The 144,179-nt window shown below is 37.0% G+C and overlaps 1 protein-coding gene and 1 pseudogene across 3 annotated transcripts in view; both read left to right on the top strand.

Moving 5' to 3' along the window:
- Nucleotides 1-55,354, top strand: part of STXBP5 (syntaxin binding protein 5) — a 194,690-nt gene extending 139,336 nt beyond the window's left edge. Inside the window, exons 20-28 of one of the 3 annotated variants that reach the window (XM_025382960.1) lie at nt 3,751-3,810; nt 3,909-3,956; nt 18,257-18,307; nt 24,264-24,503; nt 27,885-28,254; nt 28,552-28,717; nt 37,937-38,048; nt 47,039-47,259; nt 49,615-55,354. In XM_025382960.1, coding sequence (XP_025238745.1) covers nt 3,751-3,810; nt 3,909-3,956; nt 18,257-18,307; nt 24,264-24,503; nt 27,885-28,254; nt 28,552-28,717; nt 37,937-38,048; nt 47,039-47,259; nt 49,615-49,656 — 1,310 coding nt within the window. In that variant the 3' untranslated portion in view covers nt 49,657-55,354. The remainder of the gene's footprint in view (nt 1-3,750; nt 3,811-3,908; nt 3,957-18,256; nt 18,308-24,263; nt 24,504-27,884; nt 28,255-28,551; nt 28,718-37,936; nt 38,049-47,038; nt 47,260-49,614) is intronic. The other 2 variants (XM_025382961.1, XM_025382962.1) reach the window with 2 other exon arrangements.
- Nucleotides 55,355-61,000: 5,646 nt separating this feature from the next.
- LOC112622645 lies at nt 61,001-120,200 on the top strand (annotated as a pseudogene).
- The last annotated feature ends 23,979 nt before the right edge of the window (nt 120,201-144,179 follow it).

The following is a 144,179-nucleotide window of genomic DNA, read 5'->3' as shown; positions in this document are numbered from 1 at the left end:
CTGTTTTCTGTCTCCTAGGATTGTTTATTTCTGAATTTGGAATTTAGAATTGTAATATCTTTTAGTTCTTACTCTTCTTCTAACTACATAAAATAATATTCTGATCTTCTCCAAAATCCACGTAAATGCATTTGTCAGTATGTTAAGTATATAAGCCAGGGTGGACAATTTGGACATGGAACATGTGATATGTTATGCTTAAATATGTTAAATCCCATAGGATGCGTTTTAATAAGATTCAGCCCAAATAAATTAGTACTCCTTTTTATTCTGGGCCAGACTTTCAAAAAGTGGATACATCTAGCCCTTTGAAATAAACGAACAAGTGATATTTGAAGATAGGTGTATATTTAAATCTAAGTATATAAATATAAAAAGTAAATCAAGGTTAAAACCCCTGTAAATTCTGTTTCTCAAAACAGAGAAACTCAAACATGGTTCAGCATTTTCAAATACATTTTTGCTCTTTGGTCCATGTGAAAAGGAAAGTAATGGTTTTAACATGCAGAAATTCAGATGACCTAGATATTTCATTGTTTCTATCTCAGCATGTTTGAAATGCAAAGTAAAAATTGTGACTTCAAAAAATCATTGATAAATCATGTATTCTTATCATTAGGTATAGAAACCTTTATTTAGTTTAGTGTTTGATTATGCTCTGAAAAACATAAGAATTCTCTGAGACTTATATTGGTTTCTACATATCAGGAAATACTGTTTTTTTAATAAAAACTTTAAGAGGGAATAGTTGTTTCAGATAGCAGGAGATACCGGTTATGCACAACTAGTAAGAGTATTACCATAGAAACTAGAGTGAGATTCTGGAAAACTATTTTAATGTAAATAATTTTGACACTGCATTTTTGTAGCTTGTGTGTGTCTTTCTCAACTTGTCCATGTAAGAATTCTTAATAGTAATTTTTGCCATCTCTCATGGGTTAATTATCTTACTCTGTATATTTGTAACTTTTTTGAACCTTCATTCCTGTTAACATTCTAATAGGTAAATAAAGAAATAATTTATTATTACCCCTCTGGCCAACACATGCAAATTCTACTAATTTGAGATGGTCAAAAAAGAATAACAGATGGGATGAATTTGAAGTGAATCAAAAGAGCCACAAGGGGATCATGTTTTTAAAAACATAAAAATTAGTAATTAAATTACAAGCCTCAAATAGTTTCCACAATGAGAGTAATATAAAAAGGTAAAATAGTTAATTGATGCATTATAGATTATTAAAACTGATATAGCAAATATAAAATAAGTTGGTATTTATGGGAAAAGAAGAAATGTATAAAAGTGGATTGGGAGTTAAAATGAGTCTCTCATAAATACCAAGAGGCAGACAAATATAGAAATATAAAATAGCCATATGCCTTTATCAAAACCAGTAAGTTCATTTAAAATAATTCGTATATGAAGGGAAACCTTTTTGAAAACCTTTTAAATCTCGTAATTAAGATTTGTGATCTCAACTGTTTAGTTAATTAAAATCAAAGCTGTCTTCAGAAATCATCATGAGAAAATCCATGTAATGCATATAGTTATCCTTTTCATTTATTTTTAAATAAACCAGTGGTCCCCCTAACAGAAAGTTAATTCTGCCTACTGAACATATGCATCCTGAACAAATGAAGGGAAAGACCTTCATTTGATCTTTACGTCAAAGAACTCATGTTGCTTCAGTGAGCACTTTAGTAATACTGGAATTTGTTTAGTACTGCATGCAAATACACACACACACACACACACACACACACACACACACAACAAATCATGTTAAAATAATTTTTTTAACTGTTAGGTTATTTCAAGCTGAAGAAAACTCAGGGCCACCCATACCGTAATATAAATGGTGCCTTCAAGTGCATTCATGATTTAAATGCTATGTGTCCTAGAAAAACAATAAGCTGTGGATATTATCTGTGTTTCATTGTAGAAATTTAGTAAGTATATTCAAATAGGATAAGTAGAAAACTATTTTGGAGCTTTTGCATGAGCTGTCACAGAAGTTATAGCAATCAGTAGTAAGTATTTTTAGTTAGAAGAAAAATAAACCTCCTTGTTTTATTTACATTACAGCCTATGTTGCCTTCTTATATTTGAAAATATCAAATATTTTTCTCATTTTATTATGTATAGATATGTTATCTTGCTATTGCTTTGATATGAAATATATCAAAACTAGTATCAATAATACATTTTTGTGCATTCATGTGGCTATTTTGTAGAGATAATAGTGATATTTTCAAATATTTATAACATATAACCATTATATTATTTAGAATTAAATTCAGAAGTATATTAAAAACAACTATACCTATTTCTGTTCCTGGAAATGTTATGAGCTCAGTGTTACCTGTGTGATATTTTTTGAAGTGGGATTTATGAGGATCTGTAAATGACATTTAGCAAAACATGGGACTTTAAAAAAGTAACCTTCTAAAACCACTATAAAAGTAGTGGTTCTGCCAATGCTGGCAGATTTTAGTCAGTCAGAGAAAAGCTGTCAAGGACATTCACCACATGACCAAGGGAAGGAGGTACAATTTTATTGGGGAGTGTTATATGTGGTGTCAAATTTTGACCTGATTCATTAAGATTCAGTGCTTTACTGGGATATTTTTAAAGCAGAGAAAGAAACCTTTTTATCTGCTTCCAGTTACCTTCTAGGTATTTCCCTCTAGCAGAAAAGCATTATGAATTCAGCAAATACTTACTTAGAGAATTCTACATGTAACACACTCCACTAATTACAAAAGGAATACAAAAATGAATCAAATGTAGGCCCTGCCTTTTGGAAGTTCATTCCAGTGAGGCAGGTCATGTGTGCATAAATCTAAAATAATAAGGTATTAAGTGGTTAGCATCATATGAGAAATACATAGATAAAACATTAAGGTAACTCAAAGGAGGAGAAGTGATTTACAGCTGAGGAGACTGTGAAAAATTGAATGGATGAGGTATTGAGATGTGCCTTTAAAGAATAGTTGTCCAAAAGTGATCAACGAAAATACTACTTAGGATCGATCACATTTATAATAAAAGATGTATGTTATAAATTAAAAGGAATACTATGAGAAATTAAAAATATTTTTAACCCAAAAAATCTTAAAGAAATATTAGGTAACTTTATATAATAATATTGGGAATCACAGCCAAAATAAAATTAAATATTTCTTACCTCCATAAATTTAAGTAGACATTTGAACATACCTGCAAATATAAATATTATCTTCACTATTTTAAAGATCCCTTATTGTACATTTTAAAGATTTCTATGGTATGTAGTAGAATGAATATATAGTTTTAAACTGTCAGTCTAACTCTAAAATAACAAATTTTATCAGCAAAGTTATAGTACAAGATCTTGGTTCTGCTGGAGAAGCTGTATTCAGTTAATACTATCAAGAATTGCAGATTTTTTCAAAGAAACAGTTAAATACTATTTATAGTTTTCCTTATATATTTTCTAACATCTAATATTCCGAGATTTTGCCAAATTGTTATAGAGTTAATATTTATATATACCAGGGTCTACCATGAGAGATACTGCACTACTTATTACTATACTGTAATAGTATAAGAACTGTTATTTACTATATACATGGTCTCTTCTTGTGGTCACTTAGGTGATAACTTGTTTTAAAAGTTACCAGATTTTTTATTTGTACATTTTTCTTGTTACAACTCAGTGTTTATGACTGACCATGTACCTGTTCCTTCCATTGTCTTCATTTGTGTAGGTTCTTCATCACCACACAATTCAGATGATGAACAAAAAATGAATAATTTTATAGAAAAGGGTATAGTATCTTGATTTTAAAGTATTTTCTTTTATGTTTCATTTATTTAGTTTACTTTGAATAGATTTTGACATTTTATATCAAAATATTATTTTCAGTGAAGACCAAAAGCAGAAAGTTTTCCAAGATGGTAGCCAATGATATAGGTAGGAAATAGAAATTTCTATTTTGTTTCTAATCCTCGCTATATGCAGTGCTAACCCAACACTGGAAAATTATCCATTGCATTGCATTTTTGTGTAAATTTGTTGTTCCTATGCTAAACAATAATCTCTTGGGCTGTGTCTCTTTTAAACTCACTGGGGCAATAATTATTAAAAATCAGTTCAATTGGGTTGCAGTTCTTTCTCTGACTTACAGTGTGAATTTCTCTGTTAATTTTATTTTTGCTTTACTTTAAAATAAAGCAGGGTTCAATTTATGCCATAAGTAGCACAATTTTATACTCCCAGGTTTTGAAGCAGTTGCTTATAGTTTTATTTGTGTTTTTTCTACCTTTATTCCATCTCTCTCATATTTTCAAGACCCCGTATTTCAAGGAAATGGTTTTCTAAAAGATTGACCCTTTTAGTCTATAATCCGTACCGCCTTTGGCAAGATTAAATAGGAATTTTCTAGGACTGCCCCCACGCCCTCACTGCAAGTAAAAAATGCATTACTTCTTGTGATTGTTTTTGTGAATATATGTTGAGATGAATTACTCAGTCCAAAGTTCTCAAAGTTTAAAATTAGGGAACAAAATATATAATCAAACTTTGAGGACATAATCAAATTAGGGTTTTAAGGTCACGAAAGTTCAGATGTTCTCCAAAGATTTTTAAAGTCTTGAAAAACACTTTTAGAAAAAGAGGATAAATTTTATCTTTGATTTAAATTCCAAATTTTTATTATACAGTTATTGTATTATTTCCTCCCAAAACCTCTAGCACATACTCTTTGAGGTCAGTCAAATTAGAGGAATTTCTAGGCAGGTGGAATAGTTTTACTTTTTCTCAACTGATAATGTTTTAGATATGCTTAAATTTTCAAAAATTCTTAGAAGTAAAGTCCATGTTGTGCGTATTTTGTAAATTGAACCCTGTTTAGTCGTATTAACGGTGACTGACTGTTAGCCCCTTGTCATTTTTAAAATAAGGTGGTTTATTCTTGGGCAAAGAACTCTTCATTTATGGAAAATCAATTATTTATCTTTGTATTTGTGGGTTTTTAGTGACTCTTTTGGTAATAGTTAAATCACTGTAATCATGTACTAGCACTATGGCACAATAGTCTTTAATAACCAATTTCAGTTATCGTGTATTCTATCTTAATAGTACATTAGAGGTTCTTTTGTTGTCTTATTATGCAAAAAGAAAATATTTCCTACTTATATTTTACTAAACAACTTTTTAAATTACCTAGGGACTTTATCTTGCATGAAAGGGACTTTGTACGTAATTAAATTTTCAAAAACAATTTTTTGTCTTATATTTTGTGCTGGGCTTCTATTTATTAAATGTACTGACTACCTTCCCATTTTTTTCTGTGTTTTAAATAGAATATGTAACATGGAATACTTGAGCTTGACTATTTGAAAGACTACATTAGCAAATTTATCAGTGTTGATAATGTTATTGGAAGGATAGTTCTTTGATGACATTCTTGATTTATTTTTATCTTATTGGTGAGTTTTACTTTTTGTCATGCCAGTTTCTGTAGCCATATATTTTGGGGAAAGCATGTTGTGTTAGCTTCATTCAGCTTTTCAAAATTGTTGTAGAACAGTTACACATAATTATTTTTAAACCTCAGGAACCATTGTTATATCCTTTGGCTTTGTTTGGAACCTTTCAGTGTGTGTGTGGTTTTTCTTAATCACAAGATTTGGGTATATATAAGGAAAGTTAGTGTCACAATTTTTTTCTTTGAAAGGAAGACTGCCCCATTTTAGACTGTAAAGTTTTTGCATTTGAAAAACTAACACATTAGTTTATCTCCCTACATTAGTATCTAGTTTTGTTATAAGAATTAATGTAAAATATGCTATCAAAAAACATAAAATGTCAATGAAACGTTGGAAAAAAACTCGTAGATCTTCTGAGGACCTCTCTGTCAAGACTGATATTATGTGCGTGAAGCTGTGATGTCAAAAGTATTAGGACTTCTTGAGCATTCTGAACTCACCTTATCATCCGATCTCGTACCTGCTATGAAGTATCCTGAATCTCATGAACTTACCACCTCTTCTTCCTCAATATACAAGCATTTATAGCTTTAATTTTAGGTAGTTATGCAGTGGCCAAAACGTAAGAATTAGTACCTCCAGGGTTGCACTAGTAAAAGAGCCACCTTGTGTGGAAGGTGAGTAAATAGCTTGGCCCTGAAAGTTTGCCCCTGAGTTTTACCTGTTCTTTGAGAGTAACTGCTGCTGGTGTCAGTTTGTGTGTGTGGGTTTGTGTGTATGTTTTGTGGGTGGGTGGTACAGAATGGCAGTCACAATTTAATGGTTAACCCAAGCATGGGAAATCAACCACCCTACCATTTTTTTTAAACTGCCTGACAGGACAGCTGAGATAGCCGAGACTATAATAAGCTTTTTGAATGTATTTAGCCTTTATCTTATAATTTTTCTGGCATGTGCCAGCTTTTTATAAATAATTTTTCTCAATCCACACAATAATCTCAGTGGGTTAGTTACTACTGTTTCCCTGTTTCACAGATAAGGAAACTGAATATAAGTAATGTATTTGTTGGTGCACAGCTAATAAATGAGAGCAGGATTTATACCCAGGTAGCCCCACTCCACGGTCTGTCCTCTTAAACACTATGCTATTTTATTTCTTAATACAATTTACAGAAAACTAATGGAATCCAAAGCAAATTCATGGTGTGATTAATAACCAGATAATTTGGTTATGGCCCTGTTCTATCTATACAATAATCTGGGGAAAAAAAAAAAAAAGATTAAGTTCGGTATTAGAACCAGATCATGGATGCCATCTTGGTACCCATCACTCAAGCATAATATAGTATCTGAAAGTCTACCTTCCTCAAAGACTAGACTCAAAGGAAGGATAACTAGGACAAACTCTGGAGTACCCTAGCCCATCTACCCAAAGCCTAGCTTCATAGTTTATTTCCTGATTGAAAACTAAATCAGATGAATGATCCTGACAGTGACTTTGATCTTGCATAAGAAGAGCAGCCTATAAAGAAATAGCTTTAGTCTTGTGAGTTTGACAGGAAAAACTAACAATATAATGTAATTGCAGCATCCACAAAGAAAGCTTCATGCATGTAATATATATGCATATGGTAATTTGTTTTGCCTGTGTATACCTTATAAATTTTTATTAGTAAAATCTTAATTACGAACATTTTCAGAATCCATAGTTTTTCCTGTACTACTATAAATCACTTAGAAAATAAGATAGTTTTTTTATTTACTTGTTATTTGTTTTATAAAAAATTGAAAGTATAGAGTTTCACAAAGCTTTTTATTTTTAATTCATATAAAAATAGTCCTACAATGCATATCTTTGTTAACAATGTATTAATCAAATTTTTCATGATATACTTATGAATAAAATACAGCCTACATGCTAGCATTGTTCGATAAATTTGAAACTACATGATAAACCTTTTCTAAAGATTATTCTATTTCATTATGGTTTTGTTTCATGCTAAAAGTAGATTTCTAGCTGGAACCCATAGTCTGTGACCTGGTCTATATCCAGTTTTATTACTAATTTTCTTAGAGAAGGAATGATTACCAAATTCCTTCTGGTTACATGAAGTTGTGAGGGGAAAATAATACTAAGGATAAAAAAATAACGACTCAAAATTATGGTTACTTAAATGAGTGCTTTGCCAAAAACAAATAGAAATAATAGCTTCATTTATTGGGCACCTCCTAAATTCTAGACACTATACCAGCTATTTTTTTTCATGTGGTATTTATTAATAAGAGGGAAAATTATACTTCCAAGGTCACTTTTATCTCTCCTATTCTGAGTTAGCATAATTATTTAGGTAAGCGTTAACTTAGCAAAAACTGGAGTAATTTTTGAACTCAGTTTAAATGACAATACTGTTCAAGTGCTGTTTTTATTAGTTCTGTTAAACATGAATCTCAATGATTCCTTTTTTAAAGTGTTCCAACATAACTAAAATCTTCTCTTTGTTGTTTTATTCTACATCACTAACTCATTAACTCACACAATTTTAAAGCAGTTCTAACACCTTTATTTTTCAAGAAAAGAAATTGAATGTCAGAGAAGTTAGGTTACACATCCAAAGTAATGCTCCATGGTAATGACTCAGGACCAGAATCCAGGCTTTTTGAGTCTTGTTTTACTATGTGTAGCATGTTTCATGCTTCATACTCAAGTATCCACTTTTTCTTTCTTATGTTATTGCTTTTTCTTGTGCGTCTTCTCAATTCTTTTGTATTTACAAGTTAAAAAATAAATTCACAGAGGTTCATTTAGATTCGTTGCCATATGAATGAAAAAGTGTGTATTAAATTAAGTAGTGTTATCAAATTATTTTTATTCATTGTAAAACTCAAAGTAGTGCTGGTATTTCTACTTTACATTCCCCAGTATTAAACCTAAAACGTGGCCATTGAATTTGTAGAATTTAGCTTTTATATTCAATCCACAAGATGGCTGTTGAAAGAAGACACGCTCAGTTTGAAAGGGATAATTAGTAGTGTACAATGATACCATTTTTTACAGGTGTTTTTAATATTTTCTGTTTTCAAGGAAAATTATTACTTGACCTTAATTGGTCAAGAACTGAATTTGATAGGCAGATACTTCAAAATTATTATATGAGTCTGAGTACTAACAAATTATTTTTCTTTTTTAGAATGAATAAAAATTGAAAAGTATTGGCATATTATATATTTGAATTTAAATTTTACTTTTGAATGTATTTTCTGTCAGATTTCTTAATAAAATATGCTGGAAAGTCTGTGTTTCATATTCTTGTACTTACTGTATGTGTACTTACCTCTCTGTTGAACTGCCTTTTTTTACATTAAAAGGTTATGCAGTGACCTTTCTAGAAATAACCTGTAGTTTGCTTCCTAGCATAAAGAAAATTAGTCTGAGTTAAAGTTACATTACTGAAATTAAACTTTGTCAACTATTATTTGAACAAAACTATAAATGTGGCAATTTATGTTCTGTCATTACCTATTTTATTAGTTTGTTAGGACAGTCACCACAAAATACCACAGATTAAGAGGCTTAAACAATTCAGGAGGTTAGAAGTCCAAGATCAGGGTGTCAGTGAGTTTGATTTCTTCTGATGCCTCTCTCCTTGGCTTGCAGACAGCTGCATTCTCATTGTATCCCCATATAGGTTTCTATGCAGAGCACGACCCTGGTGTCTGTGTATCCACATTTCTTCTTCTTATAAGAACCAATCAAATTGGATTAGGGCCCAGCCTAAGGGCATCATTTTAACTTAATCACTTCTTTAAAGGCCTGTCACCAAATATAGGAGAGGAACTGGGGCTTACAGCTTTTATATATGAATTTTGCAAGGATGCAATTCATTCCATAACACTTACTGTGTTAGGTTTATGTAATACCTTGTATTCTGTACAGAATTCTCTTTGAGATGTTGCAAAGAGTTTAATTATGATGTTATTTAGACATTAAGTTTTATGAATGCTTGGAAAGCAGATGGGTCAGGAAAAAAAAAATTGAAGAAAAAAGCTCTGCGAGTTCAAGAATGAAAAAAACTTGGCATAGTCAAATCTTTACTAGACAAGTACTGATATCTCTTTAAAGATTTACCTCCATTTCAGGCAATGGGTATAGATTCTATGGGTATTTCCAAAAGTCATCTTTTTGATTTACAGTCTGTATTTAATTTGCCCTCTTTTTCACTTTATTTCTTTTCATTTGTGAAGAAATTTATCATTCTATAGAAGTAAAATTCCAATGACAGTTTTGGTTCCTTTATTCATTGCAATTATTTATTCATTGTGTTTATTAAGCACACATTAAATGCTGGAAACATACATATATAAAGTGTTTTGCAAGGTAAATTCTGTTTCTGAACTCCTGGAATATTTTAGCACGGGAGATAGACATTGGTATTATTAGTTCTAATGGCTACTAAAATACATGTGATACTTGACAAGAGAGTTTCTACTTCTTGGTTCCACTTTTCCTCTTGGATTCCCTGCTATATCCTGCAAACTGAGTTTTTTAAATTCCTTTACTATCTCAGTTGTTTTATTTAACACAAATACATTCCAACATTATCCCTTTCAAGAGAGTCGTGTTGGATCTCTGCCTGTGGTGACAAAAGTAATATTGTCATTTTATTATAATTGTTGAAACTCTCAGTATAAACAAAAATCAACTTACTTTTATGACAGCTTCATCAGTCATAATAATTCTTTTTACCTTTTACCTTTGCTTTATTTTTTACTATAAATTTCAAATTCCAAAAAGTGAAGTTATAGTTCTGTTTTTCTTTCAAGAACACTTTAGAAAAAAGATGTGGACACAATGGGTAGAAGCAGTAAAGGAAAATTACAAAACATCTGTTTAATTTGCTTCTCTTGGACATCATACATCTTTCCTTGGTATTGAAATGTGCATTGCAGACATAATCATTGTGATCAGGTATAACTTCATTATTCCTACTAAGCAAATGCAGCTCTTTACTGTTTATGCAACCAGACAGTTTGATGTCCTTATTCAGGTTTATAAGAAGAGAGCAATGACCCGCCTTAACCACCTGGCTACACTCTCTGAGACGAGTTTTTCTCAGATTGAAGAAACCTTCTGTCAGGGGCAAGGGTTGAAGAATACACAGTGGAAGAAGAAAACAGAAACAATGTGTCTTCCAAGAACTCACCCAGATGGCATGCTTTCAGTTTGAAGGTCACAATAGAAGATGAGTAACTTCAAGACATGAACAGAAGTTTCTTGATAAGTACAGTGAAACAAGCTAGCTGGGTAAATGAGTTTCATAAGTGATTGTGGGACTCCTGGGAATTAGAAATATGAACATCACAAAATTGTTGGACAAAGTCTACAACCCCATCGTCACAAAGTTATAGCAGAGTACAGGGTACAAGCCAGGAGGACCGACTGACTAGAGGTTCTCCAGAGATGGGTCTGCTTCTTGTGGTCTTGCCATCAAGGAGCTTCACTAAACAGACCTGAAGCAAGTGTATTCCCCACAAGTCGCAAAAATTGAAAGATATATGGCCAGGCGCAGTGACTCATGCCTTTAATCCTAGCACTTTGGGAGGCCGAGGTGGGTGGATCACTTGAGGTCAATAGTTCGAGAACAGCTGGGCCAACATGGTGAACCCCGTCCCTAATAAAAGTACAAAAAAATTATCTGGGCATGGTGGCGAGCGCCTGTAATGCCAGCTACTGAGGAGGCTGAGGCAGGAGAATCACTTGAACCCAGGAGGCGGAGGTTTCAGTGAGCCAAGATTACACCACTTCACTTAGCGTGGGGTGGCAGGGTGAGTCTCCTCAAAAAAAAAAAAAAAAAAAAAAAAAAAAAAAAACTTTTAGCCAAAAGCTCAACTTTAGGCCTTAGGTTTAGGACTTAGCCACCCACTAAAAACAACTGTAAAAATTGGTCAAAAGATACAAGCTTAGTATTTCCAGGCATTGAACAACAGGCTTTCCAGGACTGTCATCCTTGAGAAAATGAATATACATGAGGTGAGCCCCACGTTTCTCCCACCTTTCTGCTCAGCTTTCTGCGACAGCATGTTCCCGTTGCAGCACAAGTGGAGCTGCGATGTCAGAAGCTAAGGAGGCAGACAATGGAGTTCTGGGTTGCTGGCGTGACTGAAATACTTGCTAAAGAAGAGGAACTGCTCCAACAAGAGTCCTAGAAATCTCCGTAGATTGAAGCTAGGTCCTGAGAACTGTATATTTTGAATGCTTGCATTGGAACTGTTTTAAAGCAATGATCTCAAGTCTTTGTCTTAAGTTAGAAAAAGAAGGACAGATTAAACGCCAAGTTAATAGAAGGAATGAAATAGCAAAAAGTAGGTATCAGTGAAAGAATACCTAAATAATAGAGGTAAAGAGTTTTCAAGGATGAAGGTGAACAGTTTTCAAGTATGAAGACAGTAGGCAGACATTTCTAACCATGAAGGAATATAGCGGTAGTTTTTAAAAACTACCTCATGGTGAAAGTTTCACAATTAAGTACTACAGCAAAATAACCCAAGAGATGGAAAGCCATGGCAGGAAGATTGATGTTGATCTTTAAATCCATTTAAACTTAAAACCTACACTAAACCTTTGTACAAGTTGTGATTGTAATATACAATATGTTTTAATACTTATAAATGTGAAAATAATATAACTAATAAAAATCAAGAAGAAGGAATGTTTGATCATAACAGGAAAAGAGGGCTACTTTCCTGATCTTTCATAGCTGAGAGCCGATGTTTACTGTTTAATAGTTATGGAAATATTTCAACCTCTGAATGTTTTCCTCAATGTAGTTTCCTATCCTTAGAGCTTTTAAGAAATGATATATCTTGGCCGGGCGCGGTGGCTCAAGCCTGTAATCCCAGCACTTTGGGAGGCCGAGACGGGCGGATCACGAGGTCAGGAGATCGAGACCATCCTGGCTAACACAGTGAAACCCCGTCTCTACTAAAAATACAAAAACAGCCGGGCGAGGTGGCAGGCGCCTGTAGTCCCAGCTACTCGGGAGGCTGAGGCAGGAGAATGGCGTGAACCCGGGAGGCGGAGCTTGCAGTAAGCTGAGATCCGGCCACTGCACTCCAGCCTGGGTGACAGAGCGAGACTCCGTCTCAAAAAAAAAAAAAAAAAAAAAGAAATGATATATCTTGTAGTAAAAAAGAAGTTTGAAATATAGTAGTTACTTTAGTTTCACTTTAGTTAGATGTAAGGAAAAGCAAATGTTTATTGTATTTAAGCATATAGTATCACATGTTTCTGCAAATATTAGTGGCTATCTGTATTTATACAAAGATATTAAATGGATGTTCAACTAATTTTAATGGTTATTTCTGGTTAGTAGGATGTTGGGTGATTTTTTTTAATGTGTGCTTTTCTGCATTATTTGAATTATTTATAATAAGAATGAATTATTTTTACAAAAGCAGTTTAAAATTTTAAATGTTAGTCATGACGTTATATCTGGTTAACAACTGCTCTCTGAGGTTTTCTCAGCTTTACACTAAAGTACTTATGAAATCAAAGAAAAGCATGGCCATTCAGTTTCAGCCGGAATTAGGTAAGGATATGTGATCACAACCCAAAGTCAACATTGCCACTCAAGACAAAGCCTTGGTAGATACTGCACAGTTCTCCTGCCTGCCACTTAGAAGCATTTAGATAGATGCCTCTTCATGCAAGGGAAAGAAACCCATTACAGACATCCTAGGATTTAAATCCTTTCCCTCCCTTCCTCCCTCTCCCTCACCTCCTTCCCCCTACTCCCTACCCCCACTCTGTGAAAGGCATGCATGCAAAATAGACAAGATTCAGAGGTAGATAGGTGATAACTAGTTAACATTCAGATTTCTCAGCTGCACTCAATACAGTGACAAAATGGACCAACTTCTTAAGTTTTGAGGGGATATAGTTGTGAGCAAAACTTTGACATTTAACAAAGTTACATATGTTTTTCTTTGTTTTCATCTAAACAGAAGTTTTTGTAGTATTATACTTAATATACCTTTGAAAAAATATTAAAGGCACATTTTAGAGCTCCTTGAGATTTGGGGGAGTAGTACTGGCATTAATTTCCCCCTGTAAAACCCTATCCTAAGGAAATCCAAACTATATGCAAATATTTATGTACAACATTTTTGTTCCTGTGTATACTGAAAAATTGGAAAATGCCTGATTCATAAGTGTTCATATAAATATGCAGCCATTAAAATATACTGACAGTTAATGACATTAAGAAATGCTTATTTTAATAGTGAAAGGCAGCAGGATACAGATTTCTTTATATAGTTGATCTCAACTATGTAAAGAAAAGTGTATTTTTAAAAGTGACTGGTAGGAAATACGCAAAAATGTTGCTTCTGACTATGGGCATTAATAGCGACCTTTTTTCTGTTTCTTTATTCTTTTTTGTCCAAATTTGCTATGAAAACACATAACTCAAAATAACTCAAAGATAAAAATGCATGTATAACATAAAATACAGTAAGAGAATATAATCTGATATGGCCCTCTGAATCTGTTAATTAAGAGGATGTGTATTTACATTCATTCTGTGCATTGAAGAAAAATACAAGTCTTAAAATATTTTCAGGAAGAAGGTGAAAAACATTATCCTGAATTTAAGATGCCTTACACAAGAGTCAATACTGTGATTTCATCAGTATGATGTTGTAGAACAGGCAAAACTGATCTGTGCTTAAAAAGCATCAGAGCAGTGGTTATCCTGGAAATGGGACAGGGTTTGATTAGGAAGAAGCATGCATGTCCTTTTTGGGGTGAATGGTAATGTTCTCTGCAACAGTTTGAGTTGCAACAGTTTGAGTTGCAGAGATGTATATATTATCAAAACCCAGTGAATATACCTTTAAAATTTCTGCATTTGTATGTAAGTTTTACATCAAAAGAAAATATACTGTTAACCAAAAAAGAAATGTTTGGGGAACATCTTGTTTTGTGAAAATGTACAAAGTCTCTTGCCGGTTTTGTCTCCACTACCCACGGTCTTAGATAAGTGTTGCACACTGCGATAGGTATAAATCCGTGTACTCCAGTTGACACTTTATGCCTACCTCTGTGAGTAGTACATACTACATTTTTGAGTTGTTTCATCTAATGTGAGCTAATGAGAGGCCGGAAGTATATCCCTGCGCTCTGACACATTACGGGCATATGCCCAGTAGATATTTAATAAATGAATATTCACACCTTCACATGTAACAAGTTTTTCTCTACTCATGGAAGCTCTTAGCTCTATATTTTTAAATATTACTTGATATCTAGAATTAACACAAAATAACAAAAGTTAATCTAGTGTCATTTCCAGTTCTCCATTCGAGGAGATTGCTTATAATTTCATCCAAATATAATAGCAATATGGCTTACATATCTGTCAGAGTTGGTGTCCAGGTTGTGGATATCCACTTGCAAAGTGTTTCAGGAGAAAATAATAAATTGACTATATTAAAATTTACATAATGTTTATAGTAAAATTATTCAAAAATCTTCCCAGTCATTTTGTGTGTGATTTTAACCTCTCAAAAAAATGTTGAAACTAGAATAACAGAATTATTTGGAAAGCTGGTTAGTTATATTTAGTATTTTTTACATAATAACGAAATTAAAAATAGTACTAGAAAAAAACTTCTATGGGAGAGGCTAACTTAAATTTTTAAGAATATTTGAGGTTATATAAAATTACTTTTAGTAGAAATCCTAAGGAGGATCCAAAGCATGTACCTAGAAAATTCAGAAGGAAAGTTTCTGCTGGTATATTTTTTGGCAGCAATGTATGTATAGATAGTGAATGAAAGCATAAATATGATAAATAAACATTCCTAATTGATGAAAATATGTATGTAACGTTTAATGTATTTAGAGATGAATTTGTTACTTTTATCTTATAAATCACCGAAGTTATTACTCTTCTTCGGTTAGCCATATATATTGAGTTTAGTTTTTGAAATGAACTTAAAAGGTTGAGCTTATTATAGTGGTACGTTGCATTCTATACTTTTGTCCTAATTTTTTTTTATGGTTTTGTTTTAGTTACTTAGAATTTTGCCATAGAATTAGAATGAAGGAACATTAGGTTATTTGCAAGTGTAGTAATAGCTCATCTGTATAGTGTTCTACATTTTATAAAAAGTTTATATCTCGTTATTAACAACAAATAATAATATTTATTAAATCATACTATGTGCCAGGTATTATGCTCAGTTCTTTTCTTATGTCATCTTACATAATCCTCACAACTGCCTGTCCTCATATTACAAATGAGGAAACTTGAAGTTTAGAGAGGCAAAGTGATTACTAAGGTTACACATGGAGTAGTTAGTTAAAGTGGATTTGAACCTAGGTTTGAGCTGATTCCAAACCCAGTCCTAACCACTATACTTACTCTTCCACATTTATTAAGGCTTGTTCACAAAATGTTTTTGGTGGGCCTAATTATGTATACATACTGGGATTAATAATTTTGTCTTGGTTACTACCATGAAGTTGCTTAGTGTCTAAGGACCTTACTACTCAAAAGTGTGATCCACAGACCAACAGCATCAGCAGCTCCTGGGAGCTCGTTTGAAATGTCTCTTAAGCCCTAGTCCCAGAATCAAGGTGTGGATTTTAACAAGATCTCCATGTGACTGGTGTGCACATTCAAGTTTGAGAATCACAGGATTTAAAATAACTTGATCAAATCAGAGTAGTGATGTCTAGAGAGGTGGCGTCCATATCATATGATTCTAAAAGAGTTATCTTTAGACTGTGCCAAATTTATTTTCTACATCTGACATCATGCACATTGTATACATATTACTTATCAGTCAGGGTGTATTGCATCTATGATATTTGATAAAAATCTCTGGATTTTTCAGTGTTTAATATTGCCTTTTGGAGGACTGTTTTAGAGATATAATATTTTTTAATTTTAAGGGTATTGGATTTCAAGCACAAGAACAACCATGTATGTGATATCAACTACATACAGATGTTATTTGGCCATTTTAATTTTGTATTGCATTTTCTCTTTTAACTGAAATTTTTTACGTCAGTGAAAATAGGGTGACTGTTTTATAAATTTAACCCATTGTTGTTTGCTAAAGGATACTAATTAAGTTAATGAAGCTGAGAAGTGAAAACTTGATGTCCCTTCGAACCCCCATTCCTTCCCAGTCTGCCTAATGCCTCTTTCCTAACACTGGATTTGTCATTTTTTTAGATGTGGAAGTCATGTACTATGACTGGATTTCTCTTTGTTTACATGGCGCCCTTATGGACTAGCAGGGTCTGTGCTTTAAATATCTCCTAACAGTCCAAAATTTAACCTAATATATGCATTCCTGTATTAACAAACAAATGCTTTTTGAAAATTTCACATAGGAAGCACTTTTCTTTTACGCATGCACTACCACTAACATAATAGATATAGTTGAACAACCCCTAACTTTAAGTCACTTTCTAGATTAAGACAATAACTGATTTTGAGGATGGAAAGTGGATTCCAGTAAGTTTATACATTCACTCTTTTTCCAATGTTACAGAAAGATACCTGTGGTTTGCATCTTATGTAAATACCGTAGTTTTAGATTATGCATGATCTTACTCAGTTTTTGTTTTTCACTAAAATATAAATAGAAGAGAGAACTTATATCAAGGAGTGGTTGAGTCAGATATTGTATGATGTAATCAAATACTTAAATTTGATTAGATATAGATTTGGCCTATAAACTAGAAATTAACTTAAAAAGTAACAAACCCAGCCAGGCATGGTGACTCACTCCTGTAATCCCAGCATTTTGGGAGGCCTAAGTGGGTGGATCACTTGAGGTCAGGAGTTCCAGGCCAGCCTGGCCAACATGGTGAAACCCCGTCTCCATTAATAATACAAAAATTAGCTGGCAGTGGTGGCTTGCACCTGGAATCCCAACTACTCAGGAGCTGAGGCGGGAGAATCCCTTCACCCTGAGAGGCGGAGGTTGCAGTGAGCCGAGATCACACCACTGCATTTCAGCCTGGGCAACAGAGTAAGAATTCACCTCAATTTAAAAAAAAAAAAAGAATGAACCCAATAGCTATAATGATGATAAGCTGGAAAGATTTTATATCACATACCCCAACTTAGTCTTCGGCTTCTATTCTCCTTGTCTGCAACACCTTTCTTCTGAGAAGTTACTTTTACTCACTCAGAAAAGCCTAACCCTTTCCTGTGAGCCTAAGAAATAATTATAAGTTACAATTTAAAAGGCTTCCTTAAAGTAAAAATGTTAAGTACAAAAATATATTACATCAAGTAAGTACAAATTTTTTAAAAGTTGGCCAGGCATGGTGGCTCGCGCCTGTAATCCCAGGACTTTGGGAGGCCAAGGCAGGAGTTTGAGACCAGCCTAGGTAACAAAGTGAGACCCCATCTATACAAAAAAATCCTAAATAGCCAGGCACAGTGGTTACATTCCTGTAGTTCCAGCTACTTGGGAGGCTGAGGTGGGAGGATCACTTGAGCCCAGATGATTGAGACCGCAGTGAGCTGTGATCGCACCACTGCACTCAGTCTAGGCAATAGAATGAGACCCTGTCTCAAAAAATTAGAAAATAAAAAGTTGAAAATAAGATTTACTTTCCACTCCTAATATTACTCATTTTTTAATTATCTCAGTATCTAGTTTTAGTAATAAAAGTATTCACTTCTATCTTGAAAATCAGTTGATACTAGTATGAATCAAATGTTCTTCAGAATTTTAAAATTGTCTTTTATTTTTCAGCAAAGATGTCAAGAAAGTTAAGCTTACCTACTGACCTAAAGCCTGATTTAGGTAAGTAAAATAAATATTCAAAATAATTTAACTCCCTATAATGGGAAGACGGGGAAATCAGAAGATTTATAATTACTCTAAGATAGTCATTGGAAAGCAAATTTAAAATGACTAAGATGCTTAAGGTTTAAACATTCTTTGGAATAGTCTTTAGAATGCATCTGTAAATTTAAAAAGACAATTATAATACAAATTCAAGCAAACCAAAAGAATGTATTTTCTTAGCCCTCTCATGCTTTATGTCTAAACAGAACTTAGCATAAGATTGAATTTGTGCAATTTTAATTTGTATTAAAAGTGGTTATGTCCCATTTAACCATCTGAAAACCTACTTTGAACTCTATAAAATTATTTGTATATAATGAAATATTTAATATTTAAAATAGATTAATGTTTTTCTATGTTACAGTGAATCATAGCAAGAGTCATCATTACTAACTTTTTGATATTATATTTCTTCCACAGCACTTTCTGTGCAATTCATTTATTATGAAAGCAGAATGAATATATTCACACATTCGTTTTGTTTTATATCCAACCCACAAACAGCTCCTTGATATCATGTAGGGACAGATGACATTTCAACAAAGATAAAAGTAAGATTTCATGTAATACATATAAAACATGGTATCTTTTTAAACTCATTTTTTATTTAAGAAATTTCTGTTGCCTCTAACTAAATAGGTATGATTGTGTAAGGATGATTTCACCCACCTCTATCTTAGAGATAACTGAGTTTTCTCCGTTGCATTAGCCCACACCCCTCACCACCATTTGTTCTCTGGATTTCTTGACTATGTTTCTTATACATCATACAAACTTAGGTGTTGGTCCATTTAAACGTACTAATTTTAGCATTTCCAAATCATTATCTTACCCCAGTTATGCTGACAGAAAGCCTGTGATTATGAGTGAGTAGGCATACAATATATTCCACTGTCATTTGTAGAAAGTTTCATTCATAGGAAAAACAACTTAGTAGAACCCTGTGATATCACTAGTATAAGGGAACAAGAGTTAATCATAGAATATAGGATAGTAGACATTTTGAGGTCATAGTTTTCTCCACTAAAAAACATATAATTTGAAACCAAATATATCTGAGGCATACAATGTGCATTTTTCCCCTATAGCAGAATCTAGAGTTTTCATCAGATTCTCAGAGGCCCAGGATTTCAATAGCATTAAATATTACTAGTTAAAGTGGCTTTGTGTATTTTAGTTTCTTAAAAATCTGGGTAAACACATGTAAACATACTTTTAAAACTATAAAAATACCATAGCCTTTTTTTTTTTTTTTTTTTGAGACGGAGTCTCGCTCTGTCGCCCAGGCTGGAGTGCAGTGGCTGGATCTCAGCTCACTGCAAGCTCCGCCATCCAGGTTTATGCCATTCTCCTGCCTCAGCCTCCTGAGTAGCTGGGACTACAGACGCCCGCCACCTCGCCTGGCTAGTTTTTTGTATTTTTTAGTAGAGACGGAGTTTCACCGTGTTCGCCAGGATGGTCTCGATCTCCTGACCTCGTGATCCGCCCGTCTCGGCCTCCCAAAGTGCTGGGATTACAGGCTTGAGCCACCGCGCCCGGCCAGCCAATTATTTTTTAAAGCATACTCACATTTACAAATGATGTAAGTAATTTAATCAAAGTGTGTACTCCGTGCTTTTATAGACTATTCAGTTTATGGTTTAGCTAGCATGCCCATGTATGCCATAAGCCAATTATAACTTTGACTAATATATGTCTGTAACATTCCTGTGTCCCTCAAGTCATTTTATTGTTGAACTGTTATTTGGTGGAGATTCTTGCCTGCTAATTATTTTACATTGGTCAGGGAGGCAATGGGGAGTAACTCCAACTATATTGATAGGTTCAAACTGCCAGATGTTGATAAGCACTGAGGCCCGTGAGCTGTTGTGCAGCTCCAGAAGCTTCTGTGAATAGAATTCATTTTTGCTTATGGGGAAGTTGTGCAGCACTGTACTTTCACTATAGCTTGACCATCCTGGATTCTGTAACCCAGAAGTCAGAAACCATGGGTGATTTTGTTACACTTCTGATTGTCACATTTCAAATGTCAGCCATAGGAAGCAAACATCAGAACCATTATATACTTTGATATGAATTAGATTCTTGCCCTAATTTTTACCTGAACAGATTCATCTCTTGGCATTATGTTTTGATTTGGGAATATAAAAGTTTGTTGAATAAGGCTGTCTGTGGGGAGGAGAAAGTGATATATACAAATAGCATGTTGTAAGTTTGCAGACAGTAGCATGAAAACAGTGATTTTATGGCATGATTGTATCAGGTAGAGCTGGATGGAAGCATTCATGACAAATTTTGTCTGAGTTTAGATCAGCTAAAAAGATCACATATTCAAGCACATTTCTGACATCTAAACTAGAATTTTAATTCTCAATAATAACCATAGTGTTCCAGCTGTATGATAGTGGTGATATGGCTGTCTGGAGTTGCCTAAGAGAAAGGTTTAGACTTGGAGATAGACACAAATTCTGACTCTACCATATACTAGCTTGGCCATTCTGGGCCAGTCACTTAACCTCTCTGAGCCTCTATTTAACTATTTGTTAAATTGTGATGATAATACTTTTCAAGGTGGTTACATAGATTCAATAAAATGATAAATGTAAAGTATTAGTGCCTGGCATATGGTCGGCCTTGCTTAGTGGTAGTTATTTTCACTTCTGTTCTTATTACTAGAGCTACTAAAATTAAACTTTTATTCCATTTATTTAGTTTGCCAAACTTGTATAAATGAGCCCACAGAGACCCATAATGTTTAACTTAAAAGGAGTAAGTGGAAGTTGTAATTCATGAATTGCTGAAAATTCTGACTTTTTTCCAAAAGTCTAGGCAGATAATAAAATAAGCAACCTATCTCTGTCAGTTTCAAACTTGACTCTTATTCAGTCGATTTTTCCGTTTTGATCTAGCTTTAGAAGTTGCTTTGGTAATCTTAATTTTTATAGATAAATCATGTAATAAAAATGTAATTTTAGGTTATGAATTTTATATAGTTAAATTAGTCTATTAAATTCGAACATTGCTCATTTGACTTATGAGTTAACATTTAAAGTATAGGTTGTTGTGAATCACCTGTTGTAATTTTAATAGTTATCAGTAAGAGTTTTTCTACAGGTTAATTTACAGTGGAATCTCTATTATCAACTTTTCTCATATCATTGTTTCCTATTACTGTCACTACATCGCAGCTGAAAATGTTCATTTGCCTTGTATATGTATGCTTTACAAGTACCAAATTAAGTGTATTTATCATTGTAAAATTTTAAAAATGTATTTTGCTAAAATAACTTTGGAAACTATAAAGAGTTAATAAATATTTGTAATCAGTATCATATTACAGACTTTCTGTATTGAGGTGTTGATTACGGAAAGTTGTTTTATTTATAGTAAGTAGTTCTTTTCTACCATATCATAATTTGTAAATAATGGGAATGCAATCTCAAGCAAAAGAAAGATATTTTTAGAGACTACAGTTTAAAAAAAGATCCATAGTATTATCATAATTAATAACATTGTTTTCAGAGGCTACCTATAATCATAATTATGTTACATATAGTTATTTTAAGGGGATATTTTTAATCTATGAATCTAAATTTGATTGCAAAAAACTTTTTGTAGGGTGTAACTAGGATTTGGCTATACCTTTTTTATTTAGTAAAGGACAACTTAGAAGACTTTAACATGTTTTATAGTTTTCACATTTTGAAGAGTCCTTTCTTTCACAATAGCATTGAAGCATGTGATTTAAGGAGTTATTAGATGTAAGTAGTAGAAGCTACTGGGAATTTTAATAAATCCTAATGGTATAGCAGAAGCATTGGTTTAGACATTCTTAACTATAAATCTGCCTTCAGCAAGTGTTTATTGAATTCCTTTCACATGCAAGACACTGTGCTAAATTCCACAGGGTATCAAAATGACACAGTCCTTGCTTACAAGATACTTCCAGTCACTTTAGAGTGAGGCATGAGAAAAGTCAAGTAACTACAGAACAAATGTACTCTAAGTGTCATGGGAGAGATACATAGCTATAGGTATTCAAGAGGGAGAGAAACTATATAGGTTGTGGGAATCAGGAGAAACTTTAGGAAGATGACAGTAACTGAGGTGGAAAATAAGCAGAATCTTGATAGGTAGGAGAAAAGGCACCTATCAGAATACCTCAAGCAAAAGCCTAAAAGTAGGTAAGTGCAGGTTATGTTTGGAGAAAATTGAGTGGCTCTATTTATTTCCCACAATGAACTGAAATAGGGTAGCATTGGGAGATAAGGCCAGGAGGGTAGATTAAAGATATTTTGTGAAGAGTCTTAAAAACTTGAGTAAGATTATAAGTATGATTAAATAAAGAGGAACTACTAAGGATTTTTTAGATTGAGGCCACAGAATTATAACTATGCCTTATAAAATTTAGTTGAGTTGTGTTAGTAGTGAGATGCTGTGGGTGAAGAGATCAGTTGGGAATTGTCTTAAGTAAATGGTGATGAGAGCCCGAACTTAGGGTAATGGAAGTAGATTACCAATGGAAAGAAGGAAACAAAAATGTCCAATAAAATACCTTAGGGCTTGGCATCCCATCAGATGTATGGGTCAAATGAAAGGGAGAAACCCAAACTATGGATCATCTTAAGTGTTTCTGCCTATGAGAACAGGAGTATCATTAATATAAATAGTGCCATTCGAAGAATTTACTGGTTTGGGGAAATTTATATGCTTTGGTTTTGCATAGTGAGACATAAATGGAAAAATGTTCAAGAAGTATTTGGAAATGATGTTCCAAGAGAAAAAGGAAAAGGCTAGGGCTTGAGACAAGCTTGGGATTAGCAACAAGGGAAGGTAGCTGAAGACGAGAAAAGTTTTATTAGTATAATTTTTAAAATGTCCCTGTCATTACAGACAGAGCTGGGTAAGGGAATTTGCCTGGTATCAAGTGTGAGCCAGATGGCAGTTACACATTTTGGTGAAAACGCCTTAAGTGAATGTGGATTGCAGTTAAAATGGCATTGAAGAAAAATGGGAAAAAAGCTAAACTTTTATTGATTAAAAAAATAAAAGATCCATCATACAGTAAATTAGAAAGTCGAATCAGAGTACTTCTAAATGCGTTTTTTAAAGGTAGAAAGTGGAAAAGACCCACACTTGTGGCGCTCTACCAGTCATGGATTGTATTACCAAAGGAAGACAAAGTACCATGAGAAAGAAGGTGCCAAGAGCTAAGCAGCTAGGACCCCGAGGATTGCACATTCACATATTCATCGGGAGGCACCCGGTTTGGTTCTGAGGAGTGTGGAGTTGTTTGTTTGTATATTTAAGAAAAAAGAAAAATTTATTAGCATATAAGTAAATTTTGTTTTCAATTATACTTGACCTTCAAACAATGTGGGTTGGGCACCAACTCCTCTGCATATAACTTTTTGAGTCTCCAAAAACTTAACTTCTAAAAGCCTGCTGTTGACTGGAAGCCTTACCAGTAACATAAACAGTAGATTAACATATATTTTGTATGTTAGATGTGTTATATAATGTATTCATATAATAAAGCAGGCTACAGAAAAGAATGTTATTAAGAAAATCATAAGGAAGAGAAAATGTATCTACTATTCCTTAAGTGGAAGTGGGTCATCACAACGGTTGTGTTTCCATAGAGTAGACTGAAGAATAAGAGAAAGAGTGAGGGGTTGATCTTGCTGTCTCAGGGGTAGCAGAGGTAGAGGTAAATCCCTGTATAAGTGGACTTGTGCAGTTCAAACCCATGTTCAAGGATCAACTAAAATGAAGTTAAAATTAAATATGCTGTAGATTTTGTCTTCTTGCAGATTAACTATTTGACCAAATTTATATTAAAAAAACACAAACAACTTATTTTATATATTTTATATCTTGAGCAATCTCACAACATTTTTAACCATTTCAGATGTAAAGGATAACTCCTTTAGCCGATCACGGAGTTCAAGTGTAACAAGCATTGACAAAGAATCCCGAGAGGCGATCTCCGCTCTTCATTTCTGTGAAACATTTACTCGAAAGACGGACTCGTCCCCTTCCCCTTGTCTATGGGTTGGAACAACGCTAGGAACAGTGCTTGTCATTGCACTGAACCTTCCCCCAGGGGGAGAACAAAGACTTCTTCAGCCAGTAATTGTGTCTCCAAGTGGTATGTATTGCTGCTACACTTAGAGTTACATTACAGGTGTGATTTACTATGATAGAAGCCTTTGTTTTTCATTCTTGAATTGATCTAAGAATTATAAAATGTAAAGTAAATCAGTGATGGCCTTATGTTTTTTGTTTTTTTTTTTTTTTGAGACGGAGTCTCGCGCTGTGTCACCCAGGCTGGAGTGCAGTGGCCGGATCTCGGCTCACTGCAAGCTCCGCCTCCCAGGTTCACGCCATTCTCCTGCCTCAGCCTCCGAATAGCTGGGACTACAGGCGCCCGCCACCACGCCCGGCTAGTTTTTTGTATTTTTAGTAGAGACGGGGTTTCACCATGTTAGCCAGGATGGTCTCGATCTCCTGACCTCGTGATCCGCCCGTCTCGGCCTCCCAAAGTGCTGGGATTACAGGCTTGAGCCACCGCGCCCAGCCTGGCCTTATGTTTTAATGAAAGAATACATAGAACAAGATTTCAGAATGTTGTTTGTTTATACAGCCATTCAAGTTTTGCCATTTTTTTAAACTTTAGGATCATGTGTAAAATAATTACTATGGAAAATTGTTTTAAAGGTTACAGTAATGCATTCCTAATACCTCAAGCAAATACCACAATCAAAAGAATACTGTAAATTTAGGAGAAAAACAGAAAAGTACATTTTTAAACATTCTACACATGGTTATTTTTCATCTCCAAGTGTGAAACCTGAGATTATTTTTCTACTTTGAGGTGTTAGGAAAAGGTGACTTGAGAGCAAATTTTAAAAAATAGTACTAGACTTCATATATTGAAAATGAGATTGGATTTTGTCAAATGTTTGTGGAGTCTGTTAGGTCAGGAGATAACTGAGAATTCTGATTTCTGTTACTACTCATTTATGCTCATCCAGATGGAAACAACCATGATTTTGCTAATAAATCTGTCTCTTGTTGGTGCTGACTTTTACAGTTTTTGGAATTTAGAAGTTAAACTGCATTTATGATTATATTTCTGAGCCATCTTTACATTAAATAATCAGTTTGATTTATTCATTTTGCTCTATAAATGCTTGAGTATATACTGCATATCAAGTTGTTAGATTAAAGAAGACAAGTTACATAATGATATTCTTACTAATCTCAGTTCTTATTAGTAAACAAATATGCGTATAGGAATAAAATAAACTGGAAAGTTGAAAATCAAAATGTTAACAGGAGTTATCACTGGTAAGTAGGATTTGGGGTCATTTTTATTTTCACTTTTTTACTGATTTGTAGTTTCTAAATTTTCTACAGCAAACATACACCAATTTGTAATAAGAAGAAAATGTTTCAATAAATGAAAATGAGTGAGCAGGATTATAGATAATTTACTGTTAACTACACAAAAAGTATTTAATATACTTTCCAACTTGCAATAAATCAAATTAGCTATAAAGTGAATTCAAAAATAGCTTTCATATGTAAGAAGGCAACTTAGTTTCTTCTCGATGATGGAATCTTTTAGATTTGTTTTTAATAAGATGCCTATTTAAAAATATACCAGTGACACTGATGTCATCTGTATTGGAGCTGTGAGAAGAGAGAGATGTTTTCAAGCTGATGGATTTCTGTGCTTAAGAGCCTAAAGTGGTCTACTTTGGCTATTATTTTTTCTTTTCTTCAAGAGGAAGAGTCAACAGTTAACCACTACTCTACTGGGAAACATGCTAAAGTCCCATCAACTGTAGGATAAGCATACATTTAACGGTATTTTAGGCGGGTTTAAAAAAAAAAATCCACATATTAGAACAATATATGTGCTATAAACAGTTCCCAAATTAGAATGGATAATTCAGCTGACTTCATCAAAACTTGAGAGACTGAAGGACTCTTTGGGTGGACCAGAATAAAAAATAAGAGATCTTGAAAGAAAAACTAGCTTTAAATATGTTTTGAGATAAATAATAATTGGAACTATAAGATTATAACTGTCTTGTGTTTCGAAGTTTTCTACCAAGCTGTTTAAAATAATTAAATTATCTGCTCGCCAAACTTGGATGTAGAGTAGGGTTACTAGATTTAGCAAATAAAAATTATAGGATGCCCAGTCAAATTTTAATTTATATAACAAATACTTTAATATAAGTGTGTCGCATTTAGAATTGGACAGATATATGACATTTGGGACATACTTATACTAAGAAGTATTCATTGTTTATCTGAAATTCAAATTGAAATATGTGCTCCATTGTATTCTGCATCCTTACTATTGATAAATCGTAAATGCAAAGAGGAAAGGAAGGAATATTTTTTCTTCTAAAAAGTTTTGCGAGAACATTAGGAACTCTTTTGCTTAGAAATAAAAGAAAATAATATATGGAAAAAAATACTGCAAGCTATAAAACCTTATATAAATTTAAAACAAAATATGAAAAATCTTTAAGAACTGAATGCTCACTCAGTTATCTACCCTCCCTTCCATTCTATTAATGTTATCACTTAGTTTACTCAGAAGTGAGCATAAAGCATATTTGTACATTATCAAGGATATAGGGGGAAAGGGTACCATTAATAGAAGCAAGTCAAAAAATGTAGCCCCTACATTAAGATGATAAACTGACCAAAATAATGCCTTAAGTATATCTGACAGTTGTTGTAAATCATTTAAGAGGAATTATTATTTTAGAGGTAATGGTTAGAAATGTGTAGTTTTTTTTTCATTGGTCATCTAGATCAGTACTGTCTATTAGAAAAGCAATGCAAAGCCACATAATTTTAAATGTTCTAGCAGTCACATTAAAAAAATAAAAACCGGGTGAAATTAATTTTAATAACATTTTATTTAGCCCACTGTGTCCCAAATATTATCATTTTAGCCTGTAATTATTAAAAGTGATTGAGGTATTTTACGTTGAACTTTTTGGAGTGCTAAAGTCTTCAGCTGGGGCATGTGCTTGACTCTCACCATGCACTGCAGTTGTTCGCACACTTTGGACAAGGCGCATTCGCAGTGCTCTGCAGCCACATGTGGCCCCACGCTGACTGCTCCAGGTGCTGTCCACTTGCTCTCTTGCTGACTGGTAGTGCACTTGCTGGGTATAAGAGAAAATAGTTCCAAATACTCCAGCATGTCGTTTGTTTATTCATTTAAAGATCAGATACGTGTTTGCCAAATTTATCATATGTAATTAAATTGTGAGTGATCATTAGTGGCATTTATCTATTTGGAGCATGTAAGTTGACATCTTTTTCCAGACTCATAAACATCATGCTTAAAGTCTGAATTCTGTCAATGAGTCAGTGTTCAGTTCAATATGCATTCAGCATACATTTGAGTATCTACTATATATGTCAAAGTTAGAATAAATGTGTTTACTCTGTTGATTAAAATATTTCAGTTATTTACTAGACTTCTGTATTTTAGGTACTATATTGAGGTTAAAAGGTGCAATCTTGAGAATGGCATTTCTGGATACCACAGGCTGCTTAATACCACCTGCATATGAACCCTGGAGAGAACACAATGTTCCTGAAGAAAAAGATGAAAAGGAGAAATTGAAAAAACGGCGGCCTGTCTCAGTATCCCCCTCCTCTTCTCAGGAAATTAGTGAAAACCAGTATGCAGTGATATGTTCTGAAAAGCAAGCAAAAGTAATCTCACTGCCAACCCAGAACTGTGCTTATAAGCAAAATATTACAGAGACCTCATTTGTGCTTCGTGGAGATATTGTAGCATTGAGTAACAGTATCTGCCTTGCTTGTTTCTGTGCCAATGGACATATAATGACTTTTAGGTAAGAGTTAGATATTTTTTTAAATGCAGATATAGCATTTCCTCCCTCAAACTATACTACAGAATTGTTTAAAAGAAGTGCTTTTTTTGTGTATACAGTGTTATACTCTGAGAATTTATTTTTATTTTGTTAATAGTGAACAAGTATATGAGGAGTATAAGCCATTTTTTTATCTCCCACTCAAGTATACAAACTAAATCATAAGAATTATGAAGTATCTGCCATTTTTAACAATGATAGTGTGTTCAAGAGTAAAATCTACCTTATTATTAACAAGTTTTTAATTTTTTTCTCAAGTTTGCCAAGTTTAAGACCTCTATTGGATGTGTATTACTTGCCCCTTACCAATATGCGGATAGCCAGAACGTTCTGCTTTACCAACAATGGACAAGCATTATACCTTGTTTCACCTACAGAAATCCAGAGACTGACTTATAGTCAAGAGACCTGTGAAAATCTTCAGGTAATTAATAAAAATATTACTATAATTTCTTCAGAGGTAAAGTATTCTCTGAGGGCCCGTGTACTGTCTGCTCCTTATTCTCATGGAAGTATACAAGTGAGCCTGCTTGGGAAAATCCAGACTGTTGAATGAGACTTTCAGAGCACATGCTTTGAGACTGCCATGATTAAAAGTGTCTTCTTCAGACATGTGCTATAAGCAGTTTCATCTTACTAATCCATATCTGTCTTTCCAGTGATGGCAGAGAAATATGAGCTGCTGCATACATTTTATACCTACTCTCTACATAGAATAAATATCTATTATACACACACACAGCCCTTTTTAAAGAAGTGTGTTAATGTGAAAATAAATGAGTCTATTTTAGGGCAAATTTTGTAATCTCATCTCCTATACTCTCTATTCACAAGGATATTTACACAGAAGAAAAAATTGTTATTTGGTAGTTTTCCTCTAGTATTTTGGTTGATCTGTTTTTGAGAGACTATATACAAATTCTTTATTTACAGAATTGTGTCGTTTTTAAAGTATTTGAGTGCTGTATGTGCTTCTGTGTATATTCGAAATGATCAATTTAGCTTTACCTTCTAAAGTAAAAGAGCTCTGGAAATATTGAGCTGAAATATTGATTGATATTTAATATTTAGAGGAAAGTACTATCTAGAGGAACTTTATAATGAAAGTTTTTGCAGTTAGCCCTATTTTACACATTTGCAAATTTGAATTTGTGGCTTATTATTTTTAGAACATGGGCTTTAGAGTCAAGAAGGCTGAATTCAAGTCCATCATGCTAACTATACAATTTTGTAATCATAGAAAAGTTACTTAATGACTCTAAGCATCATCTTGAAAATTAGCAGAGAAGTGGTGTCTGTGGGGATATTACAGGGATTAAAGGAGGCAGTGCATGTACTGTGCTTAGCATAGTGCCCCGGTACAGACGGTGCTTAATAATGTCAGGTGTTGTCCTCATTGTGTTATTATTTCAGTAAGCTATACTGTACTGGAAACCTAGTCCTGAGTAATATTGTAAACTTTGAGAGTAAAACAAAATTATATATCTGACATTTTAGATTTAAATTCCCATTTATGTTTGAGTGAAAGTTATTTTTCAAAGATTCCTAAGTTTCTGAAGTAAAATTTTGTTTTCTGTTGGAAGGATAAACCTTAAAATTTTCCTTTTAGCATTTCCTTTCACTAGCAAAATGTTATGTTAAGAAATAATATGGACAATTGAATATTAATTCATTTCCATCTGAAATGTGGTCCTAATTCAAGTACTCAAAAATCTAAACTTCATCACTTTTGTGGGATCAATTTATTCTATCCTTTAGTTGGTGTTTTCTTTAATTATTCTTAAATTATTCTTAAATTAATAGCAGCCATAGTTTACTTATTTATGTTTAAATGAAATAGTCTTTTAGTAGTAAACTGTATTTTAAACTATCTGCTGTGTGCCTTCATGATACAGAGATAAACAAAAAATGGACTATCTTAAAGGGATTTGTGATAAAATGTTTTCTTTGGGCAATATTGACATGTTGTTTACCTCTGTATTTTTAGTAGCCAGAAATAATGCCTTGGTAAAAACCTGTTGAAGACTATGATGAACTTGATAAACACTATACCTTGGTTCCCTGAGTACCCTTTTACATTGTGCATTCCTTTAACTTTAGCCAAAAATAAAGAAGATGGCTACAAACATTTATGGAGTTTCCAGCCAAGATGGAATAATAGGAACCAGATTAACCCTCCTTCCTGAAACAACCTAAAAAAAACCAGACAGAACTCATGAAACAATGGTTTTCAAATTACTGGACATCAGGCAATGAAGGAAAGTAATTTCTGACATAGGAAACAAAGAAGGTGTCCCAGCTTTAATGCTTTAATAGAGTTTTCAGAGCATGGCACAGGGCGAAGGTACTGAGTTAAAACCTGGCAAGTTGAAGACTCAGGAATAAGAGTTTGGGGACACCAGGTAAATTCGAGAGAAAAGAGCTACAAAGAGAAAGAACCCTGGAGATGTGCAGAGTCCCCCTGAGTATACCATACGTGCTATTCAGCACGTACATGTGACTAAGCTTTCAGAGCAGAAAAAGAACCATCTGAAAGGAATAGAGGATTTGTAGAAACCGTTCCAGGAATGTGCTTGTTCCCAACAACCAGACTGGAGAAACCCATAATTTGTGTGGATATTAGTTTCCTGAGGCCACAAACTTGGTGGCTAAAACCAGTAGAAAATTACTTGCTCATACTTGTAGAAGCCAGAAGTCCAAAATCAGTTTTACTGAGGCAAAATCAATGTGCTAGCAGGGTCTTACTCCCTCCAGAGGCTCTAGAAGATAATTTTTTATTGCCCCTCCTTGTTTCTAGGAGCTGCTGGTGTTCCTTGACATTGGGCCACATCACTGGAATCTCTGCCTTTATGGCTGCATTACCTCCTCTTCTGTGTTTCAAATCTTTCTCTCCCTCTGTCTCTTAAAAAGACACTTGTAATTGGATTATAACCCATTCAGTAGTCCAGAATAATTTCCCCAGAGCAAGATACTTAATCACATCTGCATAGACTCCTTTTCCTTGCCAGGTAATATTTGCCGGTCCAGAAATTCGGACCTTATATCCTTGAATGGTCCATTATCAGCCACTACTCCAGACATGCCTAACAAATCGCAAAAGCTACACTCAAAAGGATGAAAATGTTTTCTGTCAGAATGAAATTCAAGAAAACTTAAAGGAAGTAAAAACTATTTAGCACACAATGAGGTAAAAATCGCAACGTCTGGTATCCAGTGAGTTACCAGGCATGCAAAGAGACAGAAAACCATGACCCATCACGAGGAGAACAATCAACAGAAACCAAACCAGAACTGACATGCATACCAGAATTGGCACACAGAAGGAGATTAAAACAGTTATAACTGCGTTCCGTATGTTCAAAAAGTTAGAAACATGAAAGATTCAAAAATAAAATCAACTTCTAAAGATGAGAAACTATAGTATTTGAGGTGAAAAATATGCTAAATGGCATTAACAGCAGATTTCACATTGCAGAAGAAAAGACGTGAACTTGAAAGCCTAACGACAGAAAAATAACAGTGTTTGAACTTGGCAAACTTACAGCACTAAAACACCTATATTAGAAAAGAAGGAAGTCTCAATGCAATGATGTCAACTTTCACTTTAAAAAACTGAGAAAAGCAAATTAAACACAAAGTAAACACAAGAAAACAAAAAATAAACAAGTGGAAAACAAAGAAACAATAGAAAAATATCAATGAAACCAAAAACATCAATGAAACCAAAACCAATAAAATTAATCTCAAGCCATAGGAAGAAAGAAGTTACAAATTATTAATATCAGTAATAAGAGAAGTCTCATTACTATACTGTAGATATGAAATAGATAAAAAGGAAATATTATTAACAAGTTTATGCCAAAAATACTCAAAACCTTAGATGAAATTTCTTGAAAGACAAATTACCAAGCCTCACTGAAGAAAAAATAGATAACCTAAATAGTCCTGTATCTATTAAATAAATTGAAATTGAGGTTAGAAACCTTGGACCAAGAAATTACCAGGCCTAGATGGCTTCAATGATGAGCTCTATCAACATTTCAGGAAGAAATAATATCAGTTCACAAACTTTTTCAAAAACGGAATTAGGATTGCTTCCCAGCTTATTCTATAAAGGAAGCATTAACCTGATACCAAAATTAGACCAAGTCATTATAGGAAAAGAAAACTACATATAAACCAGTATCTCTCACAAATATAAAAGCAAAATTTGTTAAAAAAAAAAAAAAAAAAAAAGTTTTGCAAGTTGAATTTAGCAATATATCAAAGGGATAATACATTATGACCAGGTGAGACCTATCCCGGGAAAGTAGGATTGACCTAACATTTGAAAATCAGTCACTGTGATCCATCTTATTAAAAAGCTTAAAAAAAGAAAAAGAGCAGGTGGCAAAATCTAACAAATATTCCTGATTTTTAAAAATCTCTACACACAAGGAATAGAAGAAAACTTAACATGTAAGAAAAACCCACATCTCAAATAATATTAGTGATGAAATACTAATTCTTTCTTCCTGAAATCAGCAATTACAGAATGTTCACTCTCACCACTTACATTCAGTATTGTAATTAAGGTTTTAACCAGTGCACTCAGGCAAGGAAAAGAAAAGGAAAAGGACTGTCTTTATTCACAATGACATGATCATCAGTATAGGAAATCTAATAAAATCTACCATAAAGGTTACTAGAATTACTCAGTATGTTTAGCAAGGGTGTAGGATATGAGATAAATATATAAAAATAATTTTATTTCTATATGTTAGTAGTGAACATTTGGAAATTGATATTTTAAAAACCATACCATCTATAATAGCAAAACTATGAAATACTTTGGGATAAATCTAACAGAAAATGAAAGATCTCTACACTGAAAAACTATAAAATATTAATAAAAGAAATTTTTAAAGATTTAAAAATTTTTTTAGAAATTTTAGTAGGAATTGACAAGTTTATCCTAAAATTCATACATAAATGCAAGAGAACTAAAATACACCAAACAGCTCTGAAAAAAATGGAAGGCCTAACACAACCTTATTTCAAGAATTATTATAAAGCTGCAGTAATCATTAGAGAATGGTATTTTTGGCATCAAGATGAATGGATCAGAATAGAATATCCAGAAATAAACATATACATGGACAACTGGTTTTTTTAAGGAAAGCACAAGGCAATGCAGTGGAGAAAGAATTGCCCTTTCAACAAGTAATGCTGGAACTATTGGATATTAAAATGCAAAAAAAATAAGCTTTGATCCACTCTTCACACCATAAACCAAAATTTATTGAAAATGTATTATGGACCTACATGGAAACCCCAAAATTACAAGACTTCTAGAAAGAGATGTAAGAAAACATCTCTTACCTTATTTTAGGAAAAGATTTCTTAGCTATGACACCAAAAGCACCATCCATAAAAGAACAAATTGATAACTTCAACAAAACTTAAACTTTCTGCTCTTCAAAAGACGCTTTTGAAAATGAAAAGATAGCTTATAGATGGGAAGAAAATCTGGGCAAAACATATATCTAATAAAGGACTTGTCTTTAAAATATGTGAATGACCCTTAAAACTCAGAAGAAGGATGAGAAACAACTCAATAAAAACATAGCCAGAATATTCAAAAAGAAAGCTCACCATGAAAAGATGCTCAACATTATTTATCATTAGAGAACTGCACATTAAAACCACAGTGAGATACCATTAAACACCTATGAGAGTGGTTGAAATTAAAAAGAATACCATGCCAAGTTTTGGCAAGGATATAGACGATCTAGAACTCCATACAATGCTGATGGGAACGTAAAAAAGTATAACCACTTTGGAAAACAGTTTAGGAGTTTTTTTTTTTTAAAGTTAACATTCATGAGCCAAGGGCCCAGCCATTTTATTCATAGTTTTTTTTATTATTATTAAAAGGAAATGTATATTCATAACCGCTTTATTTGTAATAGCCAAAAACTGGAAACCACCCAAATGTCCTCAACAGATGAATGGAAAAACAAATTGCATTTTATCATACAGTAGAATTCTAGTCAACAATACAAAGGAGTGAACGATACAATCAGCAGCGTCAATGAATCTCAGAATAATTATGCTTAATGAAAGGAGCCAAGAAAAAGAGTACATGTTGTTCTATTTATATAAAAACTCAAGAAAATACAAATAATAGTGATAGAAAGCAGATCAGCAGTAACTTGGATATGGGGGGTAAAGAAGGAATTAGAGAAGGTCTTACAAAGGAGCAGAAGAAAACCTGGGAGTGATGGATATATTCACAGTGTTGATTGTGGTGGTGGTTTCATGCATATATGCATATGTCAAAACTCACCAAATTGTACATGTCCAATATCTGCCAGTTTTTGTATGTCAATTATACTTCAGGAAAGCTGTTTAAAAGATTATGGATTCAGGACTTTTAATTGTCTTTGACGGGCAGTTAGTCAATGGTATGTTTATAGATTGAAATACTTAAATTTCTTTTTACAGCATTATTTTTAACTATACCATAGTGAAAAACACAAAGATAATTTACAATAAACTATGTTTTTCAAATGGACTATTTATATTCATTTGTGAACCCTAACCAAAATTTGCTGTAATCATAGAGTTGGAACATACCAATTAATTCAGTTTAAAGCAACTAAGTAAGTAACTTTACTTTGGTAAGCACCTCCGGATTATAATTTATTAACAAAACCCCAAGCAATCACTGTAAACAACTGATGTCAGTTGAACTGCTTAGCTTCTCATATATATTGTGTAGGTTCATTATGAAGTTTATTGCTGTGTGCTTATCCTGGAGATATTTATTTTTTCAGACTCAATACTCTTACAATATAAAGTTTTCTTAAAATGATTAAAATCAGTGATTATTTGATGCACTATACGGGACTTTGTAGTGGCATTCAATGTGTGGATAACGAAAGCCCATACATTGACCCATTCATGAAATTAGTCCTAAATAATGCCATTCTAACCTTGTTAGCTCACATGCAAAACAAATGATATGCAAGAGTCTAAAATCGGACAAGTATATTTATTTCTGAATATTTATATTTTAGAAGAGTAATTAAGTCCAATGTCTTGTTTCAGAAATCCTGTCTACTATGAATAGATGTAGCAAGATCACAGAAATTACAAATCTGTTTTAGATTTCACCAACATTTACTAGCATTAACATGAATCATTCTGAATAATAGATTTACTTATAATCAAAATCCTTATTTAAATAGAAGTGAAAAAAATACCTGTACATATTATTTTATGTACTTCCCAAAACCTTTATACTAAGACTGCAGATAATCTAGACTCTAAGAAACACTGAATTTTCAACTCCCTTTAAAGATGTCTGTTCATAATATTAACCTGTGGATAAATGACTTGGGTATTTTCTAATTGGTTTCATCTCTATGTGATCTTTCTACTTCTGTACATACACTATTGATGTCTACTCCTGGCACTTTATATGCTCATTATCTTTAATGCTAATAATATTCCTGAGAGGCAGTTATCATTATCTCCCCCTTTTAAAGTTGAAGAAGCCATTTCTTTGACAGACTAATTTGACTAAGAGTCTTCTGCTAGTAAAAGGCAGAAATTGAGAATCAAATCCAGATCCATCTGGTTCCAAAGTTTGTAATCATTCTACTTCAGAGAATATAATGAGTTTAATCTAGTGTTTTTATATTTCTTACTTTACCTTTGTAAAATTGTAAGCTCATTAAACACCAAATAAGAAGTACAAACCATAATTCTAAAATGAGGTAAAATTTTTTTAAAAGCATGCCTTTAAACTATCACTGTTTTTATGTCATATTCTTCTTTTGATTTAGCATGAGACACCCAAATGATAGCTAGTTGCTGTTATTGATTTTTTTTGCATTATAATGATTTAATACATATAGTTTAAATTAGAATCTGTGAAATACAGTTTTTAAAAGATTTAAAATATGCCTAAAATTTCCTTTGTTATAGAGTTTAATATAAATTTCAATATAATAATAGATATCAGTATATTCTATAGTGGGTTTTAACAAGTTTGATTTATTGAATTCAGAAAGTGTTTTATTCTAGGTTTACTACACTTTACAGAAATCCAGAGGAAAGAAAATAAAAACGTGAGGACTTCAGTCCACTTCAGCCTTATAAATAAAACTGTTATGTAGTGTTAATAGTTATCTCCTCCCATTTGCAATCTGGGTGGAGGGATAACATTAATATGGATATGTCTAAAAGAAAACCTAAACATCCTTTACCAGCCTGCTTAGCCCAGCCCTAAGGAAAAAACCATGAAAAATACATACTTTTATTCCAACTATAATGATGTAATAATACCAGAGTATAGCAGAACTCCTATATAAATGTTGCTACCATCCTTTTCTGCCCATGCTGGAGTGCAGTGGCGCAATCTTGGCACACTGCAACCTCCGCCTCCCAGATTCAAGCGATTCTCCTGCCTCAGCCTCCTAAGTAGCTGGGATTACAGACACACGCTGCCACGCCCTACTTATTTTTGTATGCTTAGTAGAGACAGTCTTTCACTATGTTGGTCAGGCTGGTCTCGAACTCCTGACCTTGTGATCCGCCCACCTCGGCCTCCCAACGTGCTGGGATTACATGTGTGAGCCACCGCACCCTGCCGCTACCATCCTTTTCTTAGAAAAATTTTCTTTCCTCTTTATGTATTGTCAACAAAACCAGTAACATGTCAGCAATCTTACTTTTCTTCTGACTTTTACCATTTCTGTGCTCTGAGAAATAGTGACAGTAATTTCAGAAAAATCTGATAACGTACAAGGAAGAGTTCCCATCTCTCTGCCAGATTTCTGAAATTTCAGGTGTATGTTGGCATAATTCTCTTTCTAGCATGTGTTTATGAGAGAAAAAGTTGGTGTCTAAATTACAAATTTTCTGACTCAGCTAAAGGTTATAATTGCAGAACTATATATCATCATTATTACACTGGACTTTTATACTTGCTATTAAAAAGTCTTTCTGGCGGGGCATGTTGGCTCACGCTTGTACAGCACTTTGGGAGGCCAAGGCGAGTGGATCACTTGAGGCCAGGAGTTCAAGACCAGCCTGGCCAACATGGCGCAAAACCTGACTCTACAAAATACAATAATTACCCAGGCATGGTGGCGTGTGCCTGTAATCCCAGCTACTCAATGGCTGAGGCACAAGAATCACTTGAACCCCAGAGGCAGAAGCTGCAAGTGAGCCAAGATCATTCCACTGTACTCCAGCCTGGGTGACAGAGTGAGACTGTCTCAAAAAAAAAAGTCTTTCTAATGTAATTATTAATCCTATTATCAATTCATACGAGTTATATGAAAATGTCATCTTAAAGATTAGAATCTCCTGACACTCTTACGCAAAAATACTGTTTGCCTCAAATGCAAACAAAGAAAGTGATCTAGTGAAAGGGGCAAGCAGCAAATAAGTCATATTTTAGTTTTAGAAACTTGGTGTTGGAATAAATCAGCATGTTCTGTATCCGATCATGGGACGTGTGCTCATTAATAGTGAATCTCAACAGGTAATGTTCTAAGCTTAAGTTAAAAGAGTTTACAGTGATACTTTTGTTAATTATAGTTCAGTTTCCCTGAAATTTTAACAGTTACAATTTGTTTTAATTTTAAAGGAAATGTTGGGTGAACTCTTCACTCCTGTAGAAACACCTGAAGCACCAAACAGGGGATTCTTTAAAGGCTTATTTGGAGGTGGTGCACAGTCTCTTGACAGAGAAGAATTATGTAAGTTGATTTATTTAATTCGGATAATATATCTATAAAACAGAAACAAGCCATACGAATTTTTTATACCTGTAAATTATGTTCACTTTTTTCTCTTTGTCACAATTACTATTTCCACGTTTTAACAAAATACATAAAATTATTTTCTGTTATTCTATCCCAAATCAGGGAAATATTTTACTCAAGGAACCAAAATCAGAACAACTTCCGATACTAAAAAGTAATATTCACAACTTTAAGTAAATAATTTAGAAAGTACTTATTTTATTTTCATTAAGTGCGATGTTGTTTTAATGCTATGATTTTCTTTAACTGATAACCTTAACTTTGAAAAGTTTTTACTTTAACATTTAATCTATCTTTCAAAACCTCTAAAAACTATTCTAGTTCATTTAACCTTCGTAATAAAAGAAACCTTCTGGTTCATTTAGTACCTTCCACGTAGTTGATACAAGTAAACAGTTTGTCCTTGAATGAACTAATGAATCAGGGAATGCTTGACCTTTCTTATAAATGGCAGCTATTATCTATCCTTTGAGTTTTTTTCTTTTTTGCTAAAATATTTAGAATTGTTGTTTCATGTTTGTTTGACTAATTAGAAAAACTGTAACATTAAATAGCAGTAAGTAGCAGTGCAATGAATTTTTTTTTTAACTTACCCAGAAGATTGCTCTATAGTTTTATTTCAGCTTTAAAAATGAAGACTGCTTAAGTCAGTGGGGACTGATAATTTGGAATAAAATTCTTACTGAGGAAAATTTATAAAGTTATATAAGACTTAGAAAACGTATTTCTAAAATTTGTTAAAAACATCAAGGAAGTAATCATACAGTAAGGAATTTTCAAGAACAGTATCCATGGGGAAAGAAGCCCAGAGCAGAGAGCCTGGCAACTTGGGGCACTTTGACTCTGCAGTGCTTTGCTAATGAGGCTGAGGTACTAAGCTGTGCTAGGGCTAGCAAGATGGGCTTCCCAGCCTGGCAAGAGTGGGGACCCTGAAATAACTCCTGCTATTTGCAAAGACACCAAAGGACTATGAGAGTAAGGGTGAACTGCGAATAAACTGCCCACGTCCACCTGCCACGTACACACACATGACTTTAAGCTCAGCTTCAAATATCTGGGTGGCCTGTGACATCTTCAGTGTTAATTGTTAATTAAGATTTTTCCAGACTGCTAGAGTCCCTAGCTCCTGGCAGAAGCAAATGAAAAAAATGATCTCAAAAAGAATATAGTGTATTCCGAGTCCTCGAATTATCTCTGCAAATAATTTTTCAAATATGTAGTCATAGATAACCAGGAACATAGATGACCAGAAACCAGTCACAGATAACCAGGAACACTAGGAGTCAACAGCATGATTAATAAAAAAGAAAAGGCAGAAGGATAGGCACTTCACATGTTGGAATTTTCAGACACAGACTATAAAATAATTATTCATAGTTATTGTGTTCAAGAGGATAAATATCATGCCTGAACATTGTTTCAGGTAACTGAAAACTGTAAAAGTCAATAGCAGTAGATGTGAAAAAACCCAGCATGAAATTCTAGACCTGAAATACTCAAAAACTAAAATTAAAAACCCAATAGATAGGCTTAACTACAAATTAGACAAAAGTGAAGAAAGAATTATGTAACTTAAAGATAGGTTAGGAGAAATCATCCAAAATACAGGACAAAGAAACAAACAAAATAAAACATGTAGGAGAGGATTAAAAAAAGAAGTTGCTATGAGAAGATCTAACATATGTTTAGACCTTCTCAAGAAGGAAATAGGACTGCAAAAAAGAATATATATATATATGAATGAAATAAGTCAGAAAACTTTTTAGAATTGATACATGATAGGGATCCACAAATTCGAGAAGCCTAATTAATTCCAGTGATGTTGTTAAAAATTTTCAATTAGCTAATCTCATTAAAATATAGTACACCAGAGACCAAGAGAAAATCTTTAATGTAGCTAGAGAAAAATTATAGGTATTTTTTAACAAATAGAGACTGATACATGACTTCTCAACAGCCAAAGATAGTAAGATGATCCTCTGTATATTGACAGAAAATTATATTGATTCTATTTAATCCATAATTCTATACACAAAAATTCTTTAAGAATGAGACATTTTTAGACAAATAAATAAGTAAACCTCGCCGTCACACTAAAGGGAGTTCTAAAGGGTACACATCAGATAAAAGGAAAATAATCTTGGATGGGATGTCAGAGACAGTGATTTGGAACGAAAGTGATGTGTGCATAAATATAATTAATATAATCTTTATAAACTGCAAAATAAAGGTGTATGGCATATGTATGTATACACACATACACAAACAACAACATGGCCCAAAATATGTCATAACATTAAGGAGTTTAGAAAGAGTAAATGGATTTAAGGTGATCTGAGATTCTTGAATTTTGGGGGAAACTTGTAAAAAGTGTTCATTGGTATTGATAAGTTAAGGATGCATGTAATTTATAGGATAACCTGTAAAACTTAGAAAAATAGACCTTAACTTCCAGATGAATAGCAGATAAATCACAGTCATTCTAAAACAAAGCAAAAAAAGAGAGAATACAAAACAGATGGGATAAACATAGTACCTAAAGCATGGTAGGTTTAACTTAAATATAAATAATGGTAGTAAATGTAGGCAGAATAAATGTTTCAGCTAAAAGACAAAAATTTTTAGACTAAATTTGAAAAGAAAAGAAAGCTGGTGCCGAGGCTCATACCTGCAATCCTGGCACTTTGGAAAGCTTAGCCGGGAGGGTTGCTTGAGACCAGGAGTTTGAGACCAGCCTGGACAACATAACAAGCCCCTGTCTCTACAAAAAATTTAAAAATTTAGTGGTGGTATGCACCTGTAGACCCACTTACTCATGAAGCTGAGGCAGGAGGATCACTTGAGCCCAGGAGTTTGAGGCTATAATGAGCCGTGATCACACTACTGTTGTCCCAGCCTGAGTGACAGGGCAAGAGCCTGTCTCTAAAAATACATTAATTAATTAATTAAATAGAAAGAAATGTACATTGTTTATGGGGACACATATAAAACATAAGGTCACAAAAAGGTTGAAATTTAAAAAGATGGAAAAGCATAAACACAAATGAAGAATCAGCTGGTATAACTGTATTAATATAAGAAAAATTAGACATTAAGGCATTTGAATACACCTACTATTTTGACTTCAAAATATATAAAAACAAATATTGACATAACTAATAGAAGAAACAGTTTCTCAATCATCGTAAGAAGTTCTAAATATAGATTTAATAACAAACAGTTATATCAATTAATAAATCTCAGAGAATTAAAATAACTTCAGTGTATACAATTTGATCACAGTGCAGTTATGCTTGTAATCAATAACAAAGTTTAAATCCTCATGTTTGAAAACAAAGAAATATACTTTGGATAACCCTTGTGTCAAAGAATTTATGACCATTGGTATGTAACTGAAGTAATAATTAAGAGTGAAAATTTTAATCTTAAATACATATTAGTATTTGAAAAAGAAAACGTGAAAATGAGTGAACTCAGCATTCATCTCAAAAAGTTAGAAAAACAGCAAAATAAACCAAATAAAAAAGATTACGGTATTAATGAAATAGTAAAATGCAATACAAAAATTAGCAAAGCTGTCTTAGTTCAGGCTGCTATATCAACATACCATAGACTGGATGGCTTTTGAACAACAGAAGCTTATTTCTTACAGCTCTGGAGGTTGGAAGTTTGAGACCAAGGTGCCAGCAGGATTGAGTTGTTTGGGGGCCCTATTCCTGGCTTGCAGACAGCCTTCTGGCTGCATTCTCACCTGGGGGAAAGAGAGCAAGCTACCTCTCTGGCCCCTTTTTAAGGGCTTTAATCCCATTGATGAGGACAGTACCCTTATTACCTCCCAGAGGTCCCATTCTGACATTACGTTAGGGAAGGATTTCAACATATGACTGGGTGGGGAGGGGGCACAACTGTTCAGTGCATAACAAAAGCCGAAGTTGATTCTCTGAGAGTCTAATAAAAATGATAAACCTCTTGTGAAACCGAGCACAAAAAAAGAAATGCATAAGTAGATGCTATTAGGAAAAAAAAAAAAAAAGGAATGACACTGAAGGTAAAAATAAGAGAATGTAACGTGTAACTTTATTTTTCATGGAATTTTATAAATTACAACAACGAAAATGGACAAAAAGATAAAAACCCTAATAGTACTATAACTATCAGACATTGAAACCATCATTTTAAACCTTTCTACAAGTAAACTTCTGGTACAAATTGGACTTCACTAATACTTCTCCCAAATATTTAGGGAAAAAATAACTCTCACACAAACTTCCAAAAGATAGGAAAAAATAGGTACACTCATCAGCTTATTTTATGAGGCTAACACAACCTTGATACCAAAAACCAGAATAGTATTAGAAAGGAAAAAACAAAGACAAAAATCATTTATAGATAGAAAATTTGAAATAAAATATTAAGATAGCAAATAATATGTAATGAAGATAATATACCAAGACCAAGTTTGGTTTATACCAGGAATTCAAAGTTGATTTGTCATTTAAAATTTCAGTAGCAATTCCTGATAGAGACTCCTAGAAACTAAATTGCAAATGTCACTCTTAATGTAGGAATATTAAATATTAAAAACTTTCCCTTTGAAATTAGGGATGACACATAATGCCCACTATTAACACATACATTCAGCATTCTTTTCAAGTCCCTAGAGGGTGTGGAAAGGGAAGAAAAAATGAAGTACTATAATAGAAAACAAAAAACAAAACAGTCATTTGCAAATGATTGATATGATGACATATTTAGAAGAACCAAAAGAATCTATAGCTAAATTGTTAGAAATAACAGAGGTTACCAAACTTACTAGATGTAATCATATACAAAAATAAAATTTAATTCATATTAACAATCATAAAAGATGAAATGTTTAAAATTACTCTTTGTATTAGTTTTCTGTTGCTGCTATAACAAATTACCACAAAATTACTAGCTTAAAAGAACCCAAATGTATTATCTTACAATTCCATAGGTTAGAAATCAACACAGGTCTTATGGGTGTTCCCAGGGCTGTGTTTCTTGTTTGAGGTTTCAGGGGAGAATCCATTTCCTTGCCTTTTTTAGCTTCTAGAGACCATCCACTTTCCTTGGCTTCTGGTCCCATTGTCAATATTCAAGGCCAACAACCTTGCATATCTCTATTTTTCTGAAAGCCACATCTCTTTCTGCCCACAACAGAAAAAAAAAAAAAAAAAAAAAAAAACCTCTTTGCTTTTAAGGACCCATGTGATTAGGTTAGGCTCACCTAGATAATGCAAGATGAACTCTGTATCTGGGTCCTTAGTCATATCTGCATGGCATAATCACAGGTTCCAGGGATTAGAATGTAGCCATCTGTGGGGGAAGGGAGACATTACTCTGCCTATCACCCATAGTGTTTCTTTTAATTCAGTACCTAGAAATAAATCTTAACAGAACATGTTCAGAATCTCCATGGGAAAAATAGAAAATTAGAAAACTTTGTTGAGAGAAGTTAAAGATTTAAACAAATGAATGAGTATACCATGTTCATGGAATGGAAGATTCAATAAAAGATACCAATGCTCTCAAAACTGGTGCGTGTATGTATATATACACATATACAGTTAATGCAGTTCTAATCAAAATCCTTCCAAAAATGTATATCTAATTATCTCAAAACTGATGTGTGTATGTATATATACACATATACAGTTAATGCAGTTCTAATCAAAATCCTTCCAAAAATGTATAGCTAATTATAAGTTTTATATGCATATTCAAAGAGCTCTTACCACTTCTATTTTACATAGGAAAGGAGGCTCTACCCAGGGAAATTGGGCAAGAAAAGCAAGTAAGAGGCATGCAAATTGGAATGGAAGAAGTAAAACTGTCTGTATTTGCAGATGTAATCTTATCTATAGAAAATCCTAAGGAATCCACACAAAAATAATTATAGCTAATAAACAGTTTCAGCAAGGTTGCAGGATACAAGATCAATATAGAAAATGAATTGCATTTCTATACACAAGCAATGACTAATTCATAAATGAAATTAACAGTTTCATTTATAGTAGTATCAAAAAGATAAACCAGTTAGAAATAATTTAACCAAAGAAGTATAAGACATATACAGTAAAAACTTCAAAATATCATTTTGAGAAACCAAGATGTAAGTCAGTGGACCAACATCTCACGTTCATGAATTAGAATACTTAACATTGTTAAGATGGCAGTATCCACAAATTGATCTACACATTTAGCACAATTCCTATCAAAATCATAACTTTTTTTTTCAGAAAGCAATAAGCTGTTCTTAAAATTCAAATGAAAATTCAAAGAATTCAAAATAGCCACACACACACACACACACAAATATTGAAAAAGAAAAATGCTGGAGGGACTAAAACATTCTATTTTCAAAACTTACTACAAAGCTATAGTCATCAAGACAGTGTGGTACTACCATAAAGATAAATAAAGTTGAGAGTCCAGAAATAAGCTCATCCATTTATGGTCAATTGATTTTTTAAAAGGATGCCAAGAAAATTATGTGGCCAAAGAATGGTCTTCTCAACAAGTGATGTTGGAATAACTAGATAGTCACCTGCAAAAAAAAAAAAAAAAAAAAAAAAAAAAAAAAAAAAAAACGATGTTGGGCCCCAGCTTCACGCCACACACAAAAATTAATTCAAAATGGCTCAAAGATCTCAATATAAGAGCTAAAACTGTAAGTCTTAGAAGAAAACAGGTATAAATTTGCATAACCATGGATTAGGCAGTGGTTTCTAAGATATGACACCTAAATCACAAGCAACCAAAGGAAAAAAAATATTGATTGGAATTTATCAAAATTTAAAACTTTGTGCTTCAAAGAATACTATCAAGAAAGTGAAAAGATGATCCAAAGAATGCGATGAATTATCTGCAAATCACATACCTGTTATCAGATTAGGTCTAGTGTCCACAATATATTAAGAACTCTTAAGAAGACAAATAGATCAATTTTTAGGTGGATCTGTGTAATAGTCTATTCTGATGCTACTAATAAAGACATACCCAAGACTAGGTAATTTATAAAGAAAAAGACATTTAATAAACTCACAGTTCCATATGGCTGGTGAGGCCTCACAAACATGGCGGAAGGCCAAGGAGGAGCAAAGGCACATCTTACATTGCAGCAGGCAAGAGAGCATGTGCAGGGGAGCTGCCCTTTATAAAAGCATAAGACCTGATCTTGTGAGACTTACTCTTATGGGAACAGCATGGGAAAACCTGCCCCCATGATTCAGTTACCTCCCACTGGGTCTTTCCCATGACACATGGGGATTATGGGAGCTACAATTCAAAATGAGATTTGGGTGGGGACACAGCCAAACCATATCAACCTCAATAGATATTTATCCAAAGAAAATATACAAATGACAAATGAATGCATGAAAAGATCTTCAACATCATTTGTCATTAGGGAAATGCAAGTCAAATCCACAATGTGATACCACTTCACACTTACTAGGATGGATGTCATCAAAAAGATTCACAATAACAAATGTTGGCAAGAATGTGGAGATATTGGAACCCTCATATATTATTGGTCAAAATGTAAAATGATGCACCCTCTTTGGTAAACTCTGATGGTTCCTTAAAAAACTAAACATACAGTTATCACATCACCCAGCTATCCTATGCCTAGGCATATACCCAAGAAAATTGAAAACATGCATTTACCCAAATATTTGTATAACTGTTCATAGTAGCTTTATTCATAATAGCCAAAAAGTAGAAACAACCCAGATGTCCATCAGCTGATGAATGAATAAGCAAAATATACTTTATCCATAAAATGATATGTTATTCAGCCATAATAAGGGATGAAGTACTGATGCATGATACAGCATCAATAACCTTTGACATTACTCTCAGTGAAAGAAGCCAGCTCAAAAGGCCACCTATTGTATGAATCCATTTAAATGAAATACTCAGAATAGGCAAATTTATAGAGACAGAGAGTAGATTAGTGATTGCCAAGAACTGCAAAGAGTGGAAATGGAAAGTGGCTGCTAACAGGCCTGGAGCTTCTTTTGCAGTGATGAGATGCTCTGGAATTCATTAGTGGTGATGGTGATTCACAGCCTTGTGAATAAAGTAAAAATCACCAATGTATTCACTTTAAAGGAGCAAATGTGGTATATGAGTTATATTTAAAGAAAAAGGAAAGAAAGAAATGTAAGCTGAGGAACCAGGAAACTTGGGGTTAGCCTTTAAAGAATTTAAGACTTTTACAGTGATCTAAGTGTTAGGTAAAAAAAAATCTGGATAGCAAAAGGAAAGAAAAGAGTGAATCCCAAGATCTTTTGAAGGAATAATGTGATCCATTTGGTAAGTGACAAGATAAATGGAGAAAAAGAAAAGAATATAGCATGCCTATAATTTTTGGAGACTGAAATAGACTACTAAATAAATTATTTAATTATCTTTACTTCTGAGCCTAAGCATAGTATATTTTTAAGTAAGAGGAAGTGTGGAGTAAATAAACATAATCAAATCGGTATATTTAAATTTAAATCTGTATATTTGAAGCTAAATATCTTTATCTTTCATTTTTTGCATACAAAAGAGCAGTTTTTGCCATTATATAAATTGGTATCAATATACCTATTATGTGTTTCATTAAATATTTACCAGCTCCTTTTTTGCATAAGTCCTGCTGTATGAACTAGTATAGAGTATTTAATGTACATTGTGTTTTTTCATGTTTGAAAAAGTATCTAAAAATTATTAAACCAATATTAAACCAACAAAAGAAAGCATGTATTAAGCGTATTTCACTTCATAATTTTATTTCAATTATATTACCACTCAATCCAAAAATTGTATTTTAATGCTATCATGTAGTAGGATTTTATATTAGTAAAATTTTCATGTTTTGAGTTATACTTTCATTTATCAAATGTGTTCAGTTGGAGAATCGTCCTCGGGAAAGGCTTCAAGGAGCCTTGCACAGCATATTCCTGGCCCTGGTGGCATTGAAGGTGTGAAAGGGGCAGCCTCTGGAGTTGTCGGTGAATTAGCACGAGCCAGGTTGGCACTAGATGAAAGAGGACAGAAACTTGGCGATCTGGAAGAAAGAACTGCGGCCATGTTATCAAGTGCAGAGTCATTTTCTAAACATGCTCATGAGGTACGACTCTCAAACAGATATTTGAACAAAAAGCCCTAGATAAAGCAAGTGTGAATGTTATTTTATTTTTATAGCTATTCTACACACATGAATTTGCATATATTCATTGTATAATGGCAAATTCCTAATTTTTGCCACCAGAGGGAACCATACAGGAATGTATCTCCGGCCGGGCGCGGTGGCTCAAGCCTGTAATCCCAGCACTTTGGGAGGCCGAGGCGGGCGGATCACGAGGTCAGGAGATCGAGACCATCCTGGCTAACATGGTGAAACCCCGTCTCTACTAAAAATACAAAAAACTAGCCGGGCGTGGTGGCGGGCGCCTGTAGTCCCAGCTACTCGGGAGGCTGAGGCCGGAGAATGGCGTGAACCTGGGAGGCGGAGCTTGCAGTGAGCCGAGATCGCGCCACTGCACTCCAGCCTGGGTGACACAGCGCGAGACTCCGTCTCAAAAAAAAAAAAAAAAAAAAAAAAAGGAATGTATCTCCAATAGCCTTTGGTTTCTTACTATAAGATTATAAATTTTGAAGGAACCTGCCCACCTTCAGGGTTTTGGTAAGAAAGCTAGCAGCTTTGCAACTACAACTATTCCTTAAGGAATGCAATACCAATATTAATTTTTATTTATTTTTATTTATTTTTTATTTTTTTTTGAGACGGAGTCTCACTCTGCTGCCCAGGCTTGAGCGCAGTGGTGCGATCTCGGCTCACTGCAAAGTCCACCTTCTGGGTTCACCTCATTCTCCCTGAGCCTCCCGAGTAGCTGGGACTACAGGCGCCCGCCACCACACCCAGTTAATTTTTTTTATTTTTAGTAGAGATGGGGTTTCACCGTGTTAGCCAGGATAGTCTCCGTGTTAGCCTTGGCCTCCCAAAGTGCTGAGATTACAAACGTGAACCACCGCGCCTGTCCCAATGTTAATTTTTCTTAATGCCTCAGAGTCTACTACCACTTTGTCCTAGAGAAAGATATAATTTGCCTCCTTGAGTCTTCCAGGTAGATATAAATAACTAAAATTGACAAACCTTTTTATTTAAATAAATAATACTAAGTCCGCCTTGTGGACCAATTCATATGGAGGAGTAAAGAGGTGCATTTTGAAATGGGGGACCTAGGAAGTCATGATAGAGCTCAGAGACATATGCTGTAAAGTAGGGATCCCCAATTGGTCCCCTTACACCACACTGTGCTCTTAAAAAGCTGAATTTAAAAGTCTTTACAGGAAATTCACATTTTTCTTTTTGACACACAGGCCTGCCTTTCCTTGATGCTTTACACTAGGTTACTTCACACATCTAGTTCCTAGGTAGGCCCTTGAGGACATTTTGAATTTGTCTGAAGAAACAATTTTAAGGTTGTTTTTATATTTGAGCACCCAATTAGTAGTGATAACTCTTTTTTAAATTTTTCAATCAAAAGTCATTTTCTCCTTGCTCAAAAATCCAGAAACCTAGAATGCATGAAGAGGTAACTTGACGTGGAAGATATTTGTCTAGGGCTTCAGAGAGGTTCAGAGATCCTTTATGATTACTTGTACTATACCCACAGGCACCTCACATACAGGCTAGTGATGGTCAATCTAGGTCAGGATTTTTGTTGTCATAACCCTACACCCAATTGTATGATCTCCACAGCATGTAGCACTTCAGTCAATTTTGGAATATATTCACACTCTGAATATTTAGGAAAGAACTTAATCTTACACTGATAGCTTTCCCTTCTACCAATTGTTCTTGAGCTGTATTTCAGAGTCTAAGGAAGACAGTACATTGAGGTAGTTACAATCACAGGTTCTTTAATTAGACTACCTGGGCACAAATTCCATTTTCACCACTGCATTACCTTGGGCAACCCCTAGAAGCTTCAGTGTCATGTATTAAATGGAGAGAAAAACAATGCCTAGCCCAAGAATGGTTGTGACTGAAATCAAGTAGGGAACTTGTGTCATGCAGTGTCTGGCTCAGAGTAGATGCTCAGTAAATTTGAGATGGCAGTAGGAGTAGCATTTTCAACCTTTAATTCCCCAGTTCTTCAAGCATTATTTTTAATTCATAGTACAAAATAAAAATTATCTTACTTTTATATTACTAGCTTAGGTCACCAAATTATGTCACATTTCTAAGCAATCTGAGGAATTCTAGGCTAGTTCTTAATGGATATCGTATTTTTTCCTCTAAACAGAATAGTTCTTACTGCTTTCAATAAGTTGATTTCAAGTAAGCAATATAGTAGCACTACAGAATATTGCAGAATGACATAATGTTTTGGAAAAATACAGAAATCACTTATAGCTTATAAAGGTTATTGTTCTGGCATTTTAAAAACATGTTTTTCTTATTTTTTTTCCCCTTTAGATTATGTTGAAATACAAAGATAAGAAGTGGTACCAGTTCTGACAACCAGAATCCAATAAGTCCAACTTCAGCCAGAAGGAAAAAAGTTTTCCATTTTTATTACATTATTTAAAAAAGTTAACTTTAAAGGGATGTTCATCACTGAATACTGTTCTTTCCTAGCACAATCATGCACTGTTTTACCTCAGTCATGTGGCTTTAACTGAGGAGTGTTCACACGCACTCGAAATGGAGTATATGATGTGTGCCAGTTATGAGTAGACAATTTGGGAATTAAACAGGTCACACGTGACAGATGAAGAAACCAAGGGGGATTCTGAGGAGACCTGGTGCAGGGACTAATCCTGGATCATTCCTGTATTAAACTTTCATATGCCAAAAGGGTTTGTGCCATTTTATCTGCCGTCAGTGTTTGACCTGTTTGGGGCAGAGGCAATAAGTCAGAAGTCTTGAAGCTGAAATAGTTATATATGTGTCATTGGACTGGATTATAAGCAGCTGTCTTGGACTTTCCCTCTCTTAACACTGACTGGTCATCAGTATCATTAATGAAAAAGAAACAAACTGTTATCATCTCTTTAGACAAATAAGCTGAATGGTGGGCTTTAAATAGTAAAAACATACACATAGTTGACTTGTGTATGAGCTACTCTTGGATTCTTGTTATTATAGACTTGTATTTAGTTCATATTTTGTCAAAAGCAAAACAAGAAGATACATCACTTTTCATTGAAAAGAAAAGTGTAGAGCATGACTGAATTGCTCATCATTCTGGGAGTTTCCATGTAGTGGCTATGCAGTGTGGAAAGTGAGAAAAACCTCCATTGTGGTGAGGAGAATACTTCAATGTCCCTTGTCCTTGTTCTCATTAATTCAGCTAAAGGTGGATTTGACCAAAATAACACTGGTTAAATTTGTAGAAATGTTGAAATTGGCTATGTTTTTAATTTTGCTTGAATTTTTATAAAATGTTTAACCAAATGTACCTTTGCATTCTTTAATTAAAATTGCTTAAAAAAAAAAACCTTTCATTATTTCAGTAAAATGCTCAGCTCCCTTTTTAAAATGCCCTTTATTTGCTAACTGTTCCAATACACTCAGGTGATGAGCCAATTAAATCTTAGTGCACATGCTATCGCATGGAAAATTACAAGCATCTGTTGTCAATAATTATATAAGAGTTTAGTCTGATGACCTACAAAATATTTTCTGTATAAATATTCTATAAATCTGTACATATCCTTTCAAGGTTTCAAAAAGCCAAAAAGAAAGGAAAATATGTACACTGTGATAACTAAATTATTTCTGTATTGAAATATAATACAATTCGAGACCAGCAATGGACAATGAATGATTGTTTCATAGACTAGCATTATGGACAGGAAAGAAACCACCTAGTAGATCTAGAAGTAAGCAATCTCAGAATACAGACTAATCTAAGATGATTATTGATTGTTGTTAAAGCAACCCAGCAGAAGCGAAATGGAAGCATTAAAATTAATGTTAATGAAATTTAAATATTGTCTTCTATAAAAAATTCCTTTAAATTATTTTGTTTTTTCATTAAGAGATAATCAGAACACAAATTGATAGTAAACAAGATGGTTGTTTTTCTACTCCATATGATCATTAAAGGAATGTGTCAGACATCTTTTTCATACAGTCTGTTATGCATATTTTCCTCTACTCTTCATTAATAAAGCTTTTATGTTTACATTTTATAACATGCACTACTAGATACAAAAGTTTACATCAAAGTTTACTTTAAATATCATTTGGTAGGGACTAAATATGTGTGATACAGATAATTGATCAAGCCAAAAGAAATATTTTTTAAATAAGCCCTATTCAAAAGTTTTTGAATTTATAGAAAGTACCAATGAATAGCATATTTCTGTTTAGTTAATGTCAGCTGTCTGAACATTCAGCAGCTTATAAATTGCTTAATTTGTGTTATCATCCAATAAACCCATAGTTCCATGATATGTCACAGGAAGTGTTAGGTCCTATTTTAAAGGTACAGTTTTGTGAATGTCATCAATAAAATCAACAGTTATGGATTTGAAGAAGTTGAAAAACATTATGTAGATTAATATACTGATTGGTTCCCTATCTCTGTGGAAGGTCATATTAGCTGCAGTTATTTAATTCGCTGTGTTATTTTGTGTTATATAACACAAATGTATTTGTATATTAACTTCATTTTTACTGTCATTTTTCCTGTTGTATACAAAATGAACTAATCTTGTAATTATTTTCAAATATAAAAGTATATACATTTACCTTACATAGATTTCCAAGATTTTGTAAGAAAATCTTAAGTCAGTGTTTTGAGTTATTTAATTTTTAAATTAATCTACAAATTATGCACAACAAACGGGAGACTCAGTTAGGATTAGAAAGCTTGAAGTATGTTTGAGTGTAGGAAATAAGCTTCTTAGAGTTATACTTGATTCCGTCTGTAGATAAGAGACAGTCTGCAGTAATAACTAACCCAGGGAATTTATTGTAATTTGAGAGGTAACATCTCTATTTTTTTTTCTTTCTAAATACTAAGAAAGTAATAGTCACCAGCAAGCCACGATTTCAGGAAAACTGACCAAAAAAAAAAATAAAGTCAAAATAGAAAATATCAGAGAAATGAAAGATTTTTATGTGCCCTCTCCATATCCTCATTGTTTTGTTGCATTTGTCCTTGACTGTAAAATCCTTGAAGTATTCATGATTAGTAGTTTGTAAGTAGGAAGTGGTTTTTCCGTGTGTACCATATATCCAGTCATTTCAGTTTTCAAACTAAAAACCATATATATTTGCTGAGAAAGTTATTTGAAATCTTATATTCTGACAAATTCTGTACATTACATCCATTTAAAGTTTTGCATAATCTTAACACTTTTGCTTTGCATTTCAATTGTACAAAGTGTTTCCAAAAAAATGGGTATAGATTCGACTGAGCTATTACTAACTTCTCCATTTGATTTTTTATGGATGTGAAAAATGCTGCTACTTGTCTGTGTTATTATGTGTAAGTATATTACAATTTAATTAAGTACAGTAGTTTAAAGAACGAAGCAATTTTTTTTTGGCTTAGAACTTCTTAATTGTAGGTTCCTCTGAAGCTATTTCATGTAGATATGTGAGTGTTTTAAACAAGTCTGAAAGTGTTACATACTTTTAGGTTCAGGGGTGCTGGGGAAACAGCTGAGGAAAGGAAGAATATGTGGAAGACACCACGGAGTTCAAAGTTTTACCCTGAGTTCTATCTTCCATATATGTTTTGCTTAAGGCATTTCTCATGTGACATTAGAAAAGCTATATCCAAAGGTAAATTTTTTGTGGCAAAGGTTTATTTTACACTTTAACTTTTGGGATTTTATTTGTTTCAGCAAAATAAAGAGCACTGAACTTTAAACTTGAATTTTTTCTGCACTTTTTTAGGTAATGAAAACTTTTTATTATCATTTAATCCACATTGCTCAGTTTAAACCAAGTGATACATGTGTATAAAACATACCAAAATCATGAATATGCTGCTAGCTGTACCTTAAATAAACTGATCAGTTTTAAAACCTTTAATAGGGTTTTATATAGATTTAAAAAATAGTAAAATAATCTGCTGTATGTTTCAGTGTTCTTGGTCTTAAATTATTGCAACACTTTCAGATTTGTTTTAAGATCACACAGTAACATGTTATATTTATACATACTGCTAGAAAATATACTTTTAGTTTTAAAATGGAATTTTTATAAATGTACTTTAATTTTAAAAATGGTGAACTTGTTAAGTTTAAGTCAAAGTACTTAAAAAGTATGTATATTATCCATACAAAAAGTTATGTTTTACGCTTATAATAAGAAATACTGGTATCTCATATCGAGATACAATTAATTTAAAAAAAATCATACATCATTTAAAAATCTTCACACATGAACAGGAAAGATATCATTTCTGTGCTTTAAAAAACCCTCTATTGAGCATTTTCAAATATTAATTTTATTTTGGGGGAAAATGCCCACAACAATAATTGCAAGATCTCTCTCAATAGCTTCAGCTTGCTGTTGGATGCCTACCTTAACTATTGTTTTAAAATATAGATATATATATATATATATTTAAAATAGTTTTCCAGGTATTTTCTTCTACCTTTTTTAAAAATAAATTTCCAAAAATGAAAACAGAGTTTATGTATTTTTGTCAATGAAGGTTTTTATTTTGTAGTTTATAGAATTTGTTCCTTATCAGTTTGATACTTGATCAACATTCTTAGACTTTTTAATCTGTATTTACTTTGGGGGATAAAAAAGCACTCCTATATCTTAAATGTCCTTTTTTTTTTCTTTTCCCTTTTAGGGTATTTGTTCTCTTGGATTGAAATGTATGCCCACAGATTTTTCTTTTCATTTGAAAATGAATGTGAAGATACGGTTTACAGCTTTTGTTAATTGCACTTTTCATCACTCTGATCAATTTCTTGTAAAGTGCTATGGGGATTATTTTTCTTGTGAATATTAATGATTTTACTACTGCCTCCGAAGTTTTAAAAAAGGTTCTGTAGACAGAAAACAGTTGTTGCAATCAAAAATAACCAAAAAAAAAAAAAAAGAAAAAAAGGAGAAACTGGCTTACCTTTCTCAGATGAATTAAATGATTTCAATAACTTCCCAATTACCAGGGTTATAACATTGCTTTCTTCAGTTACTAATACAAATTAATTTTAACAATATAGGCACAATTCATTTACAAATTGAGTACAGTAGTCCAGGGCTACATGTAAGTGGTCTCTTTATTCTTTACATCAGGAAAATCATGAATGTCAGTTTTGCCAGTATTTTACAATGAGACTCATCGTTTAAAATTTTATAGTGTATGTCATGTAAATAAACCAGTATTTATTGTAGGTTGTTTGACTCAGGCATTTCAAATGGATATAGGTTAATGGCAATGGAATCCTGTTTATTTGGTAGGTTTTTTTTTTAACTTTTGCAATTTGTTTTGTGTTGTCTAAACTTTGCTTCAACTGAAGACATTGTAAGGAGTTGAAAATAGAATCAACATAGCAATGGAAAGCAATGCAAAGAGGGTAAATCATGTTTTAATTTTTTTAACTTTTTTTTTTTTTTTTGTAAATAAATAGTACCGTGATATGTTAGGTGTGACCTCTGTTCCACATGATAGTTAGAACCAGAAAAACACTTTTGCTTTCTAGTTATACTATTGGTTCATTGTAAATGCATTACCAAAAGACAATATGAAAAAGAGCAAGATTAAGTTTTTCTAACATTGTCCACTTCAGGGGCAAGCATGCTTGGTATAGAGCTCTAGCTTGTGTATACCTTAAACTGTAACTTGCAGGTGTTTTTCAGTTGCTGCACTTTTTATTTAATCTTGCTCAGTCCCAGTAACTATCTGAAAGGTAATTGCTGGAATATGCATTTTGAAATACGGTTTAAAAAAATCTGTGTATTGTTTCATCTAAAAAGAAAAGCAGTATTGCAAACACTAAAAACGTGTTACACTTTGTAGTTATTTTGCATTCCTGTACTTTACAAACTGTCATCACAGCAAAAAGTTTAAAATTAGGTAATGAAATATTTTTGTAAATAAATACCGTTAAGCTGGTATTTTAAAAAATGTATTATAAATTAATGTTTCTGGAAAATGTTCATATATATGTATATGAATGTCTCTTTATGCTGAAGGGCTCTGATTGGGCAAAATAAAATACTCTAATCTCTCCTGAAACTAAACAAGCCCCTTTTCCTGGAAAATTTGTTCTAATTTTTTCTGAATTATGGAATTAATCTATTAATAACCCAAGAAAATAATTGATAAAAAAACAGATTTCCACATTTACTGAAAGTGAAGCTAATCATATAACTCAGGTAACACCAACTATATTTTTCTTGACTATCTGGAGTTTTTGGTGAAAAACACCTACCCCTGTGTTGGGTGGATGGAGAGTAAAGGAGACAGGGTGAGAGTAAGAAATAGGAATGAAATCTAATTGCATGCTTCTTGGCCTTTAGTGTGTACACGAATCACCTGGGGATCATATTAAAATACAGATTCTGATTCAGTGCATTTGAGGTGGGGCCTGATTTTGCATCTCTAACAAGCTTCAAGCTAATATAGATGCTGCTGGTCTTCGAACATACTTTGGGTAGCAAGGATGTGGATGGTTTCCACAGAGTGTCAGTGTCCAGCTACTTGTACCAAAAATGAGTATCACATGAATGAATCTTGAAAAATGTAAAGAAGACCAAACAGTACTTACCACTGTTTCTATTGTGTTTTAGAATAAAAGATGTGGTAGTTCTCTTATTACACTGAAGGATTATTTGATTTTGAAATATATATTTTTTATTGTGATGCATGCTTATCCCACATGGTGGCAGTCTCGTCTCACTGTGTGAGCCTTTAGCAAGAAGTGCTTGCAGTACAATTTTACAGGGGAAAAAACAACAGTTTCCAAAGGATAATTTTCATGATACTTTTTTTATCTAGAAAGTTATTAAACATTCTTAGATATGGAACAGATAGTATGTTCCTAAGTTATTACAAAGTTATGTAAATAATTTGGTAGAGTGATCTGGTTTATTATGGAATAATAATAAAATTTTTTTCAGTGTTTTTCTAGGAAATAGAGGCATAAAGTGATAAAATTTTAAAAACTGAAGATTGTCTTCATGTCTCTGGTCATGCCTTTTTAAAGAACATTATATTGGGTATGTCCTGTGTAAATGGTACAGTGCTATCAACTGCTTTAGATAAAAATTGATGTGTCATTGTAACCCTTCATAGGAGTTTACAGGAAGATTCTGATTTTCTAGGAGTTTACAGGAAGATTCTGATTTTCTTCCATTAGTTCAAAAATTGTATGTTTGCCCTGTTTTTATGCTTTTTTCAGTTTTTGTACGAAAGTGTTTTGTTAGGTACCTTAAGGAAAGCTTTCAAAATGCTTTTTAGACTAAAACATCTTTTAAATAAGAAAATACTTACCTGTCATTCTATTTTTTTCAAATTCAATTTGTCTTTTTAATATCAATAATGTATATTCTGTTAACTTTAAACTTATGGAAATATTCTAACATTGAGTTTTAGTCATTTTATATGATTTTATACTGTTTTTTAAAAACCCCATAGCTTCTTTTTTTAAGTAACTGCTTTCAAAAACAGCATAAAAGTAAGATACGCATTTCACAAGGTTCCAACAAAATAGAATATTCTGTTAGTAGGAAAGGAAAGAAGTCTGAGGACTTCATTTAAAGTTGAGAGTGTGTGTGTGTGTGTGTGTCCCACCAAACAAGAGACCTCTTTGTTCATCTCTCCCTGGCTGAGTTCAACTCTGAACCTTTCTTTACACTTCTCTCTGCTGCTTCCATTTCAGTTCTGTTCCTGCCCCCCATGCCTCTCACCTCAATTCTCTTTACTCTTTAGTATGTTTTATTTTAGCTGAGCACTTTTCTTTGCCCGTTTAACAGGGAAATAATACAATCCCTCTGTTTCCCATTGCCCCTCCTAAATACTGGGTAGATTTGTGAATAATGTTTATAGATACAATAATGCCATCCCTACTCTTTGTTACCTCCAGACACTCAAAATATCAGCAGATAAAGCAAAACACATTAGTATGTAGAAGAAATACTGTGCTGAGGCTGAGAATTGTAACTCCTAAGAGCACTGGAGGAGTGTGTTGGGATAGAACACACTGCTGCCTCACTAGGGTGTTTATCCAGCTTGCTTTTTTATTTTTTGAGACATTGTCTCACTCTCACCCAGGCAGGTGTGCAGTGGCACAATCGTGGCTCACTGCAGCCTTGAACTCCTGGGTTCAAGCAATCCTCCAGCCTCAACCTCCCAAGTAGTTTGGACTACAAGTGTGCCTCACCACGTCCAGTTAAGTTCTTTATCTTTATTTTTTTGTAGTGACAGGGTCTCACTATGTTTTCCAGTCTGGTCTTGAACCCCTGGGGTCAAGCGATCCTCCTCCCTTGACTTCCCAGAGTGCTGGAATCACAGGCATAGACCACCACATGCAGCCAGGTGTTTTAGCTTTCAAGATCAAAGATGCCCAGAAATTACAGCATTGCATGAGTACAAAAGCTAGAAGACCACATTTCAGAAAGTGAAAACCTCCATGTTCCTTTAATAACAATGTGACTGCAGATACCATTAGTCTAAGCAGTGGTTCTCCAACTCGAGCATCTGAATCTCCTGGATACACAACTTTTGTGAAAACACATTGCTGGATCACACCCCCAGAGTTTCTGATTCAGTAAGCCTGGAGTGGGGCCCGAGGATTGGTATCTTAACAAGTTCCCAGCTGATGCCGAAGGTGCCAGTCTGCAAGCCACACTTACTGAGAACCCTGATGTAGAGCAATGCCCTAGAAGCAGTGTCTTCTCTGTATCCAAGATGGTTTAGATGTCTCCGTTACTATCTGGTAATGAAATTATAGATAATATGCTTGCCTATACATTCAATTTTTAAAAATCAACATAGTGTCTGAACTAATGTGCCAGAGATAATAAAATGAAAGCAATTTATAATTTTTAAAAACGAATTTCAATATGCAAATGCCGAGGTTACACATGAGAAAACAAAGACAAGTCCCACATATTTCTAAAACATTCCCAAGAGGGTATCCCCTCCTAACCTCACTCCTATTGTAGCCTCATTTTGCCCCTCACACCCTCTGACATTTGAACGCTTGGGCCAGAGAGTAGGACCTGCACTAGGACCCATCCTTTTTCAAATGTGTTCCCATGCAGTGGGACTGTCACAAATATGTTTATAAATGTTATGCCATAATACATACATGAAAGTATAGAAGTATAGACTACTGAAATTCTAGTTTGGAATTTTAGAGCAGTTTGCATTAATTCCTCTTATAAATCTATATTCACTTTCTCATTTAAGCTGTTTTTGAACCAGTCAGAGTGAATTAGCCAAGACTTATCTTTATAAATTTGTGCCTGAAACATACTAATCAATATATGGCATGTTTCTCCTAACAAAAACTTATCTTGACAAATAGAGCAATGAATTCATTCTATGAAGATTATATAGATTCTTACAGATTATAAACATCTATTATGTAACGTTAGTATTGGAAACTTTCACTTTTTCTGATAACCAAAACTCAATCTGTGATGATTGGTTGATTATTAAACAAGTCCACTTGCCTAGTATCTTATTTAAGTACATTAAAAGTGGGCATTTATATAGAGCTCATTTCAAATGCCAAGCACATCTGTCTGAGTATGAAGACCAGAAATCTGTCCCTAAGTTTACCAGCAATACTAATGACCTTTTCCAAGTTAACCTCTATTTGCCTGAGTTTTGTTATTTATAAAACCGTGATCTAAATATTAGCCTTACCTACCTCAGCCACTGGAGGGAATGTAATAACGTCTGAAAATTATTAGAAAAACAGAATTAAAATACTCAAAGCTTTATGATCTTAAAAATCTTAGTCCTGGCTGGGCACGGTGGCTCAAGCCTGTAATCCCAGCACTTTGGGAGGCCGAGACGGGCAGATCACGAGGTCAGGAGATGGAGACCATCCTGGCGAACACGGTGAAACCCCGTCTCTACTAAAAAATTAACCGGGCGTGGTGGCGGGCACCTGTAGTCCCAGCTACTCGGGAGGCTGAGGCAGGAGAATGGCGTGAATCTGGGAGGCGGAGCTTGCAGTGAGCCGAGATCCGGCCACTGCACTCCAGTCTGGGCGACAGAGGGAGACTCCGTCTCAAAAAAAAAAAAAAACAAAACAAAACAAAACAAAACTTAGTCCTTTAGAAGCTCTGTGAATCAGATATATTTGAATAAAGAAGAACAAATAGCAAGTCTTATAACAGGATCAGCAAATCAATATTATTACTGCTATAATCAGGATAAAAATTGATACATTATCTTTAATAAAATAATAAAGATCAAAATGTGAATTTCATAGGCACCTTTGGTTTCAACTGAATTTTTGCTTTGTTGTGTGTTTACTCCAGGGAACCAACTCAGGATGCATTTATTGCCAACTATCATCAGGATACAAGATCTTACTGAAATTACTCTGGTTACCTTTCAAAACAGAACTGTAACCAAATCCCACTACCTGGAAATGTGCTTTTTAAACAAATATATTTGTCTGTTTTCATACTATAAAAAACTGCCCGACACTGGGTAATTTAGAAAGGAAACAAGTTTAATTGACTCAAGTTCAGCATGGCTAGGGAGGCCTCAGGAAACTTACAATCATGGTGGAAGGTGAAAAGGAAGCAAGGCACTTTCTTCACAAGATGGTAGGAAGGAGAAATGCAGAGTGAACGGTGGGGGAAGAGCTCCTTATAAAACCATCAGATCTTGTGACAACTCACTATCATGAGAAAAGCATGGGGGAAACTGTCCCCATGATTCAGTTACCTCCACCTGATCTCTCCCTTGGCACCTGGGGACTATGAGGATTAAGGGGATTACAATTCAAGATGAGATGTGGATGGGGACACAAAGCCTAACCATGTCAATATTTAAATTCATAAATGCTCATTTTTTTCTATCTCATATAGACAGTAAATACTTTTGGAGGTTTAGTCATAGCATAGTTAACATTTTCACAGGTTCTTTGTAAAATATCTAAATATAAAAATTATCTTAGAGTGTTACCTTCCTGTTCTTTTATAGAGCAGATTGCCTCTCAAAGACTGTTTTTATTAAGCAGGTAAAAAAGAGACTTTGGAGTCAGGCCAATGCTGCTTACCAATAGTGTGACTTTAAGTTACTTAAGCTTTTTTTTAAAAAAAAAAAATTATTTCCCTCAAATATTAAATAATAGAAACAGTGCCAACTTTGAGATTGTTTGACAGACTCCATGTAAGAATGTGAGTCACGTAAATCAGCAGAGAGGCCTCTCTGTGAGGGCACCCTGGGCTCTCCAGCCTGAGACAGCGGAGTATAGGAGCGTGAGCATGGGCTCTGAAGCAAGATTTCTTTAACTGCCTACTCCATGATAGGCATGGCCTTGAGCAGGCTATGAAAATTCTCCATGCCTCAGTTTCCTATCTGTTAAATGGCAGTGATTATGAAGTTAATATAGTACATGTCAAATGCTCAGGATAGTATCTGATGCATACAGCATTTCATTAAACTAAGATGCCACTGAGAGTAATATGTGCCATTATTGGTACTACTAACAAACAAAAACACTGGTAATTTGTGTTTGAAGGACATATCCTGATTTTTTTAAGATTTTTAACTATGAAGATGGCTATCTAGGAATTGGTGATCTGGTAGTCAGCACTCAATGAATGTTTACTGTTATTAGGAGTACTAGAAAATAAGACTCCCTCCCTCTGTCTACTCGTAATCACATGCATTCCAAGAGCAACCACCATGAAGAGGAGGAAAGAACTTCTAAAAATTCCTCTCAAGTGCTTCCCTCGGCACAGGTCTCTTGAATGCTGTGCTACTGAAGCTGGGATTCACATGGCTGCATCTTTGGTCAAGATGGTTTGTAGGTCCTATTGTTAGGTCTTGTTGTTTCAGGGAGCAGAATACAAAAGATGAAAAGTACTTATAAAGGAATTCCATTCTTTATTGACTCTCAAAAGATTCTAAAAGGAACCCAACTCGAAGCCCCCAAAACACTTCTCATAGCCCTTTTCCTTTTGAATTTTTAATTGCCCAATACTCCCTGAAGACTTTCAAATGTCAAATGTTCCATCCTTCTCTCCCCTTAGACTCTGGCTCCCAGATATGTATTAATGATCTAAGCTGTCTCTTGCGTCTCAGGTAAGATGCTCTTCCGTGTCCCTCTGGGTCACTAGACACTGGGGGAGCTCTCTCCAGTCCTGGGCTGAACCATGCCATCCAGGTATCTACTCTCTTGTAGGGACCGCCTCTGTATTCCAGAGGGATGTAGAACCTCAGTCCTCCCACTTATCCTCAAATTCTTCAAAGAGTTCCATCGTTCCTCTCCCCTCCTAAACCCCAGGGGTCCAGCTCAGAACTCTGTCCACACTCTACCCAAGCCTGTGAGATTATTATCATCTGCACAGCATGATATAATTATCTGTATGCCTCTAGTTTAGGCCAGAACCTCAGCTCTTGATGTTTAAACCAGGCTGCCATTTACTCAAAAACTCTTTTTGCCTGAAAGCTATTGTCTATACCATAATCTCCAAAACTCTCTTTTGAAATTCAATTTCCAGCTTTTTTTTTTTTTATTCAACAAACATTTATTGGACCCCAGGATGTGTCAGACTCTATTTTAAATATTGGAAATAGAAAAGTGACTGAGACCCTGTTCTGGAACTTATATCAGTGACAGTGATATTTTTCTTTCTGTTTGGTTCTTCATCAATAGCTCTAACTCAGGACAAAGAGGAGGCAGTGCCCTAGCTAACTGAGCAAGGGAAAACAAGGCATTTTGTATGTGGGATGAGGAAATAAATCATTTAAAACATAAAATATTATCCCACCATAAATATTTATTCAGCACACATTCTCCCTTCCTCCATATGCACATCTAATCAGTCACCAGTGGGTCCTTTTTACCTCATTTGTGGCTCTCAACTTTCCCTTTTTTTCCCTGCTGCTCAGGGCCTGCCTCTGCTGCTGCATCTTCAGCCTGAATTACTGATCATACTCCTGACGCGTCTGCCTGTTCAGTCTCCTCCTTCTCCAATGTGTTCTACCCCAGCTCCAATTAGGCCGTTTCCTATCAACACTTTTGAAAGGCTCCTCCAATGACTCTAGTGAAGTTCAGTGCTTTAATCTGGCGAGATGTCTCCTTAACATTCTACCTTCCATACTCCATTATTTGGGTATCATACCCCCATTCTAAGCTAATTTCCCACAATTTGCTCTTCCCCTAAACAATATGTGCTGTCAATTCTCTGTGCTTTTGTTCATGCCTGGAATATCCTTCATTTCCTTCTTAGCCTGGAAAAATTCCAGTAACCCTTTATGATCAAGCTGCAATGTCACTTTGTTCTCTTGAAGGTCTCCCATGCCGCAGGATTAATTGCTGTCTCCTCTCTGCTACCCCACTTCTTCACACCATTAGATAAGTCCTTATCACAATGTGGTCTAGCTTGTTGTTCATGAATACATCTCCTCTCTAGATTATGAGTTCTTTGAGAAAGGCTGTTTGTCCATCTTTGTAGCTCCAGTATCTGGCCTAATACCTGTCAATTCAAAGGTGTTCATTAATATTGGTTGATAATATTTTTACATATTTGCACACGTGCATAAGCCATATGTACCTACACACACATTAATATATCTGTATTTCTGTCCTAAATGTTCAGTAGCTGCTGACGTTTCTTTTGGAATGCATCTATAAATACAAAATTGCCTTTTATTTTAAATGGACTAATATTCTATTTGAAGGCTTTCATAGTTCTGACAGTTTTGACAGCTTGACTGTATCTGAAAGTGTATTGTTAATCTGTAACACTTGATATTCTGTACTCTGTATCTACATTTAATATGCTGTTTAAATAAGGTTCCTCAGATAGTTAAGAAGACACAGTCAAAAACATGAGTCAAAGGCAAGAACTTGACATTGCCAAGTCAAGCGATAGGATGGTTTGAAATAAGCTATCAGGTTCTCATTCTGTTTCATGATTATTATTTAATTTCTCAAAGAGGAATATTTAAATTCAGCTTTAAGATGAGAAACAACAATAATAAAATCCAAAAGATGATCATTTTAGTCTTTTTTTCTCTCGTTGTCTTTTTTTCCTCATTAGTCCATGAACTAGTATCACCAGGAAAGACCTGGGATCCTGGTTTGAAACTATGATGTAAAGAAAAGTAGAGGCCGGGCGCGGTGGCTCAAGCCTGTAATCCCAGCACTTTGGGAGGCCGAGGCGGGTGGATCACGAGGTCAGGAGATCGAGACCATCCTGGCTAACATGGTGAAACCCCGTCTCTACTAAAAATACAAAAAAAAACTAGCCGGGCGTGGTGGCGGGCGCCTGTAGTCCCAGCTACTCGGAGGCTGAGGCGGGAGAATGGCCTGAACCCGGGAGGTGGAGCTTGCAGTGAGCTGAGATCGCGCCACTGCACTCCAGCCTGGGCGACAGAGCGAGACTCTGTCTCAAAAAAAAAAAAAGAAAAGTAGAAACTGCAATAGAGTAAACTAATAAGAATTGGGTACTATGTCCTGGGTTAAAGCTATATAATAAATAGCTCTATCTTGTCTTTAACAAGCCAAAAATTTCCAAGGGACTAAACAGTTATGTTTGTTGGGTTGGGGTGAGGGTGGAGCTCATAATATAAGGTAACTTTGGCTGAGTAGAAGAATTTTTCGTAATCTTCAGTGTCTAAAAATCTAGTTAGCTTCCTAACAAAGTTATGCTTTGCACATGTAAGATTGAGCCCTTTATTTATTATCGTAATTGGTACTAAACTAAAATCTTAAAATGTAGGTCAGGTATCATTACAACAGAGGGAAGAGGAACAAATTCACTCAACAATCATGTAAGCATACAATTTCAAGATTCAAATTTGAAAAAAAAAAAAATTGATGTCAAAGAAGCCCGAGAGCAATGTGCCCAGATTCACAGAGACACGTAGTAGCAGACGTAAGATCAGAATTACTTAGAGTAAAATCCAAAATTCCCATGGCCTACAAGACTACACACCTGGCCTCTACTTATCCCAGTATCCCTCACTCCTCAACCATGCTGACCTCATTGCCTTGTCAGTAATTTTGCATTTGCTGTCCTCTTTCACCAGGAACACTTTCCTGACTTTTCACGTGGCTGGCTCTTTTGCATCTTTCAGGTCTCAGTTTAAATATCATCTCAAAGAAGCCTTTTCTGATTTCTGTGTCTAAACTTAAGATTGTAAAATAACCTTAGCCTCTGCCTACCCATATCAGGCCATCTTCTATTAGAGAACCTTATTCAATTTCTTCAAACACTTATCATAATCAAAATTATCTTTTTCACACACCTGTTATATTTTTAATCTGTCCCTTTCAATAGAACAGAAGTCCCATGACAGCAAGTGTTTTGCCTACATTGTGCTCTGCTATATTCCTAAACTCAGAAGATGGCCAGGCACACAGGTAATCATTGGTTACTGAATGAACTCAGATCTCCAGAGACTTGATCTGGTTTAACAGGGTTAGGGGAAAAGAGCATAAGACGTACAAGCTTAGAGTTTTAGGCAAGTCGCAAATGATATATGATCCTTAATTTTCTCATTTTTGGAATAGGAATCACAATGTCTCATATAGGGCTGTTGAGAGAAAAAAGTAAATAATATATGTAAAAGTGCTTTATAAATAGAAGCCTATTCCTATGCAAATCAGTGAGCCAGGGCAAACTGGCATCTGTTTATTTCTTTATCTATAAAATTAAATGGTTAGATTAACAACTCTAATTGGTCTTCTAGTTATAAATTTTTAATTCTCTCATTTGATTAAAAAAAACCTTTAAAACTCTCTGTATCAGTCCATTTTCACACTGTTATAAAGATACTACCTGAGGCTGGGCATGGCGGCTCATGCCTGTAATCCCAGCATTTTGGGGGGCCGAGGCAAGCAAATCACCTGAGGTCAGGAGTTCGAGACCAGCCTGGCCAATGTGGTGAAACCTTGTCTCTACTAAAAATACAAAAATTAGCTAGGCATGGTGGTGTATGCCTGTAATCCCAGCTACTCAGGAGGCTGAGGCAGGAGAATTGCTTGAACCCAGGAGGCAAAGTTTGCAGTGAACCAATATCTTGCCACTGCACTCCAGCCTGGATGACAAAGCGAGATTCCATCTCAGACCAAAAAAAAAAAAAAAAACTACCTGAGACTGGGTAATTTATAAACAAAAGAGGTTTAATTGACTCACAATTCTACATGGCTGGAGAGGCCTCAGGAAACTTAGAATCATTATGGAAGGCAAAGGTGAAGCAAGGCATGTCTTATATGGCAGCAGGAGAGAGCAAGTGAAGAAGGAAGTGCCAATTTTAAGCCATCAGATCTTGTGAAAACTCACTATCATGAGAACAGCATGCAGGAAACTGCTGCATGATCCAGTCAACTTACACCAGGTCTCTCCCTCAACACATGGGGATTACAGGTCAAGATGAGATTTGGGTGAGGACACAGAGCCAAACCATATCATCCCACCCTGGCCCTTCCCGAATCTCATGTCCTTTTCACATTTTAAAACCAATCATATCTTCTCAACAGTCCTTCAAAGTCTTAACTCATTCCAGCATTAACTCAAAAGTCCAAGTCCAAAGTCTTATCTGAGACAAAGCAAGTCCCTTCCACCTCTGAGTCTTTAAAATCAAAACAAGTTAGTTACTTCCAAGATACAATGGGGTACAGGCATTGGGTAAATGCTCCCATTCCAAATGAAAGAAACTGGACAAAACAAAGGGGCCACAGGCTCCATGCAAGTCCAAACCCAGGCAGGGTATTCATTAAATCTTAAAGTCCCGAAATAGTCTCCTTTGACTCCATATCTCACATCCAAGGCACACTGATGCAAGAGGTGGATTCCCATGGTCTTGGGCAGCTCTGGCCCTGTTGCTTTGCAGGGTACCTTCTCCTTCCAGCTGCTTTCACAGACTGGCACTGAGTACTTGCAGCTTTTCCAGGTGCACAGTGCAAGTTGTCTGTTGATCTACCATTCTAGGGTCTGGAGGATGATGGCCCTCTAGCTCCACTAGGCAGTGCCCCAGTGGGAACTCTGTGTGGGGGCATTCTGCTGCCCCTGCAGCAGACATATGCCTGGATGCCCAGGCATTTCCATACATCCTCTGAAATCTAAGCAGAGGTTCCCAAACCTCAATTCTTGACCCTGTGCACATGCAGGTTCAACACCACATGTGAGCTGCCAAGGCTTGGAGCACTTGCATCCACTGAAGCAATGGCCTGAGCTGTATGTTGGCCCCTTTTAATCACAGCTGGGTAGTAGGGCACCAAGTTCCAAGACTGCACAAAGCAGAAAGGCCCTGGGCTCAGCCCAGGAAACCATTTATTCCTCCTAGGCCTCTGGGCCTGTGATGAGACAGGCTGCTATGAAGACCTCTGACATGCCCTGGAGACACTTTCCCCATTGTCTTGGTGACTAACATTTTGGCTCCTCGTTACTGATGCAAATTTCTGCAGCTGTCTTGAATTTCTCCCCAGAAAATGGGTTTTACTTTTAAATCATTAGGCTGAAATGTTTGAAACTTTTATGCTCTGCTTCTCCGTTATACATAAGTTCCAATTCCAAGTTATCTCTTTGTGAATCCATAAAACTGAATGCTTTTAAGATCACCCAGGTCACCTCTCAAAGGCTTTGCTTCTTAGAAATTTCTTCTTCCAGATACCCTAAATCATCTCTCTCAAGTTCAAAGTTCCACAGATCTCTAGCACAGGGGCAAAATGTCACCAGTCTCTTTGCTGAAGCGCAGCAAGAGTCATCTTTGCTCCAGTTCCCAAGAAGTTCCTCATCTCCATCTGAGATCAGCTCAGCCTGGACTTCATTGTCCATATCACTCTCAGCATTTTGGTCAAAACCATTCAACAAGTCTCTAGGAAGTTTCAAACTTTCCCACATCTCCCTGTCTTCTTCTGAGCCCTCAATACTGTGTTAATGTCTGCCTTTTACCCAGTTCCAAAATCACTTCCACATTTTGGGTATCCTTATACAGTGCCCCACTACCATGGTACCAATTTACTATATTAGTTAGTTCTCACACTGAGACTGGAAAATTTATAAAGGGAAGAGGTGTAATTGACCCACAGTTTTGCATGCTTGTGGAGGCCTCAAAAAGCTTCAGATTATGGCAGGAGGCAAAGGGGAAGCAAGGCACCTTCTTCACTAGATGGCAGGAAGGAGAATGAATGCAGAGGAAACTACCAAACACTTATGAAACCATCAGATTTCATGATAACTCACTACCAAAAGAGCAGCATGGGGGAAACCGCCCCCATCATCCAATTACCTTCACCTGGTCTCTACCGTGACACATGGGGATTATGGGGACTACAATTTAAGATGAGATTTTGGGTGAGGACACTACCAAACCATATCACCTCTTTTGTTTATAAATTACCCAGTTTCAGGTAGTATCTTTACAGCAGTGTGAGAATGGACTAATACAACGTCCCAGCCTCTGGTAAGCATCATTCTGTCATCATACTATCTGTCTCCATGAGTTCAATTGTTTTAAAATTTAGCCCCCATAAATTAGTAAAAACATGTGAAATTTATCTTTCTGTCCTCAGCTTATTTCACTTAACGTAATGTCCTCCAGTTCCATCTGTTTCGTTACATGTGACACAATCTCATTCTTTTTTATGGCTGACTAGCACTCCATTGTATATATGTACCACAGTTACTTTATCCATTCATCTATTGATGAACATTTAGGTTGCTCCCAAATCTTGGTTATTGTGAGTAGTACTGCAATAAATATGGAGGTGCAGATATCTCTTTGATACACTGATTTCCTTTTTTTTTTTTTTAAGTTATTTATTTGGCAGTGGAATTGCTGGACTGTATGGTAGCTCTTTTTTAGGATAACAGCCATTTTAACTGGGATGTGATGATATCTTATTGTAGTTTTTATTTGTATTTATCTGATTATCAGTGATGTTGAGCATGTTTTCATATACCTATTAGCTATTTGTATGTCTTCTTTTGAGAAATGTCTATTCAGATATTTTGCCCATGCTTTTATCAGATTATTAGATATTTTTTCCTAGAGAATTGTTTGAGCTCTTTATATATTCTGGTTATTAATCCCTTGTCAGATGGGTGGTTTGCAAACATTTTCTCCCATTCTGTCTCTTCACTTTGTTGTTTGTTTCCTTTGCTGTGCAGAAGCTTTTTAACTTGATGAGATCCTATTGGTTCATTTTTGCTTTGGCTGCCTGTGCTTTTTGTGGGAAAAAAGCACAAAAACTAAAACAAAAAGAGAAACTAAAGAGTTTCCTCGAGGTTTTATTTTGGCAGTGTCATAGTATGTGGACACATATTTAAGTCTTCAATCCATTTTTATTTTTATATACAGCAAGAATCAGGGGTATAGTTTCACTCTTCTGCCTATGGATATCCAGTTTTCCCAGTACCATTTATTGAAGGGACTGTTCTCTCCATATATATATATATATTTGTGCCTGGATTCTCTCTTCTGTTCCATTGTTCTATGTGTCTGCTTTCATGCCAGTACCTTGCTATTTTGATGACTATATCTCTATAGTATAATTTGAAGTCAAGTAATATGACGCCTCCAGTTTTTTTCTTTTTGCTTAGGATAGCTTGTCTATTCTGGATCTTTTGTGGTTCCATACAAATTTTAGGACTGTATTTCTCTATTTTTGTGAAGAATATAATAGGGATTTTGATCGGGGTTGCATTGAATAGAGATTACTTTGGGGTATTATGGACATTTTAACATATTGATTATTCAAATCCATGAACATGGAATATCTTTCCATTTTTGGTGTCCTCATCAATTTCTTTCATCAGTGTTTTATAGTTTGTAGAGCTCTTTCACTTCCTTGGTTCATTCTCAGGTATTTACTATTATTTGTTACAATTGTAAATGGAATTACTTTCTTGATTTCTTTTTCAAATTGCTTACCTTGGCATGTACAAATGCTACTAATTTTTGTACATTGATCTTGTATTCTGCAACTTTACTGAATTTATCAGTTACAATAGTGTTTTGGTGGAGTTTTTAGGGTTTTCCAAATACAAGATAATATCATCTGCAACCAAGGATAATTTGACTTCTTCCTTTCCAATTTGGATACTTCTTATTTCTTTCACTTGTTTGATTGCCCTAGCTAGGATTTCTAGTACTATGTTGAATGACAGTGGTGAAAGTGGGCATCCTTGTTTTTTACTGAATCTTACAGACCCCATTCAGTTCGATACTAGCTGTGGGCCTGTCATATATGGCTTTTATTGTATTGAGTTATGTTCTTTCTATCTTCAGTTTTCTTTTAACATGAAGGGATGTTGAATTTTATCAAATAGTTTTTCAGCATCAATTAAAATGATCATATGATTTTTATCCTTCATTATGATGATATGTTGTATCATGTTGATTGATTTACATATTTTGAATATCCTTGCATACCAGAGGTAAATCTCACTTTGTCATGATAAATAATTTGTCTAACGTATTGTTGAATTGGGTTTCCTAGTATTTCATTGAGAATTTTTATATCAATATTCATCAGAGATATTGGCCTGTAGCTTATTTATTTATTTTGGATGTGTCTTTGTCTGGTTATGGCATAAGGGTAATGCTAGCCTCGTAGAATGAGTTTGGAAGTATTACCTCCTCCTCTATTTTTCAGAATACCTTAAATAGGATTGGTATTAGTACATCTTTAAATGCTTGGTAAAATTCAGCAGTGAAGCCATTGGGTCCAGGGCTTTTCTTTGATGGGAGTCTTTTTATTACAGTTTTGATCTTGTTGCTTGTTATTGGTATGTTCAGGTTTTCAATTTCTTCATGGTTCAATCTTTGTAGACTGTGTGTATCTAGGAATTTATGTATGCCTTCTAGGTTTTCCAATTTATTAGCATATACTTGCTCATGGTAGACTCTAATGACCCTTTGAATTTCTGCATCATCCATTGTAATGACTCCTTTTTTTCATCTCTAGTTTTATTTATTTGGGTCTCCTCTCTTTTTTTCTTTGTTACTCTGGCTAAAGATTTGTCCATTTTAGTGTATCTTTTCAAAAAACGACTGTTTTGTTGATCTTTTGTATTTTTTTGTTTCAATTTCATTCATTTCTGATCTGATCTCTATTATTTCTTTATTTCTGCTAACTTTAGGTTTTGTTTTCTCTTGCTTTTCCAGTTCTTTAAGATGTATCATTAGGTTGTTTATTTGAAGTTTTTCTTCTTTTTTGATTTAGGCACTTATAGCTATAAACTACCCTCTTCATACTGCTTTTACTGAATCCCATAGGTTTTGGTATGTTGTGTTTCCATTATAATTTGTTTCATGAAATTTTTCAATTTTCTTCTTAATCTCTTTATTGACTCAGTAGTCATTCAGGAGCATATTGTTTAATTTCCATGTGTTTGTATAGTCTCCAAAATTCCTCTTGTTATTAATTTCTAGTTTTATTCCATTGTGGTCAGAGAAGATGCCTGATATTATTTCAATTTTTTAAATGCTTTAAGGCCGGTTTTGGGTCTTAATATATGATCTATCCTTGAGAATGATCCATGTGCTCAGAAGAATGTATATTCTGTAGCTTTTGTATGACATGTTCTGTAAATATCCATTAGATCCATTTGCTCTCTGGTGCAGATTAAGTCCAATGTTTCTATGTTGACGTTCTGTCTGTGTGATCTGTCCAATGCTAAAAGTGGGATGTTGAAGTTCCCAGCTATTATTGTACTAAGGCCCATCTGTCTCTTTACCTCCAATAATATTTGCTTTATTTATGTGGGTGCTCCACTGTTGGATGGATCTATGTTTGCAATTGTTAAATCTGCTTGCTTAAAAAAAAGCCCTTTCTCAAGAAAAAAAAATATCAATAGAACCAGACTACAATGGGATCCACATGTTAAAACTATCCGACAAGGAATTTAAAATACTATTATTGATATTGTAAAGGCTTTGGGAAAAAAACAGAAGGTATGCATGAACAAATAGGGAATTTCAACTAAATATCAGTAATTATGTGAATAAAAATGAACTAAACACTGCATTCAAAAGGCAGAGATCAGGAGAATGGATTTAAAAAATAAATGTAGGCCAGACATGGTGGTTCATGCCTGTAATCCTAGCAATTTGGGAGGGCGAGGTGGACAGATCACTTGAGGCCAGGAGTTCGAGACTAACCTGAACCATAGTGAAACCCTGTCTCTACTAAAAAATACAAAAAAAATTAGCCATGCATGGTGGCATGTGCCTAAATCAAAAAAGAAGAAAAATTTCAAATAAACAACCTAATGATACATCTTAAAGAACTGGAAAAGCAAGAGAAAACAAAACCTAAAGTTAGTGGAAATAAAGAAATAATAGAGATCAGATCAGAAATGAATGAAATTGAAACAAAAAAATACAAAAGATCAACAAAACAGGGGGGGAAAAAGTCATGACTCGGGATGGAGAAATTTACTGTATAAACCACAAGAACAAGACCACCCAAGGCTTGACCCTCATTTTGCTAGGAACCGGAGAATCAGAGTGCTCCAGCGAAACAGCCACCACCCCTGGTTCCCCAGAGCCCACAGGGAGGTGTCATGGTGGCAGCAACTCCAACCAGCAGCAACAGATGCAGCAACTGCAGATGGAGGAGAGGCTTTGGCTGAAACAGCAGGAACTGCTTTGGCAGAAGTTAGCACTGCGTAGCCAGTTACCAACACTGGAGCAGGACGGTGGGCCTCAAAATCCAGTGTCTTCACCAGAGATGTCTCAGGATGAGAACAATGATGACCAATAGCTCACATCCTTTCCTTAACAGTGGCACTTATCACTCTCGAGATGAGTGTACAGACAGTGGACTAAGCATGGGCAGCTAATGTCCCTCGCACCACAGATGACATCCTGAACAGCGTTCATGAGATGGATACAGGTGATACTATCAACCAAAGCACCTTGCCCTCACAGCAGGACCGTTTCCCCGACTACCTGGAAGCCATTCCTGGGACAAAAGTGGACCAAGAAACACTGGAAGGAGATGGAGTGAACATAGAAGGAGAGGAGATGATGCCAAGTCTGCAGGAAGCTTTGAGTTCTGACGTCCTTAATGACGTGGTTTTGTTGGAACCTAGGCAAATGACCATATTAGTGAATCTGTTCATAGTTGTAGTTTGGGACAGTTATTGTAGTTGTTTTGGTAAAATCTTCATTTCCAATTTTTTACCACCTTATTTAAATCTTGATTTTCTGCTCTCTATTTTATATACATACACACACACAAACATAACATTTATAAGAATGTGGTAGCAGAATGTATCCTTTTTTTAGGTTTCCCTGCTTTCCAGTTAATTTTTAAAATGGTAGCGCTTTGTATGCATTTAGAATACATGACGAGTAGTTTATATTTCACTGGTAGTTTAAATCTGGTTGGGGAAATCCACAGACGTTTGAAGTAGTTCAGTGTTCTAGAAAGAGCTATTACTATGGATAGTACCTAGGGAAGTGCTCCACGCCCTCTGGGCATATGATAGGTATTATCTGATGAATTGGAAAGGAGCAAACCAGAAATAGCTTTTATTTTCTCCCTTGGACTAATTTTTATGTCTTGGTTGGAAATCACTGAGTAGGTTCATAATGTCCATGACAGAAATAAGCTTTATAGTGGTTTACCTTTATTTAGCTTTAGAAGTTTGCCTTTGCCTTAGTTTTGGAAGTAAATTCTAGTTTGTAGTTCTCATTTGTAATGAACACATTAAAGACTAGATTAAAATATTGCCTTCAAGATTGTTCTTACTTATAAAACTTGCTCCTACTTCTGTGGTGAAAACTGACCTTGGGTAGAATACTATAAGGTCATGAGTTAGCTGGAAAAGTGATCAGATTAATAAATGTATATTGACAGTTGAATTTAGCAAAGAAATACAGATAATCATGATTATACCTTTATTTTTATAGGAAGAGATTATGTAACTAGAGTATGTGTCTACAGGGATGATAATGGTTTCCAAAGAGTTTTTTTTTTTTTTTTTTTTTTTTTTTTCAGATGGAGTCTCGCTCTGTCATCAGGCTGGAGTGCAGTGGTGCGATCTCGGCTCACTGCAACCTCTGCCCCCTGAGTTCAAGCTGTTCTTGTGCCTCAGCCTCCCGAGTAGCTGGGATTACAGGTACATGCTACCACATCCAGCTGATTTTTGTATTTTTAATAGAGACGGGGCTTCACTGTGTTAGCCAGGATGGTCTGGATCTCCTGAGCTCCTGATCCATCCGCCTCGGCCTCCCAAAGTGCTGGAATTACAGGCATGAGCCACCACATCCAGCCCCAAAGAATATTTTTTAAAGGAACAAAATGAGCATGAATTAAGTCTTCAGTATAAGCTATGAAGTAAAAGTTGGTTGTGAATTAAAGTTGCACCGGCTAGCACCTCTATGTTTTAACGGTCTTCCAATATATCTAGAATAAGCCCTTATTTTCAAGGGTTTATAACAGACATAAAATCTCTTCTCCTGGCAAAAGCTGCTATGAAAAGCCTCAGCTTGGGAAGATAGATTTTTTTCCCCCAGTTACAAAATCTGAGTATTTTGGCCCTTCATTTTGGGGGAGTGCAAAAGTTGGAAGTAAGAAGTTTTATTTTAAATACTTTCAGTGCTCAAAAAAATGCAATCACTATGTTGTATATAATAGTTCATAGGCCAATCACTCACAATAATTGACTCTAAGGCTTTTACTAAGAAAACAGCAGAAAGATTAAATCTTGAATTAAGTCTGGGAGGAAATGGCCACTGTGCGGATGGAATTTTAGAGTAATAATGAAATTCTACCCAAAATGCAAAATTGGGTATATGAATTACATAGTATGTGGTTGGGAATTTTTTTTAATGTGCAGAAGATCAAAGCTTCTTGGCAGGAGTGCCTGTAATTTGCCAGTAGCCACAAATTCAGATTATATCTTATGTATCAGCACAGTAACTTTAGCTTAAGGGGAGGGTGGGAAGGTTTGGGGGGTTGTGAAGATTTAGGGGGACCATGATAGAGAACCTTATAAACTTCTTTCTCTTTAGTAAAGACTTGTCTTACATCTTGCTGTCGTTAAAGGCAGCTGTTCCTAGAATTTCAATCACTTAAGTACACCCACAAAACAAGAATATGGAGATCTTCATTTCTCCTCAACTTTAATTTGCCCAGTTATACCTCAGTGTTGTAGCAGTACTGTGATACCTGGCACAGTGCTTTGATATTATGATACTCTCTGTACTGACCTGAAGGAGACCTAAGAGTCCTTTCTCTTTTTGAGTTTGAATCACTGCCTTGATGTGGTGTCTGGTTTTGTGTCCTTGTTCCTGATGTAAAAGTGATTAACTGCTTCTTGGTTGTATTGGGTAGCATTGGGATAAGATTTTAAGTGGGTATTCTTGAATTGTTTTTATAATAAACCAATTTTATAATCTTTAAATTTATCAGCTTTTTACATTTGTGTTCTTTTCACTCAGGGCTTCTTAGATCTACCTATGGTTGATGGAGCACATTGATTTGGAGTTTCAGATCTTCTAAAGCAGTATTTGTTGTAATAACTATTTTCTAAATATAATGCCTTTAAAGGAAAAATGAACATAGGGAAGTGACTTTGCTATAAATAATGTAGCTGTTTTAAGTATTCATATTAAATAGATGCCTTCTGTATGGAACATGGCAGAAAGACTGAAAAATAACAGTAATTAATTGTGTAATTCAGAATTCATACCAATCAGTGTTGAAACTCAAACATTGCAAAAATGGGTGGCAATATTCAGTGCTTAACAATTTTATAGTGTTGGTGTATGTGAGAAATGAGTGGTCAAGTGAATTTTATCCTTGCAAGCATGTTTTTATAAGAATTGCAGTTGTGCCTATCATAACAATTGTTTTCTGTATCTTGAAAAAATATTCTCCACATTTTAAATGTTTTATATTAGAGAATTATTTAATGCACATTTGTCAGATAGATAGATAGACAGATAGATAGATAGATAGTACCAATGTTACCTTTTTATTTTTTGTTTTAGATGTAAGAGCATGCTCATATGTTAGGTACTCACATAAATTGTTACATTATTTTTTCTTATATAATAACTTTTTGTTTGTTTATGTGGTTCAAATATCTTTCCTTAAACTCTTTTTTTTTTAAAAAAAGAAGTGATTGCTAATGGGTTCAAGGTTTCCTTTTGGGCTGATGAAAATGTTTTAAAATTAGATAGTGGTAATGATTTAAGAATATGTAAATATAACTAAAAATCACTGAAAAGAATACAATTTATATAATGTGAAATATTTACCAAAAAAATCAAGGAAAATTATTGAACCACAAAAGACCCCAAATAGTCAAAGCAACCTTGAACAAAAAGAACAAATCTGGAGGACTCATACTATCTGACTTCAAAATATACTACAGAGTTATAGTAACAAAAACAGCATGGTATTGGCATAAAAACAGACATATAGACTAATGGAACAGAATGGAGAACCCAGAAATAAATTCACACATTTACAGTTAATTTATCTTTGTCAAAGTTGTCACATACACACAATAGGGAAAGGATAGTCTCTTCAATAAATGGTTTTGTAAAAACTAAATATCCACATGCAGAAGAATAAAATTAAACCATTATCTTACATCATATACAAAAATAAACCCAAAATGGGTTAAATGCTTAAACATAAGCCTGAAACTATAAAACTGACAGAAGAAAACACATGAAAAATGCTTCTTGACATTTGTCTAGACAAATGTCAATATCTAAAGGACAATAACTTTTGGATATGGCACCAAAAGCACAGGCAACAAAAGCAAAAGTAGACAAATAAAACTGTATCAAACTAAAATCTTCTGCAAAGGAAACAATCAATGAAATGAAAAGGCAATCTACTTAAAGGAGAAACTATCTGCAAACCATGTATAAGTGGCTAATACCCCAAATTAAACACAACTGAGTAGCAAAAAACCAAAAACTTGATGTAAAAATTGGCAAAGGACCTAAATAGACATTTCTCAAAAGAAAACATACCAATAGCCAAGTTATATAAAAATATTCAACATTACTAATCATCAGGGAAATACACATGAAAATCACAATGAAATATCACCTCATACCTGTTAGACTGGCTGTTACTAGAAGGACAAAGGCAACAAGTGTTGGAGAAGATGTAGAGAAAGGAGAACTCTCATACACTGTTCGTGGGAATGTAAATTGGTATAGCCATTATAGAAAACAGTATGGAAGTTCCTCAAAAAATTAAAACGAGGACTACTGTATGGTCCAGCAATTCCACTTCCACTTCTGGGTGTACACCCAAAGAAAATGAAATCACCATCTCAAAGAGATATCTGCACTACCATGTTCATTGCAGCATAATTCACAATAGCCAAAATATGGTACCAACCTAAGTATATATCAATAAATGGATAGGTAAAAGAAGGGAACATATATAGAAAGATAAATAGATAAGCACACATATATAGGTGTGTCTATATGATGGAATATTATTCAGCCTTAAAAGGAAATCCTACGATTTGTGACAACATAGATGAACCTGGAGGACATTATGCTAAATAAGCCAGGTACAGAATAAAAATACTGCATGATGTCACTTATATGTAGAATCTAAAAAGCTGAAGCAGAGAGTAGGGTTATTGCCAGGGACTGAGGTGGGGAAAATGGGGTGATGTAGGTCAAAGGGTACAAAGCTTTAGTTATGCCAGATGAACATGTTCTGGAGATTTGATATACAGCATGATGGCTATAGTTAATAATATCGTATTATGTACTTGAAATCTGCTAAGAGAATAGACCTTAAATGTTCTCACTACATGCTCATAACTATGTGACAGGATGGATATGTTAATTAACTTAATTATGATAATCATTTTGCAATGTCTACATGTGTATCAAAACATCACATTGTATACTTTAAGTTTATTGAATTTTTATTTGTCAATTATGCCTCAGTATGGCTGAAAAAATATATACTAGAAATAAAACACAGTAACACAGATGCAGACTACCTTCAATGGGCTCATTAGGAGACTCAATACAGCTGAGGAAAACAATCAATGAACTTGAATATAGTAAATAAAAATTACCCAAACTGAAAAATAAACAAAAAGAATAAAAATTTATTTCAAAACTGCAGAGAAAATAAAGAATTGTTTAGACTAACAGAAACTGAACATCATTTTCTGTAGAATTGCACTAAATGAAATGTTAAAGTTATGCAGAAGAAATATGTTATCTGACATAAACTTGTGCCTACACAAAAATTAAAGAGCACTTGAAAGCACGGTGGCTCACGCCTGTAATCCCAGCACTTTGGGAGGCCGAGGTGGGTGGATCACCTGAGGTCAAGAGTTTAAGACCAGCCTGGCCAACATAGCGAAACCCCATCTCTACTAAAAATACAAAAATTAGCCAGGTGTGGTGGCTTATGCCTGTAGTCCCAGCTACTTGGGAGGCTGAGACTGGAGAATTACTTGAACCCAGGAGATGGAAGTTGCAGTGAGCTGAGATCATGCCATTGCACTCCAGCCTAGGGATCAGAGCAAGACTCCATCTCAAAAAAAAAAAAAAAAAAAAGGTAAATATAAAATTTTTTAAACTTATTCTTAATTGCTCTAAGAGATAATTGTGTGCTCTGTTGCTGGGTAAAATGGAGTATGCCTGCTCCACTTTGTCTTTCCAGCTAAATGCAAATATAAGAGATGGACAGAATGCAAGGAATGTTTGACAATGCAGGTGTGTTCAGTATGGAAATCATAAAGTTGGAACAACTATATGAGAACTCTGAAAAGTTAATAAGAGCAGTGAGATCATGGAAGAAGCATAGAATTTAAACTGCTATCAATCTGGCACCATTTCTCCCTGATCTGAATACAAAAATGTAGCATGAAACCTGGAACTGGGCACTTAGATAAAGAAAGAAATCTAGGAGTGGCCCCCTAATACTAGCACACAGAGTAGAAAAAAGAAACTCACAATGCCCAGAGAATGCAGATACCAATTAGTTTTTATTCTGCCATGTGATCTCTTATATTACAGCCCCAAAGCAATCCTGTGGGGACAATGGCAGAAGCCACCACAGAAGATGGTTTGAACCAAATCTCTAAGACAGGAAATTTTCCCCTCCAATCAGAGAACTCCAGTGCCTTTTTTCCCCTCTGTCTCAGTCCTTGCACCACTTAACCCCAGATGTGGATGCAATTGCAAAATTTTGTGAGCATGTAGGTTAAATAAAGCCCCAGCTTTCTGACTGTAGGACCAAATAGAGGAGCCCTAGAGAATAAAAAAGCTTCTCCAGACATGGAGAAGCTCAGCAAAGCAATCCTAGAAATTTGCTTATAAACACCTGGGCTCACCCCTAAGTTGTACATACATGAATCTGATCATAATCAGTATACACAACACTTTAAAAGTGGAGTTAACCTGGGATCCCAGAGAGAACAATGATTGGTGTACACATGGAACACATGGAAATAATCTCAAAGTTTAGCTAGCATTGGAATTGCAAGTCATAGAAGGTGGGTTAGAATTTGCAGCCTGAACTCAGACCTGGTCAATTGCCTCCTAAAACAAAAATATCCACATATTCATAATATTTTTAAAAGGCCCCCAAATCTCATAATATTCAAAATGCCTAAAATACAAACCAAAATTACATGGCATCTAAAGATCTGCGAAAATATCAAAAGGAAAATCAACATATACGAATATTAAGGTAACAAAGATTTAGAATTATCTAATATAGACTTGAAAGCAGCAAGATGTGGTAGCTTACACCTGTAATCCCAGGACTTTGTGAGGCCAAGGCAGGAGGACCACTTGAGCCCAGGAGTTTGAGGCCTGGGCAGCATGACAAGACCCCATCTCTACAAAAAAATTAAAAATTAGCTGAGCGTGGTGATGCGCATCTGTGATCCCAGCTGCTCAGGAGGCTGAGGTGGGAGGATCACTTGAGCCCAGGAGTTCAAGGCTGCAGTGTCCTATGATTGCACCACTGTACTACAGCCTGGACAACAGAGCGAGACCCATCTCTTTAAAAGAAGAAAGAACTTGAAAGCAATTATTTATTATTATTATTGTTATTATTATTACAGATACTCCAACAAACAATCATGAACACAATTAAAATCAATAGAAAGCTAAAAACAACTCAACAAAAAATATGCTATAAAGAATTACAAAATGACAATAAAATTTAAATTTAAAAATGACAAAAAATGTGGCAGCAGAAAACTCATTGAATAGAATGAATAGGAGAACACAAACAAAAAGAAAACTGGAGTGCAGATATTAATACCAGACAAAACAACTTTCAGAGCAAAGATCAACAAGGATCGAGAGAGACATTTCAGAATCATAAAAAGTTCAATGCCGCAAGAAGACATTATAATCCCAAATGGGTATACACCTAATAACACAGCTTCACAATACAAAAAGAAAACTGACAAAACTTGAAGGAGCAATAGACAAATCTACAATTATCATTGCATATTTAGACACTGTTATCTCAGTAACAAATAGAACTAATGGAAAAATCAGCAATAATACAGAAAAACTGAACACCATCATCAAAAACCTGGACAATATTGACACTCATAGAACACTTCACTCCGTAACAGCAAAATGCACATTCTTCTCAAGAGCACAAGGAACATTCACCAAGGTAGACCCCATCCTTGATTTTAAAATGAACCTTAACAAATTTAAAAGAACAGAACTCACACAGAGTGTGCTCTCAGATCCTAATATAACTAGACTACAAACCAATAACAGCAAGACAACAGAAAATTCCAAACCTTTGGAAATGAAACAGCACACTTCTAAATTATCCATGATCCTATCGGGGGAACTACCCCTGATAATTCAATGTAGGTTCTTTTCTATTTCCCTAAGTGTTGGCTGGTCTGAGAAATAAAAGGAAAGAGTACAAAAGGGAGAAATTTTAAAGCTGGGTGTCCAGAGGAGACATCACATGTTGGCAGGTTCCTTGATACCCCCTGAGCTGCAAAACCAGCAAGTTTTTATTAGCAGTTTTCAAAGGGGAGGGAGTGTACGAATAGGGTGTGGGTCACAGAGATCACACGCTTCAAGGGCAACAAAAGATCACAAGGCAGAATGTCAGGGCGAGAGCACAATGTCAGGGTGAAACTAGAATCACTAATGAACTTCCATGTCCCGCTGTGCACACATTGTCATTGATAAACATCTTAACAGGGCTCAAGAGCAGAGAACCAGTCTGACTAGAATTCGCCAGGCTGGAATTTCCTAATCCTAGCAAGCCTGGGGGTGCTGCAGGAGGCCAGGGCATGTTTCATCCCTTATCTGCAACTGCATAAGGCAGACATCCCCAGAGCGGCCATTTTAGAGGACTCCCCTGGGAATGCATTCTTTTCCCAGGGCTGTTAATTATTAATATTCCTTTCTGGGGAAAGAATTCAGCAATATTTCTCCTACCCATTTTCGGTAATAAGAAAAATATGACTCTGTTCCACCCGGCTCCCAGGCAGCCAGACTTTAAGGTTATCTCCCTTGTTCCCTGAAAATTGCTGTTATCCTGTTCTTAAAGTGCCCAGATTTCATATTGCTCAAACACACATGCTTTGTGAACAATTTGTGCGGTTAACACAATCATCACAGGGTCCTGAGGTGACATACATCCTCTACTTATGAAGATGACGGGATTAAGAGATTCAAGTAAAGACAGGCAGAGGAAATTACAAGAGTATTGATTGGGGAAGTGATAAATGTCCATGAAATCTTCATAATTTATGTTCAGAGACTGCAGTAAAGACAGGCTTAAGAAATTATAAACGTATTAATTTGGAGAACTAACAAATGTCCATGAAATCTTCACAATTTATGTTCTTCTGTTGTAGCAGGACGGGCCGCAGACGAAACCTCTCAGACAGCAAGTTGTAGAAGGAAGGGCTTTATTCAGCTGGGAGCACCGGCAAGCTACCGTCTCAAAATCCGAGCTCCCTAAGTGCACAATTTCTATCCCTTTTAAGGGCTCACAACACTAAAGATTTCATATGAAAGGGTCGTGATTGATTGAGCAATCTAGGGGATACGTGACAGGGTTTCATGCACTGATAGAGAGAAACAGAACAGGGCGGGGAGTTTCACAATGTTCTTTTATACAATGTCTGGAATCTATGAATAACATTAGTTTCTAAGTTATGAGTTGATTTTTAACTACTGGGTTTAGGCCAGGAAGGCCCAGGCCTGGTTTTGGGCCTGGCGCCGGGCTGCCTGTCTTTGATTTTACTTCCTTGTTTTTTCCTTAAAACAGATACTGAGTATAAAACAATATAAAACAATGTTACAGGGTCTTTTTCTTTCCTCACTGTCATGGCTTCAGCAGATCCCTCCATTCGGGGTCCCTGACTTCCTACAACAATCCCAAGAGGAAACTTCTAGGAAAATTAGCAAATATTTTTAACTGAACTTAAATGAAAATACATCATACCACAATTTGTGGGATGTCATTAAGGTAGTATCTAGAGGAACACTTTGCCATGTACTTAATGTGGTCAGCATCATTCTGATTATAAAGTGAGACAATGACATTCAAAGAAAGGAAAACTATAGACTAATACCTCTTGTGAAGACAGATGGAGAGTAAGAGAAAACAAGTCAGTGTCCCCATAGTTCCCTGAAGGGACAGGACCACACTGAAGAAGAGAGGATTTCTCTGAGCAGTCTGCTGTTGCCACTTAGAGAAGCAAAAGAACTGAACCAGATCTCCATTCTTTCATATACATTATCTCCCTTTATCTCAATCAGAGGAATTTCTAAGGGGACCACAGAAGATTGACACTAAACCCAAAAACCAGAGAAGATGGACGGATACAGAGTAGACTATGTTTAAGAACTGCAGGCATATTTAGTGTGGAAATCACCAACTTGAGGGACAATGAATGAACCAACTATACATTTGATCACTATAGGCCAAAGAGTTCATCAATTTCTGCACAGCTTTAATCGAGGACAGTTCCAAAGGCTTTGGATTTATGCCACGACAGTTAATACTTACACACCACTTACTTGTGTCAAGCCCGTGTCAGCACTTTAAAAATACAATTTCACTTAAGTATTCACAATAACTTTACAAGGCTGAGTAATATTACTATTCCCATTTCACTGATAAGGAAACTGAGGCTCAGAATATTTAAGTAGGAAAATCTTTTGACTCTAAAACCTCCAGAGGCTCATCCCTGAATAGCTACTAACACTGTTCTCCACTCACCTCATACCACCCAAAAGAATTAAATTATATCTTTTACAATTTTTTTAATTCTGACTGTCCTTACAAATCTTGGTTAACAAAAACAATAGTCCTGCTGTTCTAAAATCGCTTAGAGCTATTGTCTAGGCCAGAGAGTAAAATGGAACTTTGTGTTTGCAGTTCTTCTCTCAGAAGTGTGCACACGTCTGTTCACCGGCAGCAAGCAAAGCCCCAGGTACTTTGCATGAGGATTAAAGTTTCTTTTGAATAAAAATTTTGGTCAGTAAAAAAATATTTCAAGCATTGTGAGGTCATTGGTGCCACATACACTGGGGTTTTAAAAGAACTTACAGCTTAAAAGCAAAGTAGAAAAAGCAAATTTTTAAAAATGCATAAAATTGTTCACTGAAACTTAACTCCAATTATTATTTTGGGACTTTGAGACCTCTGTAAAATCCGTGCTTCCTCTCCCCAGTAATTTTTGAAGCACTCAGTGGTAACTCAAAAACAAGTCACACAACCTCCTTAAAGCACCAATCATGTTTTTCTTTCCAACTTAGATCAACGTGGTGGAAAATGCAAGTGTCCAATATATGCCCCCTAGGCCTCTTCCTAAGGCTGGAGCTAGGCAGGGACCTCTGAGGTCTCCTGGATGCTGCTGCCACCCTGGGATCTGGGCAGAGTTTGCAGCTGCTTCTCTTGCTGCCTGTGTTTCTCAACATGCTGAGATGGGGGCCAAGTACTGCCTGTGCCCCAAAGCCTTACAGAATATTTGGTACCAGTGGCTCCCTTCCTTTCTATTTGTAGCCCTAAAGTGCAGGTTTAGGCACAGATCTTAGGGCTTGAATGAGGTCATTCTTTGCATTAGACATCTCATTAGCCTTTCTCACCTTCTCCTATTACCACATATTTGCCTTCCTTCACTGAAACCTTACTGTTTTTCTTTCCTGTTATCCACCTCCCCACCGGGTTTCATAACCCACCTTTTAACTTGAGACCTGGGCTTCATTTGGAAGCCATCACTGCATAAGTGCAAACGTTCTGATGTTTTCACTGGGTTCTGAAACCCAGAGTGGAGAGTGGGGATCCTAGTTGCCTCTACTGTGTGCAAGTGATAGGCTGTTTGTGTAGGTCAGCTATCTTCTCAGAGGGTCTTCTATTAAAAGCACATAATTAGAGCATGCACCATCCCACCAAGAAGTCCCTAATGGAACACGCTCTTCCCTCTAGGTGACTACTGCCACTGCACATCCTGTGCACCCTCTAGGGTGCAGAGCCTGTGAGTCATGGCGCTTTTTAGATCTGCTCTACTTCAGGCTTTATGACTGTAGGGTGGAAGTAGAGGCTTAACAGGGTTTGCACTCTTCTTTTGAACTCCAAAACTACAACGACAGCCTATCACGGGGTTCTGATAGGTAAAATGCAAGAGCAACAACGATCAAGATAATTTCTCATTTTTTAGAAGACAACCTAGAAACCATGCTCTAATTCTCATATTCAGAGCAATTATGAATATATTTACTTAGGATTATCCAACATCATAAATCTAATTCATTTCAGCAGCTCCACGGGAGCCCACCTGAAGGCCCCTTGCCTTTCTGTCATCTGACTGCCAAGCCCTGTATCTTCAGGCCTGCTATGAAGTTTTGCTCTCAGCTCACTCCTAATTCTCCCCACTTCCAGAGGTCACTCTGACTTTGAACTCAAGTGTGTATCCTGATCAGACCTCCCTTTCTCGCATGGGTCACTCCAGCCTTAATGTTTTGTATAGACCCTGCTTCAATTTCACTTTCCCAAATGAATTGCCATGGTTTGAAATATATGTGTATGTTTAGCTTCCTCTGCACAATTGCCTCTTCAATGCCTCTTCCTTCATGCTTCCCTGGGTCTATTACTCATCCTCCTACCTCTGTTCTGGCAGCCGCCCTGATAGCTCCACTTGCTCCACTTTCACCCCCTTTCGAATTCATTTGAGAATATCCCATCACCTTTTTTTCTAGTTATTCCTTCTGTACCACTTGTTCTTTATTTCCATCCTGTTTTTAACAAATGTGTCTTTAGACTTTCATGTTTAAAACAGAAGAGGCAAGCAAACTCACCTTCATTATGTGCCAGGGGCTTTCCAAAGTTCTCATTTAATATTCTTAACTATTTTATAAGAGAGCAATGATTGAGCGGATGAGGAGGCTTGAGGTTTATGGAAAGAGGTTTAACAAACATGTCCAGGGTTGCATAGCTGGTAAGGGGTGGAATTTAGATTTAATCAGATGTATATGATTCCCAAACTCCTGTTGTCTTTTCCTCACACAACACTGCCTTCAAAACATTATTTATATTAACAAAATTGAATTTTAACCAAAAGTAGCCAGAGACATTCATATGTTTGAGTTCTATTCGTAGTCCAGTGCAGTATTTCAAACTGCACAAAAGTGATTGCTTAGCAAACAATTTCTTAAAATCCAAGGTCTTAGGCATGGAAAGGACCTGAGAGACTATTCTATGTCTTAGTTGAGGAACTTAGGAACCCTGGGAGATTGCATAGGTTGCAGTGCTGAGCTCCAAAAAGTCAGGTGTCCTTAGAAAGTGAATCACAGTTTTTACCATCTCACACCAGTTAGAAAGGCGATCATTAAAAAGTCAGGAAACAACAGATGCTGGTGACGATGTGGAGAAATAGGAATGCCTTTACACTGTTGGTGGGAGTGTAAATTAGTCTGACCATTGTGGAAGACATCGTGGCAATTCCTCAAGGATCTAAAACCAGAAATACCATTTGACCCAGCAATCCCATTACTGGGTATTTCCCCAAAGGATCATAAATCATTCTACTATAAAGACACATGCACATGCATGTTTATTGCCACTATTTACAATAGTAAAGACTTGGAACCAACCCAAATGCGCATCAATGATAGACTGGATAAAGAAAATGTGGCACATATACACCATGGAATACTATGCAGCCATAAAAAAGGATGAGTTCATGTCATTTGCAGAGATAGGGATGGAAGCTGGAAACCATCATCCTCAGCAAACTAACACAGGAACAGAAAACTAAACACCACATGTTCTCACTCATAAGTGGCAGTCGAACAATGAGAACACACGGACACAGGGAGGGGAACATCACACCTCAGGGCCTGTCGGGGGTTGCGGGGGTAAGGGGAGGCAGAGCATTAGGAGAAATACCTAATGCATGCAGGGTTTAAAACCTAGATGACAGGCTGGGCATGGTGACTCATGCCTGTAATCCCAGCACTTTGGGAGGCTGAGGTAGGCGGATCACCTGAGGTCAGGAATTTGAGACCAGCATGACCAACCCCTCCTCTACTGAAAATACAAAATTAGCTAGGTGTAGTGGCTCATGCCTGTAATCCCAGCTCCTTGGGAGGCTGGGGCAGGAGAATCACTTGAACCCGGGAGGTAGAGGTTGCAGTGAGCCGAGATTGTGCCATTGCACTCCAGCCTGGGTAACAAGAGTGATACTCTGTCTTAAAATAAAAATAAATTTAAAAATTAAAAAACAAAACCTAGATGACGGGTTGATGGGTGCAGCAAACCACCATGGCACATGTATACCTATGTAACAGAACTGCACATTCTGCACATGTATCCCAGAACTTAAAGTAAATAAATAAAATAATTTTTAAAAGTGTATCACGGCTTTGTGAGTCCAGGGAGGTGTCTCCTCTGGCTGGAGAGAATCTCACTCAGTGGCCCCACATCTTGAGCTAAAGCCCCTGGAGGGAGCTGAACCAATGGTCCATTTTCCAAGACGCCCTCGGGTCTCTTCCATCACCCCAGCCATCCATTTTCACTCTGTCACTACATGATGACAGAGCCAGGTCTCCATCACCACCACGATTCCATTCCCACACTTATTCTCCCATTCCTTTCGTAGGTACCCCCAGCCCATGCATACACGCCTTCCGAATTCCTCTGTGCCTCCTAAAAGAACCATCATTAGCATATTTCCCTACTCCTCGAATGGTTCACTTCCTTCACTTAGCTACTCTTTGTCCTGACAGCACTTCTGCTGCAACCCTCAAAGTAGAAGCTGCTTTTGCTTCTCATATCCCAACTCCCGAAGGGCCTAGTAAAAGAGTAGGCATTCTGCTTAACTCTCCTTATTTTCTTGATCAAAATAACAATTAGATGGGAACTCCCTCATCTTCCCACCATACAATGTGCCAGCCCACCTGCATTGGACTGGTCTCTTCTGCCGTGCTTCTGTCTCAGCAGGAATGTTCTGGCTCTGATGGGGACACCTTCCCTGCTTCTGCATGGGATTCTGTCTTTTGTGCCTCCTCAAGGACTTTGCCTCCAATCTTTCCCTCTCCTTCTATATCATGTCACCTCTCTCTTCTGCTCCCTTGTCATCAGCACACAAATAGGCTCTAATGTCTCCTATATTTAAACAGATACTCCCTTGATCCTGGGCCAAACCTCCACAGTTTCACCATTTCACAGCAAAATTATTTGCGTTATCTGGTCTCATTGTCTCTATAATTTATTTCTCTTTACTCTCACACATCTCACTTCCGTTCTCTTAAAACTGCCCTAGTCAAGGTTACTGATGACTTCCAGTTTGTCAAATCCAATGAGGTCTTCCCCACTTTCAGTAGCCTTCAAGGTACTTTCTTCTCTTGGCTTCTAAAACACTACCTTCTAATTTTCTTCCTTCTACACTGGATTTTTTTTCCCTGTCTTTGTTATTAACTCCTCCTATACCAATTGTGTGACACATTCTCTATTTACACTAAAACCCTTGGTAATCTCATTTAATCCTTTAAACTCCATGACTTCAAAATTTGTCTCTTCAGCGAAGATCTCTGAATGACAAGATTTCAAATGGAGAAATGCATTTGACGTCACAAAGTTAACACATTCAAAACAGAACTTCTATGCTTTGGAACTAGTTAGAGGTGGAGGTTGCACAACATTGTAGATGTACTAAATGTCACTAAATGTTCACTTTAAAATAGTTTATTTTATGTTGTGTAAATTTTACTTCAATAAGAAAAAGAACAACAACAACAAAAAAAACCAGAACTTGTGATTTCCTTCTTCACCTAAACCTGGTCCTCTTGGTAGCAGCAGGAGGCAGACAAATCCTAGGCAGATGGGGTCGGTCCCCAGTGAAACCCAACCTTCAGGCCAAAGACAATTTAAAACCTAGTTACCAGTCCCAGGCAAATCTACGAACCAGATTAAGAAACTGCCTTACCCTTTGGCATGCTTTCCTCTGATCAATCCTCACCTTCCATTTTACATATACCTACCTTCCCTAATTGTTTTTTTACACTGTCATGCCCACTTTTGAGTGGTGCCTTTGTTTTAACCTTTTTTGCATACTTACAAACCAATCAGCATGAACTCACCTATCCTGAGCCCATAAAAGCCCTGGACTCAGACACACAGGGAGAGACACCACCTGACTTCAGATGGTCTGACTTCACATTCCCTCTCCGCTGAGAGCTGTTTCATTGCTCAATAAAATTCTTTTCCACCCTTCAACTGTCAGTGTAGCCTCATTTTTCTTGGATGTAAGATATGAACTCAGGATCCACCAAACACAGGTGCAAAAAAGGTTATAATACTGTAGCCCCTGCCCTCTGACTGGTGAAGGGCAACCACCCTATGTGATGGGAAGCAGTAGCATGACCAAGCCAGCCCTGGAGCCCTGGGCCAGAGTGGGGCGACAGGACTGACTGAGATGTTAACATGCCACCATCCATCTGGCTGCAGACGGGACGAAAAGAGCTAATTAGCATAATGTAACATCCCCTCTGGGGCTTCAGGGTCACAGGCACCCCTGTCTGGGCACCACGACATTCCCCTTGTCTGGACTCTAGAGTCCACTGTGGGAGTTGCTTGCAACATGCCTGGTCCAGCCACAAGCCCTGCATGGACCCAGCTCCTGTGCCATTGCTGGAATGGCCAGCTGGACCCCACACTTGCTCACTCAGACACCCCCTCCCACCAGGGGCTGAGTGCACAGTCGTGCTGGCCACAGGATCTGCACCAGACTGCGAGCCAGGTGCGGCCTGGAGGGCTGAGCATTCAGGGCATCTCCTGTGGTGAGCGTGGGCTCAAGCAAGACTGGAAAAGTTGCCAAGAAAAATCTTGCATCACTTTCCTGGTATTCCCCATCTCAATAAATGGCACGAGCACAGCCACCTTCCTCAACCTCCCAAATCCCCTTAATTTCAAATTGCGCACATGTGCTGTCACCTTCATCTCCATAGCTCCTCTACAAGCATCTGCTCCTCTCCTTTGCCATGGAGGCCTCTACCATCTACCCCTACAACTCTGACAGATGCTCTGCTTCCTCTCTTGTCTTTCTGTAGTATGTTCTCTGTAGCAGTCAACATGACATTTAAAAAATGTAAATCAAACCACCTTACTTCCTGGGGTTCCCATAATACTTAAAATAAAAGCCAACTCCTGACCATGGCCTACAAAACTCTGTGATTTGACCCCTGCATGCTACTTCTCTGATCTGAACTCTTGGCCCTTTTCTCTTCACCCCACTACACCTCAATCACACTGCTCATCTTTCTTTTCCTTGAAAAATGCCAGTTCATTTCTGCTTCTTTCATTAACTTGTGTGTCTTTCTTTCTCCTGCTGAAGGTAAGCTATAGAAATAGGGACTTTACTAGTCTGGTTTAGCCTTGTGTCTCCAATAACTAAAAAGTCCTAGACACATAATAGGTGCAAAATAAATAAGTGTTAAATAAACAAATTAGGTCCACACTCTTTCTGGTTTTGTTTCTTCACAATAGCTTCAAAGATATTGTTCAAAGCACTATTATTTAAAAAAAAAAAAGCTATAGAAACTAAAACAAAAGTGTAATTTCCAGATGGATTTGGGTTAAATCAAAAGTAATACAGACAAACATAAATAAATATATTAGAAGAAAATGCTAATATATGTACAATTATCTAATGGTTGAAATTTTCCTTAGCAACCAAGGAAATTAAAGCCACTAAAGAATAGACAAGCATATTTATATCTAATACACAGAAAATTGTATTATGCAGCATAAAACACAGTTAAATTTTAAAAATTATATTGGGAAAAATATTCACAGCATGTATGATAAGATTAAAGGTAACATTTCTGGCCAGGCATGATGGTTCATGCCTGTAATTCTAGCACTTTAGGAGGCCGAAGTGTGTGGATCACTTGAGGTCAGGAGTTTGAGACCAGCTGGGCTAACATGGTGAAACCCCATGTCTATTAAAAATTCAAAAAAATTAGCTGGGTATGGTGGTGGGCACCTGTAGTCCCAGCTACTTGGGAGGCTGAGGCAGTAGAATTGCTTGAATATGGGCGGTAGAGGTTGCAGTGAGCCAAGATCATGCCACTGCACTCCAGCCTGAGTGACAGAGTGTGACTCTGTCTCAAAAAAAACACAGTAACATTTCTAATGTATAAGAAGTTTCTAAGGGCCGGGCGCGGTGGCTCAAGCCTGTAATCCCAGCACTTTGGGAGGCCGAGACGGGCGGATCACGAGGTCAAGAGATCGAGACCATCCTGGCTAACATGGTGAAACCCCGTCTCTACTAAAAAATACAAAAACTAGCCGGGCGAGGTGGCGGGCACCTGTAGTCCCAGCTACTCGGGAGGCTGAGGCAGGAGAATGGCGTGAACCCGGGAGGCGGAGCTTGCAGTGAGCTGAGATCCGGCCACTGCACTCCAGCCCAGGCGACAGAGCGAGACTCCGTCTCAAAAAAAAAAAAAAAAAAAGAAGTTTCTACTATTGGTGTTATATACGTGTAAGTTCACCACTTTATTTCTACTTTGATATATGTTTGAAATTTATGTAAAAAAAGAAAACAGAATAAGAACAAGAAGGTATTTTACATTGAGATGATGGCCTTAGAAAATTTTTATTTTTATTTTTATTTTTATTTTACTTTAAATTCCAGGATACATGTGCAGAATGTGCAGGTTTGTTACATAAGTATACATGTGCCATGGTAGTTTACTGCACCTATCAACTCATCTTCTAGGTTTAAAGCCCCTAAGCCCCACATGCATTAGGTATTTGTTCTAATACTCTCCCTTGCCTTGTCCCCTACCCTTCAACAGGACCCAGTGTGTGATGTTCCCCTCCCTGTGTCCATGTGTTCTCATTGTTCAACTCCCACTTATGAGCGAGAACATGTGGTATTTGGTTTTCTGTTCCTGTGTTAGTTTGCTGAGGATGATAGTTTCCAGCTTCATCCATGTTCCTGCAAAGGACATGAACTCATTCTTTTTTATGGCTGCATAGTATCCCATGGTATATGTGCCACATTTTCTTTATCCAGTTTTTCATTGATGGGCATTTGGATTGGTTCCAAGTCTTTGCTATTGTAAATAGTGCTGCAATAAACATTGTGTGCATGTGTCTTTACAGTAGAATGACTTATAATCCTTTGGGTATATACTCAGTAATGGGATTGCTGGGTCAAATAGTATTTCTGGATGTAGATTCTTGAGGAATCACCATGCTGTCTTCCACAATGGTTGAATTAATTTACACTCCCACCAAGAGTCTAAAAGCATTCCTACTTCTCCACATCGTCGCCAGCATCTGTTGTTTCCAGACTTTTTAATGGTCACCATTCTAACTGGCATGAGATGGTATCTCATTGTGGTTTTGATTTGCATTTCTCTAATGACCAGTGTTAATAAGCTTTTCTTCATAGTGTGTTGGCTGCATAAATGTCTTCTTTTGAGAAGTGTCTGTTCATATCCTTCACCCACTTTTTGATGGGGTTGTTTTTCTCTTGTAAATTTGTTTAAGTTCTTTGTAGATTCTGAATATTAGTCCTTTGTCAGATGGACAGATTGCAAAAATTTTCTCCCATTCTGTAGGTTACCTGTTCACTCTTATGATAGTTTCTTTTGCTGTGCAGAAGCTCTTTAGTTTAATTAGATCCCATTTGTCAATTTTGGCTTTTGGTGCTATTGCTTTTGGTGTTTTAGTCATGAAGTCTTTGCCCATGCCTATGTCCTGAATGGTATTGCCTAGGTTTTCTTCTAGGGTTTTTATGGTTTTAGGTTTTGCATTTAAGTCTTTAATTCATCTTGAGTTAATTTTTGTATAAGGTGTAAGAAATGGGTCTAGTTTCTGTTTTCTGCATATGGCTAACTGGTTTTCCCAGCACTGTTTATTAAATAGGGAATCCTTTCCCCACTGCTTATTTTTATCAGATTTGTCAAAGATCAAATGGTTGAAGATGTGTGATGGTATTTCTGAGGCCCCTGTTCTGTTCCATTGGTCTATATATCTGTTTTCATGCCAGTACCATGCTGTTTTGTTATCGTAGCCTTGCAGTATAGTTTGAAGTCAGGTAGCGTGATGCCTCCACCTTTGTTTTTTGCTTAGGATTGTCTTGTTTATATGGGCTCTTTTTTGGTTCCATATGAAATTTAAAGGAAATTTTTATGATGTCTTCCAAGTCATTGCCTAGAGCTAGAGAAATGGGGGTTGGGAGATGATGGCTAAGTGGAATAGGATTTCTTTTGGGAGTAATTAAAATGTTCCAAAATTGATAGTGGTGATAGATATATAACTCTGTAAATATACTAAAAGCCATTGAATTGTACACTTTAAGTGGTTTAATGGTATTATATGTTAATTACATCTCAATAAAGTTATTTTAAAAGGAAAAAAAAGAAGCCCCTACTAATTATCAAGAAAATGATATACAACTCAAAATAAGCAAAATATGAATAACCACTTCATAGAAAAGGTGATTCCAGTGGCAAATAACCTAGAAAGATGTTCATCTTCCTCTGCACTCATGGAAATACAAAAAGTAACAATGAATGGCCTGTTTTTACCTGTCAAATGAACAATATTTTCAAAAAGTTTTACAGAGTGATCCAGGCTGGGAAAGATTCAGGAAACAAGTTCTCTTTGTGTCATTGATAATGGGAATTTGGGGTATATGTGCTCTCCACCCCTCGAATCCGTGCCAGCCTTAAGTGACTTGCTTGACAAACAGAAAATGGAGGAAGTGACTGTATGGGGGTTTCAAGGTTAGGCTCCATACAGCCTGGCTCCACCTGAGCTCTGGGACTGCCACATTGGAGAGGCCTCTGTTTTGGAGGTGACATGGAGGTCCTGAGAATACATGGACAGAGAGAGCTGTCTGGCCAGCCCTCAGCTCTTTTACCCACAGCCATCGCTGTTTTACCCCCAGTCATCCATGCCATCCCCCTCTGGGCCCAGACACTATGTAGAGCCAAAAACAAACCATCCCCCACTTAATTCTGCTCCAATTGCAGACTCATGAGGAAAGTCCTTAATTGGTTGTTGTTTTTAGATGCTGTTTTAGGGTAGTTTTTTATGTAGCAATGAATAACCAAAACAAGATTGACTTGCTACAACCATTATGTAAAGTAACCTGGAACACTTTAAAATTAAAAGTATAACCTCCATCATACGAGAAATACTCCTCCTTGAAATCTATCTCAAAGAAATAAAAGCATCAGTACATAGGATGCTTATTGCAGCACTTTTGTTGCAGGGAAAAGCATAATCTAGGAAAAAGATGTAGTCCATCATTAAAGGAATATTGAGTATATTACAATCATGTTTTTAAAAAGGAACAGAGTGAGGCTAGTTGTCTTGGAGAGATTTCCACAAAGTAAAAGAGAAAGCAAAATGCATAAAAGCATGGGAAACAGAATCTTGTTTATGTAAAACAAAGAATGAAGGAAAAAAACCCCAAACATACATACGCCTACCCTATTTCATTAAATCTCAGATGGTAAGAAATTGTAGATTCAGAGATGTTAAAATGTGAAAAAAAAATGACATCTCAGATTTGATGTAATACAGTCTGTATGCATAGTACATCGACCAAATAAAAGCAGAAAGAGACACAGCCGTTTATTAACATAGCTTGAGAAGCCTCGTGTTTAAAGGATGAGAAAGTCCATAGGGAGACTAACAGAAAAGAAAAAAATAAATAAAAAATAAAGGCTGAACTTACACACACACACAATATAATATTTCATTTCTATGAAATACATGTGTTTGCAAGAAACTAGACTGAAAAAGAGATCTATGTCTGAGATTAACTTGTATGAATGTCCATGAGAAATTCTCCAAAATAAAGCAAATTATAGGGTGATGAACACAGTATGATTCTATGTGGATAAAAACAAACAAAACACCTGCATATGCTCATATCGTTATGGGCATGAAGAAGGTTGTGCAAGATTATACTCTAGATTGGGCATAATTATTTTTTATATAGTCCCACTATTGATAAGCATTATTACTTTGTGATTTTATGAAACTAAAATAAAAATAGACAAAAATTGAGGCATCTTGGACACCTTGCCATATAGCTAAAATACATTTGATTTTTTCATTTGTATCACAATTGTCTCTGCCAATAACCATTATTATCATCTCAGGACCATAATAAAGGAATAAGAGATCTGCTAATTCCTCAGTGATCAATGACAATATTCAATGAGGCAGCCCCATGGTTTATATATCTTAATGTATTGTTAACATTCTTGTCATCCTAATTACTCAGTTCAAACATTTTTAAAAACTGCTATTGATCATGCAAAAATTAAAGGCTTTACTCAGATCTTATAGAAAAAAAAAATAGTAAGAAGAGACTAACATGGAAGTAAATCTGCCCCAGTTGTAACTTAATATTTTGTTTCCTGCATTGGGAGGTCACTAAAAGGCTGCTAAAACCAGAGTCAAGAGTTGAGGCTGATTCTCGGTTGTCTAGCTTTCCTGCTGTGTGTGCCATGGGCAAATCATTGCTCTCTGAGAAGCTCAGTAGGCCCCTTCGTTAAAGGACCATGAAAATCCTAGCCACGCCTATTGAAGGGATCATTATGAAGACTAAATGTGAATACTGTGAAAATGTGGGTGAAAACAGCTTTAATATGTCTGGCACCTGAGAGTACTTGCTAGATTCTAAGAGTCTTTTTTATTTTATTTTTTATTTTTTTGAGACGGAGTCTCGCTCTGTCACCCAGGCTGCAGTGCAACGGCACGATCTTGGCTCATTGCAACCTCTGCCTCCTGGGTTCAAGCGATTCTTCTGCCTCAGCCTCCTGAGTAGCTGAGATTACAGGTGCGCGCCACCACGCCTGGCTAATTTTTGTATTTTTGGTAGAGATGGGGTTTCACCATGTTGGTAAGGCTGGTCTCAAACTCCTGACCTTGTGATCCACCCACCTCAGTCTCCCAAAGTGCTGGGATAACAGGCATGAGCCACCGCGCCCAGCTTTCAAGAGTCTTATTAAGCATATAGTGGGAAGAGCAAAGGAGTGAGAATCAGAGACCAAAGTGTTTTCTCAGCCACTGTCTCAGTGGGTGACTGTGGCCATCTCAGGTCACCTTTTGTGGACTTGATTTCTTCAGCTATAAAATAAGGGGTTGTTCTGATGATCTTTTCTAGTACTTTACTTCTAATATTTATATTAGATTGGTGCCATTAAAAGGAATGGCAAAAACCATGACTACTTTTGCACCAACCTAATAGAAAAAATTCAATTCTCAAGTCTGTAAGTTTAGAAAATGTTTACGATTTGAACATTTGTATTTCCTTTTGGGAAGAAAAGAATTCTTAAATTCTTTAACCATCCCCGTAAACCTAAATATTACTTTAGTTGAATGTACTTTATGCACATTAAAGACACCAGAACTATATCTTGATTACTAAATGATAATGAAAAGTATTTCACAAGGTCCAAATTACAAATGAAGACAAATGTTTCTATAATCCTCTTTCCTTGAAAGTACACAACCTTCATTTGTCTTCAGGGATGACATCTATTCCTTTAAAAATATTTCCTTTATTAGATGTATTTTAGTGTCCGCCTGTGCCTCTTCGTGATTCTTACATCTATTATAAACTGCCGAGCCCTCAAATCTCTCAGCTGAGACGCAGTTCTGCTGACTTCCCACATTCCTGTTGCTGATTGATGGGCTTCTTCCTAATGGAGCTGCCAAATGGGCAAAATACACAAATTGTACTTTGCCCCTATTAGGACTGTGGTCCAATAGGACTCTTGTCAAATACTTTAATTCACATCTGCCTCTGCCCACTGAAATGCAGGTTTTATTTTATAATAAATAACATGTTTTTATATGAATATAGAATATTGCATTTGTGCTAACTTCTGAGTTTTTTCATTTTGTTTTGTTTGTAACTAATTCAATATCTTTCTTGACACAGACTTTATATCTTTATATCACAGCCACAATATCTTTCAGACACAGTGTATATCACTGATCTGTCTAATACATCCAATGGCTCAGGCCAGACACCTCTGTGATGGTTAGTTTTGTGTGTCAATTTCACTGAGTGACAGGTTGCCTAGATATTTGGCCAAACATTATTCTGAGTGTGTCTGTGAAGGTGTTTCTTGGATAAGATATATATTTGAATTGGTAGACTGAGTAAAGCAGATTGGGTCTAATCTAATCAACTGAAGACCTGAATAGAACAAAAAGGCTGAGAACGAGAGAACTTCAAGCCTCGCCACTTGAGCTGAGACATTGGTCTTCTCCTGCCCTGGAACTGGAACTTACCCCATCAGCTATTCTGGTTCCCAGGACTTTGGATTCAAACTGCAACTGTAAGACCAGCTTTCCTGGGAATTCAGTTTATAGACTGCAGATCCTGGGTCTTCCTACTCTCCATAATTGTGTGGTCAATCCTTATAATACATATATATAATCTCCTATTATTTCTGTTTTTATGGAGAATCCTAAGACAACCTCTACCCAGGTTTCAAGGTCTTCCTAATTCAACCCCATCCAGTCCCATTTCAAAAGATTAATATTACTATATTAACAGTTTACAGCATGCCAAGCACTGTGCTAAGGGCTTTATATGCATGATCTCAATTAATCTGTATGACAATACCCTGAGGTAGGCCTATTTTTACTTCCCTTAAGAGATAAGAACACTTAGACTCTGAATAATTCTGGGAATTTAGCCCAAGCCTGCCTGACTCCTAAAACTGTATTATGAGTCCGAGCCTATGCTATCTCCGCAACCTAACAAATGAGCCCTTCTATAATCAGGTTGAAACTTTCAGTTCATTTTGGTCTCCATGTCTTAGAAAGGTAATTATTTCTAAACTTTGATGCATAACAGAATGACCTGGGGGATTTTTTTTTTTTTTTTTTTTAATGTCCAAGGTGCTCAGCTCTAACATTCAGAGCCACCGTTGTTCTGTGCTGTGGTTCAGGAATCAGCCTTTTAAAGTTCCCAGGTGATTCTAGTAGGCCAGACTGCAAGTCAATATTGGGAATAAGGGCCTTAGGTTAGGCCAGTGGTTCTCAATCTTTAACCTGTATCAGAATCACCTGGAGGTCCTGTTAAAACACAGGCTGCTGGGCCCTGCCTCTCAAAGTTTCTAGTTCAGCAGATTTGGGGTACAGTCCAATAATCTGCATTGTGATAAATTTCCATGTAATCCTACTACTGCTAGTCCAGGGAACACACTTTGAGAACCACTGGGTAAAGCTCCTCTTCTTGCTTTAAATACGTTCTTTATACCTTCCTCAAATCCAAATTTCTGCTTATCCTTAAAGCCAACTTCTCCATAAGGCTAGCCCACCTCAGAACTTCCCCTCCTTCCTCTTCCGCTTCCTGAGGCCTCTATTTACCCCATGTCATCCAAGCTGGCAGGTTCTGGCAGACCAGGTGAACATCAAGATGAGAAAATGCATTCTGGCTGTTTTTGTTCTTCCCTGTGATTGCAGAGTGTCTAACTTCGCACTTAAAAAGCCCAATAAATCTGTTTAGGAGCTGCCTGGTATGTCCGTGTGTGTACATGCTCTCAGCCACAGCGGAACACCTCCTTCCTCTTGTACCACTTATCTGCCCCAGTCTCTCTGAGGATGCTATGAAGGCTGTCTGGACATGGCTCAGAAAGCCATTATGAAGACCGCAGGAGCCACAGGACGGCCAAGTCCCCAGCGCTGCCTGTGCCAGGCCTGGCCCACCTGCTGCTGGCACTAGGGACTCAGCACTTTACGGGAGCTTGGGTAAGACAGCCCTCAGTCAACGTCCCCAGTGGCTAATTTCCACACTCTGAACTAGGTTCCTCTCCCTGGGAGCGAGGGGTGAACCCCAGGTACGCTCCATGTGACAGAATATTGTGTGTCCTGATCCTCAATCCTGAAACTTTTAGGCTGTGACTGATACTTCACTTAGGGTGTGTTCTTTCTTACAAGCCACGTTGGTCCCTCTTGCTGATAGAATCCCTGAAAGGAACACCTCACTCATCCTCCAAACCCAGCTACGCATGCCTGAATCAGAGGACGAATACAGCTTAGGTTTTTTTTTGTTTTTTTTTTGAGATGGAGTTTCACTTTTGTTGCCCAGGCTGGAGTGCAATGGCATCATGTCAGCTCACTGCAACTTCTGCCTCCCGGGTTCAAGCAATTCTCCTGCCTCAGCCTCCCGAATAGCTACGACTACAAGCGTGTGCCACCATGCCCAGCTAATTTTGTATTTTTAGTAGAGATGGGGATTCTTCCTGTTGGTCAGGCTGGTCTCAAACTCCCGACCTCAGGTGATCCACCCACCTCGGCCTCCCAAATTGCTGGGATTATAGGTGTGACACCGCCCCTGGCCAGCTTAGGCTCTTGACGGGACTCAAACCACACATAACGCTTCAGAGTGACTCTTTCAAAAGAAAATAAAATTCCTTGAAGTTAGGGATTATTCTTTATAGTGTAAACTTTTTGCTCCTTACATTTGGCCTACAATGCCAAGAATAGCATTAAAAGGTGTGCAGTCATCTCATAATCTGTCACCAACTTACACCCCAGCCCTCCAACGCCTTCCATCGCTTTCCCTCCTCCACTTCCAAAAATCACTACACTTTTCCAATCCTTCTCTTCCAAGGCCAGCTCAAATGCCTTTACCTTTATGAAACTGGCTCCCCATCCCACCCCCAGCAGATTTCCTTGCCCTTGGTCATCAGTTTGGGAGCCCCCTGTATCACCTGGAGCCCAACCTCTTTGTACCCGTCCTCTCCCAACCCACCCCCAACCCCAGCAGACCACGCCTGCTTCACAAAGGAGGCTATAGAGACTGGTCTCTGACTCTCAGGCCGGGCTCCATCCTCCTCCTCTCTGGGGTCCTGAGAATGAGCCTATAGCTCAGAGACTTGAGGGTGCAGGCAGGGGATTGTCCTAAGTCAGGGAGAATCTCCACTCTCCTACTTGAGGCCATTGCCTCAAGAGAACTCTTGGGCTCCCTTTGCCAGTTGCTAGCCCCTAGAGGCAGAACCTTCATTTGGATCAGATGTTTTGCTCTCCACTGCCTTTCAGACCCTTCTTAGGTCCCATGACTGAGACTTCATTGATCAGGAACCCAAACCTCCAAATCCCCAAACTGAAGGTCGTCCCTGTGCCCCTCACCACTGACTTCAATTTAGTTTCATAATTAAAGACATTTAAAATTGGTTTTGCATGGATCTTACCAACACAGCTCAATCCATATTCTTTCTGCTTATATAAACATACAACATACATGTGTATGGCTATGTCAATGCATGTCCAACAGCCAAGAGTTTAGTGTTTGGGTTATTCATATCAGCACTAGATAGAATATGGTCTTTCTTTTAAATTGAATTGGGTTTGCATAACTTGGGAACCCTCTTCCTTTACATCATTCTTGACACAACTGTTGCCCTTTTGTTCCTGGGCTAGTAACTGTGTCCAGTCCTTAGACTTATGCTGTGTACTTTTCTGTGTCTTCCTGCCTCTATCAACAAGCTTTGAAGTCTCTTCAGGTTTTAGGTCTCTATTTGTTCTGCAATTCTTATTATTACTATTATTTGAGATGAAGTATCATTCTGTCACATAGGCTGGAGTGCAGTGACGTGACCTTGGCTCACAGCAACCTCTGGCTCCTGGGCCCAAGTGATCCTCTCACCTCAGCCTCCAGTGCAATTATTTTTAATTCGCAATTTTGTTACTTGAAATATGACTCCATATTAAAAATCCCTCTTATCATACTCAGGACTCTGACCCTGCATCCTAAAACTTACCAAAGAAAACTTAAAAATACAAACACCTCAGAAGCGCTTTCTTTTTCTTTTACCCTCATTCCACTGGACTATATCAGGATGGGCTGAAGGATGACAGCAGATCTCATAACACAGGCTAGAAATTCAGGGACTGTGAATTCTGGTTGTGGCTTTGACATTCGCATACTTATAACCCCAGGGAAATTATTTAAGCTCTTTCTCTGGTCCGTGACATACTTGTCAAGTCATGTAGGATTTATGATAAATGTCATGTGTGATCTATGCTAGATGCTGAAAACTAAACATGGGCTTATCTTCTTAGCAGGATAAAATAATTAGCACATTCATTTATTAGAGCAGTAGCTTCCCCCAAAATTGCAGATATCTGAATCCCAACCAAACCTGCTGCATTTGATTTTTAAGTAGGTCTCCTGATGCATAACCAGGTTTGAGGAAGCTTGGAATTGCAGAACAGGCTTGAAAACTGCTTCTACAATGGAAACTGACCATCCATCTTTAAAAGACATTAGTTCAAACTTTCGTTCTCCTGCCTAATTTGTCAGTAACTACTGAAAGATGACCATGTTTGAATCATCACAGACATGCCAAGTTTTGAGCCCTTGCAGTTCACAGTAAGATCTAGGCTGTCAGCTGCTCATGCACATTCTCGTGGAATCAGACATGAGGGTTTGACTTAAACCAGTTCATGAGTACGCTTTGTTTAAAACAAAACTATAAAATGAGGAAGACAGAGTCAGTGTTTTCTATTGTATAGCTTTCTGTTGTATATTTCAAGACCTCAAAAGTTTTGGATGCAGTTTAATTTCACAAAGTTATTACACCCCCCAAAAGAATACTCTCTTAAAAGAAAAAGATCTCAGACATGGATGTGTGCCTTTGCGTACCAGGTTATAATGATATTTCTCAGCAAATTCACCACTTCTTAGATAAGTTTCCGCCAGAAAAAAATAAAAATTACTGATGAAAGCAGACTTCCCCAAAAGGATGTATTTTAAAAATGTTTTTCCAGCTGTGCCCACTCCCACCCTCCGTCTGCCCTTTTGTATACTCTTTTTTTCTTCCTCCTCAAAATAATACTTTGAGCTAGTGGCTTAAAGGGCACCAGGATTTTAATCTCTTCTAATGCAATAGAATCATGAGTTCTAAAGAATATTTATAATTGGCAAATTTTCCTGGGTCAAGTTGCCCAGTCCTTGAAATCCCCCTTCCCAAATCAAGAGTTTATTTTGAAATCTGTGTTCCTCTAATAACTCAAGTCAGTTCAGACTGGGACTATAATCTATGTCTTGGCTTAGGAGCAAAACATTTTCTTAGAGTCATAGGACTCTTAATTGTAGTGTTGAGTTCCCTGATTTCTATCTTACACTTTACTTCCCAAATATCTCTAACATTTGCCTCCTCGCCTCCTTTCCCAAAGCTTCTGCTTTGCTAGAGACACCCCACCTGGCTATTTACAACAGCCTTCTAAATTCTCACTTTTCTTTCCAGGCCACCCTGTATGCTACAGCCAAAGTAGTCTGGTCTCTTCTATACACATCTGACTGGGCTAATCTTTCCTTAAAATCTTCTCAAAAACTCCCCAACCTCCATGGCAAAGACTTTTAACATGTTTTATGTTCCAACATATCTAACGAAAATCATGAAGAAACACATCTAAGGAAAACCATTACTGCTAACAATGGTGGCTCTGTGGTCAACAGAATAGAGCACAGTCTCCAAGCTGTTCATGGGCTTGTGCTCGTTCTCATACTATGGTTTGGATGATTGTCCCCTCCAAAACTCATTTTGAAATTAATTGCCATAGTGACAGGGTTGGGAGTTGAGAGTTTTAGAATTACTTAGGTCATGAGGGTTCCTCCTTTATGAATGAGCTAATGTCATTAAAGCAGGATTAGGTTCCTTACTGAGGGAGTTGGGTTCACCCTCTCTTGCTCATGCTCTCTCCCCTTCTCTTTGTCCTTCTGCCGTGTGATGTCCTCTACCATGTGATAATGCAGCAATGCCCGAGACAGATGCTTCCACCTTGATCTTGGAATTCTCAGCCTCCAGAACCGTAAGCCAATGCATTTCTGTCTGTTATAAAGTTCCCAGTCTCTGGTATTCTGTCATAGCAATATGAAAGATACTAAGCACATTCGTCCTTTCTAGTCCTCCGTGAGACTGATTTAGCCACTCATTTCTAATAGCTTTTGGGTTGTAGGGGCTGCGTTTGCTGCTATATTGGGTTTTTCCAGGGAACAATGAGTTGTGTTTGAGACTGAGAATCTTTCCCATGGGATTCTTTAATGTCAACAGAATAATTCAGGATGAAATTGGGAGATTTATTTTGAGACTGGGACAAGGTCTTTGTGGAGTTAACTGTGGAGGACTGTGGAGGACTGGGAAGAAGGACATATGGACTTTATTTGGAGATTGTTTTCTTTACAACAACTTTCCATTAAAACAAAAGATTTAAAAATGAGATAAAATGCTAAAATGAAAAACTAAAATAAAACAAATATAGTGAAAGAGAAAAAGGATAAAATAGATTAAAAATAATAAGAGATCATGTCAAGCAATATCCTTAAGCTGATTTAAATAGCTTAAAGTGGCCAAGCGCAGTGGCTCACACCTGTAATCCCAGCACTTTGGAGGCTGAGGTGGGTGGATCATTTGAGGTCAGGAGTTCAAGACCAGCCTGACCAACCTGGTGAAACCCCGACTCTGCTAAAAACACAAAAATTAGCCGGGTGTGGTTGTGCACACCTGTAGTCCCAGTTACTTGGGAGGCTGAGGTAGGAGGATTGCTTGAGTCAGGGAGATGGAGGTTGTAGTAAGCCAAGCGCACGCCACTGCACTCCAGCCCAGGCGACAGGAGTGAAACCCTGTATCTCAATAAATAAATAGCTTAAAGTTACCGACAACTTCTCGGAGGAATGGAGGTTACCAAGTTGCCTGGATGTTTTTAGGGGAGCAGTTGTTTAGTCTGGAAAGTGGGTACTTCTTTTTTTTTTTTCTGAGATGGAGTTTCAGTCTTGTTGCCCAGGTTGGAGTGCAATGGTGCGATCTTGGCTCACTGCAACCTCCGCCTCCCAGTTTCAAGCAATTCTCCTGCCTCAGCCTCCCAAGTAGCTGGGATTACAGGCACCTGCCATGACATCCAGCTAATTTTTGTACTTTTAGTAGAGACTGCAACCTCCGCCTCCCGGTTTCAAGTGATTCTCCTGCCTCAGCCTCCCAAGTAGCTGGGATTACAGGTGTCCATCACCACGCCCAGCTAATTTTTGTATTTTTAGTAGAGATGGGGTTTCTCCATGTTGGCCAGGCTGGTCTGGAACTCTCCACCTCAAGTGATGTGCCCACCTCGGCCTCCCAAAGTGCTGGAATTACAGGCGTGAGCCACCGCGCCCGGCCCCGGGTACTTCTTACTCTTTTTGGTTTTTTATTTAGTATGCCTGTCAGGCATCTGTATTTGAATAGTACCAGAAGCTAGGCCTGGCTAATTCTGTGTTTGAGCTAAAACAAACTACCATGCTAGAGTAGATTTGGCCTCTCCCTTTTTCCAGGCCACTCAGATACAACATCTGGAAATGTTTCTGAAAAGAATGGAAAGCAGGTCAGCAGCAGGCACTAAAGAGCCATTTAAATTTATTCTGGAAGAGTAATCAACTCCAAACTGCAGCCTAAAGCTGTGAGTTATGGGCACATTGAAAGTTGATGTCATCATCTCCTTCCTTTGCGTCTATGAACTGAGAGTCTTTCCTTCTATATTAAAACAAAAAACAGAACACGGGAACCTAAATAGATTTGTGCTATGATCCTGATGGCCACATGTCACAATGCATGTTCTCATCTGTACTAAAGCACACAATGAAATTATTTCACAAAAATACTGCCACTCATCGTGATCAAATTAGAGTCTCACAGATGGTAAGATATAGCAAGAGCATTTCTGCTTTCATCTTCAAACCTATGTCAAGCATTTCAGCAGGGTACACTTGGGGACTCTTTGTTGATGGAAACATAGTAGTGTCACCTTGTATGCAGAGCCATCCCAATGACACATCTTTTGGGGAAACCAAATTTAACATCGTTCTCAGTCAAGCTGACCCCATTTATTGAGACTTCCTTACTTAAAAATCTTAAAAATCATTGCCCTATATTAAATGTAAACCCTTCCTCACAATTCTAATGCCAAAATCACTCACCAATGAGACAGCACAACCAACAAAGGGTGCACAGACCCTCAGAAAAATTGCCTTGTAGAATTGACCAACCTACCTCATTACATTTGAAATGTAAGCATGGGTTGGCATTTAGCAAAACTTTTTTTTTTTTGAGACTAAGTCTCACTCTGTCACCCAGGCTGAAATGCAGTGGTGTGATCTCAGTACACTTCAGCCACCGCCTCCCGAGTTTAAGCAATTCTCCTTCCTCTGCCACCCTACTAGCTGGGATTAGAGGCATGTGCCACCATGCCTGGCTAATTTTTGTATTTTTAGTAGACATGGGGTTTCACCATGTTGGCCAGGTTGGTTTTGAACTCCTGGCCTCAAGTGATCTGCCCGCCTCAGCCTCGCAAAGTGCAGGGATTACACGCATGAGTGCCTGGCCTAGCAAAACTTTTTTTAAAGGACTGTTGGTTTACCAGTTACTTGGAGATAGCACAGTTTCCGGTGTGGGGCTGCTCTCAGTGAGAATAATTAGGCACCTAGGGAGTTTCATAAAAGGGAGGGCCCTGTGGCTTATTCACTCTCCATAGGCAGCCTGGGGAACAGGACATGCACCGTCCACCTTGCAGCTGCTACTAGGAGCCAGTGGAGGGCTTGCTGGGCCTTCCTAGACCAGGAAAAGAAACTTGATTAATTTTTAGTTAGGCAAAATATATAGGTATAAAGTCTTATGCTATAAAGGTTTACTAAGACCAATCACAAGGAGGTCACATTTTCATACAAAATTGAACTAAACCAAAAAGGAAAACAAAACAAAACTAAAAACCTTGAATCTTCTTGAAATGACAACACTCCTTAAAGGCTAAGCCCCTTGGATGGCCATATATTTGCATAATGACTTGCTTTTTGTTCCTTTGTTTGTTCTCAACTAATTGCTTTTGAATAACTCTTTTATTCTGCCCTTTGTCATCTTGATAGAGCCCAGTCCTTTGATATGGACAATGGGATCCTTAAAGGCACAATGTAAAAAAGGAAGCCTGGCCTGGTCTGTCGAGCAAGAGAGAACCACAGCCCGGAGGAGAAGGCTAGATGAATCCCTGGAGTTTTCCCTTTAGATCTTTCTGGTTCACATCAAGAGAAAAGGAGTTAGAGGATTTGGAGGGAACTTAGACCTGAATACCTTTCTCTCTCTGGACTTCAAGGTCTTCCAACTATCAGTGAATAAAATCTCCTAAATTGCCAGAAACCAATTGGTCTCTTACTCTACCAAGTTCCCTGGACATCTATGAGTCTAAGACTATAGTTAGGATGGTTCTAGGCCTGGCAGTAACTTCCCGGAAATTCAGAATGCAACTGCGCTGAGCTCACACAGGCCAGGCCCAAGACATCAAACAATGTTTGCTGAAGTAAGAACTCTTTGTAACTGACAATCTTTTGTCCTAAATTCCAGCCTGAGCCTTGTTATTTTTATTAGTCCATTCTCTTGCTACTATAAGGACATACCCGAGACTGGGTAATTTATAAAGGAAAGAGGTTTAAATTGACTCACAGTTATGCAGGGCTGGGGAGGCTTTAGAAAACTTATGATCATGGCAAAAGGGGAAGCAAACACATTCTTCTTCACACAGCAGCAGGAGAGAAAGTGCAGAACGAAGGCGAGGCAAAAGCCCCTTATAAAACCATAGATCTCGTGAGAACTCACTCACTGTCATGAGAACAGCATGGAGGTAACTGCTCCCATGATTCAATTACCTCCCAATAGGTCCCTCCCATGATAAGTGAGGAGTATGGGAACTACAATTCAAGATGAGATTTGGGTGGGGACACAGCCAAACCATATCATTTGGCCTTCTTTCCACTGGCCTTGGCACACCCAGTAAAACCCCCTCTGGCTCTACCTCTCTTGGTTGTATAATTGTCAGGATTGGAGATTAGGCTTGCCTCATTCTTGCTACAGGCTGTCTTGAAGATGAAAAAGAAGATGGCCCTCATCTTGCCTTTGTCCATTATTCCTGTTTTTGTAAGTTCACGAGAAGCCCAAGACTACTACTAGGTCACCATGCATCACCACATGAGTCTGTATGTCCCCTTAACCAAACCGTGACCCACACAAAGGATATGAATCATATGCCAACCAGGACATCCTATATAGACATACTTACTCTCACTGTCTTAGTCTGTTCAGGCTGCTATAACAAAATACCATAGTCTGGATGGCTTATAAACAACAGAAATCTATTTCTCACAGTTATGGAGGCTGGGAAGTTCAAGATTAAGACACCAGTAGATTTGGTGTCTGGGTGAGGGGGGATGTTTTATCGTGGATGACCATTTTCTTGCTCTAATCTCACGCAGTAGAAGGGCAAGGGGTCTCTCTCCGGCCTCTTTTATAAGACCACTACTGCCATTCATGAAGTCTCTGTCTCCATGACCTAATTATTTCCCAAAGGTTCCACCTCCTAATACTATTACCTTGAGGATAAAGATTTCAACATATGAATCTCAGTAGAACATGAACATTCAGACCATAGCACATACAAATGTATCATGTACACATACACACATACACTATGCACACATAGGTGCACCACACATACCCAAAACCACACACACCACACCATTCACAGATCACAACACCCAAACACATCCTATATACCATCACATATAACATGTCTACAAGTACACACCACATGCACACATATACTTGAAACAAAAGATTCATAAAACTGGACTTAATTCTACTATCTATAATCTGCTCATATTGTTCATGTAATCCTGTTTTATTTTTTAAAACTACTAATCACAATGTGCTAAGTTGATTCCACAAAATGCTAATATGTGGCAACGTGCAGTTGGAAAACCATTGTCCTCATGATGAAAGAAGTCCATTATCAGCAAAAACATACCTGTATCAGTGGCTTCTCTTCACTTTCATCGCACCTGAGCCTGGCTCTCCTTTGAAGACATCATGCTTCTGCCAACACTCTCAAGTGGAGACTGCTTCCTCTTTTACCACCTTTGTTCCACTGCTCCTTGAGGTATTCCTCTTGTTTCTCTTTGCTGTTTCCAGATTATTCTTACTCTGTCTTCCTTAAAAGCCCCCACTTTCATTCTCACATGTTATAGACTCTACCACCAAATACTTTACTCTTTTGTTTTTGTTATTGTCTCTCCATTGAAGTTTTCAGCCCTTGAAGGCTTTAGCACAGCCATGCAATCTAGTACCTCTTCCATGATAATTCTTTGTGATGTCTGTAAATATCTGTTCAATGACTGAGTGAACTGATTTTTTCTTGGTTTGATTTGGGTGATCTCAACTCTATAGGGTATACCGCAAATGAGTCTAGCTTGCACCTATGGATTTCCTACTCTAAGACAGCCTATCTGAGGCTAAAGGAGTGTTTCCCAAAGAAGGCCATATTAGAGGTTTTTCAATTTACAAAATATGCTCTCCATGTCACCAGCACTCATTCAGGCACAATGGATGCTGGGAACTGCAGCAGCAAGTCTAATACCAGATGGCACAAGTCAGCATGTATGACCCTGTGAGCCTTTAACTGCATTTCATTCTTCATGAGGATTAGGTCAGGAACTATGCCAGGCAAGTTTGCTAGTGCCAGTCCTCCAGCTGAACAGGATCTGCAAAAGAGCAAGCTTAGTTTTACATGAATCAAGATGGATTTTTCTCTTGGGTTTTTATTTTTGGCATTTTAGAATTATTATTCTAAAAGGTCAATAATAAGAGCAGCTGCCTGTCAGTTACCTGGCACTGTGCATGGCATTTTTCATATATTATGTAATGTAAACCTCTCAATAATCACAGAAAGTAGGAGCTTATTATTCTTAGAAATGGCCAAAGTCAGCCACTCAAGTCACAACCTGATTACAGATGTGCTTAGCTGATTAAAGATGTGCTTAGCTTGAACAAAACAGGGCAAACAAGGGGCAGAAGGAGGCCCTGAAGGTAAAGGACACACTCTGCAGTCCTCTACCAGGTGGGACTTGGCAAATGCTAGTGGAAAGAAAGGCAGGAGAACATTTCTTGAAGGCCTTCAAATCCCAGAGGTTCTCAAGTCTCCCTTTTCTAAGTGGGGGACACCTGCTCTCAGCTGTGTGCCACAGGACAGAAGCAAAGCTGGGAAGGTCATGCCTCTGTCTTCCTACTATACGGCACTCAGGGAGGAGGCCCAGGGTTGGCATTTTAGAAGCCTTATTGATTACCACCCAGATGTGTCTTTACCCTCTCCTAGTGAAACATGGTCACCCAAAATTCAGACCAATATTTAGATATTCATCGAAAATATGCTTATAATTTTAAGTCTATAGGTTTTTTTGGTTTTTTTTTTTTTTTGACAGAGTCTTGCTCTGTTGCCCAGGCTGGAGTGCAGTGGTGCCATCTCAGCTCACTGCAACCTCCACTTCCTGGGTTCAAGCAATTCTCCTGTCTCAGCCTCCTGAGTAGCTGTATTTTTAGTAGAGAAGGGGTTCGCTATGTTGGTCAGGCTGGTCTCAAACTCCTGACCTCAGGTGATCCGCCCGCCTCAGCCTCCAAAAGTGCTGGGATTACAGGCGTGAGCCATTACACCTGGCCAAGTCTATAGGCTTTTACTAATTTAGTAGTTTGGTGACACTTGAAGGGGATTCCTTACATGATCCCTTGAGCCCAGGAATTTGTCATGAACTGCATGCTTGTGTCCCCCTCTCCAATATTCAAATGTTGAAACTTTAACCCCCAAAATGATATTGACAAAGATGATGTCCTTGAGAGGAATTAGGTTTAGATGAGGTCATGAGGGTGGGGTGACCCATGATGGTATCAATGCCCTTATAAGAAAAGGAAAAGAGATCAGAGTCTTTCCTCTCTCTACCATGTGAGAATACTAGATGATGGCTGTCTGTAAACCAAGAAGGGAACCCTTACCAGACCCTAGAGTTGTAGGCCCCTTGGAATTCCAAGGATTGTGAGAAATAAATGTGTACTGTTTAAGCCCCCCAGTCTATGGTATTCTGTTATGGCAGCCTGAACTTACTCAGAGAGTATCTCAGGCCCAAAAGTGAGACTCCTGGTGTTTTTATATAACTGGATTCCTCATCAGTTGTAATGATGGAATTAAAGTTCAGAGTAGTGAACAAAGTTTTTCATGGCATTGCCAACATAAATAGCAGAGGAAAACTGGAATCCATGTACTTTCTGCTGTCACCAGCATAGACCAGCTAGAGCAGGTGACTGCTGAAGACTCCTTGTGTAATTAGATCTTCAAGATTGCTTCATATTTCTCCCTAAAGTAAACTTCCCTCTGGGCGCAGTGGCTCACACCTGTAATCCCAGCACTTTGGGAGGCCAAGGCGGGTAGATCACCTGAGGACAGGAGTTCGAGACCAGCCTGACCAACATGGTGAAACCTCGGCTCTACTAATAATGCAAAATTAGCATGACGTGGTGGTGCATGCCTGTAATCCCAGCTACTCAGGAGGCTGAGGTAGAAGAATCGCTTGAACTCAAGAGGCAGAGGTGGCAGTGAGCTGAGATCACACCATTGCACTCCAGCCTGGGCAACAAGAGTGAAACTCCATCTCAAAGAAAAATAAAAATATAAAATAAACTTTCATTTCCGGTGCCAATTAAATGGGTGCAGTTACTGAATCCATCTGAAATAACAATGGATCCTTAAAGAATGCCTTGGGAAATCTTGAGACTTGTTTCTGAAGTTAGGCTTTAGACTATTTCTCCCCAACAGTACAGACCAATCCTTTCCTGGGAGGTTTCTGCACAGTGACAGGATAATGTTAAAGGAAGTGACACAAAAGGGAGCATCTTACATATTCATAAGCAGCTTCTAGCAACTTCAGATAGGCTGTTAAAATCAGGTTGGTCTTAAGCTTGTTAATGGACCTATAGAAAACAACTGTATCAGTTATTTTGATCAATTATGGATATACCATATCCAGAGTCTTTTCATCTTGCCCTCCTGGCTGTTGGTGAGTGCTTTTATAAATACTGTAGTAAGCAGAGGCAGTGGCTCTGAACTGACCGTTGTGTGAGTAATTGGCATTGCCAGATACCAGGTGATTTGATCTGTCATGATAATGTCTGTGCACCATTTGAATGAAATTAAATAGTACATTTACTCAAGGACAACTTTTTTCTTACTGAATCTTCAAAAAGAATGTGGGTAGAACCCTCTACAGCCCAAGCGGTTTGTAGAATGTGTCTAATATTTAAAAGGATGATTGAGGGTATCCTTGGAAGAGTGGGACAGTAGAGAGTGGAGAAGCTAGATGGTTTAATGGAGGAGTTCCTGCTCGGGAGAGGTCCTGGTTGGGTGGGTGATGGTGGTGTAGAATGGTGCTGAGGGTGTCGTCTACCCTGTGGGTGACTGTGCAGAGCATCCAGGCTCTATGCTGAACTTTCAGCCTGTGTGAAGTGTCAGGTGTATCCTTCATACTACTGGATATATGATTCCTGTCTGCCCATCTGCTCCTACACTCATGGAGACTTATTGTAGAACAACTGAATTAAACCTTCAAGCCTTGGTTCTGGCAATTTCTAGACTTATCATCCTCTCTATAAGCCCATACCTTTAATAACCCAACGTACCTCATAATTTAGTCTATATTCAAGAAGCAATACAAAGACCTGGAACTTCTTACCTTAAAACAAAACAAACAAACAAACCAAAAAAAAGAAGCAAATCCTCAGCCTAACTAGAAGATGCAAAACTCTTCAAACTTCAAATTACACACAAGTAGAAAACTGCGCACTGAGCTATCAGTAGTGCCTTCTCTGAAGCCCACGCCAAAAACTCCTGCAGAAAGCAAAGGAGAGGGGAGGGTCTGGAAAAACTAGACAGAAGAGTGAAGAGAGGGTTGTGCTGAAATCATTCTGAGAAAAAGAAATTCTACTCTAAGTAGCAAAATAGTGAAAGAAGGAAGGGAGTTACCAATATAGGAAGAACGAAGAGTAGAATGAACACTGTGTTGTAGGATTGGAATTGTCAATATCCAAATAAACCTATGGCTTTCAATAGATGGATAGATAGATTGCTAGATACATACATGGATAGATAGAAACAGAAATACATGTATTAGGTTGGTACAAAAGTAATTGTAGTTTTTCCCATTACTTTTAATGGCAAATACAGCAATTATTTTGCACCAACCTTATATACATGTATATATGTATGTATAGTGTGTGTGCATGATAAACACATACATGTATTTCCTATTTCTGTCCTTTTAGAGGCCCTAGAAGCAGCAATACTCTGACAGCAATTAGCAGATCTAATGCTCACATCTTGGTTTTAAATACCCTTTTCCACTGACAGGGACAAGACTTCTCAGCAAAATGACTGAATTCAGGACTGTGATTGGGAGAGTATAAGATGAATGTGGAATATCTTGTGACACTGAAAAGTAAACGTGTGCTTAGAGGATGATTGGGGACCAGTCAAAAAGATGCAGGTGATAAATTAAAGGCCACATCTGCACACCATGACACCATGGACACCATGGACACACAAAAAAATAACGATAGTAACAATATACCACTGAATAAAATAACTCATGAGTTCATCCTGATATAAATAAATGAATAAATACATAAGTACGGGAGAAAGAAAACCCTTTGTTATTGAAGCTCTTAGATGCCAACTAATAAACATAGAAAGAATGATGGAATTAGAATTTTGCTATTTGACACCCATCATAGTAAACATGACAGCTTAAGAAGTATCAATGGATATTAAAACCAGTAGGTGAAAGTTTGACGAGGAAGAGAACATTTACATAGTACCAAAGCATCTTCTATAAATTACTTAATAGTTAGAAAGAGAAAATAATAACAGTGGGGAAACCTGGCTGGCAGACACCACCTTAGCAAAGTGATCAAATCATCATTCCTGAGGTATTCCTGCCAAAAATGTAAAATCAAGAGAAAACATAAGACAAACCCCAAATGAGGAACTTTCTACAAAGTAACTAGTCTTTACTTTTCAAAAAAATCAAGGTCATAAAAGACAAAACCATATTTTTAAAAGATAAGTAACTGTTCCTGATTATAAAAGATGAAAGGGACATGACAACTAAATGTAATATATAATTTCAGTTTGGATTCTGGATCAGGAAAATAAAATTATTTTAATTTCTTTCTTCTTTTCTTTTTTCTGTACAGAGCATTATTAGGACCATTGGCAAAATTTGAATACGGTATCTTGTTTAGACGGTGACATCAATATTCATTCTGTAATTTTGATAATTACACTGTCACAGAACAGAATGTCCTTGTTCTTAAGAAATACATAATGACATTTTTAGGTGAAAAGAGAATGAGAACGCAGGTGGGGCAAAATGTGAACAATTGGAAACGATGTACTATTCTTGCAACTTTGCTATAAGTTTGAAATTACTAGAAATTTCAAAGTTATAAAATTGAACAAAAGCTTAAAGATTCCACTACATGTAAAGTGCCTAACAGCGAGGCTGACCAAGAGCTGTCAAGCTTTGGCAAAATAAGTAAACAAGAAAACTCAATTTCTAGTGAATTAAATAAACATGACGCAGTCATAGAACTAAAGGAATTACTTTATTTTTTTCATTTTGTTTCCAATTTGATGTGTTAGAACAATTAAAATTCACTTATCTAGAATACTGAAGAATAAAGGTATTAAACATTTTTGATGCGGACAATTTTACCCAGTTTCCCTAGGATGTTATCAGAATAGATGTGTTAATCGTCCCAGGGCATCACAATAACTAAAGTGGAAAGATAATCTCCATGCCGGATCTCAGATAAAGGTTGCAGAACAAACAGATCACAGCATCTCCCATCCTGAATACCTGTAGAAGTGAAAAAGAGAAGGGCTCCTCTATCTTGCCCCCAGCCCCCAATTATCAGTAGAGCATTCATAAGATAGAAGGAGAGACTCACCCTTCAAATTTCAAAGTCTGACAAGCAGAGAAAAGAAACGTTCTGGCACAGCGGGGCATTTTAGAACTCCGAAGTGGCAATGAGGAAAGATTCCTTTATAAACCCTTAAATAATTGTCAAAATACGTTTCCAATTCTACCTGTTCCCCTAGCATGCTCCCACTTCCACACACTCCCTGCAGTATCCTAATTTGTAGAGAAGTAATCTAAAGGGCTAAGTAAGCAGACTGGAGAAAAGTCAATTAAAAAAACTTCTAGAATCTCCACAAAGGTAGGAAGTACTACCCATTCTTCCCAGTTCCTGCGGTTCTTGCTCAACTGGGGACCCTTAAACCTCCTGCCTGGATGGGTAGGCACTGGCCCAGGACATCTAACAGCACAGCCCAAGGCATCTAACAAGGAGCACATCCAGCCCCCAAAGAGCCTTCCCTGCCATCTCTTACACCCTCAGCCCACAAACAAGTACGTACAAGTCAGTTCTTCGTAAGTAGCTCAGGTTATATGTAAGGTGGGGTGGGGAGAGATGAAGTCTCCACAACAAAGTGGGGAAGGACATCGGGGAGAATTCACCACACTATGCAAGAGCAAAGCAAAGGTCTGAATACAGCTGCTCAGGTTAAGCAGGAGCAAACTGACAAGAAATGGCATGGCAGCTATGCGAATGAAACCACCCTTGCAAAAGTTATATCAGTGAGAAACTTAGAACAGTAAGCTAAGCTAACCCAACCCCCATCTTGCCTTTGCCTTAATTATTCCTGGGCCACTGGGCCAAGCTCACTTCGGAAGACATTTAGGGTACAGTTTAAATGATAATGTTGTAGGTGTTGTTAAGAAATTATTTTAGGCAGATAGAGAGGAAAAGGGGTCCTTGGGAAGTTTTCGTTTTAAAAGCTGCTCCAGAAACGTTGCCTGTAAAGCCCTGGCTCTTACAGCCAGGCTGGCAACCTTTGATATGCAAATACAGGCCGTTAGAGACTGGCTCCACCCAAACATGGCGATTACTGCTGCCTTCTTGCCCTCGCCCTACATGGCCGCCCCCACATATTTCCAGTGTGTAGAACATCAAGGCACCCTGCATTTGCATATTAAAAGGCTAGAGTGGGATGGCGAGCTTTTTCATGGGCTACGTGAATGACATGCCGAGTCAAAGCAATCCCCTGAGTCCTATAAAAATCAGACACCGCCTCCTCCAGCCTCTGTGTATGTACCCGGCTGGTATCTGTGGCAGGTATGTTTTCCTCTCTCGGGTTTGGAGCCCCCTCCCTCAGTCTCTGTACAAAGGAGGTTCTTCTTTCTTTCTTCCCCCTTCCTTCTTGCTTATTAAACTCCCTGTTCCTTAAAACTACTCCACATATGTCCGTGTCATTTTTTCTAATTTGACTCGAGACGAAGAACCTAGTGTTCTCCACTCATTGGTGCCATATCAATGATAGGCCTTGCCCAAAACTCAATCGCTTTTATAAAGCTAGTAGGAGGCCATCAGGCTGAGGGGAGGAGAGGAGCCTGCGTCCTGCTAAGGTGCAGATATTATTCCGGAGGTTATAAGATATGCAACTGCCCCAATTACTCCTGCAAATAACACCACTGCTGTAGATTGGACTTTGGAGATATCTTTCCAGGTTTTCTGCATGCCTGACACCCATGGCTCCACCTGGAACCCATGACTCCACCTGGAGAGACAACCCTGCTCCTGTGGCCCCACCCTGAAGCCATTCAGCTGGCAGGAGGAGAGCATCAACCCCCTATGATTTCTTCTCTGCCCCAACCAATCAGCAGCAAGCACCTGTTACCTGGCCACCCCCACCCCTTCCCCCAAATTGCCTTTGAAAAACCCCTAACCTATGAGCTTTGAACAAGACGATTTGAGTAGAAACTCCATCTCCCATGTGGTGTGGCCAGACTCATGTCTACTAAACTTTTTCTACTACAGCCGGAAAGGAGTCCGGATTCAGACCCCAATAGAGGGTTCTTGCATCTCACACAAGAAAGAATTCAAGGTGAGCCAATACAGTAAAGTGAAAATAAGTTTATTAAGGAAGTAAAGGAATAAAGAATTCCATAGTTAGAGCAGCCCCGAGGGCTGCTGGTTGCCCATTTTTATGGTTATCTCGTGATTATATGCTAAACAAAAGGTGGGTTACTCATGCTTCCCCTTTTTGGACCATATTGGGTAACTTCCTGACGTTGCCATGGCATTTATAAACTGTCATGGTGCTGGTGGGAGTGTAGCAGGGAGGACAACCAGAGGTTACTCTCGTTGCCATCTTGGTTTTGGAGGGTTTTAGCCAGCTTCTTTACTGCAACCTGTTTTATCAGCAAGGTCTTTATGACCTGTATCTTGAGCTGACTTTCTATCTTGTCCTGTGACTTAGAATGCCTAACCTCTTGGGAATGCAGCCGGTAAGTCTCAGCCTCATTGTACCCAGCCCCCATTCAAGATGGAGGCACTCTGGTTCAAACACCTCTGACACTATGCTCTTTATGCAGTGGGCAGGAAGAACCTCTTCAGCAGTACAAAAACACGCCACAGAAATGAATAAGGAGAAAAGGAAACACAGCATGCCAGTAACACTACAAATATTATATATGTTTATAAGATTTTATATACAGCTTAAAACACAACGTTTATAAAACTAGAGCTGAAAAATAGGATGATAATATATTTGAGAAGAAAAACTTTGCAGGTCATAGGAAACAAATTGAACACAGTTTTACAGAAGTAATAAATGTATTAAAAATAGAGAACAGATAGAAACAACAAAAAATTGAATTCCCAGTGTGAACAAAAGCCATGAGAGAAAAGCACGTCATGATTATAATCAGAGTCAAGGAAAATTATGAAAGCGATTAGTAAAAAATGATAGTTCTGGGACTAGAGAGTCAATATAAAGAAAATAGTTATATCTGAAGCAGAGAAACAAATAGAACAAAGAAAAGATTTTTTAAAAAGTAATCTGGGGATATTTTCCTGAAATCAAAACAGACACACACACACACAACTGAATATACAGATTGAAAAAAACACTGTACACTGTATTTTGAGAAAAACAGTAGCCAGATTAAATTATTAAAAATCAAGGATAAAGTAAACAGGCGTTAGACATATAGGAAGAAAAAATAATTTACTAACATAAGTAGAAGCATCAGGCTGGCCTTAGACTTCACAGCAATATTTGGTGGAAATTTTAAAGTCCTAAGAGAAAGGAAGGGTGATCCAAGATCATTATAGACAGTGAACCTTTCATTAAACCAAAAGACAATAGACTTTCGCAAACATGAAAGAGTTCCAGAAATATGATAACTGTGAGTTCTTTGTAAAAACAAAACCAAAACAAATCAAGCAAAAACATAATGAACAAAAAACCCCCAAATCCATTGCCTTTACATTGTAATGGCAGTGATGGTCAATATGTGGAGATGTGACAATATCTCCAGTTGTCTGATGAGACAACTGGGGTAGCTTTGTGTGACAACAAAGAAGAGATTATATAACCAACAAGGCCAATCACCCTGGGCATCCAGACTTGGGAGCCAGCTCCTAATTCTCTACTTCTGGCAGCAGTGGAAAGTGAGCACCAGAAAAACTGAACCTACCAGAGGGCAGCATAGTGAAAAGTTACTCATCGTGAGACATAAGAAATACTAATTATCCTAAAACTACAGCTCTATGAGCTACTTACCTCTTTGGCAAAAGAAAACATCTGCAGTTTACAGTAGAAAAGCCACAGAAGTAAAATGACTAGGTGGGGCATGGTGGCTCATGCCTGTAATCCCAGCACTTTCAGAGACTGAGGAGAGTGGATCACCTGAGGTCAGGAGTTCTAGACCAGCCTGACCAACATGGTGAAACCCCATCTCTACTAAAAATACAAAAATTAGCCGGGTGTGGTGGTGCATGCCTGTAATCCCAGCTACTCAGAAGGCTGAGGCAGGAGAATCGCTTGAACCTGGGAGGTGGAGGTTGCAGTGAGCCAAGATTGCACCACTGCACTCCAGCCTGGGCAACAGAGGGGAACTCCATCTCAAAAAAAAACAAAGATAAAATGACTAGAAAGCAAATAAATGCAGAGAGAATGTATAACCCCCTATTGTACATATATGACATCCTATGTATAACAAATATGTGCAGTTGAACCTTGAACAATGCAGAGGTAGGGTTGCTAACCCCAAACACAGCTGAAGATTCGCGTATAACTTTTGATTCCCCCAAAACTTAACTACTAATAGCCTACTGTTGACTGGAAGGCTTACCAACAACATAAATAGTCAATTAACACGTTTTGTATGTTATATGTATTATATGCTGTATTCTTACAATAAATTAAGGTACAGAAAAGAAAATGTTATTTAGAAAATCATAAAGAAAATATATTGACTATTTATTGAGTTTGAAGTGGATCATCATAAAGATCTTCGTCCTAATCATCTTCATATTGAGTAGCATGAGGAGGAGTAAGGGAGGGACTGGCTTTGTTTTCTCAGGAGTAGCACAGGTGAAAATAAATGTACATATAAGTAGACTCACCCAGTTCAATCCCTATTGTTCAAGGGTCAACTATATGTGTGTACCTATGCACACAAATACATATTGCAATGAATGTGTACAAGTTCTTTGACTTGTCTTCAAATTATCAAAACCCATATGGCCAAAGAGGAGGCCAGCCATTTCCTCTACTGATAAGAAAAACAACAACAACAACAACACACACACACGCGCACACACACACACACACACACACACAAGGTAAGTTATTACGGAGAGGCTATCTATCTGCTTGGTCTGTCACCATGCAGCTTCTGATGAGAATTTACCTGGTTCTGTAAAGCTGGAGTGAGCAGGAAAGCCAGGGCCCCCTCTGTTAATATCTGTTTTCTTGGCCTCTGAGCAAACATAAAGTTCCAATGGGATATTTTCCCAAGTTGGAAGGACCATAAAAATCATGCCTCCTACCTTGCAGACTTTGGAGAAAGCTCTTTCCAAGCCCGTCCATATAGGAGGCTGCATAGCGGTAGTCTCAAGAGAAATGGCAGGTGCAGCAGGTTTTGCAGGAGGCAACAGCCAGGAAATACAGTCACACAGTTTTAGGAGGTGGCTCTTAATGTTGTTAGCATTAAACAAATAAAAATTTCACTTTGTTTTAAGGATGTTTGTTCAAAGGTAAAAAATGGGGGAAGACTATTGGCAACCAGATATCATTTGGTCCCATCAATCTGTGCAATCTTTGCATCTGGAGAAAGCCAGATGGGCTGTGAGAAAACCTGCACATTCATTCCACCTTCCCCCAAAACGACTTATATGTCTTTTCCAAGTGTGTACCCACAGGTGCTTGCCAATAACAAAAGGTATCTAAGTCAATGGTCTCCAAAATGGGGCTTCAACTCCACAGGAAATGTGCGTGACAGAACAAAGAGGGGCAGCAAGAAAATGATAGATTAACTATTTGTTTTTTAAATGTACTGTTTCTGTGACATTTATACATGTATAAATAAAAATTTTTTTTTGCATGGGGTCAGGCACTCCAAAACTGTAGCAGGACAAGCTGCAGGCAAAACCCCTCAGACACCAAGTTAAAGAAGGAAGGGCTTTATTCGGCCAGGAGCTTCAGCAAGACTCACGTCTCCAATGGCTGAACTCCCTGAGTGAGCAATTCCTGTCCCTTTTAAGGGCTCACAACTCTAAGGGGGTCCACGTGAGAGGGTAGTGATCAATTGAGCAAGCAGGGGGTACGTGACTGGGGGCTGCATGCCGTGGTAATTAAAACGGAACAGAACAGGACAGGGATTTTCACAGTGCTTTTCTATACAATGTCTGTAATCTATAGATAACATAGCCAGTTAGGTCAGGGGTCAATCTTTAACTACGAGGCTCAGGGTGTGGCGCTGGGCTGTCTGCTTGTGGATTTCATTTCTGCCTTTTAGTTTTTACTTCTTCTTTCTTTGGAGGCAGATATTGGGCATAAGGCAATATGAGGGGTGGTCTCCTCCCTTAAAACTATTTATCAAAGGTGAATGATAAAAAGGATAACCACTACTGACTCTAAAGTCATTCCGATTCGTAAGTTGCACTTGCAACTTCAAAAACCTGACCACATTCAACTTGTTTCTGCTGTAAGACTCCTGCACTTTGGGGTTCCCAGGCCTTCCACCTGACCCCCCCACCCCCCACTAGCACACCACTCAGATGCATCCTGTGCACAGTGGATGAGGCTCTGAGGAGCAGAAGCAGCTTGAAAGCATTGGCACAGCCTCATGGTCTCAGGACTGTTAAATTACTAGCGAGGAGGGATTGTGGATTTAAATTAAAATGACACTGATGCCCTAAATATTGTTAATTAAAATGGTATCTTATTTTTCCCCAGTGTGATCTCTATTTATCACTTAGTTTTAACAAAATAAAGACATTTCATAGAATTTGTCAACCCATAGCAAACATTTTAAAAAGTAGAAAAAAATTAAAAAGCCTCACTTCCTGAAGACTGTTTATTACTGACAAATGACTTCACTCAGAGCTTATGCTTAACTTAGGTAGTATTAGTGTGCTTAGTTTTAAAAAATTTATTAAAGCTTTCCTTGCTGCCAATTGTTGCACCCTGAATTTTATCCCCTCCAAAATGCATGTGTTGAAGTCGTAACTCCCATTATCTCAGAATGACTGTACTTGGGGATATGCTCCTTAAAGAGGAAACTAAAGTTAAATAAGATCACTGGAGTAGGCCCTAATCCGATATGACTGGTGTCCTTATAAGAAGAGGACGTTATGACACAGAGAAGCATAGAGGGAAGACCACGTAAGGAGAAGACCACCAACAAACCAAGGAGAGAGTCCTCAGAAAAACCAAACCTGCTGACACTTTGATCTCAAACTTCTTGCCTACAGAACTTGAGACAATATATTTCTGTTTTTTAAGCCACCCATTCAGTGGCACTTTGTTATGGCAGCCCTAGCAAATGAACACACCAATCAAAAAACAAGTAAATTTTAGGGACACTATTTCAACTCTTACTGCATTAACTTTCATCACTATCAGAGCTCAGTGGTCCATAGACCTATAAAAGGTTTCTATAAAAGGTTTCTCTCCATCAGCATTTAACATGTGACTTAAAATAGATGATTCAACATATTCATAAATATGGAACATGTTATTTGTTGAAAACTTTTATTTATCAAATTATAATTTCTTGTTCCAATAATTCATACCTTATCACGAGTAGCATCTCCCTCTTAAAACAATTCAGAATAGATTCTTTTTGCTACAGTGAAAATGTTCAAATATGAATTACCTCATTGAAAGAAAATATATCACTATACAGTGAGGTATAAAACAACCAGGGATTGACTTGATGTCCTGATGAAGGAAATTGGTTGATTCACATAATTAGACATCCAGGATTAGGATATTCGACAGGATGAACATAACTTAGTGGCTCTATTTCTCCATAGTTTCTCTGACTTTGTGCAAGTCCACGTACAGATGTTCTTCCGGAGAGAGAAGCCAGATGACTGTAGCATTTCCAGAATTCACGGCTGTTCACGGCCACACAGGGGCTTCAATGGGCTCTCTGTGGAAGAGTGAGAAAGAGCTAAATGTCCATCAGTGGTAGAATGAATAAAGCAAATGTGCTGCATATACACCCTGGAATACTATGCAGCCATAAAAAAGAATGAGATTGGGGGGCGGAGCAAGATGACCGAATAGGAACAGCTCCAGTCTCCAACTCCCAGCGCGAGCGACACAGAAGACCGGTGATTTCTGCATTTTCAACTGAGGTACTGGGTTCATCTCACTGGGGAGTGCCGGACGATCGGTGCTGGTCAACTGCTGCAGCCCGACCAGCGAGAGCTGAAGCAGGGTGAGGAATCGCCTCACCTGGGAAGCGCAAGGGGGAAGGGAATCCCTTTTCCTAGCCAGGGGAACTGAGACACACAACACCTGGAAAATCGGGTAACTCCCACCCCAATACTGCGCTTTAAGCAAACAGGCACACCAGGAGATCATATACCACACCTGGCCGGGAGGGTCCCACACCCACGGAGCCTCCCTCATTGTTAGCACAGCAGTCTGTGATCTACCGGCAAGGCAGCAGCGAGGCTAGGGGAGAGGTGCCTGCCATTGCTGAGGCTTAAGTAGGTAAACAAAGCTGCTGGGAAGCTCGAACTGGGTGGAGCTCACAGCAGCTCAAGGAAACCTGCCTGTCTCTGTAGACTCCACCTCTGGGGACAGGGCACAGTAAACAATAACAAACGCAGCAGAAACCTCTGCAGACACAAACGACTCTGTCTGACAGCTTTGAAGACAGCAGTGGATCTCCCAACACGGAGGTTGAGATCTGAGAAGGGACAGACTCCCTGCTCAAGCGGGTCCCTGACCCCTGAGTAGCCTAACTGGGAGACATCCCCCACTAGGGGCAGTCTGACACCCCACACCTCACAGGGTGGAGTACACCCCTGAGAGGAAACTTCCAAAGCAAGAATCAGACAGGTACACTCGCTGTTCAGAAATATTCTATCTTCTGCAGCCTCTGCTGCTGATACCCAGGCAAACAGGGTCTGGAGTGGACCTTAAGCAATCTCCAACAGACCTACAGCTGAGGGTCCTGACTGTTAGAAGGAAAACTATCAAACAGGAAGGACACCTACACCAAAACCCCATCAGTACATCACCATCATCAGAGACCAGAGGCAGATAAAACCACAAAGATGGGGAAAAAGCAGGGCAGAAAAGCTGGAAATTCAAAAAATAAGAGTGCATCTCCCCCGGCAAAGGAGTGCAGCTCATCGCCAGCAATGGATCAAAGCTGGATGGAGAATGACTTTGACGAGATGAGAGAAGAAGGCTTCAGTCCATCAAATTTCTCAGAGCTAAAGGAGGAATTACGTACCCAGCGCAAAGAAACTAAAAAGCTTGAAAAAAAAGGGGAAGAATTGATGGCTAGAGTAATTAATGCAGAGAAGGTCATAAACGAAATGAAAGAGATGAAAACCATGACATGAGAAATACGTGACAAATGCACAAGCTTCAGTAACCGACTTGATCAACTGGAAGAAAGAGTATCAGCGATTGAGGATCAAATGAATGAAATGAAGCGAGAAGAGAAACCAAAAGAAAAAAGAAGAAAAAGAAATGAACAAAGCCTGCAAGAAGTATGGGATTATGTAAAAAGACCAAATCTACGTCTGATTGGGGTTCCTGAAAGTGAGGGGGAAAAATGGAACCAAGTTGGAAAACACTCTTCAGGATATCATCCAGGAGAACTTCCCCAACCTAGTAGGGCAGGCCAACATTCAAATTCAGGAAATACAGGGAACGCCACAAAGATACTCCTCGAGAAGAGCAACTCCAAGACACATAATTGCCAGATTCACCAAAGTTGAAATGAAGGAAAAAATCTTAAGGGCAGCCAGAGAGAAAGGTCGGGTTACCCACAAAGGGAAGCCCATCAGACTAACAGCAGATCTCTCGGCAGAAACTCTACAAGCCAGAAGAGAGTGGGTGCCAATATTCAACATTCTTAAAGAAAAGAATTTTAAACCCAGAATTTCATATCCAGCCAAACTAAGTTTCATAAGTGAAGGAGAAATAAAATCCTTTACAGATAAGCAAATGCTTAGAGATTTTGTCACCACTAGGCCTGCCTTACAAGAGACCCTGAAGGAAGCACTCAACATGGAAAGGAACAACCGGTACCAGCCATTGCAAAAACATGCCAAAATGTAAAGACCATCGAGGCTAGGAAGAAACTGCATCAACTAACGAGCAAAATAACCAGTTAATATCATACTGGCAGGATCAAGTTCACACATAACAATCTTAACCTTAAATGTAAATGGACTAAATGCTCCAATTAAAAGACACAGACTGGCAAACTGGATAAAGAGTCAAGACCCATCAGTCTGCTGTATTCAGGAGACTCATCTCACATGCAGAGACATACATAGGCTCAAAATAAAGGGATGGAGGAAGATTTACCAAGCAAATGGGGAACAAAAAAAAGTGGGGGTTGCAATACTAGTCTCTGATAAAACAGACTTTAAACCATCAAAGATCAAAAGAGACAAAGAAGGCCATTACATAATGGTAAAGGGATCAATTCAACAGGAAGAGCTAACTATCCTAAATATATATGCACCCAATACAGGAGCACCCAGATTCATAAAGCAAGTCCTTAGAGACTTACAAGGAGACTTAGACTCCCATACAATAATAATGGGAGACTTCAACACTCCACTGTCAACATTAGACAGATCAACGAGACAGAAAGTTAACAAGGATATCCAGGAATTGAACTCATCTCTGCAGCAAGCAGACCTAATAGACATCTATAGAACTCTCCACCCCAAATCAACAGAATATACATTCTTCTCAGCACCACATCATACTTACTCCAAAATTGACCACGTAATTGGAAGTAAAGCACTCCTCAGCAAATGTACAAGAACAGAAATTATAACAAACTGTCTCTCAGACCACAGTGCAATCAAACTAGAACTCAGGACTAAGAAACTCAATCAAAACCGCTCAACTACATGGAAACTGAACAACCTGCTCCTGAATGACTACTGGGTACATCACGAAATGAAGGCAGAAATAAAGATGTTCTTTGAAACCAATGAGAACAAAGATACAACATACCAGAATCTCTGGGACACATTTAAAGCAGTGTGTAGAGGGAAATTTATAGCACTAAATGCCCACAAGAGAAAGCAGGAAAGATCTAAAATTGACACTCTAACATCGCAATTAAAAGAACTAGAGATGCAAGAGCAAACACATTCGAAAGCTAGCAGAAGGCAAGAAATAACCAAGATCAGAGCAGAACTGAAGGAGATAGAGACACAAAAAACCCTCCAAAAAATCAATGAATCCAGGAGTTGGTTTTTTGAAAAGATCAACAAAATTGACAGACCACTAGCAAGACTAATAAAGAAGAAAAGAGAGAAGAATCAAATCGACGCAATTAAAAATGATAAAGGGGATATCACCACCAACCCCACAGAAATACAAACTACCATCAGAGAATACTATAAACACCTCTACGCAAATAAACTGGAAAATCTAGAAGAAATGGATAATTTCCTGGACACTTACACTCTCCCAAGACTAAACCAGGAAGAAGCTGAATCCCTGAATAGACCAATAGCAGGCCTGAAATTGAGGCAATAATTAATAGCCTACCAACCAAAAAAGTCCAGGACCAGATGGATTCACAGCTGAATTCTACCAGAGGTACAAGGAGGAGTTGGTACCATACCTTCTGAAACTATTCCAATCAATAGAAAAAGAGGGAATCCTCCCTAACTCATTTTATGAGGCCAACATCATCCTGATACCAAAGCCTGGCAGAGACACAACAAAAAAAGAGAATTTTAGACCAATATCCCTGATGAACATCGATGCAAAAATCCTCAATAAAATACTGGCAAACCGGATTCAGCAACACATCAAAAAGCTTATCCACCATGATCAAGTGGGCTTCATCCCTGGGATGCAAGGCTGGTTCAACATTCGCAAATCAATAAACATAATCCAGCATATAAACAGAACCAAAGACAAGAACCACATGATTATCTCAATAGATGCAGAAAAGGCTTTTGACAAAATTCAACAGCCCTTCATGCTAAAAACGCTCAATAAATTCGGTATTGATGGAACGTACCTCAAAATAATAAGAGCTATTTATGACAAACCCACAGCCAATATCATACTGAATGGGCAAAAACTGGAAAAATTCCCTTTGAAAACTGGCACAAGACAGGGATGCCCTCTCTCACCACTCCTATTCAACATAGTGTTGGAAGTTCTGGCTGGGGCAATTAGGCAAGAGAAAGAAATCAAGGGTATTCAGTTAGGAAAAGAAGAAGTCAAATTGTCCCTGTTTGCAGATGACATGATTGTATATTTAGAAAACCCCATTGTCTCAGCCCAAAATCTCCTTAAGCTGATAAGCAACTTCAGCAAAGTCTCAGGATACAAAATTAATGTGCAAAAATCACAAGCATCCTTATACACCAGTAACAGACAAACAGAGAGCCAAATCAGGAATGAACTTCCATTCACAATTGCTTCAAAGAGAATAAAATACCTAGGAATCCAACTTACAAGGGATGTAAAGGACCTCTTCAAGGAGAACTACAAACCACTGCTCAGTGAAATAAAAGAGGACACAAACAAATGGAAGAACATACCATGCTCATGGATAGGAAGAATCAATATCGTGAAAACGGCCATACTGCCCAAGGTAATTTATAGATTCAATGCCATCCCCATCAAGCTACCAATGAGTTTCTTCACAGAATTAGAAAAAACTGCTTTAAAGTTCATATGGAACCAAAAAAGAGCCCGCATTGCCAAGACAATCCTAAGTCAAAAGAACAAAGCTGGAGGCATCATGCTACCTGACTTCAAACTATACTACAAGGCTACAGTAACCAAAACAGCATGGTACTGGTACCAAAACAGAGATATAGACCAATGGAACAGAGCAGAGTCCTCAGAAATAATACCACACATCTACAGCCATCTGATCTTTGACAAACCTGAGAGAAACAAGAAATGGGGAAAGGATTCCCTATTTAATAAATGGTGCTGGGAAAATTGGCTAGCCATAAGTAGAAAGCTGAAACTGGATCCTTTCCTTACTCCTTATATGACAATTAATTCAAGATGGATTAGAGACTTAAATGTTAGACCTAATACCATAAAAATCCTAGAGGAAAACCTAGGTAGTACCATTCAGGACATAGGCATGGGCAAAGACTTCATGTCTAAAACACCAAAAGCAATAGCAGCAAAAGCCAAAATTGACAAATGGGATCTAATTAAACTAAAGAGCTTCTGCACAGCAAAAGAAACTACCATCAGAGTGAACAGGCAACCTACAGAATGGGAGAAAATTTTTGCAATCTACTCATCTGACAAAGGGCTAATATCCAGAACCTACAAAGAACTCAAACAAATTTACAAGAAAAAAACAAACAACCCCATCAAAAAGTGGGCAAAGGATATGAACAGACATTTCTCAAAAGAAGACATTCATACAGCCAACAGACACATGAAAAAATGCTCATCATCACTGGCCATCAGAGAAATGCAAATCAAAACCACAATGAGATACCATCTCACACCAGTTAGAATGGTGATCATTAAAAAGTCAGGAAACAACAGGTGCTGGAGAGGATGTGGAGAAATAGGAACACTTTTACACTGTTGGTGGGATTGTAAACTAGTTCAACCATTATGGAAAACAGTATGGCGATTCCTCAAGGATCTAGAACTAGATGTACCATATGACCCAGCCATCCCATTACTGGAGATATACCCAAAGGATTATAAATTATGCTGCTATAAAGACACATGCACACGTATGTTTATTGCAGCACTATTCACAATAGCAAAGACTTGGAATCAACCCAAATGTCCATCAGTGACAGATTGGATTAAGAAAATGTGGCACATATACACCATGGAATACTATGCAGCCATAAAAAAGGATGAGTTTGTGTCCTTTGTAGGGACATGGATGCAGCTGGAAACCATCATTCTTAGCAAACTATCACAAGAACAGAAAACCAAACACCGCATGTTCTCACTCATAGGTGGGAACTGAACAATGAGATCACTTGGACTTGGGAAGGAGAACATCACACACCGGGGCCTATCATGGGGAGGGGGGAGGGGGGAGGGATTGCATTGGGAGTTATACCTGATGTAAATGACGAGTTGATGGGTGCAGCAGACCAACATGGCACAAGTATACATATGTAACAAACCTGCACGTTATGCACATGTACCCTACAACTTAAAGTATAATAATAATAAATAAATTAAAAAAAAAAAAAGAATGAGATTATGTCCTGTGCAGGAACATGAATAGGGTTGGAGGCCATTATCCTTAGCAAACTAACACAGATACAGAAAACCAAATACCACACATTCTCACTTATAAGTGGGAGCTAAATGACGAGAACACATGGACACATAGAAGGGAGCAACACACACTGGGGCCTATCAGAGGGTAGAGGGTGGGAGGAGGGAGAGGATCAGGAAAAATAACTAAAGGGTACTATGCTGAATTCCTGGGTGACGAAATAATCTGTACAACAACCCCCCATGACACAAGTTTACCTATATAGCAAACCTGCACATGTACCCCTAAATTAAAAGTTAAGAAAATGGGGTAAATGTTAACAGTAGGCACATTTAAGTAAAGAATATACAAGTGTACTATTTTTATTTTTACAACTTTTTATAAGTTTTAATTTTAAAAAAAACTTTTCTAGTCATGACAAATATCACATCACATTTCGACGTGTAAGGCACATACCTGATCTGAAGACTATAATGGGAAATGGATTACTCTTAGATTAAGTTCTTTGCAGAGGATGAAGTGAGCCTTCTCTGAGGAAGCTTAAGATGAGATATAGTGAAAGTCTAAGACAATCGAGGCTCTGTTACGGAGGAGGAAGGAGGGGAATGCGACAGGGTTGGCAAGTTTCTTTGCACCACACCAGATCATTTCTCCATAGGGGTGGCACAGGGCAGCGGTGAGAACTCAACCCTTGGAGCTATACTGGCTGGATTTAAAACTCAACTCTTCCCCTTATTAGCGATGAGACCTCTGGCAAGCTACTTAAGCTCTGTATAGCTCCTTTTCTGATTTGTTTGTGTGGGAGGGGGAATTAAAATTAATAATACTGCTTACCTAATAAGATCGTTGGAGGACTGAATCAGTTATTATATGTAAAGTATTTAGAACAGGAATTAACACATAATAAGCAATTGTCTCCTCGGATATAAAGTTCAAATGTAATCATGTTCTCAAAAAAATGAACACCTGGAAATTCTTATGTCCTCCAGTGATTACCAAAAGAATTACTATTTAATTTCTTGAAGAAATATTTAAGTCCAAGTAAACCCATTTCCCTATTCAGTCATTTTATGAGTTTTTATGATTAGAAAGGGCTAATCCCATGAGCAGAACCCTAAAGGCATCACTACAAAAGTGATATAATTACCAAGAACCTTATTATGACAGTCTCCCAAACAGGGAACTCCCAGAGAAATGACCTCAGTGTTAGTCCGTGATGTCTTTACTTGGGAACTGCCTCCGTGTCTAGCTGCATTCCTACCATGGTTGGTAGTAAGGGAGAAGGAGTTGTCAGAAGAATACCAAGTGTCTCAGCTCCATCTAATAGAGGCACCTTTCAATTGCACAGTGGCAACTTTCTTAAAGCAGGGAAACACTTTATTTCCAATATAAAACCCTACATACAATGCTCCACACATGAAACAAATATGAATGAGGTTTCTCTGGTAAAGTGGGGAGCGGAAGATCCCAGCATTCTTCTAACTCCCCTAATCCTGCACAGAGCTGGAGAAGTGGCTCTAATCTTAAACACAAGCAAGCAAACAAGCAAATACAATGCAGAGAATCCTAACCCAAATGCACAGATTCTTTTATTAAGGTTTGGAGTTGTATCTTGTGGATGGCAGCGAGTACTCTGTTGTGTCTTTGCTACACTGGCCCTGCTGATTCTTGCTGTGTGCTTGGAATCTGAATGCTACCAAGAGTGGGCTGTAGGTTCTTATGAAGGTCTAAACCATTATCAGTTTACTTAAGTGCAGTGTTGAAGGCTGATGTTTCAGGAACCAGAGATCTCCTTTAAAGAGTCATAAAGGGACAGAGACCAGGAGTGAAAAGACCACAGCTGGGATAAGGAAAATTCAGCACCCGAATTGATCACATCAGGCAGAGTAAACTCACAGTTCCAATTTGGGCTATCACTAAAGTGACCTATAATTTACTGCACAATTGAGGATGCTTTAGAGATTGAAAGGTGTTTAATTACTAATTATGCCGGCACACAGTGTAGCTTGTGGATTCCTGTCCATTATCACCCCCTACTCCAAGCACACCCTCCTGCACACCCACATATCCCATTCATGACTCCGCTGATTTTTTTACTTGGTCTGAACAACTTTGCATCCTCTTATATCAATATTGAAATTGGGCTCTGTACTGCTAAAATGTTCATATCTTCTTATAGGTAACACTATGGTGAGTTGTCAAGACTTTCTAAATGAATCACAGACCAAAAGGCTTTCTCTTAGCAACAAAAATGCTGATCAGACAATGCACTCAATGATAGCTATAAAATGCTTCATAGAATGAAGACACTCTGAGGTCAAATGGAAATTTTGTTCTTTAGAATAAATCCTTGGAAATCTCTGCACTGAGATTCAGACTTTTTGAGAAAGGTGACTGGGATGTTGGCCCATCTGTTAAACTCGTACAATTATACCCAGGCTTCTTTGGCTCAGTGGTCTCTGAAATGCATGGCTTTGTTTGATTGCTTTTCAGAAACTTTTGACACGGATTTAGTTATAGAATAAGTGTGATTTCTTTTTAAACTGTTTTTGATATTGCTTCCAAGAAACATTTTCAATTCTTTTTCCAAATGAGCAACAAAAGCCCATTTATTGAGAGCTCTCATTTTACTTTCTCTATTATTTGCTGCCTAAAATCTCAGATTTAGGTAGAGCAAAACCACCATTGGTTTGTAGGATTTAAAATTTCAAGTTTTGGTGCTCTTTTTGCTATGATTATAAGAAAATACAATTTAATTATTTTATCTAGGGTAAATTGAAAATTATTTCATACAAGTAATTATTAGCTCCTTTTAATAAACCTTACATTTCACAGTGGATTTTTGCATGTGTCAATTTACTTAATTTTTGCAACAAACCCATGATATAGGTTGGTATTATGCTATCTTAAGGCTGAAAAAACAAAGGTCAGACAGTTTGAACAGCTTTCCCCAGATCACACAGTCTGGAAATGTCCGAGCTGAACTTGCACACAGTGGACTTGGATCCATTCCATTTCTCAAGACATCGCCGTTCACTCCTCACACTTCATCTCATAATAAATTACAATACCTGAATTCTGACTGAGCAGATCTACTTTGACTCACACATGGGAATCTCTTCTGACCTCTGAATTGTACTCAAACTACAACCCATTATCTTCTCCCAAATTCCTTCTGTCTCTTCTTTCCTTTGAATTATGTAATTTTCTCTTGCACCCTCATGGCTATTTCTGCTTTCCATCCCATCTTCACAGTAATAAAAGGGAGTTGCCTCTGGATCTCATCAAGTAGAGCAGTGGACTTATTTTAAGAAGTTTCAGCCTAGAATGCACATTTTCTAGTTTTGGGAAGCACTTATAGAAAATTAAACAATCTCAGAAAATCTGTTTAAAGAGAAAACTCTTTGTTCTTCTGTCTAATCCCTTCCTCTAAAACTCCTTTTCTAAAGAAATCTAACAGACTCAAAATTCCTTGCATAAAGGTTTGTTTTGATTATTTTTCTCCAAAATGAAGGACACAGTATAGTGATATAGTGATCTTCAGCCATCTACATTAATGCAGCCAATTTATAGTACTATTAACCTTGATGTCTTAATGTTAGCAAACCTTAACTTACATTAATGTAGTCAATTTGTATTATTAACCTACATTAGTGAAACCAATTTATGGTATTGTTAACCTTGGTATCTTAGTGATTTCAAACAGACCTGCATCAGAATTACCTGGAGTGTTTGCTTAAAGTGCAATTCTTGGGCTCAATTCAAGATTTACCGAATCCAAATATCTAGGAGAGGAGCTATAAAATCTGCACTTTTAAGAAAGGTTATTCTCAGGTCAAAGTCTGAGAAACGCTGTCTAGGAAGCCAAGGCCACCAGCATACACAGTGCTACCACCGCAGAGTTCTCCCAGAGCTTGGAATTCATGGTACTTTCATGAGTTTAATGGATAGTCCAACATCCCAGTCGCCTTCCCAGTCCATTAAACTCATTATGACTGGAGGGACCTCAGTGGGATTATAGTTCAAATCCAATATGCAGATGAGAAAACTGAAGCCCAGGGAACGTAAGAAACTAGGGAAAATTTCTTTCTAATATTATTCACAGTTCCTAACAAAACACTTTCTGCGAGGCGTAGGCAGTCCTCCAAGGAGGAATGACCCCATGTCTCTTATTATAATTCGTAACTTTTGTCTTTACAAGTGCTGAGTTTAGATGCAGGTGATTAGTTGACATAATTTTGTATCTTCTAGATACTTATTCAAACATTTGTTAACATTGATTAATTTGATTTAGCAGTTGTCCTTCCAAATATGAAGTCTGTCTTATGTGTCCCATGGATTAAAGATTCCTGGCATCTAATGTGACCTTGGAGAACAGTGATTTAGTACAGAATAACTGGTTGTCAGGCAGTGTCTTACAGATCTCAAATCTCAATTTTCAGTTCTCAAATTTTCAGTTTCAGAAATGGCTGAATTCATTGACCCAAAAGTCATCAGGCAAGCACGCTGACAAAGACAGAGCTAAAGTGGAAACATAGTAGATCATTTGCAATGAAAAAACACAATAGTCAATAATTCCCAATATTTATGTCATCAGTGTAGCACATAATCATCTCTGGAGAGAAAATGACTTAACTAAATTAAGTTGGGAAGTCAGCCTGGTGATTATACATCTGAAAATGAAAAGGATTTCTTCTTTGGATATTTCCTTGCCAGGGAGTGTCTGGCTGTTTTGACTGGATATTTGCATTTGTAATCCAGGACAGGGTTTTCTAATATTTGATGGGATTGCTGGGTTGTATAATAGTATTTTCAATTTTGTAAAAACCTGTTGCTATGGGCTGAATGTTTTTTCGATGGTTAATTTATGTGTCAACTTGACTGTGGCCTGTGTCTCTGGAGAATTTGGACTAATAAAATTTGCATCTCCCCAAAATTCATACATTGAAGTCCGATCCCCCATGTGTTGGTATTTGGAGGTGGGCCCTTTGGGAAGTGATTAGGTTATGAGGGCGAGGCTTTTGTAAATGGAATTAGTGCTGTTATAAGAAGAGATGCAAGAGAATTTGCTTCCTTTCTCTCTGTTCTGCACCACATGAGGATACAAAGATAAGACAGCTGTCTGCAAATCAGGAAGCAGGACCTAAGGAGACACTGAATCTGCCAGTACCTTCATCATGGACCTCTCTCACCACTTCCTATTCAATGTAGTATTGGAAGTTCTGGACAAGGCAATCAGGCAAGAGAAAGAAATAAAGGGTATTCACATAGGAAGAGAGGAAGTCAAATTGTTTCTGTTTGCAGGTGACATGATTGTATATTTAGGAAACCTTATCATCTCAGCCCAAAATCTCCTTAAGCTGATATGCAACTTCAGCAAAGTCTCAGGATATAAAATCAATGTGCAAAAATCAAAACCATTCCTATACATCACTAATAGACAAACAGAGAGCCAAATAATGAGTGAACTCTCACTCAGAATTGCTACAAAGAGAATAAAATACCTAGAAATGCAATTTACAAGGACGTTAAGGACCTATTCAAGTAGAACTACAAACTACTACTCAAGGAAATCAGATAGGACACAAACAAATGGAAAAATATTTCATGCTTATGGATAGGAAGAATCAATATCATGAAAATGGCCATACTGCCCAAAGTAATTTATAGATTCAATGCTATCCCCATCAAGCTACTATTGACTTTCTTCACAGAATTAGAAAAAACTATTTTACATTTCATATGGAACAACAACAAAAAAAAGAGCTCGTATAGCCAAGACGATCCTAAGCAAACAGAACAAAGCTGGAGGCATCACGCTACCTGACTTCAATCTATACTACAAGGCTACAGTAACCAAAACAGCATGGTACTGGTACAAAAACAGATATATAGACCAATGGAACAGAACAGAGGCCTCAGAAATAATGCCACACATCTTCAACCATCTGGTCTTTGACAAACCTGACAAAAACAAGCAATGGGGAAAGGATTCCCTGTTTAATAAATGGTGTTGGGAAAACTGGATAGTCATATGCAGAAAACTGAAACTGGACCTCTTCCTTACACCCTATACAAAAATTAACTCAAGATGGATTAAAGACTTAAATGTAAAACCCAAAACCATAAAAACCTAGAAGAAAACCTAGGCAACACCATTCAGGGCATAGGCATGGGCAAAGACTTCATGACAAAAACACCAAAAGCAATGGTAACAAAAGCCAAAACTGACAAATGGGATCTAATTAAACTAAAGAGCTTCTGCACAGCAAAAGAAACTATCATAAGAGTGAACAGGTAACCTATAGAATAGGAGAAAATTTTTGCAATCTATCCATCTGACAAAGAGCTAATACCCAGAATCTACAAAGAACTTAAACAAATTTACAAGAAAAAAGCAAATAACCCCATGAAAAAGTGGGTGAAGAACATGAACAGATACTTCCCAAAAGAAGACACTTATGTGGCCAACAAACATAAGAAAAAAAGCTCATCATCACTGGTCATTAGAGAAATGCAAATCAAAACCACAATGAGATACCACCTCACGCCAGTTAGAATGGCAATCTTTAAAAAGTCAGGAAACAACAGATGCTGTTGAGGCTGTGGAGAAATAGGAATGCTTTTACACTGTTGGTGGGAGTATAAATTAGTTCAACTATTGTGTAAGACAGTGCGGCGATTCCTCAAGGATCTACAACCAGAAATACCATTTGATCCAGCAATTCCATTACTGGGTATATACCCAAAGGATTATAAATCATTCGACTATAAAGACACATGCACACATATGTTTATTGTGGGACTATTCACAATAGCAAAGACTTGGAACCAACTCAAATGCCCATCAATGATAGATTGGATAAAGAAAATGTGGCACATATACAACATGGAATACTATGTAGCCAAAAGAAAGGATGAGTTCATGTCATTTGCAGGGACATGGATGAAGCTGGAAACTATTATTCTCAGCAAACTAACCAAGGACAGAAAACCAAACACCACAAGTTCTCCCTCATAAGTGGGAGTTGAACAATGAGAACATATGGACACAGGGAGGGGAACATCACACTCTGGGTCTGTTGTGGGGTGGGGGCCTAGGAGAGGGAGAGCATTAGGAGAAATACCTAATGTAGGTGATGGGTTGATGGGTGCAGTAAACCACCATGGCACGTGTATACTTATGTAACAAACCTGCATGTTCTGCACATTTATCCCAGAACTGAAAGCATAATTTTAAAAAAAGAGAAGAGTTTCATGTACATTTCTTGGGATAATTTGTGTTGACAATCATATCTTCTGCAAACAATGACACTTTTATTTCTCCCTTTCTATCAGTATTTTATCTACCTAGCTAGCTAACTATCTCTATCTCTCATTTCCTGATTTCAAAAGTTACCACAAAGCTACAATGACAGTGTGGCATAAAGATAGACATGGAGATTCATGGTCTAGAATTGAGCATCTAAAAAACGCTCACATTTATGGTCTATTGATTTTTGACAAGCATGCCAATTTTTGACAAAGATAGCCATCTATCTATCTATCTATCTATCTATCTATCTATCTATCTATCCATCCATCCATCTATCCATTCATCCATTCATCTATCTATCACCTTGCCTAATTGCACTGGCTAAGACTTTCTGTACTACGGTCAATAGGAATGATAAGGGTGAACATCCTTGCCTTATTCCTGATCTTGTTTATTTTCTTTTTTAATTTTAGAATTTCAGCTTGATTCTTTATTTATATCTTCTTTTTTTTAAATTTGTTTCTAGAATGTTCACAATTACTAGTTGAAGAAAGTGGCATGTGCTCATTCCATCTTTCCGAGAACAAAAATCTTCTGTTGATTTTTTTTAAACAGCTTTATTGAGATATAATTTGCATAACATAAAATTCACCTGTTTAAGGTATACAATTAAATGGCTTTTAATATATTCAAAAAGTTATGCAACCACCACCAACATGAATTGTAGGACATTTTCATCACCCCAAGAAGAAATTCCATAGTCATAAGCAGTCATTTCCCATTTCTTCTAACCTGTGTATCCCAGCCGTAGTCAACTACTAATCTACTTTCTGTTTCTACAGATTTGCCTGTTCTGCACATTTCATATAAATTGAAACTACAATATAGTATTTTGTAACTAGCTTCTTTCAGTTATCATAATATCTTCAAGGGTCATCATGTTATTGCATATATCTGTGCTTCATCCTTTTATTGCTGAATAATATTTTACTGTGTGGATATTCCACATTGCATTTTTTTTTTTTTTGAGATGGAGTCTTGCCCTGTCACCAGGCTGGAGTGTAGTGGTGCCATCTTGGCTCACTGCAACCTCTGCCTCCTGGGTTCAAGTGATTCTCCTGCCTCAGTCTCCTAAGAAGCTGGGACTACAGGCATGTGCCACCACATCTAGCTGATTTTTGTATTTTTAATAGAGACAGGGTTTCACCATGTTGGCCAGGATGGTCTCGCTCTCTTGGCTTCATGATCCGCCTGCCTTGGCCTCTCAAAGTGCTGAGATTACAAGCGTGAGCCACTGCAACTGGCCTCCACATTGCATTTATCCATTCATCACTTAATGGATGTTTAGATTGTTTTCACATTTTGATTATTATAAATAATGCTCCTATAAACATTCCTGTGTCAGTTTTTGTTTGAATATGTGTTTTGATATGTATATACCTACAAGTGGAATTGCTGGTCATGTAATGTAGTAACTCTACATTAACATTTTAAGAAACTGCCAAGCTTTTTTTTCAAAGCAGGTGCATCATTTTGCAATGTCACCAGCACTGTATAAATGTTCCAATGTCTCCACATTCTTGCCAACAGTTGTTATTATCTGTCTTTTCATTATAACCATCCTATCAGTTGTATATCATGATAACTTCTGTCATTTCAGTTATTCTGATGGTTAATTTGTTTGTTGAGCATCTTTCCAGGTAATTATTGTATATTCATATATCTTGTTTGGAGAACAGTCTATTCAAATATCTTGCCTTTTAAAAACTGGATTATTTGTCCTCTTACTGTTGAATTTTAAGTGTTCTTTATATATTCTAGATACTAGTCTTTTATCAGAAAATGATTCACAAATGTTTTTTCCATTCTGTTATCTTTTTTATTTTTGTGAGGTTGACACGGTTGTTTTTTTTTTTAATTTTGATGAAATCCAACTTATCTATTTTTTATTTGGTTGTTTTTATGTTTAATGTCATATTTAAGAAACTGTTACCTAAACCAAGGTAATGAAAAGTTTGTGTTTATGTTTTATGTTAAGACTTCTATAGTTTCAGCTCTTCTTCTCTGAGGTATTTGATTGATTTTGACTACATTTTTGTGTACAGTCTAAAGTAGGGGTTCAGTTTCATTCCTTTGCATGTGAATATGCAGTTGTTCCAGTACCATTTGTTGAAAAGACTATTCTTTCCCCTGTTGAATGGTCTTGGCATCCTTGTCAAAAATCAATAGACCATAAATGTGAGGGTTTTTCTTTTATGCTCAATCGTAGACCATGAATCTCCATGTCTATCTTTTTGCCACACTTCATCGTAACTTTGTAGTAACTTTTGAAATCAGGAAATGAGAGTCTTCCAACATTGTTCTTTTTCTTTGCTTTCTGTCTCTTTTTTTCTTCTTTCGTTTCTCCCTTCCTTCCTCTCCCTATTCTTTGAATTTACATATGAATTTTATAATCATCTTACCAATTTCTGCAAGAAGTCCTCTGAAATTCTGATAAAGACTATGTTGAATCTGGATATCAATTTGGGGAATATTGTCATCTTAACAACATTAAGTCTTCTGATTCACAAACATATGATGCTTTCCAGTTAATTAGATCTTCCTTAATTTCCTTAAGCAATGTTTTACAATTTTCAGAATATAAATTTTTGTGCTTTTATTACATTTCTTTCTTTTTTTAATTTATTTTTTTATTTTTTTATTTTTTATTTTTTATTTTTTTTATTATTATATTTTAAGTTCTAGGGTACATGTGCATAACGTGCAGGTTTGTTACATATGTATACTTGTGTCATGTTGCTGTGCTGCACCCATCAACTCGTCAGCACCCATCAACTCGTCATTTACATCAGGTATAACTCCCAATGCAATCCCTCCCCCCTCCCCCCTCCCCATGATAGGCCCCGGTGTGTGATGTTCTCCTTCCCGAGTCCAAGTGATCTCATTGTTCAGTTCCCACCTATGAGTGAGAACATGAGTGTTTGGTTTTCTGTTCTTGTGATAGTTTGCTAAGAATGATGGTTTCCAGCTGCATCCATGTCCCTACAAAGGACACAAACTCATCCTTTTTTATGGCTGCATAGTATTCCATGGTGTATATGTGCCACATTTTCTTAATCCAGTCTGCCACTGATGGACATTTGGGTTGACTCCAAGTCTTTGCTATTGTGAATAGTGCCGCAATAAACATACGTGTGCATGTGTCTTTATAGCAGCATGATTTATAATCCTTTGGGTATATACCCAGTAATGGGATGGCTGGGTCATATGGTACTTCTAGTTCTAGATCAGAGAAATGCAAATCAAAACCACAATGAGATACCATCTCACACCAGTTAGAATGGCGATCATTAAAAAGTCAGGAAACAACAGGTGCTGGAGAGGATGTGGAGAAATAGGAACACTTTTACACTGTTGGTGGGATTGTAAACTAGTTCAACCATTATGGAAAACAGTATTACATTTATTTCTAAGCATTTTATTATTTTTATGCTATTGTAAATAGGAATTTTTTTGTAATTTCATTTTGCACTGTTCATTCCATCAATTAAATTTTAACTTCAATTGCTGTATTTTTTTTAATTACTTAAAGTCCTGTTAGTATTTTTTTCCATACTGGCTTAGTTGTTCATGCTTTAATACTTTTTCTTAATATGAAACATGATAAGATCACAGACCTAAATGTGAAACACAAAACTATAAAACTCCTAGAAGATAGCATAAAGTATAAATGACCTTGGATTTGGCAATGACTCTTTAGAGACAGCACTGAAGGCACAATGTAAAAAAGAGAGATTGATAAACAGGACTTCATTGAAATTAAATTTTCTGCTCTGCAAAACACACTGTTAAGAGAATAAAAAGACAAGCCACAGACAGGGAGAAAATATTTTTAAAACACATATCTGATAAGACTGTTATCCAAAATATACAAAGAACATTTAAAACTCAACAATAAGAAAGCAAACAACACAACTAAAAAATTGGCCAAAGACTTTAACAGATACCTTACCAAAGAATATGTACAGCTGACAAATAAGCATATGAAAAGATGATCCACATCATATATCATCAGGGAAATGCAAATTAAAACAACAAAAGATACTGGTACACATCTATTAAAATGGCCAAAATCCAGAACACTGAAGGCACTAAATGCTTACAAGGACATGGAGCAACATTGCTGGTGAGAATGCAATATGGTACAGCCACTTTAGAAAACCGTTTGGAAGTTTCTTATAAAACTAAACATACTCTTACCATAGAATCTAGCCATTGTACTTGTCAGTGTTTACCCAAAGGAGCTAAAAACTTATGCCCACACAAAGTTTATAGCAGTTTTACTCACAATTGCCAAAACTTGGAAGCAACCAAGATGTCCTTCAGTTGGTAAATAAGAAAACTGTAGCACATCTAGACAATGGAATATTATTCAGTGCAAGAAAGAAATGAGCTCTCAAACTATGAAAAGACATCGAGGAAACCTAAATGCATATCACTAAGTGAAAGAAGCAAATAAGAAAAGTCTACGTACTGTATAATTCCAACCAAATGGCCTTCTGGAAAAGGCAAAACAATGGAGACAGTAAAAAGATCAGTGGTTGCTAAGAGTTAGCGGGGAGGGAGAGATGAAGAGGAGGAGTAAAGAGGATCTTTGGGGGCAGTGAAGATACTCTGTATGATACTATAATGGTGGATATGTATAGTTATACATTTGTTTAAACCCATAGAATGTACAACACCAAGGATGAATCCTAACGTAAACTATAGACTGGATGATAGTGATGTGTTGATGGAGGTTCATCAATTGTAACAAGTGTACGATTCTGGTGGTAGTTGGGTGTTGATAGTGAGGGAGGCTGGGCATGTGTAGGTGCGGGAGTACACAGGACATCTCTGTATCTTCGGCTCAATTTTGCTGCAAACCTGAAACTGCTCTAAAAATACATTCTATTATTTTAAAAAAGCAGATTCAGACTCATAGGCACAGAACTTATTCAGTATCTGATCATTTGAATATCTGAAGTCTTCACAGGTATATTTTTATTGTGTTTTCTCTTTTTATGTATCATAGAGGCATAACCTCAAAAGGGTAAGGCTCAGCTTTTGTTTGGTTTCTTGGAACTTTAATTGCAGGTCTGATGTGAAGCTTATCTGAAGGTGCTCAGAGAGTATGTGGGTTTGCTTCTGCCAGATCCTTGGAATTGCTACCAAGCATGGTCACTTGAAGCTAAATTTGTAGGTGAAGATTTACCACAGTGGAGGTGCACGCATTCCTGTTCCAAACCCCACTGAGTGCCAGTTTCTTGAAAGGAATCTTCCAGGAAAACCTGTGTTTTTGGGAAAACCCAACTGTGTTTCCTTCTGCTATTTGAAGCTGCAGGAGCAAATCTGAATGTTCGCCTGACATTCAGAGCCAAATTTGACAAAAGGTAAATTTATTAACTCTCTTCCTCCATGAGGTGATATTTTTCTACTTCACCCTATTGCAGAGGTTATCATCTTTAAAGTTGCTGCTTTATGTGGCGGTCAGTTGCCCCAACCCCATCCAGCTCAAGCTCCAGATTTTGCATGTGGCTCCTTAAATTCTAGGACTGGGGATCCCAGGCATTGGCAAATACTATGAACAAACACAACTCCAGCATTTATATGCAACTCTAAATTTGTACTTTCTTATCATTTGGGCCCTTCTTATTATTTGTACTTCTCTGCCAGCTCAATCATGCATTGTAAAATACTTTAACACTTTTTACAGCAATTTTCTTTCTTCTGGACATTTAGTCTACAAGGTGGTCTGCAATGGAACCTAATTAATATCTCTTTAATTTCACTCCAATTGAAGTTTAAAAGTATTGAATTTGGTCCTGGTTCTAGCAGTATTCCCTTTAATAAGTCTTTAATTCTCTCTGTGTCTTAGTAACTTCATCTGTGAAAAATGAGGAGGTTAGACCAAATGACCTCTATGGACCTTTCTGGCAATAAATGTCCACGACTCTTAGGTGCAATAAGTTTTAATTGCATGGGATCTTTGATTGTTATTAATCGCATTCAGAGAATTCTATCAGTAAGTATGAGATAGTTCTACTCAAATGTATAGGTTTTCTCTGACCTGAGTGGCTCATTCATTTTCTCTCAGCTAGTGGGAGTTCTTATATTGGGGCCTGTACATCTGATTAATGACTACTGTAACTCCATTTTTAAATATTATGAGTAAAACAAAACATACCAAAATAAAAGATTTTTTTTCTTCTCATGGATTTCAATAGTACCCCGAAGAGGTAAAATAACAATGTATGTCCTTGAAAATAATTCATAACTACTACTTTTTTCTTTTTAAGATATAGTTTAGATTTCTTAAAATAGTTGTTAGTCATAGAAATTCTAAAATTTCTGTTAACATTCCAAGATAACTATATTTTCAGCAGATTCAACACTTTCAAAGCCCTTCAAAAAACAACCCATAAATTGGTAGCAGGCATTGAAAAGGAAAAAGCCTCTGGCAGCAAATGCTCTGTTTACTGCTGAGAACCCATGAATCATAAAGAACAATATAACCCAAGTGTGTTTCCTTCTGCTATTTGAAGCTGCAGGAGCAAATCTGTGGCCTTGAAGTAATGAAATGCACTGAGACGGTACAAAAATACATTATTCAGTTGCTTGCTATATAATGTGATTTAAATTGTTTTTCATTCCATTATCCTCGGCTCTTGGGCACTTAAGTTGAGGCAGATTTATGAGTGTTTCATAATTAACAAGTGTTCCTCTCTGACAAAGAAAGTAGCCTAATTTGGGAGGAGGATGGGGGTCTTTCTGCTCTCTCTCCCTGCTGAGTTTCTCCTTCAACACCTTTACTTCCCACCAGTCCATTACTCCATTAACTTCCAAAGCAAATTAGAATCTATCCTCTCTAACTGTTCTCACTTCACTCAAATCAAAAGGCACTTAATTAGTTTGCTTCTAGGATATATTACAGCAATAACAGGATCTAATATAAACAGTATGTAATGATAGGGTCTGAGACTATGTGGGTTCAACAAACAATTTTGAACCTGAATTATGGTCAATGTTCAAAGGACATCCTGGACCAAGTCTATGACTGTATCCAACACTCGTAACATTTTCATCTGTCTGTAAAACCTTGAAAACCCACTTTGCCATGTTTGGTTAATGAGGATTTGACAAAAGTAAAAGTTTGATAGTTTATTTTTCCAAGGTGGTTTTAGTAGAACCTATTTATTCTCAACAAATATGAGGAGCTCTGGGAGGAAAGTGGCTTATCTACTTTTCTAACCTGCCTCCAACAAGCCTGGCACTGCAGACTGAGACACAGGAGTAAGGCTGATGTTCTCTAGTCCTACACTTTGTGGTCACTTGGGGGAAAGCCGAGGGCTTAAGCTCCTGAAATTCCATCCCTCTTCGCCTAGATTTAGAAAGCATGATATATGTGTTTTCCGGGATGGTTTAGTGATACCTAAACCAACAAAAGAAGTATTTCCAGAGGAAAGAGTGGTTAATTCCATCCTGCTGAGAGAACAGAGAGGAGCCCTTTGGATTGGACAACACAGAAATCATTGGTAACCTTTCAAGAGAGTGGAGAGAAAAGGTATTTGACTGTGAGAAGTTAAGAAGAGAGGAAAACATGGGGACTAGATTAAAAACTTTGAGAGTTCTACTAAAAGAATAACAGGAAATAGTGATGTACCCAGAGCAGGTCATAGAGTCCAGGAAGTAATTAAGAAAGGAAATGTTAGACAAATTTGTATGCAGATGAGAATAATTCAGTTGAGATAGAGAAACTGGTATAGGAAAGAGAAGGTAAAATTGCAGAAGCAGAGTCTTGTAGACAATGGAGGAATGGACTGCTGTCACTCTGGTGGAAAGGTTGGTGGAGTTCAGGACATGAATGCTTCTCCCACTACAATAGAAGGGGAGGCAGGTGGCTGGGCACGGGGGCTCATGCCTGCAATCCCAGGACTTCAGGAGGCCAAGGAGGGTGGATCACGAGGTCAGAAGTTCAAGACCAGCCTGACCAACATGGCAAAACCCCATCTCTACTAAAAATACAAAAATTAGCTGGGTGTGGTGGCGCGCACCTGTAATCCCAGCTACTCAGGAGGCTGAGGCAGGAGAATCGTTTGAACCTGGGAGGTGGAGGTTGCAATAAGCCAAAATCAAGAAGAGGAGGCAGGTAGGTTGGCAAATTTTGGTAGATGGGGAGGGTCTCAGCTAATTGTATCCATTTTTGCAAGGAATTAAGGGAAGCAAGGTGGATACCTACATTATTTCTGAGCCTTAGTACTTGAGGCTTATAAAATACAAAAGCAAATTCTACTAAAGATGAGTGCAGTGAAACAACAGTATAAACGAGAAGGATTTTAATTATTAAATAATATGTTACTAAAATGGAAGGGAACATTTGCATATGCAAATGATTGGGAGAATCAAAGAACTGAAGGAATTTGCATTAAAAATAGTAAGATAAATAGGGTTTTGGGTTTAATACTTCAGGGTGGTCAATCAAGGTAAGCCCATTCCAGAAAGTTTGGGAAACCATTTGAAGAAAAATACAAAAATGTTACTGAAGGTGACCTAAAGACAAAGTAAGATACACTCCATACTCTATTCCAGAGGTAGAAGACTGATTTAAGTCTATTGTATTCAAAAATATTACATTATAAAAGGAACATAACAAAATGATTGTAAAATGTACTGGGAAGAATACATAGACTTGGTTAAAATTTTTTATTTAAGACAGATTCTAAACAGATTAAAAGATTATAAGAATTAAGTTTGTATAATATTGGCACAAGAACAGATAAGCTAATGAACAGAGCAGAAAACAGTGTAGAAGCAGACCCCAAATTAGAAAACGTTGACATCACAAACTAGTGGAGAAAGAAGGATTGTCAAATAGATAAGCTAATAGAATAGCTAGTTATTATTTTTTTAATTATAAACTTAAACAGATATTTACATAACATTCTTCCTAACAACTACAGAATATACATTATTCTCATTGGCACATAAAGCATTCTCCAAGATAGACAATATGATAGGCCACAAAACAAGTCTCAATAAATTTAAAAAATCAAAGTCATATCAAGTGTCTTCTCAGATCACAGTGAAATAAAACTGGAAGTCAATTCCGAAAGGAATCCTCAAAACTATACAAATGCATGGAAGTTAAATGATCTGCTCTCACTTAACAATATACTGTAACCAAATTTAAGATGAAGTAAAGCGTTAAGTAGAAAAAATCAAATGATATAAAAGCTAAAGAGATTCTTTACCTAGTCAGCTCATCTTTGACTGGGAAATGACTTCTTAAAGCAAAAATAGAGAATAATTGATTTGACTACATAAAATATTAAATTTTTGTTTCAAAAAAACTATAGGTAAAGTTAAAAGACAGACTGGTAAAAATAGACCAAGTATATGAACAACTAGTTTACCAAGAACAAATGCAAATTATTACTAAACATTTTGAAAAATGTAACTTCTCTAGTAATCAAAGAGATAAAGGTATAAACAATATTGTTATGTTAATTTTGGTTGTTGAAAAAAAATTTTTAATTACTTATATTGCCTAGAACTGAGTAAGACATATGCACGTTTGGTGGAGGGGAAATTGGTAGAATCTTTATGGAAAGTAATTTTAGCAATATGTATCAGACACTTTAACAGTGTAATTCCTTTTTTTAGGAACTTAACCGAAGAAAATAATCAGAAATGTGCACAAAGGAGAATGTATAAAGATATTAGTTACATGTCTATACTAGTGGAAGAAAATTTACATGTTACATGTACATATAAAAGTGGGAAGAAAATGTACCAAAATGTTAACAGTGTTTATCCATGGTTGATGAGATTATAAATAAGTCCTATTTTCTTCTTTGTCATCTACTATCTAGATTTTCAACAAAAGTATGTATTTCTTTTAATGTAAGTTTAAACTTTCCTCTTAGCACCACTCTTGCTGTATTTCAGAAGTTTGATAAGTTGTGTCACTATTATTATTCATTTCAAAGAATTTTAAAATTTCCATCTTGATTTCATTGTTGACCCCAAAATCATTCAAGAGCAGATCATTTACTTTCCATGTATTTGTATAGTTTTGAGGATTCCTTTTGGAATTGACTTCCAGTTTTATTTCACTGTGATCTGAGAAGACACTTGATATGGCTTTGATTCTTTAAATTTATTGAGACTTGTTTTGTGGCCTATCATATTGTCTATCTTGGAGAATGCTTTATGTGCCAATGAGAATAATGTATATTCTGTAGTTGTTAGGAAGAATGTTCTGTAAATATCTGTTAAGTCCGTTTGTTCTAGGGTATATTTTAAGTCCATTGTTTCTTTGTTGACATTCTGTCTTGATGATCTGTCTAGCGCTGTCAGTGGAGTACTGAAGCCCCTCACTATTACTGTGTTG

This window comes from Theropithecus gelada, chromosome 4 (assembly GCF_003255815.1).
Source record: "Theropithecus gelada isolate Dixy chromosome 4, Tgel_1.0, whole genome shotgun sequence".
In the NCBI taxonomy this organism is placed as follows: domain Eukaryota; kingdom Metazoa; phylum Chordata; class Mammalia; order Primates; family Cercopithecidae; genus Theropithecus; species Theropithecus gelada.
This window is presented reverse-complemented; position numbering and strand designations above follow the sequence as displayed.